The following is a 105159-nucleotide window of genomic DNA, read 5'->3' as shown; positions in this document are numbered from 1 at the left end:
TAAAAGGGATCAGAATACCTTCTCCTTGGGAAGCTGTCACCCAGTGTGGGCGAAGCCACTTGTTTGAGCCTCCCCAACAAAAGCAGAGAGTTTGGGACTGAGCAGAGTTGTACACACACAGAGTAAAAGAGAAATCTCTTTCACTAAGCAAAGGGTTCATTCTAGTGTGTGTGAATGTTATTTAATATTGTTCTGGGGTAGAATAAAGATTCAGCAGAATCTGTGTGTCTGATTTGCTTAAATCTCTTTGCTTATTCTAAAAGAACCAAAAGTTAGGAATTGTCTAAAGAAGGAACTCATCCCTGTTTTCAGCGAGACCTAAAACAGGAATCAAACCAAACCTGCTTTAATTCTTACTGTGGCTCTCTTTGACCAGGGACAAATCACCTGACTGCATAACTTTGAGTTTTGTTAAGTTAATATCTATCCTATGGTGCATTTAAAAGAAGAAATTGAGAATATGTGTGAACCACATCACTAAATACCTGGCATAGAGTAGACGACCCATCTGTACTAGGTCCTAGTCATTATTTACATCCCTTTTTTTCCCTATGTTCAGTTGAAGCAAGTGGGAAACCTCTCCCACAAAACACACTCAGGCAGGAGGGCCTAACTCACTGCCTACAGGCCGGATCTCAGTCTATTACTGTCTGCTTCAAAATTCAGACACCATCACAACACAGACAGATCCTTTTGTCCTGTAAGGGCTTTCCTTTCTAGGCATTAAGTGTGGCTCCCAGCTGAGCCCCCATTATTTATCCTGCAGTCCCTCTCTAAGTATCTAGCCCATGGTAAAGACTCACAGCTTATCAGTAAGCTTTAAGAGTCTCTTTTAGGGAAGAAGTGATGGAGGCAGGAAAAAGATGAGCTTCTGAATTTTCAAGCTAGTGCTGGGCATGGCTTTCCAATCCCCACAGACCCAGTACCCCTTTTACTATTCTGAAATAATATTCGTGTGATGTAAACTATGCACATAATTTCAAAAAGTAGATATGGTACTCTATATTATAAAGGTGAAATAAAAGATTAATTTATAATAAAGTTGTAAGTATTTTAATATGAAATGTTCAGGCATAACTGGAAGCATTGGTGACACAGATTTCTGAAATGGTAAGCAACTCTTGGTAAAGTTCTGAACAAAACAAAGCACAAGTTTCTTCAATCTACATGTTAGTTGCATTTCTGGGAAATTCAGTGTTTAAAATGGTGCAAAAGATACTTTGTGTTTATGTGTAAAATGACATTGGATTCTAGGTGCCCTCAGATTATAACAGGTTTTTCACATTAATATCCAGTGGTACTTTTAAAAGACATGTGGGATATGGGACAATTTTATTTTCTGCAACACTGTCCTGGTCATCGCAGTATGTCTAGCATTTTTGGCCCCTGGACACGTAATACCAGGAAACCCTCCCCTATCTCTACCCTACCTCCCAACATCATGACAACCAGAAAATACCCCTATGGATTTCCAAAATATCCCCTAGAGGGGAGTATACTACCCTGTTCAGAACTGGCTTGGGGAAATGAGTCCTGGAGCCTTCCCAAGAGTTAGAGAAAAGTTTGGTTTCATTTCTTGATGGCCACATCTATTCACCTTTATACCTTAATGTGAGTCTATTGACCCTTCCTCCTTTCTAGGAGTGTTTATCAGCCCTACCTCCCAAGTTCTGAGCCCCATTTCTCTATCCATTTCACTTCAAACCACCTTTCATTCCAGAGAAACTACCCCTATGTTTCTTGGAGCACGAGAGAGGCAGCTGGATGAAATCAAGGCACTGATAGAATTTTGGGAGGAGTCTGGCAGACAAATTAGGTAAAGCCAGATCTGGTGGTCCCCTAGAATATGGGGGACCAGGGAGGTTCCTGATCTTACCTATAAGGGCTATGAGGGATCAAGTAGGTACACCTGGGCTCAGCTAAGGGACGCTCGGACCTCTAAACTAGGCCTGACAACATCCTTGACAAACAGGCTATCTTCTCTTCACTCATCCACTCCCTTATCAAGGTGGTACAAAGAGTGCAGATTCCAGAAACAGCCCACCTGGATTCTGGTCCTAACTCACCTATTCACTTGCTTTAGGAAGGTCATTTAATCTCTCTGTGCCTCAGTTTCTTCATTTGTAAATGGGGGACAAAATAGTTCCTATGTCATAGGGTTGTATGAATTAAATGAGTTAATATATGAAAAAGTGCTTGGAACAGGATCTGGCACATGGTACGTTATGAATCTTAAATATTACTATTGTCACCGCCATTCATGCCCTGCAGGGACTGTAAGGCTAAGGAGTTACCCCAACTTGGGGGATGAACATCCCTGAGCACTCTAAATATGATGAAACCTAAGTCACTTCAGCAGGTTTCAAATGTAAAATCTCCTTTTCTCTGACATCACGAGGAGAAGGAGAAGGCACTTCCCTTTACATAGGGCCTCCCCATGAATCACTGTTCAACCTTCCTAATATCCTAGAGCCATGGCTTGTTAGGTATGGATAAACTTTGGGTATAGGTTGCCTACTAGGAATATTGTCCCTTGCTTCCTACTCAGAGCTGCTACATGGTTTCAACTTCTGTATTCTTGAATCAATACTAAGAAGTGAGGAGGGTGGGAGAGATAAAGCAATCCTTGCTTGATTTTCAAGCATTTGGCTTCTGTTTCAACATATAGAGATTATTTCTCAGCAATGTAAGGTCACTCAAAAGCCATCATTTTATTCACGGTTTAAAATCTTTAGTGTAACAGCGGTGCTCTCTATTGACCCAGAATCATCCACTTCTCCTTGATATAACAATGGGAGGGGAGGGAGGGTGTGGGAGGAAGACAAAGCAGGAGGGACAGCTAGCAGAGGTCATTTGGGGATACAGAGCAAGGAAGAGTGGGTTTGTTTTCAGAGGCATATCCACCAAGCATGCTCAGCTGGAGGGGGAAAGGGAAGGAGATGAGCACCCTTGCAGGTGCACTGCGGGGGTGGCAACAGCGGCAGACAAAGACAGTGAATCAAGGTGAGGACAAGGTCAGGGGAAGGAAAGTAGGAGGGGGCTTCAGTCTGGAAATTCTCAGCCAGTGTTAGCTTCCTGTGCACCCATATAACCCACGCATTGCTCTGTCACCCTCCCTGAGGCCAGCTTGGGCTTACATTCATATTCCTCCCAAGAAAAAAACAGAAGTAGAGGTTAAGTGACCCCACTTGAGGTTTTATTTTTATTGTTTTCATCATTATTAAACATGCTAAAATCACATAGAGTGGCTATTCCACTTCTGCTCTGACTCCACAGTGGGGCAACTGGGAACTACAAGGGTCATTTGGTTTGTGTGGCCCCTGGGGGTGGCTGGACATGAGGGGTTAGAGGTAGCAGGTTAGCAAAGCCCCAAGAATCCTTCACATGGTACATCTTTACCGGCAGTAACTTGTGTCTTTAGTGATCTCCTCCTCCTTCATTTTTCTTTCCTCCCCAAATCTACCAGTGTTCCCATTTCCCTGCCTGTGGCCCCTTGAACCTCTTTTGCTTCTGCCCCTTATGGTTCTAGACTAGATAATGAAGGAAACTTTTCCTGATCTCTACCAGTCCCAGTATCCCTTCCTTGGAACTAATCTACTCAGCATGCACTAACGTGGAAGCAGCTTGATTTAGGTCTGCCTAGGGGGAAAGGGGGCTCCAGTCCCCACTGTGGCTTAGCTCATAGGAGGGAAGTTGACGTGCTGGTGAGAAGGATGCAAAGGGGAAAAACTGCTACCTGAAGTGTGAATGTTGTAGCCAGCAGAACAGTGTATATACCCCACCCTTAGGCAGGCACCCTACTCTGAAGGCTTTCCTCTCCCTCCCATATTGTCAGGGTTCCCTCTCTCAGCCTCAAAGCTTCTTGGTTCTTCAGACTCCTAGGATAGGCATAGGTACTGATCAACGAGCCATAGCCAAGGAGAAACTGGTCCACCATTAGGCAAGCGGCTGCCTTTCTAATTCATCTTCCCCTTGTTCCTTGTGCTTCTACAGCTGTCATGGCTTGAGGGGGCCAGAGAAAATAATATATAAGGGTTGAACTTGCCTCAATGAGAGGCTAACAGGACGAAAAGACAGAGATACATGGGAGTCAGAGCTAGGGAGAAGGGGAGAGAAGGGAGCAGGGTGAAGGGCAAGGCTGGTTATTCAGGAGCTGGGATCCTTCTTCCTTTTCTGGAATCGCCGGAACTTGCCCTGAATGGCAAGGGCAGCCTTCTCTGTTTCTGGTGCCGTCAGATCAATGTCAATCTCCTCCTCCTCCTCAGCCTTCTTGGCATTGCCAGCTTTCCCTACAGAGAGTTGAGAGATTCATTAATGAGTAAGCCTGTATTGCCCCAGTCCCAAATACAGTGGTTAAAGTCCACTTTCTGCTGGACTCTGTGAAGTGCCCCCTTCTTTGCTGAGAACAAGAATGCCTGATAAGCCTCCTAGAAGTCTGAGTCAGGGTATGTAGACTGAGAATTAGCTATAGTAGTTACTTAGAAGATTTGCTACTCTAGAACCAAAATGACAAATATCTTCTATCACCACTTATTCCTAAATCCTATAGTTTAGAGTCCCAGACCACACGCTCTTTTCTTAGCTTTCCCTCAATTTCTGATTGAGACAGAGGCCGGGATTATTTGATGAGTTTCTTCCTACTACTGCCTGTTTCCAGAGCCAGTTTCTAAAATCAAAGAGTAAATGTTGGTAGGTTTACCTCTTAGGAAAAAGTGGAATGAAGCCTATGGATAGAGTTGTCCTAACCCAGTGCTTTGTTTCACTTCTCCACATTCTTATTCCTGTTACTGATTTTAGGAGACTCCAGACTTACAGCCCTACTTGTCTTCATGTCCCTGTATTTACTCGCTCTACAAACTGCCTAGCCCAACCCCACTCACCTTTTTCTTCTGGGCCAGGTGCCTGGTTGGTTGCTGGGGATGTTTTGGTGTTAAGCTGAAAAACAAAACTCAGAATATTAGATATTCATGGAAGTAGGAAGGTGCTATCCCCTTAGATTCACCCTCCTATTACCAGGTACATCCCTTAGTCTTTTGAAGAAGTGGGACTTGAGATCAGAGAAAGGGAGAAAAGTCATCAAAATTTATTCAACAAGTATTTATTGGTGATAAGGGAATTGTAGATGACAAAACAGACAAAAACCCTGCCCTCATGAAGTTTACCTTCTAGTATATAGATAAACAAATGAGTAAACAAAATTATTATGTTAAGTGGGGAAGGTAGGTAGTGAGTGCTGGGGTGGGAATGGAGAAACAGAGTTTGCCAGAGTAGTCAGGAAAAGTCCCTCTGAAAAGTGGTATTTGAGCCAAGAGCTGAAGGAGATAAGGGAGTAAGGGCTGTGGATGTCCAGGCAAGAGCTTTCAAGGGCCCTAGGGTGGAAGTGTGACTAGCCTATTTGAGGAATAGCAAGAGACCAATGTCACTGGAGTAGAGAGACGGAGGAAGGAGGAACCATGGATGGAGATGAGATCAGAGATATCTGGGAGTGGGGGAAGACTATGTAGGACCTTGGGAGTGTTTTTCAGGAGTTTGACTTTCATCATGAGGAAGATGGGAAGCCATTAAAGACGTTCAGTTTGCACATAAGGAGCATTAGGGAGGAAGCAGAAAAACCTGTTAGGAGATTATTGCAGAAGACTAGGCGAGAGATAATGGTTGCTTGGATCAACATGATGGCTGTGGAGGTGGTGAAAAGTGGTTCGATTCTGGGTATACAACTGTCCCTCAGTATCCAGGGCTCCCGAGGATACCAATAGCCATGGATGCTCAAGTCCTTTATATAAAATGGCCTAGTATTTGCATATAACCTATGCATATACTTTAAGTCATCTCTAGATTACTCGTAATACTAATACAATGTAAAGGCTATGTTAATAGTTGTAAATACAATGTAAATGCTATGGAAATAGTTGCTGGTTGCAGCAAATTCAAGTTTTGCTTTTGGGAAATTTTTGGAAATTTTTAAAAACTTTTTCAGTCCTTGGTTGAATCCACAGACATGGAACCCTCAGACAACACAGGGCTGACTGTATTTTCAAGCTGTGACTAATATGATTGGTTGATTGGGTGAGTGGCATTGTGTGACAGGAGTCAAGGATGACTCCAAGGTTTCTGGGCTAAGGAACTGAAAAAAAAAAAAATGGAATTACCATTTCCTGAAATGAGGAAGACAGCAGGAGGAGGAGCAGGTATTAGGGAAAGGATCAGGAGCTTGCTTTTGGACAAGTTTTAGATGCCTACCTAACTATCCAACAGGAGATGCTTTCATAAGCGGTTGGATATTCAATATGAGTTAAAGAGAAAATTTGGGGCCAAACTAAGATGGCTTCATTGATCACATGTGATTTTCAAAGGTTAGATTGGTCACATTTTTACTGCCTTTTCAAGTCTTATGATTTATTTGTGTATTCCTAGAATCTTGGAAAGTACTGGAGATGGCAGACTATCTAATTTTTAAAACTATCTAACATTTTAAAAAGTAGGTTATAAATTGATATGGACAAATTTTTGTAAAAAATATTGATTGCTTATCTATGTATGTGTACTTTTTTGGATTTAGCAAAGGATTTTATTTTATTTTTTGTGTATATATAAATTTTATTTAAAAACTGAAAGAACATGCACAAAAGTGTTCCTAAAACCCAGCGGAATTCATGAAATTCCCGCTAGTCCGCCTTTGACCAAAAAAAAAAAAAAAAAAAAAAAGAATTCCATCAGTCAGTCAATAAAGACTGACCACTCATTACTCTTTCCTTCTCCATGATCTTCCTGTAGTCTTTTTTTGTTTTTTTGTTTTTTCAAATGATTAATATAATAGTCCAGTAGTTAGCTAGGTGACACTTTCCACTCTGGTACACCGTCATCACAAGAGGTTTGTCCACACTGCAAAGGCTTGGCATGGATGGGGTGTTTAGTAATAGGATAATAGTCAATAGTCCAGACAAGAGGGTCATATGTTAAGAGGCAACTTCTATAGTTCCATGATCTCTAACTTCAAATCCTACTTTCTCTATTGCCAGCAAATCCCTGAATGTGATCTTTGCTTTAACCATTATCCCTCTCTCTCTCTCTCAGCCTGTACCCTTAATCTGCTATTTCTTTTCTCTCATCCCAGCCCCTGCCCTTTGGAGGAAAATCTGGACCCCATTTCTAACTATCTCCCCCTGGGTAGCTGTCTCTTCCTCTGCTTTCCTTCTTGTATCAGCCAACCCTCAGAATCCTCTATGCAGGAATCTGTGTCAGGACTGAACCACACAGGCCACCCCTTTCCTTCTGTCCTGCCAGCTGTCCGCTTCCTGAGTGTCTCCTGAGATTACTGACCCTGGAATGGAGCCATGGCTCAGCTGTGGTCTGACCACCCAGGGGTTCCCAGTTCCATTTCGTTTAAATTTATGAGATGTCGCTGGGGAGACCAGAAAAGGGTGCTGAAAAGGAAAAAAAGAAACCCTATTACTCACAGTGCCCTTGGATATCACTCTCACACTTTCTGCTAAAAAGTAATTCACTAGGGCTTCGACCTGCCCCTCTTCCCTCCACCCTCTCCAGCCAGTTCTTAAAATAGCTGCTCTGGCCACTCTGGATTTCTGGATTTAGTTGTGAATGATTTGCAGGGGTTGGGTGGGGGCAGTTAGATAACATATCAGTCAGCACCTATCCTCTATATAGTACTCAGCCCTTTACTGGCCTCTGGTCTCTGCCCCAACTTTCCTGTGTTTTTTTCAGAAACTCAACAGTTTTAGATGAATCAAGGTCCTCTGGTGCATCCATCTGACAGCCATCAGACTTATACCACACTTCAGGTAAACCAAGAAGGCATGGAGGTCTACTCCAGGTGAACCAGAAACCACATGCTTTATAAGAGTGTCTCTTACTTAAACTCATACCTCCAGAGGATCAATGCTAACTCACAGGAGCTGTGGTAGGTGAGTGTTTCTCAGCCACTCTCAGCCTCTCACTCTAGCCAGGTATGGATTACAGACTCTCAGTGCTCTTCTACTTCTTTCAATACTGAGCTCTTCTGACCAGAAATAATAGCAGTGAAATGGTTTAGCAAATCTTTTCTTTTCCTTGTGGGACCCAGCTAAGGAAACTGGAAGAAATCAAGGACTTTAGAATGACCCCTCATCACATCTTATTAATAATCACATATATAATACTTTCTATGTGCCAGTCACTTTTCTAAGCACTTTAGAAACATTAATACATTATATTCTTACAACATCCCTGTAAAATAGGTATTGTTACTATTCTCACTTTACAAATGAAATACTAAAGTCCAGAAGAGGTTAATTAACTTGCCTAAGGTTATACAGCTAAGGAGTAGCAAAGCCAGGATTTGAACCAAGATAGTCTGACTCCAGAGTCCACCCTCTTGAGCATTATGCTATGCTATATTCCAATCTCCAGCCAAAAGCATAGGCATGTGTGTGCATGTGGTATATACACTTGAGAGAGATGTCCAATGTGAGACTGATTTAACTAGACGAGGTCTCCCGCATAGCAGAGCAATCCTCAAGTAAGAAGGAAAGTCCTAGGGATCATGATTTCCTTCCAGTCCCATCGGTGGGCAGCTGTATTCAAGGACTAGTCTCTCAAGCTGCAGTCCCCAACACTTTCTTCATATACACTCTACAGGAAACATGAGGAACAGGGTCCTGTCCTTCCATTATGTGGAAAGACTACATGTTATTTGAGAACCTGATCCCAGACTATGCCTACTGACTCAGATTCCTGCTCTGGTAGATGAGCTAACCACTGATTCTGGCTTTTGTCTTTTGACCCATTTGCTCAGTGGGTCCCCTGACACATACCAGGCAGACCCCTGGGGGAGAGCCACAGCTTGTGTGTGTTCTTCACTCCCAGGGCTGGATGCTAACCCTTCAGATTCTGAGAATTCCATGTGCAGGATCATCCCACTACTTTCCACTTCAAATGACTCCCTTGCTTACATTGAAGTCTGTTATTCCAAGTTTCTAGTCAGTTGAAGCTTGGTTGAGTTCAGCCTCACCGCCCACACAGGACTAAATGTTTCTCACTTCTCATCACACACCAAACACTAATTAGCAACTGTGAGGCCCATCAACTCTTGCCTTTCCCCAGAGGGCCCTAGTTTCTTTCCCTGCTTACCTTCCTGTATCCCTTTTCTCCTCACCTCTGGGCCTGACGTGCTCTAATGTTCCATTCCATCATCTTGGCAGTAGCTGCCAATTCCCCATGAGTATACTTTTATTTCCTCTGCAGTGCAAAGTTGTGGACTCTCCCTTCCTATGAGGAAGGAGGAAAAGGAGATGCTGGCTTAGAGATGTCTTCAGGCTTTGAGACTGCAGAGAGGGATATAATTCAGCAGCATCCTTCCTTTCCCTACCCGATACCCCCTTCCAGGGCATTTATCAGCATTCAGATGATGTCCTTCCATCTGAGCTTTAGATCCCATTCCCCTTTTCTCCTTCTCAGGAATCTTTACAACCAATTCTCTTCACTTTTTTATATATAACTTTTCCCTTTCTTTAAAAGACACACACAAAAAGCCTCCCTCAAGCTGAATTCCCTCTCCAATCATCATTAGAGTAAAAAGAAATGGGTCTAGGATCCCAATGTTCGAAGTTTAGGGTGGCCTTTTCAACAAATAGTGCTGGAATGATTGGACAGCCATATGCAAAAGACAAAAAACCTCAATCTATACCTTGCACCCTATACAAAAGTTAACTTGAAATGGATGTAAAACCTAAAGCTATAAAACTTCTAGAAGAAAATATAGGGGGAAAAAAATCTTTGCAACCTTGGGGTGGCAAAGATTTCTTAGATACATCAAAAGTGCAATCCACAAAAGAAAAAAATTATAAATTTGACCTCATCAAAATTTAAAACTGCTCTTTGAAAGACACTCCTAAGAGAATGAAAAAACAAACTACAGACTGAAGGAAAATATTTGCAAATCACACATCCGATAAGGACTTGTATTCAGAATATTTAAAGAATTTTCAAATCCCAATAATACAAATGCAGTTTGTAAAAAGATATTTGTACACTTCACCAAAGACGATAATGTGGATGGCAAATAAGCACATGAAAGTACATATAATGTCATTAGCCATTTGGGAAATTCAAATTAAAACCACAATTGGATATCATTACACAACTATTAAAAAAAATTTTTTTTAATGACAATACCATGTGCTGCCAAAGATACAGAGGGCCTGGAACTCTCAGACATTGCTGGTGGGAATGCAAAATGATATAGTTATTTTGGCAGTTTCTTTCTTTTTTATTTATTTATTCATTTTTAACTTTTTTTATTGAGTTATAGTTATTTTACAATGTTGTGTCAAATTATTTTGGCAGTTTCTTAAGTGTACCTTTATCATACAACCCAGCAATTCTACTCCTACACATTCACCCAGGTGAAATTAAAACTTATGTCTACACGTAAACTTGCAAGAGAGTGTTTATGACAGCTTTACCTGTAATCATCCAAAACTGGAAACAACTGAAATGTCCCTCAGCTAAGGAATGCATAAACAAATTGTGATACAGCCACACAATGTATTATCACTCAGCAGTTAAAAGAAATGAACTACTAACACGTGCAACAACATGGATGAACTTCAAATGCATTATGGTGAGTGAAAGAAGCCAGACCCAAAAGGCCACATATATATTGTATGATTCCAGTTAGATGACATTTCTAGTAAAGGCAAAACTTCAGGGACAGCAGACAGATCAGTATCTGCTAGGGGCTGAGATCATGAGAGGGGTGACTACTAAAGGGAATGGGAGAATTTTGGGATGATAGAACCACTCTGTATCTTTAGTGGTTACATGTCTGTATATATTTGTGAAAATTCCCAGAACTGATAAGGGTACATTTTACTGCATGTAAATTATACTTTATTTTTTTTAATTGATGTGTAATTGATTCACAATGTTGTGTTAGTTTCAGGTATACAGCATAGTGATTCAGTTTTATATATATATTTCCATTGTAGGTTATTACAAGATATTGAGTGAAGTTCTCAATGCTATACAGTAGGTCCTCATTGTTTATCTATTTTATACATAGTAGTACATATCTGTTAATCCCAAACTCCTAATTTATCCCTCCCCCACTTTCCCCTTTGGTAACCATAAGTTTGTTTTCTATGTCTGTGAGTCTGTTTTTATTTTGCAAACAAGTTCACTTGTATCATTTTTTTAGATTCCACATGTAAGTGATATCATATGATACTTGTCTTTCTCTATCTGACTTACTTCACTTAATATGATCTCTAGGTTCATTCATGTTGCTGCAAATGGCATTATTTCATTTTTTACAGCTGAGTAGTATTCCATAGTGTATATATCACATCTTTATTCACTCATCTGTTGATGGACACTTAGGTTGCTTCTATATCTTAGCTATTGTAAATAGTGCTGCTATGAACATTGTGGTGCATGTATCTTTTCAAATTAGAGTTTTCATCTTTTCCAGGTTTATGCCCAGGAGTGGAATTGCTGGATAATATAGTAACTCTATCTTTAGTTTTTTAAGGAAACTCCATACTATTCTCCATAGTAATTATACCTTAATTTTTTTAAATGGGAAGAAAGGGTGAACGAGAGGTTGAGAAGCTATCAAGGACTGAGAAGGAGTAATTAGAAAGGTAGAGTAGAAAAATGACTGGGGTCAGGGTCAGGGGCAAGGGCCTTTCTTATCTCCCTTCTTTTCATAGCTACACTTCTCAGAACACTTACTGTCTCCATTTGCTCACCTCCCCCACACCCTCCAACCCACTTCAGTCTGGCTTCTACTGCTACTCCACTGAAATGACTCTTTAGAAAACCAGTGCTGTCTGCAATACTAAATCAAATGCAAAAGTTTCAGGTTCATTTGGCCTGACTGACCTCTTAAAACATTTAACATTCTTAATCACTTCACCTTTCTTGACACATATTCTTTCCTTGGCTCCTGGGATATCACAGTTTTTCCTGATTTTTCTCCTATCTTTCTGGACATTTCTTCCCAACATTTAAGTGTTGGGAGCTCTCAAAGTTTAGGGCTAGGATCTCTTCTGTTCTCTTTCCTAAATGATCTTATCTGTACCTATGACTTCAGTTATCATTTGTACCAGCACCATCCAATAGAACAGGGGCCAGCAAACTACTGCTCACTGCCAAATCTAGTCTGCAGCCTGTTTTTGTAAATAAAGTTTTACTGGAACACAGCCATCCCCATTGTTTGCATGTTATCTGTGGCTGCTTTGGCATGACAACAGCAGAGTTTAGTAACTGCAACAGAGACCACATGGCCCACAAAGCCAAAAATATTTGCTCTCTGGCCCATTACAGAAAAAGTTTGCAGACCCCTGCAATAGAACTTTCTGCAATGATAGAAATGTTTTATATCTGTGCCGTCCAATATATGGTGCTCACCTAGGCACATGGGGCTATTGAGTACTTTGAAATGTGGCTAGTGTAACTGAGGAATAAAATTTATACATTTATTGAATTTTAGTTTAGTAAATTAATAACTAATTATTAATTAATAAGTTAAATAGCTACATGTGGTTAATAGTACCATACTGAATAGCACAGAATGCCACTGAAGACTCAAATGTATAGTCTTCCTTTGGCATCTGAGGGGGATTGGTTTTTGGATCCCCAAGGATACCAAAATCCACAGATGCTCAAGTTCCTTATTTAAAATTGCATAGTAAGAGGTGGCTGGTAGGGGGTGGTGTTGGGGAGGGTATAGCTCTAGTGGTAGAGTGCATGCCTAGTATGCAGGAGGTCCTGGGTTCAACCCCAGTGCCTCTGTTAAATAAACCTAATTACCTCCCCCTATAAAAAAAGGAATAAAATTTTTTTTTAAATGGTACAGTACAATTGGCTGTCTAGTACTCATGAGTTCTGCATTCTCAGATTCAGCAATTTGATTCGCTGTTGGTAGAACTCTTGGATACCAAGGACAGACTGCATATCTCTACCCCAGGCTGCTCCTCTGAGCTTTAAAACATATCCACTTGGATGTTTTATGGACACTCTAAACCCTATGTGTCTCAAAATGAATTCATAATCCTGCCTACTCAACCTAGTCCCCTGCAAGTATTCCCTATCTCATCCAGTTGTACAAGCCAGAAACCTAGAAACTGTGCTTGACATCTTTCTTTCTTTCACATTGCATATCCAATTTAATATTCAGTCCTGTTAACTTTATCTCCCAAACACCTCTTAAGTCGTTCACTTCTCTCCACTGCTACCACCCTAACAATTGTTTCTTATGTGGACCACTATAACAGCCCAATGGTTAATGATGTTCTTAAGTTAAAGAAGAAAATTCTTAACATGGTCTAAAAGTCCCTGTATTATGCAGCCTCTGATTACCTCAATAACCTCATCTCTGGAAGCTACCACGTTCCTTCCCACCTCAGGACCTTGGCTCATGGTTCTTTTACCCCTGCTCCCCTTCTACCTAATTAGTTTCTACTTATCATTCAAAGCTCTCCTCGAGGGTTCCTTCTTCTGGGGAGCTCTACTTTGCTCCCCAGACTGGGCTAGGACCCTCATTATAAGTTTTCATAGCACCCAGTATTTCTCTGTGGTAGTACTTGTTTCTAATGTGATTAAAGAATAATTTAGTGGTTAGATAGTGAATGTTGGTCTCCTCCATTTCTGTGCAAGTTCCTTTGAGGGTAGGGTCTATCTTACTCACTACTGGTTCCCAGGGCCTAGCACAATGCCCTTACACATGCTGTACACGCAGGAGTTGGTGAATGAATGACGGGAGCTCCCACTCTGCTTTATTTCCCACCTCACCTAGATTTCTGAAGTCAGATTTGTTTTCAGATAGCTGAGGGACTCCTTTCTGCAGCTGGTTCAAAGACTGTGAAGCCTGGTCATTGTTTTTCCTCGCTTCAGCATGGGTGCTTGAAAGAGAGCCAAGGATGAAGGGGAAGGACTTCTCTAGGAGTATATTGCATATTACCTATATTATAGTTAGTGTGCATTTGTCTTACCTCCCCTTCCCCACCGTCACCACCCCACCAGGGTCCATTTCCTTGAAAGCACAGTCCATATTTCCCATTCATTTGGGTATCATTTGTAGTAACTGCACATAGTGGGTACTCAACAGATATTTATGTGAACTAAAATTTTCTCAAGCCTCAAATTCCTGGGAGAAGCAATATGGCACATTAGATAAAGTTAGACAAATCTGGATTCATACCCTGGATCTTCGTTGACTATCTGTTCCAGTCCCAGCTCTGCCATTCCTAGCTGTGTGACATTGGGTAAATCACTTAGACTTGCTGCACTGAGACCTCTCAGCTGCAGAAGAGAGATAATATCTATCTTGAGGAGTGAAAAGAACTAGAAAAAAAGTATGTAAAATGCCTAGTATATATTAGAATAAATAGTTATTATACTGAAGTAATGTAACTCTGGGTTGAATATAAGAAGAGGTCAAGTTACTGGGATGCTGCATGGCTAAAGTCCTGGAATCAAAGTGTAGAGTACTTGCCACAGAGTACATCTTCACTAAGTGGAAACGAAGGAGGAAGAGAATACCTGAGATTGTTCTAAGGGCCTTTGAGGCTTATTCTGTTACCAAAAGAACTTTATAACTGATCTTTTACTCTAAACCAACCTTGGAAACCACAATCTCCCTGTTGTCCCAATGCTTGTTCCCCAAAATGCTTACAATGGCTCTAAACTTCTGGTGAAGGGCCCAAACATTGTCTGCTTGGACAGAAATTGTATTCTATTCTGTACAGCAACTGCTCCAGCAGAGCCCTGGAGCCTCCTGGAACCACTCCCGAGTTAGCAGTGTATAGGAGGGGACCTCCAGTCCAGCACCTCCATAAATGTTCATGTTTCATTTTAAAGAATGCTTGGACACAGAACCACCTTTTTTATTTTTGAGTTGTATACCACAGGGAGATTAGTGTTCAGGAGCAAATAAACCATACCTTAACCTCCATGATCAAGTTCTTTCATCCACCTTCGTATCGTAAAAATGATTGTGTAACTCTATCCTTTGCCTCAAAAGAATAATTAGCATCGTCTTGGCAAAGCCCCTAAAAACAGTCAAGTCGTAGCTACTTAGACACTGTTTCCCTGCTGCCACTGTTGGGGAATAGGTACCCTATAACTCTAGGCCCTGCCCCCTTTTTGGGCTGTGTTTCTTCCTTTCTTTGTCTCTTTCATCTTTAATAGTGTTGCCACAGCAACCATTGTCACCAGAAGAGGCAAGATAATGTCACCCACTCTGCGCCAAGCAGTAAGTTAGAACTAACCCTGGGAAAGATAAACTACCCAGATTTCCCCATATTCCTCATCCCACTGGGCTCTTTAAAGCGGTATTACACATTGTTAGCCTCAGTAAAGGACAGGAACAAAGGAACACCTCATCATACCTGGACCACACATACCCTGCTTCTTCTGCATGATATAGCTTGGATGCTGTGCAAATGAAAACAAAATGTGTTCACATTATTGCCCTGTTCGACTCACTTAGTTCAGATGAATAGGCACAAGCAGTCACAATCCTGTCCTATAATCCAAGGAAGAAAAATCTAAAACTCCTAAATATAAGCCCAAAAGACCCCTTTCTTGCCTTTGTATTGACATAAAGCCTAGGTTTTGTAGGCTCCCTGCTTGCTTTAGATGTGCAGAAAGTGAAGGAAGACAGTTAGCACATCTGCTTTCAAGTAGTGACAAAGAGGCTTCAGACCTCCCCAGGGACGATTCCAGCCCTGCTGACATTTTCTCCCCCAATGTTAAATGAAGTTCATTGCTAAAGGTCCTTAGAGAGGCCTTTGGGATCCCCTGGTGCCCCTGAAAGACCCTTTACTGCTGTTTTTGGAGCACTGTTGGAACTGTTTCAATTCTTTCAGCGCAGCAACCAGCTGCAGTCCTCAAACAGCTTCAGAAAGACTTGCTCAAGGTCACCCTCAAGATAGTAACAGAAAAAAAAACTAGGAATCCCTACTCTGGGTTCTACATACACACATTCTTCTCCTAATATATGGAATATAACCCAAATACCTTATAACTCTGGTGTCTCCTAAGACAGGGATAGAACCTAAGCAGTCCGAGCTCCTAAGCCCCCTGATCTCTCTTCCCCCGCCTCAGCCACCCTATCCATGTTTCCTGGAATAGCAGTAACCCCTACTGGAGTCCGAGGCAGAATTCTTTGGCTATGCCAGCTCATGGTATGCAATGAGTCAACAGCCCTGGCCCATTCCCCCCAGCATGGGCTGCCACAGTTTAATGAGTGGTTGTTTGTGGTGCTCTGAACACAGCTTGGAACTGCGCCTTCACCCCATACTGAGGGTAGCAGGTAGGGGGGAGAGAGTAGTGAAAAAGCATCATTTATTACTATAATCTTCATTGTGCATCCCACTCATGGCGTTAATGTCCCAAAATAAACGTATTAATCCCACCACAGCCTACAAAGCAAACACTCGGCTGGAGGGCTTTGTGTGGGAGGGAAGCAGCATTAAGGACAACAGAACGTAAATAGTACCTCTTTTCCCTGGCTGGGGGGTTGGGAACCCTAGGTGGGCCTGCTTTCTGGAGTCAGCCTGGAATGAAGCAATAATCAGGCTTCAGGGAGAAGGGTGTGACAAGGTCTAGGTACCTGCAGGGGTGCAGATCTCTTAGAAAAGTGCTTTTGGATCTGCTTTCGACTTGGCTTACTCTTGCAGGTAAAATAATTCTGGGGCAAGCTAAGTTATTTTGAGCAGCAGGTCTGGAGTATGGATTTAGAAAATCATGTACCACAAAGGATCCATCAGTTACTTTGCTAGTCTAATATGTTCTTCTTTTCCGCCTTCTAGATTTCTTCTCCCAAAGCCTTTGTATTCTCTTTGGACATCAAGTGGCCAATTGAAGGAGGTCTAAATGTACAGCGCCTGCTTGATCATCAGGTACACCAGTTTTACTTAGATATGTGATTTCGAGGACTGGGTCCTCCAAATCAAATACTTGAGACTTAAGAGAATTGCTCTCATTTCTTTCTTTTTGGAAAGAAATCCTCTCCTTCTGGTCCTTCATGCTCTACAGTTATGCAAATCAGTGATGGACACCAGAAACTAAGAACTCAGGAAAAGAGGCCTCCAGGCTTCCCCTTTCCTTCGGTCCTATTAACTTACCTACTCCACTTTCAGCACATTCACTGCGCCCATTTTTAAGGTGACTAGGCATCCTGCATAAGGAAGGATGGTGCTTTCCCTGCCTAGTATTCTGCCAAAATGTACCCTAGTGATAAATATCATCCTATGTTTGTCTCTCCACTCTTTCTCCTTCCTCTTGCTCATTTTATTTATTTGTTTGTTTGTTTGTTTATCTATTTGCTCATTTTAAATCACACTGCTGAGACTTCCTAGAGAAAGTACTTGTAATATATTCCTTCAGAGTTGCATGTAAATTAAATTATCCTGTATTCACTGGAGTCACATGTTAAAAGAGTCTTATGGACAGATATTTGGGGAAAATGAGGCAGCAGTTCTGTGCCCGAGTGTTGGTTCTAACACGGTGTAAATTTAGATAAGGTTTAAGCCTCAGTTTCTTCATCTGTAAAATGAGAAGATTGCACCAGATGATCTTTAGGGCTCCTTAATAAATCTAAAATTGTATCACTAAAATGTTTTGATATATTATTTGAGATTTTATTGGTCAAAGATATTTATCTATATTTCTATCTAGAAGGATTTTTGTAAAACTAAGCTTTTTTTTTTTTTTTTTTTCCATGATAACATAGACTCATGAAAGACAATTTGGAACTATGGAAAAGTAGAAAGAAAATGGGGGGAGGCATTCATGGACCCACTACTTTGAAAAGATGATTATTGACCTGATCAGTTAAGACCCTCCACAGACAGACATGAAAGATGCATCAGGTTTGCATATTTGGACTCCAGCCACATTACTTATGGGCGCCTGCCCTTATAGAGACTCGACATTCTAAGAGGTAACTGATCACAGCTGCAGCTTAGGAAAAGAGTCATCTATATTTCCAGATCACAGAATGACAAAGTCATCCACTTTTACCAGCCATAGTCTCCTGCACAAGCAGCTAAAGCCAACAACCTGGATGGCTGACTAAGAAAGGGATGAGCAAGTTCTAGAACCAAGTTTTGGTTTCCTCTGCTTCAGAAGATAGATATTTCCAGAGGTGGGAGGCTTTCCAATATCAAGTAGCTAGCCCTTCTATTTCATATGTCCAATATAATAATAATAATAATAATAATAATAATAATAATAATAATAATTAATAATAATAATAAAAATACCAGTGAGAGAGGGAGAATCTTGGATTTCCTTTAAGTTCCTACTAGGTTTCCTAACAACTGGTTCACAGAAGACATAACAGGATGATGCCACCCTGACCAACTTCCATTGTGGAGAAGGTTGCAGATGCAGACGATATGCACAAGAAAGAGAATGTGATCCCAGAAGTGTGATATCTCATTCCTAAGAGGACAGCAAGCAGAATAATAAAGGAGGGAATACTGGTTCTAAGCCTCCATAGTGAGGTTTCTGGTTGGTCTGTCCCTTGCTCTAGCCCTTGCTAGCCAAAACACCATGGGGATAGTTACCAGTCATCCATGACCCCCATTTCAACAGAATGATTGCTGGACCAAGGGATTCCTCCAGCTGGGCTTCTTACAGTTGAGAAGTACAACAGGATCACTGAAGAACTTCAAGTGTGCTTTAAGCAGCCAGCTACACCATATGACAAGAGATTATAGGAAAGAGCCTTCAGGGACTGAATGCATCTCCCATTTCCATCCTTCACTGAAACTAGCAAAAAGTTATTAAGCTATAAAAGATAAACTGTGATTCACAGCAATCAAGTCTTGCCTGCAGCTGTGAATGCAGACAAACTGGAGATGAGTCCCTGCAGCTCCTCTGGGCATGAACACACAAACTCACAGGGAAATGCTCTGCTGCAGTACTGAGTGACAACAAAGAGCCAGGAAGGCAGTGTAGAACCAGAGACCCTCCCCAGCAACCCTTTTCAGCTGCTCTAGGTCTGGAGACCCCCTCCCCAGTTTTTGTTCTTCATTTGAAGTGGGAATCTCTTAAAAAGATCCCAAATCCTCTCATTTAATGCAGTTTCTCTGAAGCAAGAAAATAAGCAGGTGGGGGGTTGGGGGGGCATGGTGAAGCTTACGTAAGATTCAGGGTGCACAGGGCTTTCCTAGGCTAGGACTCTAGCCTGAAAGAGGAGACCCCTGGGGCTGGGCTGAGAGAAAAGAAGCAGTTTGGAGTCTCCCTAGAGTTTCAGAGCTCCAGGCAACACTTCCGCTTTTCATCATAGCTCTTATAAGAGGAAGAAAACAGGCTAGGTCTTGGTCTCTAGGGAAGTGGAGACCCTCTGGGGATCTGGTTCAGAGATAGCTAGTCTCTGTGTAAGCCCAGGTGGCTGCTTCTGGATTTTATAAATACTCATCCCCGAAGCCAGGCTCAGCTCTGTATTAGGAGGCAGCTTCGAAGGCTAAATTGCTAGTTAGAACCAGTTCACTCTGACAGCCTGGGGGGCTGGGCAGCCCTGCAGACACTGGCAGTTAGTTTCCATCCAAGGATCCTACTCTCATCGTTCTATTGAACTCCTGATTGAGGCTAGCCAAGACCAGCTGCTAAGTCAAGACTTGACTTCCCCCTCAAAAACCAAATTGTTTTCCTTGACACTGCTTTGTGACAGCTTTGTCACTCCACCAAATACTACCCTAAGTCCCAGCCCCTATCGTATATCCTACAGAGAGGTTGTGCACTTCCTCCCCAAAAGCACAGGCTGACCACATATCTTAATGTTGGCATAGCCTTCAGATCACAAACCCCCAGGGGATGGCTTGAATTGCAACTTTCAGATTTAGAAACACTAGAGGGGATGTTGAACTCTAGACTTCAGTGAAAAGAGGGCAAGGAGAACCTCTCTTCTCATTTTAAGGCTGAAAAGAAGCAAGCGGAAAGAAGATTGAACCTTTTTTTTTTCTCTCTCTCTCTCTTTTCTTTTTGAAAGGCTGCTATGGTCATAGTCACAACTAGCTGAGCTATAGGAAACCAAGTTAGTTCATCTGAAGCCCCCAGACTAGCTGAATTTTCCAGGATAAACTTAGTGGACACAGCAATCAAGACATAGTAGTTGACACTGATTGGTTCCCTGGGTAACAGCTTTTGGTAGGAGCCAGCAGAGCTCCTACTAAAGATGAAGATCTAAACTGAGACTTTGGCTCCAGGGTCCTACCCCTTCACTAACCTGATATCCTTGAGATTTCTCGTGCTAGTTTTCGGTAATACTCTAAAATAGAAAAAAATAGACAGGGAGAGAATAATAATAGCTAACATGGATTGAGTGTCTACTCTGTGCCAGGCACTGTTCTAAGTATTTTGCATTTATTATTTCATTTGATCATTAGAACAACCCATAATACCCCCATTTTGCAGATAAAACACTGAAGCAGAGAAAGATTTAGTAATTTGCCTAAGGCCACATAGCTAGTAAGTAGTAGAGCTGGGATTTGGCATATAGCTGAGAAGTTGGATTTCACACAAGATCCTGGGTACTAGGAAAGTGGTTACAGAGAGCAAGCTTGTGATGCCATTGCCCATACCGACTTCAGGATAGGTCTTTGTCTCTGGATGCCTACAAATGCAGTCAAACAATGGGAGAGGTCTTTCCTAGACTCTGCTTTGACCCCCACCAATGGAGGAAATGACAGCTAATGGACTGGATTTGGCTCAGATGACCATGGAGCCTGCGGAGACCCAAGGTGTATAACAAGCACTGCAGAGGTATATCTACTCTTGAAGGGGACAACTACCCAGGAGTTGGGCAGGACCCCACTAGAGGGCCTTCTGAATATCAGAAATAGTCCCTCCAACCGTTGCTTCTTGATTGAATGAGTTGAGGGTAGGATGCCACCTTCCTAAAAGGGACAAAGTGGCCACCCTAGGGGTCGAGTGCTGGGGTTCTTGTTGAATGCCAAAAATGGAATGTCAGAGCAGTACAGCCCTAGGACAGAAGCGAATGTTTTTTCTCCAAAGTCTGCGGAGTGAATGGAAGCCCGAGTAATGTCGGGGCAGTAAGATAGGCGCAGAGAGCAGTATCCCAATGATATATATGACTTATCACCTGAGACCTCGGCACCCCGACTCTATACCGGATTCCAGTCCCCCAAAAGCTCCACTCACAATCGGGGGACTCAAAGCCTCCCTCCTCTAATCGCACCCCAGTGCCCCAAGGTGGGAGATTTCCCAGAGGGCCAATGGGGCCCCTGGAGGATTCTCCTCGGCTCTAGGCTGCCGCGCCCTCCCTTCCTCACTGCCCAGGTACCCGGAGCCTCGGCCTCCCCGCACCGCAGCCCTAGCCCGCAGCGCTGCTCACCTCGCTCATCGCCGCGGCCGGACGGGGCGCGCGGGGCGCGGCACGTGCAGGGGAGACTAAGGGGCCTTCGGGCTGCACAGGGCGACGGCCGCGAGTTGCCGGACTCTGAGGCCGAGGCCCCGCCGATGAGGCAAGAAGAGTTAACGCGGAGAGCGGTTGCTCCCTCGCCGGCACCCTGGCAACCAGCGGTCAGCTCTCTCCAAGAGTCCCCTTCCAACCCAGTCCTGTCAGAGCCGCTCCGCGAGCCTTGGCGGGCCCCACCTTTTATAGTCAGCTCCGTACCCTCCTCCAGCCCGACCAATAGGAGCTCTTGCTGCCTCAGAGTGACAGCCCCTTGCATCCAATGGTGGCAGACTCAGAGGTCTGCTGCATTTCCAAACTAGGGTAAGACAGAGAGCGGGAAGAAGGGGGAGACTGTCGGGGGATGAGAGGACGGAAAATGAAGTAGGGGGAAGCAAAGAGAGAAGGAGAGGAAGGACTGGTACACGAAGGAGGGAAGGAGAGAAAGGGAAGGAAGGAATGTGTGAGTTTGAGAAAGCGAAGAAAAAAGAGCTGGAAGGGAATCAAGAGGGTACATGTGAAGCTGTGAATGAAAGGATAAAGCCAAGAGATGTTGCAGTTAAGATTTACAAGTGTTAGCCACTATATATAAAAATAGATTTAAGGAAAAGTTTCTTTTGTATAGCACAGGAAACTATGTTCAATATCTTGTAATAAGCTTTAATGGAAAAAAATGTGAAAACGGATATATGTATGTATATGCATGACTGCGACATTGCTCTGTACACCAGAGATTGACACATTGTAATTGACTGTACTTCAATTTAAAAAAAAAAAAGATTTAGTAATAGGATGGCAGTCTGAATAAGAGAAGTGCAGAAAGGAGGGAGGGAAGAAGAGAGAGGGAGAGAAAGACAAAGACAGAGACAGAGATAGACAGAGAGAAGCAAGGGGAAGGTATTCCGTGGCAAAGAACAGGGAAACTTTGAAGTGCCTGTTTGATTTGGAAGATCATAGATCTTAGGAGTTGAAACACATTTTAGGATTCATCAATCCTACCTCCCATATGATGCAAGAAACCCTCCTCCAACAAAATGAGGGACCGCTAGCATCCACTTGAATAGGTAATAATTTACAAAAAGTTACAAATTTAATTTACAACTGTTTGTTCATTCAGTCTTATTCTGACAACGTGCCCTCCACCGTCCTCCACTGTGGTGGTGAAACTATAAAAAAAAAAAAAAAAGAAAGAAAGAGAGAGACACACACATTTATTACGACCTTGCACCTACTGTTGCCATTAAAATAGGTATCAATATGCAAGTTCTATCTGCTAGAGTTTAGCTTTTTCCTTCCTGCAATTCCAGTAGCAACCCATTTGGTGGTCCGTGCTTGAGTACCACAACCAGTGGACTCTGCCAAGGTGTAAGAAGCAGATGTGAAAGATGAAGCCCAGTCCAATCTATATGGATTATTTTTCAATAAGATGGAAATTTACTAAATAATTACCATGTTGTATAAATTTTAAGGAAACAATATGATTAGCGCAAGAAGTAATAGAACACCTAAGTAAAAACTCCTTTAATGCTCTTGCCTGTGATACTTCTAGGCATTGTAAAAACCTTTTAGCCTACTTAAAGCTTCAGTCAGCCAAAGCCAAACACTTTCAGCTTTAGCCGTTATACTCTTTAGATAGTTTCTTTCACGGCCTGTAATAACCAAGTCATTAATAGCTGAGCTTCTCAGCCAGCAACCACTGATATCTTCTCAACAATCAGATTCAAGTAAGAGCTCAAAAACCCTTTCTTTAGCTAGACCCTCTGTACTTTTACATTCTTCTCTGCCAGTTCAGAGACAGAGAAGATGAAAAAACGATCATGTCTCTTCCCCCATCTACCTGACTTCTGACTCTCTCTTTCCAATGGGATTCTGGTTGCCTAAGTTACTAAATTTCTAACTAGGCTAGCTCCTACTCACTCTCTGTAGCCTACTCTCTGGCTTCCTTCGCACACCTTTCTAATGAATGGCTAATTAGCATTGAAAAGATTGTCTTTAGTGAGGCAGACTTCTCCAAAGTTCTTGAACAGCCATGCAAAGATTATACAGAGAATTTAAGATCCTAGATCAGAGGTCAGCGAAGTTTTTCTGTAACAGCCAGAGAATAAATATTTTAGGCTTTGCAAACCTTATAGTCAAACTACTTGAATCTCCCATTATAGCTTGAAAGCAGTCATAGACAATATGTAAACAAATATGTGTAGCTATATTCTAATAATACTTTATTTGTGGACACTTGCATGTAAATTTCATATAACTTTCATGTCTACAAAGTATTCTTTTTCTGGTTTTAAATTTTTAATGTAAAAACCATTCTCAGTTCACAGACTGTGCAAAAAACAGGCAGCAGACTAGATTTGACTTACAAGCCATAAATTACCAATCTCTGCCATAGATGATTAAAATGCCCAAGTGTACTACGACAGTAAGTTGTATACTAGTAAATAGTAATAAGTCAAAGAAGAAAGACATTGTCTAGGACTGAAAGAGTCAAAAGCTTCCTGGGTAAAATGGGATTTGGGTTGGATCTTTATAAAGGAAGGGTAAAATTTAGACAAATGTTAGAAAGAGAGGGAGAAGGAGAAAAAGAAGTTGCAGATGTGAGGGCCTTGAATATCAGAATAAGGAATTTAAACCTGACCTTCATGCAAATGGCATTTTTATATTATTCCTGCAGGGGAAACATAGAACTGATTTGACAAGAGAGAAACCAAGAGCAGGGAGACAAAGACGAGGCTGTCATAGCTGAATAAAGTGCAGGAGTCTGGGTGAGTGTTGTGACAGTAACAGAAGAAAAAGGACAACATCAAGAAACATAAGACATAAGGAATCAATGAGACTTGGTGACTAACAAGATTTAGGATAGGATTCAAAATGACTCCTGGAATTCAGGACCAGAAAAATTGGAGTTACTCAATTATTCATTGGCTGTTAAACACACATTGTGACCAGGACTTATGCTAGGGATTGGGAAAAGAAGACCCACATGACATAGAGCCTACAGTCTAGAAGGGGAGAGGTGGTCATGGGAAAGCGAAGGTGCAGCGTTGTTATAGGTGCTGTGGTGGAAGTCTGGTCAAGAGCACTGGGAGTCCAGAGAAAGGAAGACAATGAGATTTAATCTGAACAGACATCAGGAGGAAATACTAAGACTAGTAAAATCCTATGCTTGGAACTGGAGTTGCAGATTTTGAAGGTATTCACATACTAGAATGAGAATAAGAATTTAGAAAAAGAAGATCAAAGCCAGATTACAAAGTACAAAGGAAAGGAGGGAGCCTAAACACCTCCTTTTCAAGGAAGTGTTTGCTCTAAAACCTGGGAGGCCAAACAGGATAAAGCAGGTCCAGACTGGAAATTTGGCTCAGTAGCCACCTGAGTGAGGTTGATCACATGTCAGATGCAAACATGGCAGGTAAGAACAGCAGGTAGCATGGTTCCAAAGTCAGAAAGGAGTCAGGAAACAGACCAGAAGACACTAGAAGACAAATGAGTATCCTGTCAGAAACTCAGGACAGCAAAGGATAATCAGCTATGAAAGACAGCAGACAAAAGGGAGACAAGAATGTATCCAGAAGACATGGAACCTGCATTGCTAGAAAATACCTGGCAAAATAGATACCCATTAAGTACTTGTTTAATGAATGAACGCATTTACAAATAATTACATATGATGCCATATGGAATGAGCATGAGTTTGGAATCAGATCTTAATTCATATCCAAGCCCATTTATTCACTCCATAAACATTTATTATATGTGCCTGGAGTATACAAGACCCTAAGGATCCAAAAATAAAAGATGTAGCTCTTGACTTCAACAACTCGCAGCTGATTGACAGAGTCAGAGAGAAAGAGACGGTTGCTCTTCAGTGTGAAAAGTGCTGCAATAAATGTGTGTGCAAACATGTAGCTCTAACCCACAGGCTCCCATAGATGATCTGCTATGCTCAGGTATGAAAGGCCAAAAGGATCGGGAGTCACGGGGAGGGGGATGTGTGGCAGTTTGGAAGTGGGGTGTGTGTGGCAATTCCAACCAGACAGAATAACAATAACAAGATGTTCAGAGGTGTGTGAGCATGGCTTGTTCAGGGAACTCTAAAAGCGTAAGCGTATCTAGAGCAGAAGTGTGATGTGTCAGGTCAGGGGAGGGAAGTGGGGTTGGGACAGATGAGGTCAGAGTGATAAATAGGAGCCAGATCACAAAGTACTTTGTGTGACATGCTAAAGAGATTGTATTTTACCCTGAAGGTGATGAGAAGCAAATGAAGAATTTTAAGCAGGAGAGAGACATGATCAAATTTGCATTTTAGAAATAGCAACAGCATGGAGGATGGGTTGGAAAGAGATGAAGCTGGTCATAGGGAGAATAATTTAGTAGGTCACTTGAAGTGATAAGTGGAAAATGATGAGGGCTTGAACTTTTAAGATCTATTCTCTTGGCAACCTTCAAATATACAATAGAGTATTTTTAACTATAGTTATGTTGTATTCAACCTCAGAATTTATTTAAGTTACAACTAGGAGTTTGTGCCTTTTGACCAGCTTCACTCAACACCCCCTCCACCTCTGGTCTCTATTTCTAGGAGTTTGAGAGTTTTTTGAGATTTCACATATAAGTGAGAGAATACAGTATTTGTCCTTCTATTATTTTCTCAGCAAAATGCCCTCAAGGTTCATCCATGTTGTTACAAATGGTAGAATTTCCTTCTTTTTTATGCTGAGTTAAACATAGATTATATATTAAATATATATTATGTATAATAAACATATATATCTTACATCTTCTTTACCCATTGATAGCCACTTAGGTTGTTTCCAAGTCTTAGCTATTATAAATAAGGCTGCAACTGTGTTTTCTTCAGATATATACCCAGAAGTGGAATTGCTGGATCATTTGGTGGTTCTACTTTTAATTTTTGAGGAGCCTCTATAATCTTTTCCACAGTGATTGTACCAATTTACATTCCCACTAACAGTGCACAAGGGTTCCCTTTTCTCCACATCCTCACCAACATTGTTGTCTTTTTTTTTTTAAATACTTTTTTATTGAAGTATAGTTGATGTGCAATATTATATACATTTCAGGTGTACAACATAGTGATTCACAATTTTTATACTTCTTGTCTTTTTGATGACAGTCATTCTAACAGGTATGATAACCACATTGTGGTTTTGATTTGCATTTCCATAATAATCAGTGATGTTGAGCACCTTTTCATGTACCTGTTGGCCATTTGAATATCTACTTTAGAAAAATGTCTATTCAGGTCCTTTGCCTATTTTAAAATTGGATTATTTGGGGGTTTTGTTATTGAGTTGTATGAGTTCTTTATTTGTTTTGGGTATTAACCCTTATCGAATGTATGGTTTGCAAATATTTTCTCCCATTCTGCAAGTGGACTTTTCATTTTGTTGATCATTTCTTTTGCTGTGCAGAAGCTTTTTAGATTGATGTAGTCCCACTTGCTTGTTTTTTATTTTGTTGCTTGTGCCTTAGATGTCATAAAGCTCCATTTTAGACACATTGAATTGAGACGCCTATGTGACATCCAAGTAAAGTAATTTAATAAACTACTAGGTATAGTAATCCTTGTACAAGTTATTTAAACTCTCTGGCCTCAGTCTTCTCATCTGTAAAGTGGTGATATCACCTACGTTTTAGTGTTAACACAGATAAGGATTCTTACACAGTACACTGCTCATATTGGGCACTCGGAACAAATTAATGAAACAATTAACATTGATAGTATGATATATAATCTTTACCACACAATTTAGAGTTTGATCATATATTTCCTTGTAAGATCTAGGAGTTCAATTTACTTATGCAGTCTCCACAATTAGATAGTAAATTCCTTGATAATAGGAACCCTCTCTTTTATCCCTCCCCACAGTGCCTCACCACAGAGTGGGTACTTAATAACTTATTGCTAGAGTAATTTGGCAGCTGTGGAAGTGGGCAGGGGCCCAAGGACAGAGGGCCCTGCACTCCTCCTGTAATCCCTCTCCCAGTTGGTGGTACCACCAAACACTCAATCACCCATGCTAGGAACCTGGAGTTGTCTTTAACTCCTCTTTCTCTTTCTCAGCCCAGACATTGTAGTAGTCACCAAGTTCCAGTTATTTCATCTCCCATGTATTTCTCAAAACGCGCTCCTCCACTACATCCGACCACTATCCTAGCTCAGGCTTAATCCCTCACCTATTTTATGGCAATACCTTTCTAACTGGTTTTTTGCCTCCAGTCCTGCTTCCTCAAATCCATCTTCCAAGCAGCCAGTAGTTAGATATCTGGACTAGATCTGACAATGTCATCTCCCATCTTACCCTTTAAAAGCTTCCTGATGGAATCACACTGCTTTCTCTGGCATATGTGGTCTCTTGTGGACTGGCCTTGCCTACATCTCAGCCTCATCCCTTATCTCTTTAGACTTCTCTCTTCCCACTTCCAGCCTGAAATGATATGCTCCAGCAAGAAAGGCATACTTGTGGTTCTACCATAGCTGTTTTTTGTATCTGGCTTCTTGAACTTCTCAGGTTGCACCCTCTACCTGAACTGTCTTTTATTTTTACCTGGCTAACTCCCCATTATCCTTTAAAAATCAACTCAGTTGCCATTCCTCCAGGAAGCCTTTCCTGCCTCTTCCTAAACACCCCTTTGCCAAAGCAAGATTAGGTGCCCCTCTCCTGTGATCCCATAATGCCCTATGCAAGCATCATCAGTGATCTGACCACATATTTATTTGCATCTTTGTAAAGGTATGTCTCCCCAACTAGCATGTTTAAACTCCATGAGAGCAGGAGAGTATCTTATTCATCTTTTTCCCCCTATTGTCTCATATATAGTAGGTTCTCAGTCAGTATTTGTTGATTGCATTAGTATGAATTCTCACAGTCCCACTCATGCAAAGATACCAACAGATGCATACACATATATAGGCTTACCAACTCCCAAGACCAGATCTAAGCACCTGTGCCCTCTGGAACTCAGATTATTTCAAAATGCAATAAGTTATCCATAGCTGGATGTTGTACCTACTTGAGATGAAGGGTTCCACCAACTTATCCTGGGGACCTAAACAAGACTCTCTCTAACTCAGTCTCCTCTCTGTCTCTGTCTCTCTCTGCAAGTGTGTTTTTATGGCTCTAGCCTGCACTTGGGTTTTTAACTCATCTTTAGAGCAACATTAACTATAATTTAACCCTTAACTAAAGAGACAGATACATGACAGAAAATAAAAAGGGAAAAAAGAAAAATGCTTATTTCCAGTGAGAGAAGACTGTATAAGTGCAGAAATAGCAAACATCCAGGGATATGTGCAATGAGAAGGACCTTTCAAATGGAAAGACTGAGATTTGGACCTTATTCCAGTGTGTGGGATCAGATTTATCCAACATAGATGTATCTAACATGTTATCCATCTCTAAAACATCCAAATAGCTTTTGAAATTACTTTTTCTGTTCATAGGCATTGGGAGAGAGAGAGAGTGTGTGTGTATACACTTTCTACATTTGCAAAATTATTCTTCAATGTCTATGGAACACTTTACAACCCCAGTGAAGACTCCTACTTCCGATTCTTAAACTTATTAATTAGAAGTCCTTCATCTTGGCTCCAGACAGGACCAGGTACATAATTTGCATGGCCCACTAAAAAATGAAAATGCAGGGCCCCTTGTTCAAAAATCATGAAGAATTTCAAGACAGCAGCAACAGCAGAGCATTAAACCAAACCTGAAACCACTTTGAGTACAGAGCCTGTGTGACTGCACAGGTCACACTCCGATGAAGCCAGCTTTAATGTAAGAGCCCTCAAATCAATCCCAACTACCTCTAGTTTATTTGAGCCCACTTTGATTTAATTCTCAGCCCTTCTTAGTTGGGAAATAGGACCTCTTCTAGTTCTTTGCATCAGCTCTTGATTAGACCCCAGTCTCTTTTGAAGAACTCTCCTTTTGAGAGCCTGGCAATTGTTTTTCCTGTTCTTTTACTGTTGACATACTGTGTGTGAGACCACTTGCTCTGTCTCTCTCTGTCTCTCCCCACAGCTTGTCCAGGATCCATGTACAGGGGAGGCAGAAGATCTAGCCTGAAGCTCGGCAGTAGGGAAATGGATCTGATAAGGCACAGCTTCTAATGAGTCATGAGCTTCCCACCTACCAGGGTCCCTCCCCATGTGGCAGCAACCAGCACCATGGGCATGCTGGGAACACCTCCCACCCAAGCCTTTGCCCTGGGTCCAGAGTCTGTGCCCTATCCTGGTAGTCGCTGAGAACAACTGGAAGCCACACATACCAGGTGTTCCTTGTTTTCCAGGTACTGAGGCCATAATCCCTAACTCTTAACTCCGGTAGCTCCTGAGATCAAGGGGAAAGCGGGGTCAGAGTGGTAGTCTGAGAAGAATCCGACACCAGATTCTGTGGCCTACAGGTGACATGCTGCCTAAAAGGAGCAGGTAGGATACCTTTTGGGGGCCAGAAACTGAAAGCAATAAAGTGCAGATAACACAGAGGGTCAGGCCCAGGGCAGGTTTGTGAAGAGGCTCTGCAGAAGGGGGAGAAGAGGGTCAAGGGGGTCCAGAGCTGAATGCTAACCCCTCCACATTCAGGGGCCTGTGACAGCCACCCCAACACCTGAAGCCATGACCAGCGGGGAAGATGAGCCAAGGAACTGTGTGGTGTGCGGGGACAGAGCCACGGGCTACCACTTCCATGCCCTGACTTGTGAGGGCTGCAAGGGTTTCTTCAGGTGAGAACCTCCTCCCAAACTGAAACTCTCAAACTGCTTGCAGGCAGCCTTTAAGCCCTGGTACATGCCCGAGCTTGTCCTGCTACGTCATTCCTGCATCCTGGAGCCTAACTACCCTGTGGCTGGCTATGCTGCAAATTGCCAACCTCAATACTGTATAAACAGGTGGCAAAATTACAGAGGGAAGGCAGAACATCTGTCCTATGGCCACAATTCCTTAGTCAAGTGTCTTCATTCAAGGCAAAGCAGCAAGCTAGTACAGCATCAACCAGGCTTTCCTGATTCTGTGCCCCGGTGGAAATGCTTGAGATGCATTGTATCCTCTCCATCCCTAGGGGTCTCTAGGCACAGCTCAGATTAGCCCATGTCACCATAAATTCTTTTAGACCATGTCATTTGGGCCCCTCACATACCCACCTGCTCGCTACCATCCCTGACCCTTCACGTCTCCGTCCTCACAGGCGAACAGTCAACAAAAGCACCGCTCTCACCTGTCCCTTTGCGGGAAGCTGTAAGGTCAGCAAGGCCCAGAGGCGCCACTGCCCAGCCTGCAGGTTGCAGAAGTGCCTAGATGCTGGCATGAAGAAAGACAGTGAGTTGGCCCCCTACCGTCCCTAGAATCCACTGACTATGTCTCTCCACTGACTATGCTTTGCCCTTGTTCCCGCAGCGTATTCTCCACACAGCAGGCAGAGTAAGCTTTTTAAACAAGTCAGACAGTGTCACTTTTCTGCTCAAAACCTCCAAGGGCTCCTCATCTCTCTTACACGGTCCATGACCTCATGGTTGAGCTCCCCAATACCACCTCTCAGGTTTTACTTCCTACTCTTCCCCTTGCTCAGTCCATCCCAACCACACTGACATCAATGCCATTCTCAAACACACCAAGCGCGGTATCCTCGGGAATGTTGTAACTTCTACTTACACTTGCCATTGCCTCTACCCGGAACACTCTTCCTCTATGGCTTGCTCTTTCTCTTCTATTTTTCAAGCACATTGCCTGTCACATCGTAGGTACTTGATCATTGTTAAATTAATTATTTAATGCTTTTCCTCTGTGCCAGATAATTAGGCTATGCTCCCAACAAATAATGTAACTTGTAGTCAACTTAACGTAACAGAAGTCAACTTGCCCAAGTCTACTCAGCTGAAAAGTTTTAGGGTCAGTATTCGTCAGACACTTGCTTTTTCTATGACATCACACAACTGTTCCATATGGAGCAGTGGAAACTGTAGAAGTCAAAAAAAAATCTTGGTTTGAATCCAAACTACATCACATAAGTAATCTTGGACCTGTCACTGGAATGTCAGCCTGTTTGTGTTTCTGAAAAATATAGATAACACCTGCCCTCTTTACCCATGGAGATTTAACCTCAGAACCTTTGAAATTACAATGCCATGCAAACATAGGTGATGTTTTAGGTACCAAGAGTCCTCCCGCTTCAACACTCCCCCAGAAGCCAAACATATCCTTCCACTGTTCCCACTTTACTCTCCATCCTCTCTTTCCCTCCCACAGTGCATTGTTTTCTGCTGCAGTGCCTCGCAGGTCGAGGAGAGTGTACAGGAACCTCCTGCCACCTGGAGCCTCTGGGACTTTACCCAAGCCCAAGGAGGCCTCAGGAACTCTCCTCTGTCCCTGTGTCCTTCATCGTGCAGTGTCTGAGGGTCACGGACCAGGGGCTGGCAGAGAAAGTCGCTCTCTGCTGGTCTCAATAGCTTTGTCACATCCCTTCCCTGGGCACAGTGATCCTGTCAGCAGGAGCCCTGGCATTGCGGCGAGCAAGACAGGCCCAACGACGGGCACAGCAAGCGTCGATGCAGCTGAGTAAGGAGCAGAAAGAGCTAGTCCAGACACTCCTGGGGGCCCACACCCGCCACGTGGGCCCCATGTTTCACCAGTTTGTGCAGTTCAGGGTGAGCACTTACAGGATTCAAGCTGGAGTGTGACAAAAAGGGTGCCCAAGGAGGCTGGCCTGAGGGAGGGGGCTGTGTGCCATGCACCAATACAGAGGACGGGACTTCTCCGGAACCTCAGTGGGGCAGATTCCTCAGCCTAGAACCCATCCAAGATAAAGCTGGAGAGGCCTAAAGGAGATTCCTAAGGGGTGGTGGAGGGGGTGCCTCTTACTTAGGTTCTGATCTCTGCAGCCTCCAGCTCATCTGTTCATCCATCACCAGCGCTTGCCCACCCTTGTCCCTGCACTAGCGCTGCTCACACACTTTGCAGACATCAATACTTTCATGGTACAGCAAATCATCAAGTTCACCAAGGATCTCCCTGTCTTTCGGTATGTGACCTCTCCTTACCTTTCAGGAAGAAAACACTCCAGTAAACTATAATCTGCCCCTGACCAAAAATAAATAAAGTCACTGACCAAACTAACCCATCCTTCAGCCTTTCCAAAAGCCAGGTCTTGAATTCCCAGCTTTGTTTTTAAGTATCCAATCAGAACTGGGTGTTCCGCTCCCTCTCTGAAGTTCAGGCTAGAGTCTGAAGTGCCGGTTACCTACTCCCCACAGGTCCCTGCCCATGGAGGACCAAATCTCTCTTCTCAAAGGAGCAGCTGTAGAAATCTGTCATATAGCACTCAATACCACTTTCTGTCTCCAAACGCAAAATTTCCTCTGTGGACCTCTTCGCTACACAATAGAAGATGCAGTGCATGGTGAGATGGTGCTAGAACAGCAGAAGGCATCCCTTTGGTATGGTATGTGGCAAGGTGAACCAAAGGCTCCTAAGCCTTGTGTCTCCCACAGCAGGGTTTCAGGAAGAGTTTTTGGAGTTGCTCTTTGGCTTCCATAGGACATTGCGGCGACTGCAGCTCCAGGAGCCCGAGTATGTGCTCATGGCTGCCATGGCCCTCTTCTCTCCTGGTGAGTATCCCCCAAAGCCCAAAAGCTTTTGTTCCACCACCTCTGCCCAAACTCCCAGCTCCCTGCATCCACCCATCCAAGCCTTAGTCTTCAAACCACTGGAATGGGTCTATCTCAGCCTTGGGTCCCCCCTGTGCAGGCTACCCACAACCCCCAACCTTGTCCTGCCCTACTCCCTATCTTACAGACCGGCCTGGGGTAACCCAGAGGGAAGAGATTGATCAGTTGCAAGAGGAGATGGCACTGACTCTGCAGAGATACATCAAAGGCCAGCAGCCAAGTCCCCGGGACCGGTATGGTGGGACTGGAGGCTATACCAGAGCAGGAACGGGTTAGGGAGACATAGAACTCAGGAAGCTTTTGCTGTCCTTTCTTTTGGGAAACCAGGGCCCTTGAAGGTCTAGTCCTTCCCTCCCATCTCACAGAGCTCCAGCATCCAAATTGCTCCTACTGCTATTTCATCTCACTTTTTCCATATTTTTTTATTCAGTAGAGATGCAAGGTAGTAGCTCACAGGCTCTGTATAATAGCATTCCTGAGATTGATGACATCCATCACCTCACCAAGCAACTTCTCCAGACTAGAGCAGCCTTTCAACAGTTTTGTTCACTCTCTTTCCTTGGCCCTTCCCCTCCTCTCCATTGGTCCAATTCCTTTAATTTTTCATTCCCCTTGAAGTTATGGTCATTCACTTTCATGGCCAAAGCCAGTCCCTGTATCACACAGTCCATGATCTATCCAGGCTCTAAGGTATGCTCCACTTCTGTTCTTGCTTATTCCTCAATGAGCCCATTTGGCCAGAAAAGGGATGCTTTATACCACAGAACACATCCACCTTCTGGAACCTGCTCTGGAAGGCCAGATCCTCAGATGCCACACAGTTGAAAATCTGGCCAAGTCTGGGGTTTTCTTCACACTTGGGGCTCAGAGCTCTGGGTTCAAGAAAAATGGCATAGTGAAAGGAGTCAGTGTCAGAGGCCCCCTTGGGGACCTTTGGAACTTTTGGTACATTTGTCACACCAGAGCATATTTTCTAGTGTTCAGACCTAGCTTCACTGAGGGGCAGTTCAGGGAATCAGGGCCTCAGGACAAGACTCTCAGCTGCTTTATTTCCCTTCTCTTTCCCTGGTGACCCCACTACTTCTTCCCAGGTTTCTATATGCGAAGCTGCTGGGCCTGTTGGCTGAGCTCCGGAGCATTAACAACGCATATGGGTACCAAATCCAGCACATCCAGGGACTGTCCACCATGATGCCACTGCTCCAGGAGATCTGCAGCTAAGGCCCAGTTCACCTCCTTTCCCAGCCCACCTGGACACATTGGACTGGAAAGGGGAAAACGCTGGAACCATAGGTTGGGGCCAGTAGAAAGGGAGCCCCCTGGTTGCAATGAAAGATTAAAGCAATAACTGCCTCTTCATGCAGTAATGGGGAGAGTGAGGGGTCGCCATGGGGACAAAGTTGTTCTCTGGAAGCACAGAAGATGGGGAAAGACGAAGCCCCAGGGCTAAGAGGTAAAGAAGCTCCTTCTGGGAATAGGTGGGCCCCACTTTCTGAGGTCAAAGACTTAGCCCTTCAGCCATTCCTTCCCAGCCTTGGGAGACTCTGGGATGGAAAAGAGGATGGGGAGCTAATCCCATGCAGATTTTTCTGCTCTGAAGAGGAAGAGGCTAGGAGCTTTAATCCACAGGGAAATGAAGGAAATGGGAGTGAGGGGAGGAAAATCAGCCAGACATACCCCTTAATCCTTCTCCCTTAGTCCAGAGCCACAAGAGCATGGGAAGATGATTCTGGGGCTGATGGCAGAGTAGGGAGCCTCAAACCACTGCCTCAGCAGCTGCCCCTGTGGCAGCTCCAGTTCTGAGGAGGGCATGGTCCTGTCCCCACTCTGGCTCCTGGGCCCTAGAGATCACCCAGCAAGGTGGGCTCTGGGGAAGGGCCTAGGGCTTCCGGCCCTAGGGCACCTGACTCAGAGGTTCCAGCTGCTGTGGGGGCTGGCTCTGGGACAACCTCAGCCCACAGTGATGCTGAAGCCACAATGGAATCTGTTGCGCCAGTGATTAAGGAAGGCTCCAAGGGCTAGGGTGACAGGCAGGGGGGGCATCTTCTTCTCCAGCACAGCACCCACACACCAGTTACTATCCACCAAGCCTGTTGGGGAAGAGGATATAGACTAGGTTATTTAACAGGGCTTGGAGAAAGGGGTCGGCAGAAGTAAGGCGGAGCTTCCTTCCCACTGTCTCCCCAGTCCCTCAGCACCTCTGAATGTCATCTGAATAAGCCTCACCTCTAAACACCATGTTGGCCTGGGGCAGAGTCAGGTGGTAACCAAAGGAGAAGGTTGTGTCTTGTAGCCTTGTGTTTGCCTCAAACTCCACTCCAACCTGAACCTGAGAACCAAGGGGAAGGATGGGAGAGGGATCTGTCTCAATGAAGACTAGAGGAGTCTTTACAGGGCATCAGCAGAATGAAGGCATGTGTGAAATGTATGTGTAGTGTGGGGAGGAAGAACAGTTGGTCAGTAGGGCCTGTGGAGGGAGATCCAGAGCAACTTGCAGGTGTGGGGGACAGGATCAGGAGACTCACCTGTTCATTTGCCCTGTGGTAATAACTTGCATGGGCCCCACCTGATCCCACATTCAATGTAGCTACCCAGTGTACAGCTGTGAAAAACAAAGTACAAGAGAAAAGAAATGTTACTGTATTAGGACACAGGCCAGGAACCCCAGCCAAGCTCAGGATTTCCCTCCCCATCACTATTCTGCCTCACCCCATACCCGAGTACTTCCCAGCCAGTGTCAAGATGGCCCCCTCTTCGCCTGGCCGCCGGTGATAAACTAGCTCTCCTCCTAGCACCAGTCGATGAGTGAGGCTCTGCAGGAAGTGAGCAACCATGATCACTGTGGGGGATTGGGGAGACACAGAGTCAGTCATAGAGACAGGCCTGCTCCCTCACCTCAGCAGTCCCCACCCCAGCCTGCCCAAGAAGTTTCTTTTCTAATCCCTGAACTGTACAGACAGTGAAGAGGCAGAGCCAACATGAGCAAGTGGGCAGCCAAGATGAATAGAACCCTGTGCCAATTCCTCACCCGATTCCCCGATCAGGTCAGGATTTCCCAGGGTCAGAGTGGCTGTGTAGTCATCTCCCCGATACTCGCCATCAAACTGCCATGTCAGGAATTTGGCCTGCTGTGTCTGGGTAGGAACAGCAAGAAGTAAAATCTCTCTCCCTATTTAGGATCACTATAGCCTCTGCTCCTCCTCCTAGAGCCCCCAGGGCAGGACACTCATGGAGGAGAAAGAGGAAATGCTTCAGTGTCTGAAGGCAGGAACCATGGGTCACCTGGAAGACAGCCTTGGCTCGGAGCCGCTCTGCCAGGAGGAGCAGGACCTGGGCATTGAGGCTACCACTGCTGTCCATATCCCCTACCACAGTGGGGAACACCTGTTGAAGAGTGTAGACAGTAAGACTGAGCTGGGTGGCAGGATTCAGCCTAAATCCAACTTCAGGATTTCTTTCACAGTACCCAGCGCCCCCTGGTGGAGCCACAAAGACGAACTCTCAGCTCCTCACAGAAATGTTTCCCCACCCTCTCCCATTCAGAAGAAACCATTCTTCCCCATAACACACACATTTCCTCCTCCTCTACACCTGGGTCCCAGCTGGGCTTTTAGGGAGATAACCCAAGTGTGGGGAGCCCTCACCTCAGTGGGGCTAAGTTGCCAATCCCCTGCATAGGCTGCATGGAGGTGGTAGCCGGGCAAGCCCAGAGCACTCATGTGCACAGTGTGAGCCACCTAGAGAAAGAGAAATCAATAGAGGAGAAGCATTCCTGCTCCATTTCAATCCCCGTCCCACTCTTCATCTTCTCCCCACCCAGACATTCCAACATATACAGATTAAAAGCAACAAGTCCCACAGGCAAAGGAAGTAAAGAGAGCCCCCACATCCTCCCTCTTTGTTCCCTATAGCCTGGCTAAGGCTGGAGTACAAAGGAAAGGAAAAGGAGATCCAGGGACAGGCAGAGAGGAATAGTAAGGAGGGGCCAGAGAAGTGGGAGCACCTGGAAATGGCTGCTCAGAACCTTGTTGACAACGAGCTTCACTCCCTCCATCTGTGCTGGGAATACATCTGAAGGGGGTGGAGGGGAGGGGAAGGGAAGGAATAAGCACAGACAAGGAATCCCTACCCCAAGAAGTAGTCTCCCCTTTCAATCCCACAGAAAGTGCTTTGGAGAAATTGACCTCCTTTCAAGTCCTGCAACGGGAAATGCTCCACTCCATTGGGGAACTTGAACCTCACTGGGGCTGGATGCCCCAGCTGTGATCTCCCCTTTTCTGCTCCGATCACTGGACACCCAGCACTCAAGACCCTCCCCTTCTCTGCCCCTTCAACTTGAGACACACAAATGACAAGTTCTCACCTTTGCATAGCCGGTGCAGCTCATCGAAGCTCCCAGGGTTGGGAAGAGGTTCCTCTCGACGGGGGCTCCGGCGGGGCAAAGCACCCATTGGTGCTAGGCCCAGTGTGTTCCCCATTTCATTCCAGAGGACATGGGAGGAGCCTGGGTTGGCCTGGGAAAGGACTCTATAGCTTCCTCTACCCACCACGGGCCCCACCCCCCATTATCCGACTCCCCAGTCCCAGAAACTTCCACATGGTCCAACGCTAGACCAGGAACAGGAGGTGTGGGGAGAGAGGGCACCGGTAGGGAGTTTGAACCCCAGGCACACTCCCATCCCATCTTTAATCCCTCACCCCTACCTGTCACCCCTGTCTCCTCCCCCACTCTCTAATCCTAGTCCCCGCCACAGACCTCACCCAACTTCCTAGTCTTTCTACTCCTCATTCCTAGGCCCCAAGGCGAGGCTTGCAATGGAGCAATAGCCCTTACCTTCTCAGACCATCATGCTGCCCCTTTCCCCCCGGCACACCCCGGTCATCTTGATGGGGGCAGCCATCTTGAGTGATGGCAGAACTGCGGCTTCACCCTGCATTCCCAGCGCGGCCATGAGCGCCATCTTGGAACCGGGCGTAAAAAAAGATTTCAAAGACCCAACCCTCCCTTGATTGTGCGCCGCCCAATCGATTAAAGAAAAAGAAAAAAGCTGCCTCGATCTCCCAGGGGCCAATGGGAGAGAAGGAAGCAAAGGAATGGCAGACCTCGCATCCAGAGAGGTCTAACCCCGGTACTGCAGAGACAGACGGGATTTGATAGGTCCTTAGACTGACTCTGGTAGGTGGCCTTAGATAGCCCTGCCTCTCCAAGGTCGGGAAAAACCTTTAAGCGTACAAGACACTAGAGGGAGCATCTTGGAGCTTGAGCCACTGAAGTCCATTCCACCACATAGCCTGGATACGTGTTTTTGAAGGGTGGCCCAGGAAACGACTGTAAAAGCTTCTTTCGAACAGAACACTGCTTCATACCACTCCTGGGCGCACCCCACCCCCACCCCACAGGAACCCCTGGGGACTCCTCATCACAGTTCTTCACAGTATACGGTACACCTCCAAATGAGTCCTAGTCTCAGGTACAGCTCTCTCGAGGAAAATGGAGCCACACTTCCCTCCTGGAGGTCTACACCTCTCAAAGTTCGGCCCCTTGTCCCCTCGATGGAATGGGAATAAGTGTGAGAGTTTGGGGTAGAGGAGCAGGGGCTGCAGCCTTAGTTCTAGCAGAACAAGTCCCTGAAACAGCTGACCCCTATAGTTAATCCTTCCTTCCCTGATCCCCCAGGCAGAGCTGGCAAATAATATCTAGGAATACGGACTCCTGACTTCAAATGCACTCCACTACAAAGCCACGAACAAATTAATGGCATGCCCTTCAAGTACTAAGTGCTCCACAGAGAAATAATTGAAGATGGAGTATGATTTCTTGGACTCTGGTCACCTTCCTCACTAGCACTCACATGTCCACTCCCATCTCTTAGGAATGTTCTACATACACTTTGAGGGCAAAACGATGAAGGATACGAATTCTTCTGATATCTGGCTGATTTCACCCAAATGCCTTGGGCCTAGAAGTGTACTTCTGCCCTCCCTCACAGTCAGGGTTGGGATAAGGACTGGGGCCTTGGTCAAAGGGATGCTATGGTCCCTGCTGACACACATTGGCTGACCACCACCTAGAATTGGTAAGGTGATCCAAATGACCAAAGACCTCCCAACTTTATCCTTGGTGGAAGCCTCTCAACTCACCTTTTTTCCTGCCAGAGCACTCTAATTGGGAGGGGGAGGACAGAGGCTGCTTTCTGAATTTGTTTTATTGGGGGTGGGCTGTGCTCATTTATCAGCACTCAGGAAGGTCATTCTTGGCTCTAGTGGTTTCTCCCTGGTCTCATTACACATTAACTTAAAAAGGGGCAGAATCAATCACACTTGCCCTCTGACCCAAGCCAGCATTCCCCTCACCCCTGCCCCTGATTTCATCTCCTTTCTTCTTTCTTCTGTTCCCCAATACCTCTCTGCCAAGTTGCAGCAAAAGGGGATTAGGGTTGGGAGCTGAAATCTACCCGTAACGGAACAAAGATGCTAAGGGCTGAGGGCTTGATATGTCAGAAAAAGAAAGAAAGAAAGAAAGAAAGAAAGAAAGAAAGAAAGAAAGAAAGAAAGAAAGAAAGAAAGAAAGAAAGAAAGAAAGAAAGAAAGAAAGAAAGAAAGAAAGAAAGAAAGAAAGAAAGAAAGAAAGAAAGAAAGAAAGAAAGAAACCCTAGAAATCCTGTTTCCTGCAGCATTCAAATCCAAGGACTACTAGCCTCAGCCTCAAAAGGAATGAATCTTGAATAGGCCTAAAGTATGCCCCCTTGGCATGCACTAAGGCCTGCACCCCCTGCCTCCCGTCCAGTCCCCATGAGTCCCCCCACGTGCTTGTCCTCTCCTTCCCCATTTCTCCAGCTTGTTTACTCCAACATGGCCCCTGCCCCACTGGGCCCTTCCAAAGTCCTTGTCACCTGACATGGGGGTGGGGAAGCAGACAGATATATGGTCCCTGCCTCCCAGTCAGGCCAGGCACAGACGGCAAGGACAGTGACGTCGACTAGGTACAGTAAGGGAGCAAGAGGTGTGGGCAGCATCCAAAGGGGACCAGGTTTTAATTGTGGAAGGGGAGGGAACAAGGTTGGTGTGGATATGTAGGTAGGGGTCCCTGGGGAGGGGCTGAAGCCCATTCAGCTTCAGTGTCCTCCCCTACCCCCAACTGTTTGCAGGCCACTTTCCCCACTGTTAACACCATGAAGCTGCTTGCAGTGACTGTGCTGCTCCTCACCATCTGTAGCCTTGAAGGTGTGTGTGATACGGGGACGGGTCCCAAGGAGGAGAAGGTGCTTGGGTCCTAGCTGTTTATCAGACTGTGCTCCTATGCCCAGGTCTGGCAACCAGGGAGCTTAAAAGGAAAATCATCCCCTCTCTAAAGCCCAGAAAGCCCATCCAAAGACCTGGAGCTGGATACCTGTTTGGGGAGAGGGCTGAGAGCTGGGGCTGGATACTGGCAGAGAAGTGGGACCCATTGTTGGGGACCCAGCTAAGAAACATGTGTGTGTGTGTGTGTGTGTGTGTGTGTTTCTGTGTGTGTGCAGGGGCTTTGGTTCGGAGACAGGCAGAGGAGCCAAGTCTGCAGAGCCTGGTCTCTCAGTACTTCCAGACCGTGACCGACTATGGCAAGGACCTGGTAGAGAAGGCCAAGGGCTCAGAGCTTCAAACCCAGGCCAAGTAAGTCTCAGCAAAAGGGGTTCAGGGACCAGGGGGCTGTGGAGAGAAAGAAGGGAAGCCAGGAGGTCCCACAAAGTCTGAGCTCATGAGTCGGGTTTAGGGAGGATGGGATTTAAATTGGAGAGAAAATTCCTTGATCACCCCATAGATCCCATGGACTTCTTGGGCAGCAGGAACTGGGCTTTGAATTTCTATCTCTCGGGTCTATTACTATGCTCGGTGGAGGGCTTACCTCTCCTCCTAGGAGCTTTGCCATGCCAAGACAGACCAAGCACTAGAGTTTGGGGACTTGGGTCTCACCTCCCACCACCACCAAGGTCCCTGCCAATTCTTCACGGTGACTTCTAATCCCTTACATATCCAGGGCTTACTTTGAGAAGACACAGAAGCAGCTGACACCCCTGGTCAAGAAGGCTGGAACTGATCTGATTAACTTCCTGAGCAATTTCATGGACCTCAAAACACAGCCTCCTGCCCAGTGAGATGTCTAGACCATTATCTTCCATCCCCAGCGGGCCTCTTGAATACCGACGGGCCAGACCTAGAGCTCCTTTCCCCACCCAGTCCTTGTTTTCTACAATAAATACTGAAGGAGTCAAGTTGTGAGCCTGGTATGTTTTGGGGACTGAGAGAAATAGGGATAGTGAGGGAGGAATCGTGGGGAGAACAAAGAGAAATCTGCTTCTAACAGGAGATGGGTTTTGGTGTGAAGGGGTGGGGAAAGGGTTGAAAAAAATAAATGATGGAAGTGACAACGTGGGGGTGCCCGTAAGTCTTCTCCAAATCCAAGGAATCTTCCTACAGTCCTGGAAACACCCCTGTTGGGGAGAATAAAGAGCCTTTGCCTTGGACATGGAACCATGAAAAGCATGAAGGATTCATGAACCGAATCCCTAGACTCCTGGAGGTCACAGGAAATGACAACACCCGTCAGAATTTCCTCTGTCATACTATGAAGAGGAGAAAGCTTCCCAAAAATGAGCCCAAAGGTGTCACCCAAGGCCCCCTCTTCCCTTCTGAGCCAGAAGAACGCTGTGCTTCCTCTTATCCTGCAGTAAGATCTGGGTTCACTCCTCTCCCCAAAAGGGCTCTAATCCTTCCATTTATTTTATTATTATTATTTTTTAATGGAGGCACTGGTACTGGGGATTGAACCCCGGACCTTGTGCATGCTAAGCATGTGCTCTGCCACTGAGTTTTACCCATCCCCCTAATAATCCTTCCATTTAAAACCTCTCACCTAGACCCCCCTGTCTGGGGAACACCCATTCCAAGCTTCTCCCCCACTATTATGTGGGTGCTATTCTGGCCTAAGTTCTGGTAGCCATCTTAGAGCCTGGAACCAGTAGATGCGACAGCCACTTAAAGGCCTGACAGGTCTTCAACTTGGTAGACATGTGGGCCTTGAGAAACTTTGGTAGCTGTGATACCTGGATTAAATCAAAATGGAATGGAAATCAGGCTGGACTGATGCAGGAAACTCACAATCCCAAAATGGGAAAATGAGCATTTTTCCAATAAAACTTTATTTCTACTTTATCTTTAAAATCGTTTCTTCCCTATCCTGACTCATTTCTCATATCTCATCTGAAATCACCTTTTCCCAGACACCAGAGATGGCTCCAATTTCTTCTTTATATTAATCAGCCTCTTCAGTCTGGCCTTCAAGACCCTCACCACTTACGATTACTTTCTTCCCCTTTCTTTCTTGGTGTCTTTTTTTTTTTCCCTCACATGGCAAAATGTGCAGGGACAGAGATATGTCTGTCACTTGCCAGATGACCTTGGACAGGTTAATTAACTTCAAAGAGCCTGAATTTACTCACAGGGTTAGTGAGTAGATCAAATGGTACAATAAGCTGGAAAACATATTGGAAAGTGTAAGTCACCATGCAGTGCAAAGTATTGCAAAGTATGGAGACTTGCTGGGGTAAGCCTGGGGACTCTAGACCCATTTGGTCAGGGCTGCTGGGTCACAAGTAGGACTGGCAGTCTCTGATGAGTTTCAGATACTTCCAGGGAACCCTGCCTAGAAACAGGACAGGCATTGACAAGGGGGTTTCCTTCACTGCTCACCCATGTGTTCGGAGAAGCTGACCTCCTATCTGGACCAGACTTGTTCTCCTTTGCCTTACCCACCTCCAACCCCTATCTGGCCCCTCAGGTCCCTCTTGTCCCAGAATCCACTGAAAACTCACTGTTCTCATAAAGCCTTCCATTAGGAGTGTCACACAAGCTTTCAACACACCATCCCATTTGTGTGTTTGGCTTTTCAGCTATGCTAATGCCTGTATGTGTGTATATTAAGAGCTGTGTTCACACTGCTCCCTGAAGCCCACTCTCATCTGGATTGGTGACTATTTGGGGTTGGACAGCCAGGCTTTCCCACAACCCAGCCTTGTTTCAGTTGTCAGACACAGGAGGCCAGGATGGGTACAGAAGTCATTTCTTGGGTTCAAATGTCTCTGAATGTGCCTAGACTCTCAATACATTACTTCCTGTTCCAGTTCCATGCTAGAGAATGAAGGGGTCCTTCCCCAAGTCACAGTCAACATTCATCCCTTAATCAAGCAAAACAGCCCTGAAGTCTACTAACCTGTGAACTCTGGAAGGTCAGGAACTGAGTTTGCCTTACTCAAAATGTCTTCAGTAACCAGTCTAGACTAGTAGAGGCTTAATAAGTATATGTTAAATGAATGAATGACTAGAGTCCAGTCTGTGGTGGCTTTATTGATGACAGTTCCTTTCCATTGTTTAGTGGGAGTTGAAATGGAGAAGAGGGGAAGGGTGGTGTAAGTGGGTGAGACTAGAATATAAACATTGATGAAGAGCATCTGAGGTCTTTGACAGAGAGGTGTCTATTAATGAGGGGTGGGGGTATAGGGTCATTACAGGGATAGGGTCAGCTGCCAACCATGAGGGCTGGGAGGAGAGTGGAAGAAGGATGTGTCCAAGGGCATCTGTTCTAAGGTTATTGTGGTGGTTTCTCATGCTTCAGGGTCTCATAAGTCTCCTGGTGCCGGGTGCTCAGGCCCTGGAGGTAGAGGTCAGAGGATAGTCAGGAGCTTGAGTCCATCACAGGGCCCATCCCACCCCTACAGGCCCTACCCCTTCCAAAGGTCACTCAAAAGCCCACTCTTTTTTGCTGACTTCCTGGGACTGGGGTAGGGGGTTGGGGAGGCAGGTTCACTCACCGTGTAAACACCATCTGATTTCTGCAGAGGCAAAAGGGACAAGGCATTAGAGCTCACACCTCTCACAGGGCCCCTCAGCATCTTCTCACCACCCAGGGAAGTCTCTGGCCAGGGGTGGCCCCTTTGGACCAGAGGGTACTGACATGGGTACTCTGGGGCATGAATGCACATTTGCCCACATGGCTACAAACACATATACATTCAACATACAACTCTCTCATGTACTCATTGTCACACTGCACTTGACTCTTCCTCATCACCTGCTGAACATTTCACTTGTGACTTGGCTAGGTAGCAGTGTAGTTAGGAGGAGGTGGGAGGAGGACCTCAGAAGCTTATACAGATCAGCACCTTAGTGTCATGCCCCTACCCCCAGAAGCCACAGACCTCAAGGCTAAAGCCCCAGAAGGGCTGAGAGTTTGAAAAATTGTTGAAACCCAGTGGAGGGAGGTTCCATACCTCATAGCTGGCTATAGCTGCTTTTCGCACCTGGAGCTGGGGTAGGGGAAAGATCATTAGTACAGGCGAAGTTACTGGCCCATCCCCCTTCCCTCCAAACTTTGTAGGGGAACCATTTTACTCCATCTCCTTGAAGCCCTGCTGCCACCACCCTCCCACTTCTCCTTCCAAGCCCTCACCCCACCCTGCCCCAACCTTACCTTGAGTCGGCAGTAGAGCAGGGTGAGGACAATACCATACAAAAACAGGATTGCATCCAGGATATAGCAAAGCTGGGGTTCTCCCAGGGCCGCTGAGGGGATAGAGGGTACCCGTGGGGTCAGGGGCAGCAGGGAAGATCTGGGACTCAGAGGAGAGAAGGAAAGGGCTCTGGGAGATAGGACAGGGCCTGGAGGGGCACCCTCCAAGGGAAGAAACTTCATCTTCCTCTCTGGATTCCTATTTCTCTCACCTTTCCCTCTTTTCCCTCACCCCAGGGTGAGGGTAGGACAGAAAGTGTGAAGGGTTCTGTCATGAAGGAACTGATGGGTACTGAGAGCTGAGGACTTCCTCCTCAGCCCCGAACCCTCTTTTTAGCCCTGTGGGTTCCTCAGGCACCATTGAGCACTCCATAGTCCTCAAGGGGCCCATTTGAGTTCACTGAACTAAGACTAAAACCTCAGCCTTCGAGGGGTAGTGGGGGGCGGGCAGTGACAAATTTCAGAGACGAAACCACAGGAGTGTCTCTGCTAAGTCCTGTGACCTGTGGCTGAGGGCTGGACAGGAAGGATGTGAGCTGGGGAAGGGAGGGAAGGCAATCACTCTATTATTGGTCATCTAGCCTCAGCCACATTGCTTTCCGTCCTCCTGCAAGACACTTAAATATGTAAAAACAAGATGTCACTTTCCTTGGCTTTATAGCTACCGATGGCTCTGCACACAGGCTGAATATGTCTTAGCCCAGGTTCAGGAGAATGACCACAAGATGTATGGATTCCGGCTGAGTACTCTGCCCTGTTACTCACTCACTCTGGGCCACTGAGAGAGGAAGTTTTTAGTTTGCAATTAAAAAAAATCAAATAAGGTCTGAGCTCCAGCTTCTAACAGCTCCAACTCTTATCAGAAGAGCTCATGGGTGTGTGACTGGTACCCGTATAGTATGTTTTACCCTGTGGCGCTGTTTCACACACAATATTGCATAAATCTCAAAACTTCCCTGTGAGGGAAAGAAACGTCATCGCCATTTTGTAGGTGATAAGACCAGGGCTCAGAAGAGCTAACTAACTAGATTTAGGGCCAGAGTTAAGTGACAGAGCTGGAACTCAAATCCAGGTTTTCTGCTTTCAAAGTTTGTGCCCTCTCTTTTCTGCCTCAGTGCCCCAGGTTGCTCATCTCAGGGCAGCAGACTGGCTGCTTACTTAATCCTTTTCTCCACCGTCACAGCTGGGCTGGTGGAATTCCATCTCAGTCCATCTCTTTTGATTTCCCCACTTTCCCTTAAGTTTCACTAACCCCTTCCTCTCCAAACCTCAGCTGTAACTATCCCTCTTCAAAACATATACAGACAACCCAAAGAGAGCAGCAAGTGAGATTTCAGAGGGTGAAGCCTCAGAGCTGCAGAGACCTTTCCATTTCTGCCTCAATTTCTCAGCGGATGCTCGGGTCTCTAGAATTGGGCGTTGTACGCTGCCCACCCTCGTATCAGCCGTTGACGTGATGGGGTACCTTAGTGATGACCCACAGAAGCAGCAATGAAGTGTTTGACTATCCTTGCCTCACTCCTGAAGACAAGGGCAGGCCCCTGCTTTCCTAAAAGGGACTTAATAAATATTATTTAACCAACTAGAGATCAGCTCCCAATGGGCATGACCAAAGGCACCCCACAGAAAATACTGACCATGGGAAATGGAGTTTTCCCCAGACCAGCTTTTCGTATCATACCACCACTCCCCTCCTCTGCCAAACTGAAGCCTTACACGTACATCAGGCCTGAGAAAGCAAGAAGGGGACAAGAAAGGCAGAAACTATGATTCCTGTAACCTGAGGACTGGATAGGACAGCCTCAGGGTCTCCGTGCCCATCTAGCCGGGGCCAGACTTCCTCCATCTGTCCCTGCCTCGGCCATCAGACACAGGCCCTTGACTCCCACCCTGTAGCCCAGCTCACTGTCCCTCATCAAACCCTCTCACCTGCTTGTTCAACCAAAAGGAGTAAGAGGAAGACCACTGCTGGAATCATCTTGGGAAGGGGCTGAGTGGCCGTGAGCTGGGAATCGGACGCTCTGACAGCACTGCGCAGCTGTGCTCTGCCAGCGAGCAGCTCCCTGACCACAGTTCCCCCCTTCCTGCCACGCCTTCCCCCAGCTCTGGCCCCTTCCCCTTCCTGCACTAGAGACCGGGCGGCTCCCGGAAGGACCAACTAAGGGAGCTAAGAGACCTGGGTTCTTATGCCTCCGTCCTTCAGTGACCAATCCCCTGCTACCAGGGAAAGAGGGGGCTCCCATGTTTGGGAAGCCCTGTTCATAGACAGATCCATGATAAACTGCCCCTTGAGATTCTAAGACCCCACAATAGCCCCCTTCTCTCCCATCTGGAACTTTGTACCCAATCTTGATTTGAGTTTACCAATTAATGTGGGCGGGAAGGGTTGGGAAGGCAGGGAAGGCAGGGGAAAACAGGAAACGAGGAATAGAGAAGTGGAAAGGCAAAGAGTCAGAAAAGGGGGCGGAGATAAACAGGAAAAATTTCTAAGGACTGAGTCTAACAGAGAAGTGGACAGTTAACAAATACTCATTAAGTTTCCCATCAAAGTGAAAGACAATAAGATACTGAGAAAGACATACCAGACGTCTGTGCATGGGGCCAGAAGGTGGTTAATTTATTATAATTTCTCTTTTTTCAGTACATGCATAGAAAGCCTGACAACTAAGCATTCATGTACGTGTACACACACACACAGAGGCCCATTTCCAACAATGGACAGACTCCGCAAACGATGCAGGCAGGCAGGGAGATCCAATGCTGTCCCTCTGCTCACCGATCTACTTCTCCAAACACAATATCTTGGGTACCTAGGAGGTCAGGGGAGGAGGAAAAAAACTGATGTTACTGAGGATCTAGAACTCACTACTGTACCCAGGAGACTGAGGATTTGAATCTGTGCCCCTATTCCATGCTGAACAGGAAGTGTTCAATTTCTGTTCCCAGAGTCCCAAACTCCCTTGCCTAGAATGTCTCTACTACACAACAGGCCTTGTACCTATGATGGCAACGACATCCGCCAACATGTGTCCCTTAGACATCTTGTCCAAACCAGCCTGGAGAGAATGAGACAGCAACAGTATTAGGCAAGATTAGCAGGGTGGGAGGAGAAGGAATAAAAGTTCATAAAAATTTTAACCAAGGTCATTAATTATTGGATTCATGTATTGGAGTCAGAATCACTGGGGTTGGTTCTTACCAGGTGGGCAAAACCAGGAGCCTTGATCTTGCATCGATAAGGGCGGCTGCTGCCATCAGATACCAGGTACACCCCAAACTCTCCCTGTCCAGGGAAGAAGTTCCTCCATTATCAGAAGAACATCTTTCTCTGCCAACAAAACCTCTCCACTCACCCTCATGTACCCTCTCTGACTGATTAACAAGCATTTATTTGAACATCTATCTCCAATCACCCACTCCACATACTGTCTTTTCCCTCCCCTTCTCTCCTCACCTTAGGAGCCTCAATGGCAGTGTATGTGGCCCCTGGAGGAACTTGGTAGCCCTCAGTATACAATTTAAAGTGATGAATCAGTGACTCCATAGACGTCTGGGAAGAGGAAAAAGGGAGCATCGGTAAGCCAAACCCAAACTGTCTTCCCTCCTACAGAAAATAATCTCTACCCACAGGGAGACTAAAATCCCACATGTAAGTCAGTGAGCAAGAAGATACAGAGTAAGAGAGGAGACTATAGGAGGTTAAGAATTTTATACAGTGAATGAAGTCTCTGAAAAAGGAAAACTGAAAAGCAGGATTTAATCCAAAGATACCCCTCCCCAGTCACTGCCCCCTTTCCAAGACCTCTTTTCCCTTCCCCTGTAGCCAACCTTCATCTCTGCTCGTTTAGGTGGAGACACTTTGGCATCATCAACCTTGATCTCCCCGGGAGGCATCTTGTTCAGACACTGTGAGATGATTCGAAGGGACTGGCGCATCTCCTCCACCCGACACAGGTACCTGAAGCAAATAAGACAGAGCAAGAGAAGAGTAGTCAGAGGATCAGATGTGAGGCTGGGAGGATGCCCATAGCCGATGTGAACAGTGCTAGGTAACTTTCCTCATTCTTTTCTCCTAGTACAGCCTGGCCACCCATATAAAACCTAGTCTTCTGATTCTAGTATTGGGCCCTTCCCCAAATCCTCTCCTAGTTTTCTCAGCCCATGTTCAGTAGTGTTTCCCTCTTTAATTACCCTCAAACACTTTCTGGAATGTAGAATAGGTGAGAGTCAAACTGCCTCAAAAAAGAAAACAGTAGCAATTCTTACTCAAGTCAGTAAAGAGAAGTGGAATTTGAAATTTAGAATCTAATGGAAAGAGCGCTGGATTAGGAGGAGTCTAATCTCAAGTGCTACTAACAGAGAGTCCCAGGCTAATCCCTAACTTTTATGACTCAGCTTTCTCAGCTATAAGATGCAGCCAAAACTAGTTCCATCTAAGACATAAAGAGAATGTAAAGGTGAAATAAGATGTCACATATGTGAAAGTGCTTTAAAAAGCAACCTAGTTTAACACACACAAGAGCTCCAAAGTATAAGAAAGAAGAAAGTAGCCAAGAGAAAAGTTAGACAGGGAAACTAGCTGGACAATGAGCTAAGAAAGGATTGGGGCCTTACCTATCATAGCAGTCCCCTCGAGAACCAACAGGAACATCAAACTCCACCTGGTCATAAACATCATAAGGCTGGGTCTTCCGCAGGTCCCACTGGATGCCTGAGCCCCGGAGCATCACCCCACTGTACGGAGGATAATGGGAATACGGGTCACTGTCCTTGGAGGCCTGCTCTCTTCCTTAGTCTCCCCTCTCCCTCCCACACATCGTGGGCATGGGATATAAACTCAGCAAGGAAGGTGCCACACCTGAAGCCAAGATATTATGCTGGAACCCATCCACCCCTAAGGAGAGAAGTCTTACTCCTCCCACCTAAAACCATAGTTAAGTGCGTCCTCCGCCGTTATAACCCCGATGTCAACTGTTCGATTTCGCCAGATCCTATTGTTGGTCAGCATCTGTTGATAAAGAAAATGGGTGTGTGAACACTCTTCATGACACTCTTCAAACACCTCTCTATTTCTTTGTATCTGGGGACTAAAACCCCACAAACCCTTCTTGGGGGAAAAGAAGGGTTTTCCCCATTGACTCCTATCTTACCTCCTCCAACTCATCAATCCGAAGAGAGAAGTTCTTAGAAAACTGATAAATGTCATCCATAAGCCCAAGGGGTAGGTCCTAGAAGCCAAATGGAGGATCAATAGTGAAAGCAGCAGAGCCTCCACTAAGGAGAGCCAGCTCAGCCCTCCCGCCTCAGGGCTACAGGGTCAGCCTTTCCACTGGCCAGGGCTGCCCTCCAGTGGCCACAGAGGATATAGGCATGGCCTGGAAGGTCAGGGAGGCAGGGAAGCATGCTCACCTGGTGCACACCTCCCGGCCGGACATAAGCAGCATGCATCCGAGCTCCCGACACTCGCTCGTAGAACTCAAACATCTTGATAGGACACATTGGGAATTAGTAACATATGACAAAGTCCTGGGACCCTAAGTCCAACAACAAGGTGGTCCACTCCCCTGCCCCCAGCCTTCTTGTGCCCAACTAACCCCTCATGACAGAGTTCCTTAAGAAAATAACCCAGGTTAAATATACCTTCTCCCCTCAAATGTTCTCCCTATGTTCTCTCTCCTTTTACTCTCGTCTCCTTCGTACCTTCCCTACTTCCTGCACCTACTTCCCTTTTCATTTTCTTTTCTCCTTCTCATACCTTCTCCCTTTCTTCAAACATCCAGAAGAAAGGGGTCATGGCCCCAATGTCCAGGGCATGTGTGGTCACAGCCATGATGTGGTTCAAAAGCCGTGTGATTTCTCCAAACAGCACTGTGGAGAGGTGACAACAAGAGAGGGATACAGAAGCCAAGGATCCAGGCTGACAGAGCAGATCCGGGCAGAGTCTGGGGTCTGCATACCAAGTTCAGGTTCAGGGCTCCTAAGATGGGGGCAGGGGCACTGTGCTGTCCTCACAGCAGCCCAGGAAAGGGAGGGGGCGTACCTCGGATCCACTGTGCTCGAGGAGGAGGCTGGATGTTGAGCAACTTCTCCACAGCCAGTGAGTAGGCCTGTTCGTTACACATCATGGACACATAGTCTAGTCGGTCAAAGTATGGAAGGGCCTGGGAAGAGGCAGGAATCTGGCTCACATATAACAGGTCCAGGAACCTTTAGTCTGGCTGCTCTCAGTGGGCATCAGAGGTTGGTGCTGCATAAACCTTCCCAATCTCAGGAGCCTTAGCAAAGCAGGATGAAACACCCCAATATCAAGTAGCATGCTGGTAAATGGTTAAAAACCAGCTTTCTGAAGTGATGGTGGAGGGGAACACCCTGATTTGCTGTTTGCCAATTTCCACGGTGAAAATACTCCTACCAGGTCCAATTCAAACTACCAACATTATATAACTGAACACGGCACTGAGAAGAGTAGCACACCATTGTACAGTATTTCCACTATCCAGATACAACGGAAGTAAATACCTCAAGAACACAGCCTAATACAGTGTAGTAAAATAATGAAGCTGTGGATTTTGATACTTCTTACCTTGGTTTTTAATATAATGTATTAAGTAGCAAGCTAATACACTTTAATTTTTAATAATGGCTGTGTTTCACAACTGGCTCATAAAATTCTTAAACATGTAACAATCTGTTCTTGTGAGCCAGTATGAGCTGGCTCCAGCATACCACTGCCAATCAAGTCTTCTGGGCCAAGTGACAGCTCTGTCAAAGAACACCTCTCTGAGATATTGAAGGAGAAAGGTAATTAGCCTTAGGAGGAAATTAAGGAAAAGCACCAAGAAGGATGGGATTTGTTTCCACAGGAACAGTCAGTTAGAAACAGTTCTTCCCTAAAATACCAAGAAACCAAAGTCCCAGCTGTTCGCTGAACTAGCTTCAGCTTCCAGGAAGGAGGCGGAGCTAAGATGTTCTCTTTGGGACAGCTAGTTCTTATCCTGATGTCACTGTGACGTGGATGATGCTACAGGGGTTAACTCCACGGACTCTGGGACCAGAAACCATCATTGCCCGGACTCTCTGGAGGAATCACATTCTGGTCAGTGGGTCCTAACCCCATCATCCTCTGTTATCAAGACCTTACTTCATGACAGTAAGAAAAAAAATTTCAGATTCCTAGCCCAGATCCAGTTTCTCCAAAATCTGACCATCACCACTTGGGTCACACAGTTCTCCTAAAAACGGCAAACTCTGTCACAAACTCCCTCCCCGTCACTCTGACTCACCGAGGATTTCAAAAACAAACTTAAGTCAGCTGGAAAATACAAGAATCAGCTGTTAGTCCTAGGGAGCTGACGTTTCTCTCCTCTTTCCCTGACCCCAAGGACACCAGCTTTGACGTACTAGTATAAATAAGAACAGGGAAACTGAGGCACTAGAGTGAGGGTAAAGGGGCCAGCCAAAAATCAGCCAGAGAAAAGCTGGGAGTGTAGCTCCAGCTCCAAAACATTTCTGTTGGATAAATCAAATCCAGATGATTCAGGTCAAGCATCCCCTGCCACATTCCTCCATCCTCCCAACCAAAACCGTCCTAATAACCTCAACAGGCCACTCCCCTCAACACTCTTTTCTCCTGGGGTTTTGGGGCAGCAGATTGGCAAAGTCCCAGGCTACAGTATCCCCAGATCCTATCAACAGGCCCCTGTTCACCCCCCACCTGCAGATAGGTCTTGTATTCAATGAGCTTCTCAGTGCCTCGGTGCAGCAGCCCGATGTGAGGGTCACACTTCCGCACCATCTCCCCACTCAATTCCATCACTAGTCGCAGGACTCCATGGGCTGCTGGGTGCTGGGGCCCAAAGTTCAGGGTCAGGTTCGACACCAATGTGTCCTTTGGAGGGTCCACATCTGAGAAGTGTGGAAAATAGTTGAGCCAAATAGTAATTCTCTTGAGAACCCCCAAGAGACAGCAAGAAGTCAGCATCTCCCTATAGACATTCTATACCCTGATAATTTTCCTAATCTTTAACAAAACCAGAAAGACCAATAAATGGGAGAAAGGAAGGGAGATCTAAACTTTCTGGGGTTTTGTTTTGTTTTTGTTTTGAGGGGGAGGCAATTAGGTTTGTTTGTTTATTTTAATGAAGCTACTGGGGATTGAACCCAGGACCTCATGTATGCTAAGCCTGCACTCTACCACTGAGCTATACCCTCCCCTTAAACTTTCTGATGAGAGGGACCATGAACCTCTTTCCATATCTCCCAGAATATCTTTTTTAAAAATACACAATAGATAACACTTATAAAATCCTCACTATGTATAGCCACCACTCTTAAGCACTTTACTTATTTTAATTAAATTCTCTCAACAACCACATGAGTAGTAGATACTATTATTATCCCCGTTTTATTGGAGGAACTGAAGCCAAGAAGGATAAATGAATTCTCACAGAGCTAGTAAGTGGCAGAGCCAGGATTTAACTCAGCCTGTTCAGTTCCAGACTCAACACTCTTAACCACTAAGATACACTACCCTTTATATGTATCTGATGAATGGCCAACTAATCAGGAAATGTATATTCTTACTACTATTAAGTGACAGTTTTTACCCTCAAGAGGCTTACAATTTAATTTGGGGAATAAATACATGTGTGAAACTAGTAACACAGGTCAAATGTACAAGTTACCAAGTAGTTTAGCCGTTAAGTACTTAAAGGAAGGAAAGAACATTGTGAAGACTTCGTGGAGGCAAGATCTGAGTTGTTTCCTAAATACAGGAATGATTCAGACAGGTAGAGAGGAGACGTATGGAATGAACACAGGTCAAATCTTAGAAACAAGGAAGTAAGTATCTGTGGAGCTTGTTTCCACCAAGAGGCAGATTAGTGTTGGCAGACAGCAAAGGGTAGTGGTTCTATTACCAGTATTATTAACAACACTTGTCATGAGCCAGTCACTACACTAAGTGGTTTATGTTATTAGTATCTCATTTAATACTTACAATAATGCTATGAAGTAGGTACTTTATTCACTGGTAAATGGAGTTGAGATCTGAAACCGGAGTCTACCTTTGCAACGAAAATTTTTCACCATTGGATTTGGGGTGATAGACCTGAGTACAAATCCACCTGTGCCCTTGATCATATTTTAACCTCCTTAGACCATAATTTCCTCAAAATTGGGATAACATTAATATCACTTTCATATGGTTGTTGTAACGCTAAGTGAAATAATAATTCATACAAAAACACTTAGCACATGGTAAGCTGTTGTTACTATTAAGTTTTTGAAAGGTAACTGGACATGCTTTTGAAGGTTTTGGAGCAAAAAAATGAATGACATGGTAAAATGATGTTTGGGGAAGATAAGAGTGATGACATTGTATAAGATAGCTAGAATGGGACAAGATCAGTGGCAGGAACCCAGCAAAGAGACTCCTGAAATAATTAAGGTCTAATACAAAATAAATCTGAACAAGAAAGGGAGAGACGACCACATATGAAACATTATTAAAGAATATGCATGGTTCGATGACTAATTGGACATAGACATAGAGAGCAAGAGAGAAAAAAGAGCCAAAGACATCTAAGAAGTATCAATCCTGAGGGATTCAGAGAATGAGGGAGGCACTGATTAAAATTAAAAATCAAAAGGAAGAGCTAGTTTTGATGGGGGGAAATGTTTTGTATTCAGTAAGGTTTCATCTGGGTGCCAATGGGAAAACCACCTTGTCTAGAGAGGGAGATGGAACCTCTGGAAAAACCTGAAAGCTAAAGATATAAATTTGGTAGGGACCTTGGAAGGTTGGCTGGGACCTACTCTTTCTTTTCTCTTGGAATGTTCTGCTTGACAAATATCTCCCATTATCACTATTATTAAGTTCTTTGAGTTGCAACGTTAAAGAAGCAAGAAGGGTTGGAGGCTAAAATTTGCCTGAGACAGAGTGCTCAGGAGCACTTAGAAGTCAGCTTGGTGTAGGGAAGGGTGTGGGTTGGGAAGGGTGTGGGTTGGGACAGTGGGTCTGGACACTCACCATTCCAAGGTGGAGGCTTCCAGTGGGCTGTGTCCTTGGTGGGGTACATGACAGCTCCTCCAAACTGTTCTGCCCATTCCACATCTGGCTGCCACTGCCGAGCACCTCTGGAGAGTTAATGACAGATCCCAAAGGGCCTGAACAGTGCTTGGTTCCTCTGTTCCCACACACTTTCAAGTGGGCCCAGGAACGAGTGTCTTGGATTCTTCAATGCCAAGTCATTGACATAGAGTTGTGTAGCTTTCGCAAAACAAACTGGAACACTACAAGTTCCATTCTCACTAACAACTTATTTCCAGAGTCACTTCACCCATCATCCCTCTGCATGCATGGTTGGGGATCTCAGCTCTTTTAAATTTTGGTCATATGCATATTCCTATTCTGGTGAATATGAGTTTAAGAAAGGTGTTTATTCAAGGTCAACCGAAGAATAAGAAAAGAAAGGGAGGGGGGTGGGTCATGCTGGCTCCTTGGCTCAGCTAAAATATAACCAGGGCGATAAACTGGGGCCAACCTGGGAGGTTCTTGGTTTACTTTCGACCTTTAAGTCCATCGAGGTGCTTTCCTTTTCCTCCACAGTGTCTAAGGAGACTTTCACTAGTCGCACACCCCACCCGTGGTGAAGTTTGGGAGAAGTAGCAGGGTATAAGGGGAGGGTGACAGTATAACTACGCTTAAGGGCAGAGTCTCCCCTCCAACTGATTTCACCCCTGGCAGACAGAGCTCAAGACCGTCTTTCCTCCCGCGGCCAGAGCAAGGGCCACTGCATCCTGGAGCCCGACACTGCAGGCCTGGGGGTCATGGGCCTGGGTCATTCTTTCCTGGGGCGGGGTGGGGGTCATAGGGCCCGTGGAGTCCCCAGACTCGAGAAACCCAAGCCCCGGGCATAGCGCATGGAGGGCTGCCATTAGTCTCACCTGCTGGGCTGAATCGGCAGTCGGCCTCCAGCCCCAGGCCGCAGCACCTGGGCCGCGACGCCCCGGAGGCGGCACAGAGCCCTGAGCGCCGCCATCTTGCCCCGCCGCAGACTGTGGGAAGGAGAACCGGGCGGAAGTGCCTCTGGCGCGCCTCCTAGTGGGCTTCTCGTCTATTGGCACAACGCAGCTGCCCTCTTGGAAGCTGGCGGGGTCGCCGACCGCAAACCTGACAACATCCGGGTTCTGCCCTTCGGCTTCACTTTCGCTTAAATACCGGTGACGGAGGCTGGTGTTTCCCACCGCTCCTGACTGACTCTTACAACCTTGAGCCCTTGAGCCGGAGAAACCTGCTGCTCCTCCCGCGGGCAACGACGCCCTCAGCGCCGTCTCGCCCGAGACGCCTGCGCACCTTAGAAAGTGCTCAGCCGCCCAGTGCCTGGCGAACACTCACGCAGGGGTCTTCCCCATGCCCGATCTGTGCTGCCCCGCTGCTGTAGCCCTGCTCTCCAGCTGTGTCTGAGCGCTGCTCTCCTCGGTTAGCGCCAGACTTTGCCAATGACCTCCCTGTCCCTCAATCCAAAAGATTTGGAGCGGGGAAAGCCAGCTAATTTCCAGATGGCCTAAATGGATTAGGAAAGGGGTCCCAAATGGGGCTGGGCGGGTCTAAGAGCTCCAGCCAAAACTAAAAAAAAAAAAAAAAAAAAAAGGTAGGACGCCAAGGCCACTAGCATTGGGGCCGGCTGCCAGGGTGTGTAGGAGCCACCTCACCCCAGTTGAGGAGAGAAGATCCCTTGTGGGTAACCCTGATATCTGCCAGGCTTCCATAGAATTACAAACCCAGGCAGTGGCTTGCACTCCACTTCCATCCTGGGTCAGTCTCTTTTACCTCATATCTTTCTGACCTGGCCTCAGTCCCCGCCAACGGCATAGAACCACTAGGAGTCTGATCCCAATTCTGTATGAAAGAGACAAAGAAGACTTCTCCAGCCTTGGAGCTAGTTCCTGTTCTCTCCCTCTGTCCCCAAGCCCAGCTCCAGCTGGGCCACCCGTTTAGTTTGCACATCCCTCCCACTTGGGGCCTGGAAAGAGGCCTTCCCCAGATCTCCCCTAGACAGGGTTCCTGTGGCAGGGTGGAGCAGACAGACCAGGAGAGTGGCAGAGACAGAATTCTTAGCTGCAAAGAAAGAGAGCAAAGCCAGACTTCTAGCCTGGGAGTTGACCTAATGGGAACTGTACCAAAGGGTGGGGCCATATCCCTGGCTGCGGGAACTGACTGGGACCTGGGTAGGCTGGGCAGTCCCCACAGAGCCAGACAGAGGGCCTGCCCCCCTGCCCTCCTCATTCCCCAACCTCTTCCTGGACCTTCTCTCCCTCTATAGTTGGAACGCAGTGAATACAGTGATAGCGAGGGAGGACAAATGAGGAGAACTGCATTTATTTGCCCTAATCCATCCTGGAAGAAGTCAGGACAGACTCTGAGCTGCTTGGCCCAGGGGGCAACTTGAGCTGCAACTAGGGTGAGGGATCCTGGGGGCTGTCTAGGACACTGAATCTTTTGTGCCTTCTCCTTGCTGCCAACACCCCCCACACACACTGCTGTTGGGACTCTAAGGCCCTTTGTCTGTCACTGCTTAGTCACCCCCTTTGTCCTCATCTCAGTTAGGGGGGTGGAAAGGGGCAATAAGAGTCCTCTGGTGATAGCTCCTCTTGCCCCTGCCCCTTCTGGTCTCCCATCCTTTGTCTGACTCCTGCAGCCCCAACCCCCTCCACTTAGGACTAGGGTCAGGGCATGTGGTGGTCAAGAGGTGGGCCTAGCAGTCAGAAGGGGGTGGGTGATACAGGAAGTGATGGACACCAAGGCAGGTATTAGTGACCTGAGCAGGAAGGGAGTGGGAAAGGAAGTACAATGGCGGATGTGATGTGGAGCACAGGAGGTGACAAGGCAGAGAGTGAATAGAATGGGGGCAGGGGCAGGTGGTCTGCCTCCGGGAAAGGAAAGTGCTGACTGTACTCTCCTTCCTGGGGATATCCTGGGGAAAGGAGTGGCCATAGCATGGGGTGAGCAGAAATTGCCCCTACTTCTGAACCCTTTACTTCCTTGCCTTGAGAGTCCACCCCTAAGACTTTGCTGAGTTCTCTCCAGTCCAGAACCAAGGGAATCATTTTGCTTCCTTTCCCTAACACCACCTCTTCCTTCCCAAGCACTCTCCCCATCCCAGGCACTGGGTTTCTTTTTCTCTCAGTACCCTGATTTTTCTGTGAACACAATGCTGCATCCACCCTCTCCCTGTCCCCTGGGGAATGAGAAATAAAAGATTACTAGACATTCCAGGAACTGTAGGGTTCTTGCTGGGACAAGGTGGGGCCAAAAAAGGGAACCAGGTGGGGATTCCCTCCTTTGTATTGACACAGGGTGCATCTGGGTTCCTGAGAGGGAGAAAATCATTCCTGTGCTGGGGACTGGCTGACTTGAGGCTGGAAGAGGGTTCAGGGCAGTTGGGAGTGGGTAGGAGCAGGGCCAAAAGCCTGGGGGAAGCTACTGGGAGCTGGGCCAGAGAAATGGGGAGTCAGGAAGTGGGAAGGGGGAACCTTGGAGGGAATGGAGGCTTAATGGCTGTTTGGGCTTTGGAGGGGGTGGGGAGTGGTAACTCAGGAAGGGGGAGCCAGAGGGAGAGAAGAGACATTAGGGAAGAGGATGTACCACTCTGGATCTTCCTTCTATAAAAGGAAAAGTTATTAACCCCTCCTGCCTTGTCCTCTGCCCGCTCCATGTGCCCATTCTAACCAGACTCATCCTACCTTTGGGCAGTACATTCCCTGGTCACTGTCTTCTTGCCTGCCCCCTCTCCCTGCCTCCTGTACTCTCTCCAGCTTCTTGGTCCCATCCTGAGCCATGTCAAACCACCTCCTTTCTTTGTTCTGCCTTCCTGGATGCTTCCTTACCTGTTCCCCACCCTCTTTCCCTAGCAGCTCATTCAGTTCCCTCAGCCCTGGAAACCAGCCTCTAAGGGCAGAGGGCAGCAGAGGGATCCCTGAGAAAAAGGAGGCCGTGCCAGGTTAGATAGTGAGAGCGAGAATTCTCCTGGGACCATGGTCCTTTCTGTGCGTATTGGTTGGGCCCTTTCCCTGACTTCCTACCCCTCCTGGGGCTCTGTCCCACCAAAAAGGGAAAGAGACAGCTGAGAGCCGACAGTAGAGTTTGGGAAAAGGCTATGTCATCAGCTGGCCCAGTGCCTGTGATCCATCCGGCTGCTAGAGATTCCCCTCCCCTGGGCAAGTCCCATTTTTTTTTCAAAGGAAAACAAAAATTAGGAGTTTGGGAAGCAATGAGACACTCATTTGAGTCCTACCAACAAAGCTCCTGGCTGAATGGCTTATAGCTCAGCCAATCATAGCAGCTCAATACGATTAAAAGAGCTGGCGCGGACAGAGGCTGGGAAGAACCCACAGGGAGACCCACAGACACACAGACACAGGAGAGAGAGGAGAGAGACAGAGACAAAGGCTTGGCGGCAGAAGGAGGCAGAGAGAGGGCAGGCACAGAGCAAAGGCAGACAGAGTCTGAGAAAGTGCAGAGGGAAAGGGGAGAGAAGCTGCAGAAGACACGGGCAAGGAGAGACAAAGATCCAGGAAAGGGACTGTGGGAGGAGAGTTTGGAGGAGCCAGACAACTAGGCACCTCTCCTAAGCCTAAGAGCCAAGTTTTCTCCATCTCCTCGGAAGGTCCCCAGCCCCTCTGAAAACTCTGCCTCTGACCCTGGCATGAGTCCGAGCCCCCAGGCTACAGAGAGGAGCTTTCCAAAGCCAGGGCAGGGAGGACTTGGTGCCCAGATGGCCTCAGTCCGTCCCAGCTGCAGCACCAGTGCCATGTCCCGGACGGACTCGCATCCCGGGAGGGGCTTGGCGGGGTGCTGGCTGTGGGGAATCCAACCCCGCCTGCTGCTCCCCACTGTGCCCTTCTCAGAGCTGGTGCTGCTGCTTCTGCTGCTGCTGGCCTCCCTCCTGCCCTCAGCCCGGCCGGCCAGCCCCCTCCCCCGGGAGGAGGAGATCGTGTTTCCAGAGAAACTCAACGGCAGCGTCCTGCCTGGCCTGGGCGCCCCTGCCAGGCTTTTGTACCGCTTGCCAGCCTTTGGGGAGACGCTGCTACTAGAGCTGGAGCAGGACCCAGGCGTGCAGGTTGAGGGGCTGACGGTACAGTACCTGGGCCAGGCGTCTGAGCTGCTGGGCGGGGCAGAGCCCGGCACCTACCTCACTGGAACCATCAACGGAGATCCGGAGTCGGTGGCATCTCTGCACTGGGATGGGGGAGCTCTGTTAGGGGTGCTGCAGTATCGAGGTACCGAACTCCACATCCAGCCCCTGGAGGGAGGCACCCCTAACTCTGCCGGGGGGCCTGGGGCTCACATTCTACGCCGGAAGAGTCCTGCCAGCGACCAGGGCCCCATGTGCAACGTCAAGGCTCCTCCCGGGAATCCCAGCCCCAGCCCCCGAAGAGCCAAGGTAGGCAGCCCTGGAATCTGTGTCCTGCAGTGTCCTCCTGCCATGTCTGTCCTACTGACCTCTATTCACCTTCTCTCCACCCACTTTACTTCTGGCTATTCTGCTTCTTCCCTCCCTTCTGCCTGCTTTTTTCTCTTTCCACTAGCTCCTTTCCTGGAAGGTTCTGGCTTCTCCCTGCCCCAACCCTTCTCCTAGCCAGACTGCTGGTCCCAGGGGGCTTCCCAGAGGTGGGTCAGAGACTCTGTGCTGGGAATGACCACTCCACTCCCTATCCCCTCCCCACCCCTGCTGGCCATGGCATCCTACTGACACAGTCCCCAACAATGAAGCCCTCCTAACAGCCCTTTGGCCTTGACTGTTTTCTGTGCCCCAAATTTGATTTTCACTCCCATCACTAGTTAGAGGAGTGAGGTTTGAGGCCCAGGGAATTGGCCTCTGGATTCGGATGCTGCCTTCAAAATTGTCCTGGCACACTGCAGACTAGGGCAGGAGTGGACAGGGGAAGAAAGGCATCCTGAACCCCCTCCTGGTCAGTCCCCTTCCCACACTGTGGACTCACTGCAAGGCTGCCTGAGGCTCCATCCTTTCCTCCCTCCCACTCCTGGTCTCCCCCTTCTTCCCTTCCTTCCTCCCTCCCTCCCTCACTAGCTTTAATCCAGACCAGACGCTCCCTCCACACCCGCCACGCTGAGATCTGGCCCTGGCCCTAGCTGCTGACTGAATTGTTCCTCCCACCACACAGGGCAGACACGTTGCAGCCCAGCCTTCTAGCCCCAGTCCTGCAGGCCCCAGCCACACTCAGGCCTGGGGGACCCCACAGTCCCTCCCAGAGGCAGTCCCAGCTGCTTTTCACCAGGGGGGCCCACATAGCTCTGGGACGTGGCATCCCCATCTCCTCCCCTTCTTAGAATCAACAGATGATTTCTCAGAGTTACCACAAAAGCCCTGGGATTTGGGGTTGAGGGGAAGGCCCAACCAAGACCCATCAGGAATCCCGTGGGATGGATATATGTGGACCAGCTGTCTCTGCTGAGTTCCAGACCCAGGAAGTAAGGGAGGGGAAAAGTGATCCATGGGTCTGGGATATTTCAGTGTCTTCCCCTATTTTTTCCTCTCCAGCGCTTTGCTTCACTGAGCAGATATGTGGAGACTCTGGTGGTAGCAGATGACAAGATGGCGGCATTTCATGGTGCAGGTCTAAAGCGCTACCTGCTGACAGTGATGGCAGCAGCGGCCAAGGCCTTTAAGCACCCCAGCATCCGCAACCCCGTCAGCTTGGTGGTGACTCGGCTAGTGATTCTGGGGCCGGGTGAGGAAGGGCCCCAAGTAGGGCCCAGTGCTGCCCAGACCCTGCGCAGCTTCTGTGCCTGGCAGCGAGGACTCAACACCCCCGAGGACTCGGACCCTGACCACTTCGATACAGCCATTCTGTTTACCCGTCAGGTGAGGCCCTAATCAGCACCACAGGCCATGCACTGCATGACTCCAAGAAGCACCACTGCATCAACTGTGATGTAAGTGGTGCCTCTGGAGTTGTTCAGCATGGTACCTGGCTCCAGACACTCTATCAATGCTTTCTGGGCCCTGACGATGCTGGGTACTCAGTGCCCAGGTCCCCAGTAATCTGGATCTCAGCCCAGTGGACCCTGGTGTCTTGGTTCCTCATGCATCTTCCATGATCCCTCTCCACAGGACCTGTGTGGGGTCTCTACTTGTGACACTCTGGGCATGGCTGATGTGGGCACTGTGTGTGACCCGGCTCGGAGCTGTGCTATTGTGGAGGATGATGGGCTCCAATCAGCCTTCACTGCTGCTCATGAACTGGGTACGTTAGGGGTGTGGTCATGGGCCACCTGTAATGGGTGAGAGAGGTATCACAGGGTGAGGTGAGGAGACAGTGAGCTCACCAGGGTGCAAATGGGAGTCACAAAATGTTTCTTCCTCCTCCCCAGCTCTAGGTCTGGGGCCATTATCCTTCTTCACTCTGGGTATAGACAAACATTTAGATTTTTCTATTAAATGAGATGGTGTGTAGAAAGCTACTGTGAACTCTGTGTGTGTGTTTGTGGGAGGAGTGGTGCAGAATTGAGAGAGAGATTATTCACAAGAGTCAGTGATGGAGTGGGTGGTGTCAGGGCTGGGATGCTGGCTATAAGAAAAAGTGGGTAGGGAGAGGTGCTGAGGGTATGATGGGAGAAGGGGAGACAGAGTAATGAGGGCTAGATATTGAGAAGCCCTCAGAGGATCAGAAGAGGATTTCGGGCAGGGTGGGATCTGATCATCCAAAGCTGCAATCAGGTTTATGATGGGCCTGCAGCCCCCTGAGGGCACAGGGATGAGACCCTTGGACTCTAACAGGGTCTCTGGTTTCACAGGCCATGTCTTCAGCATGCTCCATGACAACTCAAAGCAATGTGTGGGTCTGAATGGACCTGGGAGCACCTCTCGCCATGTCATGGCTCCTGTGATGGCTCACGTGGATCCCGAGGAGCCCTGGTCCCCCTGCAGTGCTCGCTTCATCACCGACTTCCTGGACAATGGCTACGGTAAGCAGACAGCACTCCCCTTTCCCTGTGCAGGACTCAGTTCCTGGCCCTCTCTGTACCCTCTCCTCTGCCACATTCCACATGGACTCCCTCAAAATTGACTCCCTCAAATGTGCTTCCTCTGCAGTGTGGGATGGGGTGAGAAATGCTGCTGTCTTTGTGTGGTCCCCACTCGCTCTCTGAACCAATAGGACTGCTAAGGGAAGCAAGTTTTGGCTCAATAGATTTAGAACTGACCTTCTGAGAGCCAGAACTGTCCAACAGTAGAATGGGCTAGCTGTAAAGGCGGTGACTGCCTTGTCACTCAAGGTGTGCAAGCCTGGCAGGATGACTACTACTGAGCAGGGATGTTGGTGAGAAGCAGACTCAAGAATTCTGTTGTTAGTTAGAATATGTAGGAAGACTCAATGCTTTGAGTTCTTATCCTGATCCTGTTCTTTAGATGTGTGTAGATGTGTGGCTGTGAGTAAGTGACTTTACCTCTGTGTAGCTGATCTGTAAAACAGGCGTAATAATAATAACAACCATAATTACCTCATAGATGTTGGCCATGATTAAATGAGATGCTGTTGGTCAAGCATTTAGCCAACACAATCACATAATAAGCATCCACTAAACTGTAGCTGCTATTTAAAGCTTCTTCCAGCTCTAGGACTGGGATTTTAGGATTCATCAAGCCCCAGGGAGCCCAAGGTTTCAGCTGGCAATCAGCTGGCACCCCTTCAGCCAATTGCTGACTTTATACCCCTTGCTTCTTCCCAGGGCACTGTCTCTTAGACAAGCCAGAGGCTCCCCTACATCTGCCTGTGACTTTCCCTGGCAAGGACTATGATGCTGACCGCCAGTGCCAGCTGACCTTCGGGCCTGACTCACGCCATTGTCCGCAGCTGCTGCCGCCCTGTGTTGCCCTCTGGTGCTCTGGCCATCTCAATGGCCATGCCATGTGCCAGACCAAGCATTCACCCTGGGCTGATGGTACCCCCTGTGGGCCTTCACAGGCCTGTATGGGTGGCCGCTGCCTCCACATGGACCAGCTCCAGGACTTCAATGTGAGATCCCAGGGCAAGAGTGGGGCAGAGGGCCTCAGGGAGTGGGGACTGGCCCCAAGCCGAGAGAGTATTTATCCCACTTTTCCATTCTGTCTTTCTGTAGATCCCACAGGCTGGTGGCTGGGGTCCCTGGGGATCGTGGGGTGACTGCTCTCGGACCTGTGGGGGTGGTGTCCAGTTCTCTTCCCGGGACTGCACGCGGCCCATCCCCCGGAATGGTGGCAAGTACTGTGAGGGCCGCCGTACCCGCTTCCGTTCCTGCAATACCCAGGACTGCCCAACTGGCTCAGGTGAGGAGAGGGAGGGATGAGAGCCCTTGGGAGGGATTGGTAGAACAAAGAATTGTCCCTTGAGTTCAAGGACCAAGGAGGTGTTGACTGTCCCTGCTGTTGAGGGTAGTGACTTTACCCTTCAGGAACCTTTCCTGGCAGTCTGTGGGGAAGAGAGGTGCCATGCTGTCCAGGGGTCTGAGAGGCTAGATGGAGGGGCTGGAGAGGGCAGTGGAAAGAGAGAGGGGCTCTGACTGTCCATTTTAACCCTACAGCATTGACCTTCCGTGAAGAGCAGTGTGCTGCCTACAACCACCGCACTGACCTCTTCAAGAACTTCCCAGGGCCCATGGACTGGGTCCCTCGCTACACGGGTGTGGCCCCCCGGGACCAGTGCAAACTCACCTGCCAGGCCCAGGCACTGGGCTACTACTATGTGCTAGAGCCACGGGTAAGGGCCCCCAGATCCTGTCTGTGCTCACACACTGCCCAACAAGCCCTCTACTTTTTGATTGTAAAGATCCAAAACAGCAGCATTGCTGGCATTCCCACAGCCACGCCCAGCCAGCCTAGGGGCCCACTCAGACTTCTTTGTCCATGGGTATTTGGAAAACAAGCCCTAGACTCCAGATAAGTTGCCAGTTTGGCAGCTCTAGCTGTCCCATTTCCCTTGGTTTCTTTTTCTCTGTCTCCCCATCTTCCAGTGCTCCATTCATGAGAATGGAATTGTGTGGCCTTTTGGGCAAGTCTTTGACCCTCTTTCCATGGGCTCCTCTGTCAAATTACAGTGGTAGCCTCAATGAGCTTATGGTTGGCCAGTCCCTCACTGAACAGGCCTCTTGGAGACAGTGATGTCCCTGCACTCCCTCTCTGTGATAGGGCCGTAGGTTGAGGCTGAAGAAGGAACAAGCCTAGCAGTTTTGCAGCCTTCACCCCCATCCTGGGAAGAATGCCTATAGGTTGGCTGCCCTCTAGCGTCCAGCCAGGATGGTACCACCAAAGTTTAGGGCTTGGTGTTGGAACTCAGACCTGCAATTGGCGTGTTGGCTTCTCCACTTGCCAGCTGTGTACCTTTGGGCAAGCTCCTAATCTTTCTAAACCTCAGGGTTCCATCTCTACAAACCTCAAATAGTGGTTTTGAGGTTTAGATAGCATTTAGCACAGTGCCTAATTCATACTGAGTGCTCTGAAAATGGTGGCTTTTACTATTATCATTATGATTATCATCCCTTACAGTGGCTAGGGTTCCCTCCACAGTCCATCCACTTCCCCTGTCTGATGAGATAATGGTCTTGTTTGGCTTACCAACCCCTTTTGACTCAAGAAGACCCTTTGCATCACTCCTTCTCTCTTCCTCAGGTCGTAGATGGGACCCCCTGTTCCCCAGACAGCTCCTCGGTCTGTGTCCAGGGCCGCTGCATCCATGCCGGCTGTGACCACATTATTGGCTCCAAAAAGAAGTTTGACAGATGTATGGTGTGCGGTGGGGATGGTTCTAGCTGCAGCAAGCAGTCTGGCTCCTTCAGAAAATTCAGGTTCATCCACTGTTTCCTCCTCTCATCTTCCTGGACATTATTCTGGGCCCTGGGTTACAGAGGTGAACTCAGCACTGTTTAGCCTCTCAAAGAGCTTAGCTACAGTCTAGTGTGGGAGACAGATAAGTAAGCAGTTGTAGCACAGTGTCCCACCTGTTCAAAGGTGTCAGCCTGGGCTGCTGTGAGGGCCCTTGTGGGCATCAGGGAAGGCTTCTGCAGGAAGTGACTTCCCTCCTGGAGGAAGAGTACGAATTGGACCGGCACCAAGGGGCAGCAGGTCTAAAGGCCCAGAGATAAGAGGGAGAAGGGCACGTTTGCAAGTAGCTCAGATCTAGGCTGGACAGCTTATATCTACACACACATATACACACATATAATCATACAAACAGCTCAGAAAGGCTGAGAGGATTCAGGAAGATGCTGAGTTCCCCTCTACTCCTTCTACACAGGTACGGATACAACGATGTGGTCACTATCCCAGCAGGAGCCACCCACATCCTGGTCCGGCAGCAGGGAACCCCTGGTCTCCGGAGCCTCTACATGGCCCTGAAGCTCCCAGATGGCTCCTATGCCCTCAATGGTGAATATACGCTGATACCCTCCGCCACAGACGTGGTACTGCCGGGGGCCGTCAGCTTGCGCTACAGCGGGGCCACTGCAGACTCGGAGACACTGTCAGGCCACGGGCCCCTGGCCCAGCCCTTAACGCTGCAGGTCCTGGTGGCTGGCAACCCCCAGAACGCACGCCTCCGGTACAGCTTCTTCGTGCCCAGGCCAGCCCCTTCGACGCCACGGCCCACGCCCCAGGACTGGCTGCACCGCAAGGCGCAAATTCTGGAGATCCTCCGGCGGCGTTCCTGGGCGGGCAGGAAATAACCTCACCATCCCGGCTGCCCTTTCTGGGCACCGGGGCCTCGAACTTAGCTGGGAAAAAAGAGGAGGCTCTGCAGCTGCCTCATGCGGAGACACAGTGGGGGAGGGGCTGTGAGGGTGAGCCCCGCCCCCTTCTCTGCCCTGACGCGCAGGCTGGCCCTGCCCTGGTTTCCTGCCCTGGACGGCAGTGATAGGTGGAAGGGGCTGGGAGACAGTCCCCTATCTAAACTGCCCCCTCTGCCCTGCTGGTCACAGGAGGGAGGGGGAAGGCAGGGTGGGCCCCAATTGTATTTATTTAGTATTTATTCACTTTTATTTAGCACCAGGGAAGGGGATGAGGGCTAGGGTCCTGGGGAAACTGACTGCCTGCCCTCATGGCCCTCACCCCAGCTAGGAAATCCAGGGTGGTACTGATAGGTGCAAGTGATCTGTGTATGTGTATGTGTGTGAGAAAATGTGTGCGTGTGTGTGTGTGTGTGTGTGTGTGCGTGTGTGCGTGAGGTTCATCCTGCCCAGCTTTCCTCTCTCTGAATTTTATTTTCTGGGAAAGGAATATTTTCAGGGAGTAAGGGATTATCATATTTTTAAAATATAAATTGAATTCTACTATTTATATGCTCCTTTTGGAGTCAGACAAATGTGGGTTGCACCCTGACTCCACATCTCTGAACATTAGTTTCCTCATTTGACAATAATAATACCTCCCTTGTAAGGATTAAATAATGTAAATAAAGAACTAGCATAATGCCTCGCACTTGGCAAGTGCTCAACAAATGGCAGCTGCTGTCAGTTATTATCACCACCCTACTGTCCACCTCCACCGTCCATGGCGTCTGCAGTGCATTTGGAGGTGGCAGAGACCTGTGTCACTGGTGCCTGCCCTTACCCCCAGGCTCAGTTCCTTTGGTTGGGAGAACCCTAGCCTGGATTCCGAGGGACTGTCAAAGAAAGGACGATTCTGTCCCTGATCTCTGGAGGCTCCCAACCACACGGAGATGGAGGTGTAGTAAACACTTGGCTACAAGCACAATTTATAAGAACATGAAGGTGCAAAGATAACAACAACAACGACTTTAATACAAACAAGTGCTTAGTAATGAAAGTTCTAGTTGAGGGGATTTGGTGGTAGGGAGCTGTCACAAAAAGAGCACTGGAGGGGGAGCCAATGAGTCTGAATCTGAGTTGGGGTTCAGCGTCTTATTAGCTGGTAGTGTTGGGTAAGTCACGGATGCTGAGTCTTAGGTTGTCCATATGTGCAAGGGGGCTAAAAATAGGTCCTGTTCCCACAGGGTTGTTCTCAACAAGTGTTACAGTATTTTCAAAATAGTGGAGGCTGTATCCGAGTGAGAGGTTACCCTCCTAACTACTGAGTGTCTGGCTCAGGGTCCCCAGAATCAAACAGTGTAAACCCAGCAGACTTCTTTGAAGATGCAAGGTTAGAATGGAATTTAATAAGAGGAGTAGGGGCGGAAAAAAAAGGCATGGAGAAGGAATTGAGATGAGGGGGAGCCAGCTGTGCAGTGGTGGCAAAACACCTGAAGGGCAGAAAGTGCTAGAAACAGCTCTACTTTTCCTTCTGAGCAGGTGAATTTCCTTAATAAAGAACTTGGGCAGTCCTGTGTGTGTCATGGAGGGAACAGTGTTGGACAAGGGTGGCAGGTGATTCCTGCAAGAATCTGTAGTCCTGAGTGGCAGTAGCAGGACTGCTAGGAATTGGGAAGGGCTAAATGTGAAGGTGAGGGAGGATCTATAGGTAAAGAAGACTTTGAAGTGGGAATGGAAGAGGGGACATGGGAGAACTAGAAGTGCTCCACTCTGCTGTCGTAGCTCTTAGCTGGGCTGCCAAACATTGCTTGGGCTCTGGTGCTGGGGCTAGGAGGTTAAGACAGGCTATGGAGAATGTAGTGATTGTGTGCACTATGCTCACTGGGGCTGGGCTTTGCTGATGAAGTTCTATACCAGGCAGTGTCCTACACAGTTCTGTGACTTTATACCACCCAGCATGGCACTTACTCTCTTGGCAGCACTGGGAACGGGGCCACCCCCTACTCTGCTTAGCCTCTTCTCTTCAGTCTGCATGGCCCCCACTGCTGTGCTGGGGCCCTGGCCCTTCCTCCTGTCTTCCTACCAGCCAGGCTAGAGGAGGAAGAAACAGGAGAGTGGCACAAGGCCAGAGTGATCTTCACCTGTTTCATCTAATTAACAAAATTGGGCCCTCAGTAACACAGTTACAGACCTTAATACTATGAGCTCATGGTACAGTATGCAGAGCTCTGTGCTGAGTAGATGTGAGGCTACAAACACAAACAATATATGACTAAAGATGCTCACTGCAATCTGGGCGAAGGTTTTGTACCCAAAGATAAAGAATGGACAATACAGGACATTTGAGTTTGCAGCTCCTCGGAGAGAGGGCGTTGGAGTTAAGTTCCTTATGACTTCCCCTGAAATTGTTTCCCTCTCATGGGGGGCAAATGAAAGTACAAGGCTCTACTAAAGTCTATAAGGACTGCAAAGTGTGGTCAGGGGGAAGTCGGGTTCGAGGCTGGAGGGAAACAGGAACTGAGCATTCTCCTGTTATGCAGCCTGCAGATGTGGAGGAAGTTGTTGAGAAGGGTGTGCAGACCCTTGTGATTGGCCGAGGGATGAGTGAGGCCTTGAAGTTACCCCCAACAACTGTGGGGTACCTCAAGAAAAAAGGCATTGATGTGAGGGTCCTCCAGACAGAGCAGGCAGTGAAGGAGTATGATGCCATGGTTACCCAAGGTGTCAGGGTGGGAGGGGTGTTCCATTCCACCTGCTGATGGAGACTTAAGAGAATAAATCACTAAGACATGATTTAACAAAAAAAAAAAAAGAATGGACAGTACAAAGAACTGTATGATGAGGGTAAATTGAACTGTGTAGAGACCAAACCCTGGGCTTAATGGACTATGAGGGTTAAGGAGACTGAGTCTTGGGCTGGGCCTTGAGGAACAGGTAATCATGATAGCCCTTCTTATGTTTCTTTAGTGCTCAGGGTAATTCACACTTTGTAAATCACTTCTACACATATATCTTAAGGGAAAGCCCTTTACTCACTGAGTAGGGTTCTGACTGCCATGAATAAGATTTTCCTAGAGGCCACCTGTGTGATTAGGGTGGATGAGTGGTGGTTCACAGTGAAAGAGGAGACAAGAGAGAGACAGCGCCTCAAAGAGAGGTGATGGGCATCCTGGTCCTAAATCCCAAGTGAGGCCTAACCCCTTTCTGGAATGTTCTGACCCATACAACCCTTCCCAGACCCAGGCTATAGACTGCCTAATATCCTGATGTCAGGGGTCCAACAAGTTCTTGCTATGGATGTGGGGAGTGCATACATCCCTGGAAAAGCCAAGATGAGCTCTGTCTCCCCAGTCTGTCTACTTACTGCCTTCATGGCCCTGAGCTGAGGTGTATAAGCAGAAGCAGAAACAGGAATAACAGGAAGGAAGAAGGCACCGAGACAGTCCAAGTATCTGGTCCTTAAGGGAATAAGAGAGAACTGGAGAAAGAAAAGCCAGTGACTGTCAAGAGAGCAAGAGCCAAGTCCCTGGAGAAGTTCAAGCAGAGACAGACCACCATTTCATGTGACGGCAAATGTGCCTGTGTGTTTGAGGTGGGGGAGGAGACTGAAGCAAAAACTGTGAGTTGGGCCAATTTCTTTAAGTTCTTTCTGTCCCCTAGATTCTCTGCTTCTGTGGTCAGAGCAGAGGAAATCTGGGCATTTATCCAACCACTATTTTTGTGGTAGGGGTGGGAGAGCCAGCATTTCTGGGGGAGCTGTGGAATGAGCTACTCGTTTACACTTCTACTCCATCTCTAGCCCCACTTCTTTAATCTCTATATAGTATTAAAGTATTTTGTTTTCTAAAATATCAGATTGACAGTAAGTGACAAAACCAGCACCTCATTGGTCAGGTTGTGTGGGGGAGGAAGGGGGAAGAAAGTGGAATTTAATGTATTAACATTTTGTTGGCTTAAAGGATGTTTCTGAACAAATTGAACACCTTCTCCATTGACTATTGCTGGGGGGAAGCCAAACTCATTGGCAGCAAGAGGAACCAGCTGACAGCTGGGGGAAACCACCAGTTCTAAAAATGCTCAAAAAGAGGTTGGGGGGGAGGGGCAGTAACAATACTGTACAATTTCCTCAGACAAGACCTTATATGGGAACAGGCCCAGAGTACCTAAGTAGCTTTAGAAAGGAAAGGGAGGGAAGGAAGTAGATTTAAGGCATCCCTCACAGCCTTTGGGCAATGAGCAACAGGTCCTACAAACCCAGTAATATATACGTACACAGTGACACACATTGACATATACATGTCCAACTTTGTAGAGATACATTAGCATATTCTCTTGATAATGTAGAGGTGATAAGTAAGCATTGAGAAGCTGGAAATATGAGAATTGGGGCCTGAAAATGGGTCAGAGGAAATACATTAATTGACCTAATTTCCCAATGAGAATGAACTGTTCATCCCATTTATTTGTTAAATAAGCCATGAAGTTATAAATGAGAATCAAATCATGTTCTCACAGTATCTGGAAAGGACACAGATTTTTGGAGTCAGACTGAATCTAAGATTTGCAATAGCTGAGATGTAATGATGTGATCTTAAACTACTTGATCTCTGGGAGCCTCAGTTTCTTTACCTATGAAATGGGTATACTACTACCTGGCTTTTGGAGAGGTTGTCAGAATTTAAGAATATAATGATGTAAATGCTTGGCCCTGTGTCTGGCTTCTAGTAAGTGTCAATACATGTTGATTCTCTTCCCCTCAAATCTCTTCCTTTCACTGTCCACTTCCCACTCCTGCATTAGCATTAGAAAATAATTATACCAAGGAACTTTCTAGGTCAGATGTATGATGGTTTCTTTTGTAGAGTTTGTGCCAAAAATTCTGGGTTACATTCAGGGTTGAAAAAAGGGAAGGCAAGGTCTCTATCCTCAGAGAGTACACAGTCTGGTGGTTGAGACAGTCAGTAAGACAAAAATTCCAGAACTGAGTGCTGGGCACCATGAGTGAAGGGGCATAAAATATGGGATCATAGAAGTGTTCCCAGAGGAGGTGTCTGCCTCCCTTCTAGAAGTAAGCTGTAAGACCTCCTGGTGAGTAGGATAATAGTGGGAGAAGAATTTCTGCTTGCTAGGTCAGCTCCTGGGCTCTTCTCTGTTATGCAAAATCAAAGTCAAGTGAACAGACTTGAAGCTGGAGGATAGTACTGTAAGGAGCTGAGTAGGGTTAGAAAGGGTAGTTTTGGGGAGAAGCTACCATCTAGGTGGAAAATGTGGAGTGGAAGAAAGAGGATTTTAAAGACCCTGGACTGCGCATTAAAAGTGCTCCTTTTGGAGAGGGTATAGCTCAAGTGGTAGAGGACATGCATTCCTTAGCACGCATGAGGTCCTGGGTTCAATCCCCGGTACCTCCATTAAATAAATAAATAAATAAACCTAATTACCTCCCTCCCCCACAATGATAATAATTTTTAAGTGCTCCTTTTAGTGCCTCCCCCCTCCCTTTCCCCTTCCCCATGCCTCTGATGTTTCCTTGAGTAACTGAGGTAGAGATTTAAATGATTTTAAATTAGTTTTTTATTACTAGACAGGGTTTCTTCTATTATGTTGTGTGTCATGACTGGGCCTCTAGGGGCCTCAGGATTTATTCAGAATATAGAAAGACAGGATGTTGTGGTGGAAACCAGCAAATTAGAATTTACGTTTTCAAGAACATAGCAGTTCTAGGTGACGATTAAGCCCAGGGTGTGGCCAGGGTGAAAAGGAGTAGAAATGAAGGTTCTTGAAAATAGGGAGCTTACAAATGAATGTAGGGTAGTTTTCAGCAGTTGGTAGATAGAGATGGGGGATAGAAGGTGAAGGTCAGTTTTATACAAATAGACACCATGGAGAAGCAGAAGCTAAGAGGGAGGATCCTCTAGGAGAACATTTCAATTTTCTGTATAAGTCTGTCTTTTCTACTACATAACACAGTGAGACCCTTAAAAAAAATCAGGACTTTTACTTGGCTCCTACTTTGTCCTCAAAATTAAAACTATTAAAATATCTGCTGTCTGCTGGCACTTTTCCATAATTGTCAGTAATTATTACAAAACTCCTTAAGTAAGATGGGTTTCACTATACAGATGAAACCCAGAGAGTATATTGCTCAACATCATCCTGCCAGTGGATTTCAAAACTACTATTTTTCTTTTTTTCATTTCTTTCCCTTTCTTTCTTTCCTTCTTTTTCTTTCTTTCTTTCTGGAAAACCTTTCATGAACCTCCACTTGTGAATGAGGTGCAATTTCTGGACTATCATATTTATCACACTATATTGTTTTCATCCCCCACCCGCCAACACATAAGACCATAAGGTTTTGAGGCAGAAACTGCAAGTAATTCAAGTTTCCTCGGTGTGAACATCTGCTTCTAAGGAGCACAGTATGCAAAGGGGATGGTAGAAGCCACAAGATAAACATATTGCAAATTCATGATGCGTCCATTTTGTGCTAATATATGAGGAAACCCATTTTTACATTAAAGCAGAAGCTGCCCTTCCCTCACACTGATTTTTTCCTTGTTTTATTAACTAGCCGTTACAATTTCAAAGCCTGAGGGATACAAAAATGCGCCAGAGCATTCTGCAACGATGTACACTGAGCAAGAAACAACTTTGATACTAAGTGGCACTAGGTCGCAGGGGGAGCCACTGACACACTGGGAAGGGGTCTCAGCCCAGACTGGGGTGATAGTGAGATCTTCGGAAACATCGGCCTCTTGGTCAGTCTTGGCACCAGGAAGGTCCTGGTTTGCGCTGCTGTTTTTACAAGTCTGAAGGGTGGTAAATGGAATCCCGCTAGAAGTCAGTCCGGTGGGGGTGAGCCCCCGAGCTACCTCCCGAGGGGTCGAGCCCCTCGCGGCCTGCGGCTTTGCCTCATCCGAGCCCGGCTTGGCTTGGCCGCGCTGGGTCACGGGCCTCCCGGCTGCCCTGCGCTCGGACCCTGCGCTCCGCCGGCCCTGGGCGGCTCCACCCCAAGGCCCCGCCTCGTGACGCGAGGCCCCGCCCCCGCAGCGCCCGCTTCCAAGATGGCTGCAGCGGTGCCTGCCCGGCTGTCGGAGTGGCGGTGACGACGGGAAGCAGAAGACCAGGTATGTGGGCTGGGGATGGTGGGATGAGAGGCCCAGGAGAAGGGTTCGGGCGATCGGGAAGGTGAGAAGTTTTGGGTAAAGGCTAGAGACAACAATGAGCAGGCAGGAGGACCTAGGTGCAAATACGGACAGAGGCCGTGGGCTCACATTGCAAGATAGGGCAAACGCAAGAAGAGGTTGGGGCGGGATGAGGGTGCTCTGAAAGAACTGGGCTGTAACCCCCTGCAGCGCGCTGACCACGCCCCTCTAGGTTAGCTAGTCCAGGTACTTCTGACAGGTTCTGCCTAGCCCTCCCTCTCCCTATCTCATTTCACCAATAACCCTGATCCCTACTCCCGCTTGGACTGGGGAAAGGTGGAAAAAGGTAGAGGACGCCACCCCCACCCTACTCCGCCCAGCGCTCTAGGCTTGTTTGCTTGCAGCTCCCAGGTGGTCACGCTCCCTGCACCTGCGGAGCTAGCTTCCAGAAACGTGAAGAACGGAAAGTGGCCTGTTTCCTCCACCTCCCTGGGTTCTCTTGAGGCCACTCACAGCCCTGTTGTGCCTGCCTCACCCCTTGGCGAAAGTAATGTCTCCAATAACTGCCCTGTCCCCACTCTCCAAACAGGTTGGTCCTGTTGGGATGGGGGATGGTTAAATACGGAGTGACTCTGACACACCACAGGGTAACCCGGAGGAGAGGCCAGGGACCTAGCAACTCCTGCTCCTCCTCTTTTCTTTCCAACCACTTTCTCTCACTTCCCCAGCTGGGAAACCGGCTTCACTCTGATCCTAATTTCTGCCCCTCTGCGTGTGGCTGGTTATCGTTGACCTCTGTTCCAGCTGGTCCCAAGATCGCTTTTGGAGTTCTGGATGGAGCCTTTCTCTGTCCTCTGTGACAGTTCCAATTTTAGATAATGTCTCACATCACTGCTCCCCCGGGACCCTCTGGAGCCCCCATGAAGACACCTTGAACCTAGGTGAGTCTATCCCCCTCTAAACCTGGAAGAGAGGTTCTCCAGAGAATCCTCTGAAATGGCCTTGGGACATGATGTAAGCATTCTTGGGGGTGGGGACTGAGAACAGACGGCCAGAGCAGTTTGAGGAAGGGGTGGAGGAGAGTGAAACTTGGGCTGGAAGTGACAGGTGGTAGGGCTGCTGGTGGTTGCATTCTATTTCTTTCTGTACATCTGTGTGCTCCATTCTGTGACTTTGTTCTTTGCCACTTTTTCCTCTTTACCCCTGGCACCACCTTCATTCCTACCTGATGATCTCTCTGTTGGTTTCCTCTCTTCCTGCCTGCCCCAGAACTCTCCTCTCTCCCTCTCCAGACCTCACCCCAGGATGTTGCGGCGGCTGCTGGAGCGGCCCTGCACATTGGCCCTGCTTGTGGGCTCCCAGCTGGCCGTCATGATGTATCTGTCACTGGGGGGCTTCCGAAGCCTCAGTGCCCTATTTGGCCGAGAGCAGGAGCCAACATTTGACTATTCTCATCCCCATGATGTCTACAGTAACCTCAGTCACCTGCCTGGGGCCCCTGTTGCCCCAGGAGCCCCTCCAGCTCCTCAAGGTCTGCCCTACTGTCCAGAACGATCTCCTCTCTTAGGTGAGTACAGAAGGAAGGCAGAAGTGAAGGGAATACCAAGGTGTGGGGGCAGGGAGGCTTGGACAGGCATAGGATGGCAGGAGTGGGTCTTAGAACAGGAGGTTCCTGTAATTGGAAGGTGGGCAGAGGTTGGGATACAATGGACTCTGAATTTGGGGGGTTGATTAGGCTCTTAGGTTGAGCCACAGCTTTCCATTGCCTGCTTATTTATGGGCTCTTCCCACCTCGGGCTAGGAATTACTTCTTTTGTAGACAGTCCTTGGTTTAGTTGTTAGTTGGAGGTCATTCTGTTCTCTCCATTTCCTAACTGTAAGCTTCCAACCTTGTGAGGTAGGAGAGACTTCTGGAATCCTAAAATAAGAAGGTAGGTTGGGTAAGGAGCCTGCACCTTCCAGACTTTGCAAAGCTGTCCCAATGATGGGGAACCCAAGGCTTTGTGAGATTTCTGAAAGAGCCCTTGGGGAAGCAGAGCCCCCAAATCAGACTGCCAGGGACAGTTCTCCTTGCCCCTCTAGTCCCTGACCTTGCCATTCCCTTCCAACAGTGGGTCCCGTGTCCGTGTCCTTTAGCCCAGTGCCATCGCTGGCAGAGATTGTGGAGAGGAATCCGCGGGTGGAACCGGGGGGCAGGTACCGCCCTGCAGGGTGTGAGCCCCGGTCCCGAACAGCCATCATTGTGCCCCACCGTGCCCGGGAGCATCACCTACGCCTGCTGCTCTACCACCTGCACCCGTTCCTGCAGCGCCAGCAGCTTGCTTATGGCATCTATGTCATTCACCAGGTACCCCCAAACCCCGCACCACTCTGACTTTTTTTTCTTATAAGGAAGCCTCAAGTAAATTCCACTCCACTCTCAAATAATGGGTCACTGAAATAACTTTAAGAGGTCAGACTGTTTAATGTGGGAATGCATCTAGCACTGCTCTGCTAACAGGTTAGCCCCATATCTCTCCTTATTCTGTTTAGGGTATTCCCACTGTCCTATAATACTTTCATGATTTTTCCTCTCTTGAATTTGGAATTGTGCAAATTTGGAATTGGATAGATATGGGCTAAAATTCTACTTCTGCCATTTGTTCCAATATGTGACCTTGAACAAGATACTAACTCCCTAAATGAGGCAAAAAGCAGTAACTAATATACCACCTGTTTCACATGGTTGTTGGTTGTCAGGATTAAATGCTGAACAGCAGCATAAGTCGGGCACATACTGATACTCAATTTTTTTTTTTTGTGTGTGTGTGTAATGAGAAAAGGAAAGTTTGTCTTTCTCTTCATTCTCTTGGTCCTACATCCCACTTTGATTTTCAATCTCTTTTCACTTTATATTTCTGCCCCCTCTTCTCCATGCTACCTATAGACATTGTTTGGTCCTCCTACATTATCTTTCAGGCTGGAAATGGAACATTTAACAGGGCAAAGCTGTTGAATGTTGGGGTGCGGGAGGCCCTTCGTGATGAAGAATGGGACTGCCTGTTCTTGCATGACGTGGACCTCCTGCCAGAGAATGACCACAATCTGTATGTGTGTGACCCCCGGGGACCCCGGCATGTTGCTGTTGCCATGAACAAGTTTGGATACAGGTAGAGGGCATGAGAGGGTACTGGAAGCAGGGAAACCCACCATCCAGTGGAAGAACTGAGGGGATTGTGCGTAGAGATGTCTCCTCTAGACTTGTGGAATCCAAGGATCTTTCTCTCCCCAGCCTCCCGTACCCCCAGTATTTTGGAGGGGTCTCGGCACTCACTCCTGACCAGTACCTGAAAATGAACGGCTTCCCCAATGAATACTGGGGCTGGGGTGGTGAGGATGACGACATTGCTACCAGGTCAGACTTCCTGCCACCACCTCCCTTCCTCACCCTAGCCTGGCTCCCTGTCCCCTGAGGCCACCATGACCATAGCCCTTTACCATTAACCTATAGCTCCCTAGTCCTGCCCATTCATCCCCCTGAGTCTTAGTCTACCTAGGTTTTGCATGCTGCTCTCCATTCTCTTATCCTTCAGGCTCCTAGATCTGATTAGTTATGTTCCTAGGAGAGGAGAGAAGAGAAGATGAATAGGCTATAGTATCATGGGATTCCGGAGCTGGAAAGGGGCCTAGAGACCATTTAGTGCTGCCTCTGCTAGGATTGCATCCAGACCACTTCCTGTGGGGCTGGGAAAGGAGGGACTCTGCTCCACATAGCCCAGAATTTTTTTTTTTTAAAGTCTGTGCCAGTGGCATGATGCCAACTCATTTTTAGCATGTGAAACATTTTGACCTTCAGCCTTGGCTGACCCAGTTTCATATCTGTGGTGTGAATATTTGGGCTTGATATGTTGGATCCATTGCCTTTCCTCCCCCTTTGTCCTCTTGAGGTGGCATCTCTCTGAATTCTTGTTCTCTGTATGTGTGTAAAGCACCTAGCAATTTCTAAATGTGTATATCCTTTCAGTACCTTCCCAGGCCATCTTCACTTCTTGCTTCTGTGTGTCAAAGTTGGAGCTTGTTTCTTACAGATCCTGATTATTTGGTTCCATTTCTTTTCTTAACATGGGAGGGGGGTGGGGAAGGGGAGGGCACAGGAGTGAAGAAACTCAGTCACTAATCTAAGTAAGAATCGCTGAGCTTGGGTCAGCAATTCCCAGGCTTGTCCTATCTTTTTGACAAAATGGCTCCTCTCAGTCCTTCGCGGACCACAAGGGCAGCTCCTGGGAGCCATTTAGGAAAGGAAGATGGGAGGTGCAAACCTACCTCTGCCAATTGTTTAAAGGCCCCAGGGTACCTGGCATTAGCCCTGAGGATTTGGATACAACGAGCTTTTTACATTCTCTTCAGCCACTTCCTTCTTTCAGTTTAATTTGCTCTCCTCTTCCAGTACTTGGCTTTTTTTCTTTTTTTCGCCTAACTAGGAATAGCTGTTCTTTGTGTACAGAACATGCAACCCTTTCTTGCTGGCCTTAGCTCTTCTTGCTCACCTGTCAGCAGCTTTCTTCCACTCTGGATCCTCCAAGGTGCCCTCATTTTCCCATAGGGTACGCCTGGCTGGGATGAAGATCTCTCGCCCCCCCACATCTGTGGGACACTATAAGATGGTGAAGCACCGAGGAGATAAGGGCAACGAGGAAAATCCCCACAGGTAGGAAGGGAGGACTGCCTGGGAATTGTTACTGGATCTTCAGGATTCTGTACCCTAGTCAGGTGGCTCCTAAAGGTCACTAGATTCTTGGCTTTTCCTTTCTGGGTCTTAGTCTCCAATCTCTAACCCTCAGATTTGACCTCCTGGTCCGTACCCAGAATTCCTGGACGCAAGATGGGATGAACTCACTGACGTATCAATTGCTGGCTCGAGAGCTGGGCCCTCTCTATACCAACATCACAGCAGACATTGGAACTGACCCTCGGGGTCCCCGGATGCCCTCTGGTCCCCGTTACCCACCTGGTTCCTCCCAGGCCTTCCGTCAGGAGATGCTGCAGCGCCGGCCCCCAGCCAGGCCTGGCCCTCTGCCTACTGCCAACCACACATCCCCCCACGGTTCACAGTGACTTCTTCCTGCCTATCTTAATCATGAAACTGAATCAGAGAGGTTGTATTCTCCCCACCCTCAGCTCCTCACTGCTCTTAGAGGGATGTGGGGGAACTGAACTCTAGTGCTGTGCTGTGGGCAGAGGCCTCTCCTCACTGCTGAACTGGAGCTGAGCTCCTCTAGCCCTGGGGGGGTCCCTATTTCTAGGGTCACCTGCCAGGGCTTATGACTGTGAATCCTTGATGTCATGATTTTATGTGATGACTCCTGAGAGTCCCCTGCCCATGGGGTAGGAGCAGGGCTGGACCCCAAATCCCTTCCTCTTCCATGGAGAGAAGAGTGATCTGGCTTCTTCTGGGACTTCTGTGAATATTTATTCTATTTATGGTCCCCAGGAAGTATGTCTGAAGGAAGCCCCTCCCTGGGTACTTTGTGCCAGTGCTGGAGTAGCTCCCTCTTCTGGACCTGGCTCAGGAGGCTGGGATTTTGATATATTTTCTAATAAAGGACTCTGTCTCACCTCTGTTCCTGCTTTCTGCATCCCAGGCACCCTTTGTCTGTCTTTGCTCACCAACCCCTCCTTATGCCCGTAGGTGATGGAACAGCCAGACCAAGCTAAACTCCAGCAACTTTTATTTTCATGGGTAAGAGAATCCCCACCTGCAGGAGGCAGGAAGATGTGGGAATTGAGGATCAACTGTTAGGGTCTATGCCTAGGACCTGGACTGCTGCCTGGCGCCCACTCTCTATGCAATCATTGACAGCAACCCCCTCATAGGAGGCTCCGGCCAGAGTCAAGGGCAGCTTTTGAGCAGCCAGGAATTGGGTAGCTGACTCTGGAAGGAAAAGATAAAAAGGAATGTTACAGGTGGGGGTCTCCATGGCTCTCCGCAGCCCAGTTGCCTTCCCAACTTACCCAGTTTTTGCCAGTGGCCTAGTGTATACTGAGGGATGGAGTTCTGGAGAGAGAAAAGGGAATACAAGGAAAAAATTATTACTGATGTCCCAGGCCTAGATGGACAATGACAAATATACTAGTCCCTGCCTCCAAGGCCTTCAGGGGGTAGTTGAAAAGTGTTTATCTTGTGTTACCAACTCACTTTGTGTAGATGGACCAAGCAGTGACTTGGTGGCTCCTTCAGACCTAATTGTGTGGCAGCTGCTTTCTCTGCCTTCTGTTGGAACAGCTCCTGAGATAAGACACAGCCCTTGGCTTCTAGCATCTGTAACCAGGAACCTCCCAGCATCACCTAGGGAGGGAATATGGCACTGACCAGCCTGGACTTACCTATACTGGGGCACAGAGGAGCCCTTTGGGAACCCCCACTAAGCAAAGCTGCCTTCTCTCACAGTCAGTCTGAGACCAGGGGGGCTCCCATCGTGCTCAGGGAAAGCGACTGAGTCATACACGATTCCCAGGATGCCTGGATCTTCTGAGGATGGCACCAAATGTCCAAATCCCTGGCGAACAGGAAAAGACTGGGTCAGGAGGGAAGGGTTCCAGATGAGCCCATGTCTCCCCTTCCTCTGTCACCTGGACAGGCAGACGAGCTCCTTGGTATTGTAGATTCACCACAGCCACAGACACAGCAGTGATGGTACTCAAGGCACGAGCCAGAGGTGCAGCCTCAGTAGGGAGCAGCTTGCTGAGTACTAGAGGAGAGCAGTCAGAGGCCAGCCTCAGGAGGCAGACACACTACAGTTTCACCAACCCTCCTTGGGATTGGACTCCCACAGGGATGACCAGTTCAGGGGCATGGTATGGTTCTGTTGGCCCAGGAAGAAGCTACAGTTTGCCTCACCCTGGTTAGGGAAGGGGAGGGTGGCTACCCCATTACCTGAAGCTGGAACGGCACTAATAATGTGGTCAGCCTCCAGGCTGCTGTGCCCTAGAGACACCTGGGAGGATGAAAACATTGAAAGACACACAGATCATGAGAATTTTGCCTCAGTTTCCCAGGTACCCAAGTGGCAAGAGAGAGACTAGGTGCTGACCCAGGATGAAGAGACTGAATGACTAAGTAGTCAGCACAAAAATCAACCCCCTATTACTCCAGGAATTGGGCCAGAGGCCAGTGTGGCCACTCTGAAATGTTTAGGGGAGCTGGGTGGTTCTTTCTCCTACCTGGGAGCCTTATAAGCACTACTTCAGTCCAAAAACTTGGATCAAATGGGTCTTGGAGCAAGGTCCACAAATAAGGCCTAAGAACCAGGGGTAGCCCCTATTTAAATAGCTTCTAGGGCGGGAAAACAAGGAGTAACTCCAGTTTTGCCAACTAAAGCATTTAGACAAAGATGAAAACTCTAACACACAGGTTGGTTACACTCCAGGGGGCTCTCCTACCTTCCAGCGCCCTCCTGCCTGGAGGCTAAGCCCACAGACTGGCTGGCCTTTGAGAATACTGACACCCCTACTAGTCAGATAGGTGTTAAGGGCCTGGGGCAACGTCTCCAGCCCTCCACGGAGTGACCACTGGCTCCAGCGCTCAGCTCTAGCTTGGCGAATGAGAGCTGAGTCTGGCTGTGGGCTCCGCCCTGCAGGGAAGGAAGCAGAGAAGAATCATTAGAATAGCACCCCTTGCCTCCAGTCCCTCACTCTGGCAGTCCTTAATATCTTCAACCCTTGAACCAACACCCCCCCCTCACCTGCCCCCAGCAGCAGCCCCAGTAATATGGAACGATGGGTTTGCTCAGCTTGGAAGAGACTGGGAAAGCAGGACCTGATGCTGAGCTCACGGCTGTTGCCAGCAAACACTCCGCGGCAGAGACTGTCCATGGCTAGAGACGCCACCTTAAGGGTGAGACTGGGATTGAGAGTCCAAGGAATAAGCTGCACTAATTTCCCCTGCCCCTGCTTGGTAGGGAATGGAGGTAGGGTAGGGTTTGGTTGGGAAGCAGTTCCACCATAACAGAAGAATGGGACGGAAGTGAAGGCATTCACCCCCAACACTGAGTTTTGGGGACTACTGGGTATGAAGGGAAGAGGGCATTTTCAGATGATACAGAAGAGACCCTAGGCTGTAGGTCTGAGTAAGGAGCTCTGCAGCTAATTTAGGAGGGCAGGGTTGTGGGGGCCTCTGGGCAGTGTTACCTCAGGACCAAGGCGGCGCTGGGCAAAACTGTGCACAGTCTCATCAGGGTCTTTCCCCCGGGGTGTGGTCAACTCCCTTAGCCCAGCCCAAAACAGAGGTTTGGAGAAGGGAGGTGAAGGGCGAAGTAGCCCCCTGCATGGAGGAAGGCAAAGTGAAGAGGGAGCTCTGACTTACCTCCCCAGCTCCAGGGGTCATTTCCATTTATTTGGCCCCTTTTGCTGGGAGGGCTAACAGACTGGGTGATGAGGAAATGGAAGGGATGTGATGATGAAACAAAGTAGGACAGCAGTAAGGAGGTGATACGGTTACCTGATGCCAGACGGCAGGGCGTGCAGGGCACCACCTACATACAGGAACCTGTTCTGGGCAGCTGGATGGTCTCCCCGGACAGGTAACACTTGTGAGTCCAAGCCAAGCTCAGAAACCTGCTCTCCACATGTCCTCAAAAAGAGGAGAAACTAAGGAAAGGACTGACCACCAAATCTACTTCCTCCCATCACCTCTATCTTCTAGCGAAGGCCTCTCCTCAACCTCTCCTAGGCATTCCACAAGCTGCTCACCATGAGCAGGGTCCGGGCTCCCAGGGCTCCTGCAGGCCGAATTCCTCGAGGTCCAAGTTCAAAGATAGCACCATCTGGTCCTCTTACTGAGCGAATCCAGCCTCCTAGGCGCTTGCTGCCCTCCACCAAGACCACCTGCGGACAAGAGGGAGACAGCAGCACGGCCTATAGCCTCAGGTTAAAGGGTGTGGACGGGAAGGAGGGGGCGCATTCCTTCTTGCTGGAAATGGAAGCAGAGTATTAAAGGAGGGTCCCTCAGGCATGGCGGGTTGGGGCACTCACCTTGGGCGGACAGGAGGCCCGGATCAGGTGGTAACTGGCGGCCAAGCCGCTGATGCCTCCGCCCAGGACGACCACGGTCCGACCCATTGGGAAGCCTGGGGGAAAGGAGGCGATACGGACAGGCTGACCGGAATCCCCTTGCTCTCCCAAAGCCTGGCCAGTTCTGCGTTCCACCCCCGCCATTCACTGCTTTAGGGAAAACTAAGGCAGAGCCAGCGGATGGGCTGGTGGAACTGTGAGGTCCCTGTCCAGGGCCCAGGACTTACCCAAAGAGAGAGGTGAGAAAAATGAGGGGGAAAGAAGAGGTATAGGTCTCAAGACAAACCCAGCCGGCGTTCCGCGGGGAGGGGGATAAGGACCACACCCATGCTATCTTCCCGCGCAGGGTTCGGGGCGCCTACTGGCTGCCTGAGTTCGGAAGCGCTCTCCCTCCCACCCCTCACTAGGCCTAACGTTTTCAGTTCGCTGCCTCCGCCCCCAACCTTTTAGGTCTCTCTGACTCCCCGTCCACTTTATTCTCGCGGCAAGTTCCAGAACCTACTTTTTCTGCTTCTGGATTGGTGAGTCCTAGAAGGTCCCGGATCACATCCACCAGTGAAAATACTGAACTGACAGTGGCTCCTCCTCCCGCAAAGGCGGAGAGATAGCAGCTCTGCGGTGCTGGAGGTAACTGGTTCGGCGCCGATTTGTAGACAGTGGCCATATCCAGCACCACCCTCCCCTCAGGGCTGGAGTGACGAGAGCTAGATCCTGGTTTGCATTCCCCAGCTCAAGCTTCTCAAGCCCAGTTAGGGTGAGAACCCTGGAGGAAGGGCCCCATGAGCTTTCGTTGTAGGGAGAGTAGATAGGGACACTCGAGGCTGGTCTGTGGGGAGGCAGCTCCATAAACAGCTCCTTGATGTTAGCAACAGCCTGGGCCTACGGGAGCTAGGGCCGCCCGGCAACGTACTGTGTTTGTCAACAGGGGTCCTTGGGTGCCTCGCTCTCGAGGGGCAGCCCCCTTTGCCGGCAAAACCCGTCGACCCAGTGCCTGCACTCTAGTTCCAGGCTTCCCCGCAGCTTCACGAGTCTCAAGCTCGCCTTCCCGTTTCCTCCCATGTAAGCCTTCGCTGCTTGGGCAAACGTTGGCATCAGCGTGTCCCGGTCGGGCACCGTCGTCCTCAATCCCACCCACAAGGCTGAGCACGCCCCATCTGTTCAGAGAGGAAACTGAGTCCTAGGAAGACTACAATTCGGCCCAGTTCTGTATCCCCACCCCCTACGCACAAATACAAATAACGATATCTTTTTCTTAATAAATTTATTCACAAAAAGTGAGATTGTAGAGGGTCTGGGGGCTGTACACAGGCAGGGGGCTGGGGAGCTTTGTACATGGGGCTGGGAGACAAGGGAGCCTCCAGGTGGAAGGATACTTCTTAATAAAAAAAATAATGGGAGGTACCACCACCCCCTCCCCCCTCCCCGATTAAAAAGACACAAAAATAGACGTCTCTGAGGTAAACGGGGAGCTTGGGGCTTAAGGGTGTTGAAAGGGTTTCACAGGTGCCAGGGCTTAAAGAGGGTGTCACAGGCACCGGGGTGGCTCCTGCATCAGTTGGTAGAACAGCACGTAGCCCTCACTGGATGCCACTTGGTTTTCACTGACAGGGGAGACACTAGGAAGAACGGAGATGGGGAAAGCGGTGTGATCATTCCTGTATATTACCCCCTACCCACCAAGATCAACCTCACAGCATCCAGGTAGTGATCAAGAAAGACCCCCTCTCCTTTTACGAGGCACTCTGTTCTCCTAGGGCTTCATATTACGGAAGGGTGTCAGGGCTGCAGCAGGAATGGGGCAGGAGTTGGATAGGAGGCTGCTCTCACCGAGAGTCATTGTAGACATGCCAGCCAGTCTGGCACCGGCATAGGGCTGTGTAGTGGCCATAGTGGACGCTGCCCGAGTGGTTGCAAAGGGCATACAGCTGATATATGGGGCTTCCTGTGGGGTTAGAGATGACCAATTCTACAGTCAGAGCTGTTCCCCGCTCCCACTCTCTCCCTTCCCTTCATGAGACTCCTTAGGACCTTCCCTACCAGACTCACCGACTTTGTCACTGGCAAAGTCCCCTAGGCTCAGTCGCTGCAGTGGAAAGTCTACACCTACTGAACTTTTCTTGATGGAGCCTCGGGAGGCAGAAAATCGATTAAGATCTAAGCTCTGGTTAAGGAGAATTTGGGACGTAGAGGGCCTTTGAGGGGGACAGAGGTCTTGAATGTTGTCCACTCCCCTCCCTGAACACACACTGGGAGCATGGTAGGGATAGGTGGACTGGCAGGCTTTTCCTAAGGAAAACTGAATTCCCAAATGTCCAGCCTGTGCAAATATGGAGAATGAGGAAAAAGAATGGATGGGAGAAACAAAAATTTGAAGATTAGGATACGGAGCACGAGGATTCGGGGGAATCTCTGTACTGTCAACTTTTTGGTACTTCGTGTTTTCTGCCGACATCGGTCACACACCTGAATAAATGTCAAATAACACGTGATCAGGTTAATGTGATCCTCACCTCAACTGGCTTTTCTGACACCCTGACTTACGTATAAATTTACTATGCTATTACTTCTGTATCCTCTGCCTTTCTGCCCTTTGCCCTAGGAGTAGTAAGATATATCTGGAATTCCAACACAAACCCTGACACTTAAGTGTTTTTCCTCATACTAAGGCATCATGCAACCCCTTTTATCCATATGGAGCCCCCTCCCCAGGTCTCCCACCCTTACTATATCCCTTATGAACCCCCACATACTGGGGCATTCTCCGATTCTAGCTCTTCTTCCTTGGTGAAAAGGCTGAAACAATCCCGCAGAGACACCTTGCCCCCAGCAAATCCTTTCTGGGGGGGAAACGGGAATGAAGGGTCAGCATGTTCTGAATTTCCTTTTCCAACTCTTCTCAATTAATCCAGGCTTCAACTCTGCTCCAGAGACCCACAGGGTTCCCTCCCACACTGGGGGTGGGTAGGGGTGGGTCACAGAACCCATGTCCCATCCACCCCTGGAATCCTCTGGAATCCCACCTTGGGGATGGGCAGGGACAGGTCACAAAAAACCTCGAAGGTCGTGGAGCGATACCCACAGGCCTGGCACTTGAGACAACTTTTCAACTGGCCCACAAACAGGTCTAGATAAAAGCAAAGGGGCAGGAGAAACAGTCATTGTGGGATGCCTGAGATGCTCCCTTGGATTCCTGTCTCTTCCCACCCCTTTCTTTGCCTGACCCTTCCTTTCCCACCACCACCGTTCCTCCCAACCCCCTCACACCTTTTCCACATTTTCATCATCCAGTCTTATTTACATACCCCTGATAATACTTATTTTTTTCTGTGAAGCCTGCACCCCGCCCCCCATGCCCTAATATCCCGCCATCACTTTGTCCCGTTCCATACCCACAATCTTGCTGTCCTCTCGCTCCAGGTAACGCTTCCACATTAAGTTGGCTCGGTCATCATCGCTACCACAGATCAAGGGAAGTGGGGAGCACCCATGAGATACTAGGAACACTGGGCACCCCCAACACCACTGAAGTGATCCATAGAGCCCTGTACCCCACCCATATCCCAGCTCCTTCTCTAAATTTCAAGAAAGAGTCAAAGGAAGAACATGCTGTCTTCCTCCATCTGGTTCAAACCCCTTAGGTACCTTGATGGAAATTAATTATATCCTCCTCCGACAAAATGGTAACATCCCTAGCATTCTCCTCTGTCTCCATCTGTACCCCTCAGCCTCCCTCCTCCTCCTGCCTCTTCCTACTTCTGCACTGCTTCTCAAACCATTTTCTAAGCTAAGCATTTCCCTGGACCCTACATCTTCAATCTTGACTAGCTCAGTTCTGTGAAGGATGAATGCTGCTGATAAACTACTGGGGAGAAAAAGAAGGGGGAGCAATCTTACCTTAACTCAGGTTCTTCTAGCAGAGCCCCTCCGCGGCGGGGTGGAGAGGGAGCTGGACCACTGGCCAGGATTGGTGGAGCCCGGCGGCCTCGTCGGTTGATTTCGAGGTGTAGCCGCTCCATGAGGAGCTTCAGAAACTCTTGCGCATCCTGCTGGCTGCAGTCAGACGACGAGTGTGGGCAACTGACCTCTACCTAGATCTGACCACAGACACTAACTCCTGCCCAGGCATCAGTCCCCACTTCCTAGATGAAGATCATCTCAAGGCTCAGAATGTTGCTGCCAGGGGCCCTGGTCGGCCCTACCCCAAAACATGGCCAGAGAGAAATCCCACACCCCAAGCTCTCCCACCTGTATCCAGAGAAGGAGGGAACGTATTTCTGGAAGACAGCTCGGAACCGAGTAGGATTCACAGCTTCGCAGGAGTCAGGGTGCCACAGGGCACCAATCACATCTGCAAAGGCTATCGGGGTGGGAATGGGGAATGGAAAGAAAGGTTAACAACTGGAAGAAGAAAGCAAGAGGAGGCTCAGAGAATCGAAAACAACCTCTAGGAAAGGAGGCACTGGGAAAAACAGATACAATTGACAGCTTTCAGGGTTGGGGCCACCAGCACTGGCAGGTGGACATACAAAGGGCTGGGGAAAGAAGACTTGAAAGGAGGGAGCAGGAGTTGTTGCCCCACCTTCAGTGAGCTCTTGGGCTCGGCCTCCTCCAGGCACCTCTTGCCGGAAGTCCCTTCTCAGACAGAAGTCCCGAAGAGGCCGAGTGCTGCTCAAACACTGCAGCACAGCATTCAGGAAGCACTGGAGAGCAGCAGAGACACTGTCATTATCTCTCCAGACCAGTGCCCAGGAAGCCTTAGGAGAACTCCTTAAGCTCTCCTTTCCCACGCCTTCCCTAAGTTTCCTTCCCCACGCCTGCCCCAGCACCATTTCACATTCCTGTTACAAAAGACAGAAGAATGGCTCTTACCGTGTTCCCCAGATTTCGGAGGCCAACATGACCGGAGCCCAGAAGCAGTGTGTGATGAGCCTGGAAGGTCAGAGTACAGTCAGCGGGTTCCCATATATCCCACCTGGCACTTTAACCTTTCGACAGCATGCTGCCCACTGCCTCCCCAACCCCAGCCTTCACCCCCAAACTCCACACTCTCCCTCACTGGGTATTGGGGTCTCCCTACCTCACTGGCCATGAGCAGTAAGCCCATCACAGCTGAGTGTACCACGGACTCAGCCATGGCTGTCCCACCTGTTGCCCACTTACTCCTTTGCCCAGCTAGCCGGCGATACAGCTCCTGGGGCAACTCCCCAAGCACTGGCATGGTTGCCCAGTTGCTCCCCACCCCAACCTTGCTACCCCCAAGACCCCCTCCTGCACCCGTGGCCACTTCCTGCACCCTCTCCTGATGGCTCCAACTGCAATCAGCCTAGCTTACTTAGCTTGGGAAATGGGCAACCACACTAGCTCAGATGTTCTAAGCCCGCCCCTCTTGGGCTCCAGAGATTAATTAGGCCTAGGCTGCATCCCAGGAGAGAAGGTACAGCAAGGGAAAGTAAGGGCCTGGGGACCCAAAGAAGAATTCCAAATGGTTGAGTTAATTCCCAGGGGACTGAAATGGCACATCATGCTGGGTAGTCACAGACAACCCCGAAAAGGGCCTATGAGGCTCAAGGGTACTTAAGTAAGGGAGAGGAAAGTCCAAACTGCTGTAATGAGGGGTTGAAAAAGAACTTGGGGAAAAGGGGGAAAGGAAAGCCATATGATGGCAAGAAAGCTGGAGGCATGGAAGAACACGGGCATGGAAGACCATATGTGCTGGCAAGTCCTCACCATCTTGTCATTGGAGTAGAAAGGCTCAGAGGGCCGGGCAGATATCACGTGGAAAGGGCCATGGGAAGTAGGGGGCTCCGTCCGTATGCTGAGCAAGGTGGGGGGCCCAGGAAAGCCCCCAAGGCGGCGGAGAGAGGTGCTACGTCTCAAAGGGGGTGGCTCAGGCCGTAGAGCCAAGCGGCTCAGTGCAGCTCCTAGCTCTCCAGTGCCACGATGCCCTCCCAAGGCAATCCCCATTGGACGCAAGTCTCCACTGCTCACAGACTTGGAACGAGCTAGGTTGGTCCTGGATGGGAGAGGCAGAGCCACAGCTGGGGGTGGTGAGCCAGGCAGGGGAACTCCATGATCTGCCCGAAGCGGGCCTCTGGGACGGGGGCCTGAGGTCCGTCCGCGTCCCAGCTCCAGTTTCTTGAGCCGTTCCTCAGGGGGACCTGGCCTGGGAGGCAGAGGTCGTAACATAGGGTTCGGCCCAGGGGCTGGGCTTCGGCGCTCCTTGCTCCGGGCCCGAGAAGCAAATGGTAGCTTGGATCCCACTCTGGGCTGGACATTAAGAGGTGGCTCTCGGGTCCGTCCCAAGCGGTGCTCAGAAGCCTGGGGCATTGTGGACACCACAGACTGGACCTGGGAGGAGAAGAGAGGGTCAATATTTGAATATGGAGGGAGATGAGAACATACGCTACCATACTAGTTTCTACATGTATGGAGGGCAGGAACCATGTCTATGATGTTAGTCACTGTATCCCCAGTACCCAGCATAGTGTTTGGCACAAAGTAAATACTTAGTATCCATTAAGTAAATGAATTAATGAATGGTAGTAGCCCAGGGCTTTGCCTCTTTCTACATTCCTCACCCTCTTCCTTCAGAACACAGCTTTACTGGAGAGCCAACAGTAGTCTCTATCTTGGCTGTCTTTATAATCTAAATGCTCATGAAGGTCCCCCATACCTGGCTAGTCAAGTGGGATGTGCCCTGGGTGACTTAGGACCTCTGGTCAAATGAGGGTGTGGATGCAAGTCTAACAGTCCATAAGACAGCATTCAATACTCAAACCCCTGCCCCTCCGGGCTGCAAATGAAGCCGACTAAAAGGGTGACTTGCGAATCACTCCCTCCCCCACCTCTGAGCTCCAAAGTGGTGTCGGGGATCAGGGGCAGTGGCCGGGAGGGACGACAAACAACTCCCTGACCCCTCATCTCTGCACCTCTCCCACCACAGCAGGCTTAACCGGGTCCGCCCCCCTCGAGGGCAGAAAGGCCGAGGCCGCTGATTGGCTACGGAGTCCGGCGGCGTGTTCTCCGCGATCCACGGATGCTGTCGCTCCAGCCCAGTTCTCCCAGGCCTGCTGGGCTCCCCGCGGCTCTGCCTTGGTGGAGGGCGATCTCTCGGGTCTGGAGCAGTCCTCCCTCGGCATTCTCCCCCCCCCCCCCACGCCATAACGCCCCGGACCGTACCTGTCCCCCGGTGAGGCGGTGGGGGAGGCCAGCCGGGGCCAGGCCCCAGCTCAGGGCCACCCCCTCCTACCCTCGTGCAGCCCCCCTGCAGGCCCGGCTGCAGCTTTAGCAGCAGCTGTCGCCCAGATCTCTCCCGCCGCAGGGGCCGCCGCCATCTTTGTTGGTCCCGCCCGGCCACCGGCCACCGGCTTCACTGTCTCTCACAGCGCCTGCGCACCCACACTCGGAGTCCACCCACCCGCTTTCATGGCGCTTGCGTGAACCCGCCCCCTCGGCTCCGCCGCCGACACCATGGAAACACAGCCAACTTTAGGACCGCCAGTTCCCTGTTCTGCCCAGGATTGTCTTTAAATCATCGCTCCAAAGCAAGTCCCTAAAGTACAGAATACCATCGCCCCATCCTGTGGCCTTTAGGGATGTAGATACGACAATCATGGTATGGCCCTCCGACTTCCAGCACATATCATTCCCAGGGAGCAGGGGTGTGAATGTGGGAAGCTGCAGGGCCTGGATCCAGCCCACAGACCAGTGAAGAAGTATCCACATAGGGTTGGAAAGATCCCTGGTGGGCAAAGAATGTTAGCCCTGCAAAACCATTCCTCAGGCATCTTGCAGGCCAAAGCAGTAGGCTCCCTGCTAAAGGACAAGAGCAGAACTCAACAGCAGAGAGAGCAGTCAAGATTTCCTTTCATTCCCCAATTCCAGACCAGAGCATCCTCCATTTCCCTCTCCTTCCGGAACTAGTGTAATTGTACAGGTGCCTTGGGTCTCAGCCTGCTGACCGTTAGCCTGCTCACCCTCTATTAACTGCCACCAATGAGAACCACAAGCCACTGAGGAATCAGCTTTTATTGATGAGTTATCTCCAGAAACTAAAAAGACTATGTATCCACTTTCAGTCACCCCCATCCCTCCAGCACCTTACACTGCTCCACCTGGAGAAGGGATATAAACTGTTTTTCAAGGCCCTAGTCTTTCCCCTCCCTGTGTAGCCCAACTCAGAAATTCAGTAGCAGTACTGTTGTTTTTTTCAGCAGTGTCTGTTGCAGCTACAATTATGGCTGAAGGGGTGTGGGGGTAAGCAGTTAGGTGAGTAAGAAGAGTGATGCACAGGAAAACAGGAACGTAGCCTATCAAAGGTCCCTCTGTCCTGCCTCAGTGGCTCCATCCTTCATTAGTTGCATTTCTCTTTATGCTGAATCACTCCTTTCTGAATCAGATCGGGGATTTCCACTGCCAGCCAAGGACCCAGCTGCAACAGAAGGGAGACCCTGTGAGATTACTACCACCCAATCAATACCTCTTATTCCACAGAAGCTCCTTCCTAGAGATATTCTAGGAGAACACGCCCAAAGGAGAACAGTTATTCCTTGTACTCTCAGTTACTTTTATTACACTGCTTAGGACCTAACCACTTCCCCCTCCCCCTCTGTATTCCAGACTTACCCCTAGAGCCATGAGATGAGCTAGTCCAAACTTGGGCACGTTCCTGGCCCACAAAGGCTTAAAGTGATCGGTCAGGCATATTTTGCCACCCCTGTAAGAGGGACAAGATGAAGAAGGTGTTGACATGCAAGGTATGCTATAAAGCATAGCAGGTTCTTGGGAGCACAGGAAGACTACCAGTGATCAGAACTGAGAACAAGTTCAGCTAAGTGCTTTTGCCCAGGGTTGGCAGAAGACCTGGAGCAGCTCTAGGCCAGCAGACTCTGGGAAAATTCCTGCCTTCCAGAGTTCTTCTCCAAAGCCTTCTTTGACCTTTTCCCATCTCCTTTTCAGTCCTACCTGTACATCTTTGCTGTTTTTCCATCCAGTTCAGGGACTGCAATTTCTGGAGCAGTAGTGGGATATGTGATAGGAATCTGGAAGAATTATAAAGCCTTAATGAAACAGAATCAAGATAGAAAGGAACCAATCTAATCAGACATACACATTTCTTAAATGAAATGCTCTGCGAACTCCCCAAGCAGCATGTACATACCAGGATTCTGGACATGGAGAAGAGTAACTATAACCTACACTTGCTTCAAACTTCAGCCTTTCCCTCCCATTTAAAAAGTTTTCTTTGGTCCCTCAAAGAGGTTAGCTTGTGAATAATTACCTAATCCCTCCTGTTCTACTAACCTCCATATTCCCTACTCCATCATACTCACGTCAAACTCGATGTCAAACTCATATTTGAGGAGGTCATGGATGTACCAGCATTTTCCAAACCACCTGTAACAAAGACCAAACCTCAGTCCAATCTTCACATTCTTCTAATTCTCAAATGACACTTTCTTGGTTTAGGTGACCAGCCTGGGAGCCTCATGGGGTACGAATTGGGGAACTCTGGAACTGTGACAGTGGAGACCAGAAAGGGAAAGGAAAGGCCTAGCAATGTGCTTTAGGACATCATAATGCTCAAACTATGTAAGATCCCCACCCCCACACCTCCCAAGAGGGTCTGCCTACCGAGTCCCTTCCTTGTTGGACTCCAGTCGGAACCAATCATTGTCCGCATTCTTGTTGTTCTCCACATACTAAAAGCAGAGAATAAGGTCTTTGAGGGGGGAGTTGGGACCAAGGGCAGTCCCCACTCCCTCAAAAGAAAAGTGTGTGATTACTTCCTCTCTTAGTATGTTTATCCAACTTTTCTGGCATAAGTAAAGCTGAAGACAAATCTACATGGTAAGTAGGGGACTTATCCTGAGCAGAGAACAGAATGCTTGGGTTCCACTCAATTTAGCTGGCACAAAACACTTTATGATATTTTCTGGGTCCTATTCTCACTTCTGACAGTGTCTGCCCTCATCCCACAATTCATTTTACGGTATATTCCTTCGCTGGAGGACCTCATATAGTCCTGGTTTTGACTAGCACCCATATGCTGATGACTTCCAATCTTTATCTTTAATCCAGACCTTTTCTCAGAGCTTCAAACTCCATTATTCATCTGTTTACTGGAATTTCTAATTCCATTTCACAGGTACCTGAAATTCAGCATTTCCCCCTAGTCTTTCAGATCTGTTTCTCCACTGTATCAATCTCAGGTGGCAATATTAGCATTCAGTCAAAAACCAAGCCAAAAATCTGGGAGTCATCCTTGACCCTCCCTCTCGTTTACTCTACAAACCAGTCCTTTATGATGTCCTGCTGATATTACCTTCTGAATATTCTTCAAACCTATCTCTTCTCTCTAACTTCACTATAGTTACTGAGTTTAGATCATCATCTTTCTTTGGCTTTTTTTTTTTTTTTTTTTTTTTAACTTGAGGAAATCACAGGGGTCAGCACATCTGGAGTGCAATGGATAAGCCTCACCCTGGGAAAACCACCTTTGTGATCATGGTATCTCCCTTGCCAGAGAAGTATCCTTTGCCTGGATTAATGACAGCCCCCTAACTTTAGTCTTATCCCTGTCAATTCTGTTTTCCTCCCTACTTCCACTGTAATCAATCTAAACTCAAATCTCACCATGTTACTCCTCCACTTAAAATCCTTTAAAGGTATCCCAATGCCTCCAAGATAAAATTCAAGTGCTCAAACCTATTCCTCAAGTCTTATCTACCACACCCTGCCACACATTTGATGCTCTAACAACTCTGAACTACTTGTGTTTCTTCACACATCATGGTGTTTCTAGCTTCTATGCCTTTGCTTATGCCGTTTCTTTTGTCTTAAATGTTCTTCTCTTACCCTCATGTTTTATCAGGCTAACTTATGTTTAAGGATCAGCTCAAGCATTGCCTCTTCTAGGAAGACTTTCTTGACCAGACTCAAGCTGGATTAGGTATCTCACCTCCTGCTTCAAACATTCTAGCAATTTCTCAGACTCCCTTTCCCTCTTTCACCTTGTAAGGTATTATAATGATCTGTTTCTGTCTATCTCGGTTGGCTCCACTTTATTTGGCCTTCCCAAGTGGTACTAGATGTACAATATATACATATTTTAATGAAATGAATACATGTACCAGGAAAGCTGCTGGTCTTTGAAACAGAGACCACCGCAAGGAAGTCAAACTTTCTTCTTCCACAGAAGGGAGACTAGCTGAGAACATGGCTCATTCCTAACTACGAGCTCAGCTCCTCAACTCTCTGCAACTAATACCTGCTTGAGGTTTTAGCTTTAACGTGTATTCCTTCCTCAGGACAAGTAAAGGAGGTAGCAGAGAGAAGCGGACCAGGACTTAGAGCATCAGGAATTCCTTTTGACCACCTCCCCTACATCCAGGAGAGCAACCATCTGGGGCCAGAAGAACACGTCATCTTCCAGGGCAGCGTATCCCTAAAGTAACTGCTGTTTTTAGCCAAAGTCTGGTTCCACCGTGGTTTCTAACCTGAGTCTCTTCTACCTCCTCCCCTCCGCGCCTCCCTAAGCCCCTCAGCCCCGCAGTCGTCTAATATCTATGAATTTGGAAGTTAAACTTTAAAACCGGAAGCGGCTTCCACACGGAGCCGATTCGTAAGGACACCTGATTGCCCGCAACCCTTTTGCGATGCGGTCCGCAGCAGAAGCACTACTGACCCGGATAAGAGACTGATACTCCTCTTTGAGTCGCTGCACCCACAACTCTCGATCTCGAGGTCCTGCGTTAGTCTTCAGCACCGGGATCTCAGACACAACACGCCGGGTGGCCTCGTCCGCCATCTTGGTCCAGGGCGCAAGTGAAATGCGGAAGTGGCATTACCTGTAGTTTACATTCAGAGTGCCTCCATCTTTACTATGGGAAGATGGGATATTGGGCTACCTTAAGGCTTCCTAGAATGCGATCTTTATTTTCTAGTAACGAAGACAAATTTGTCACCTGGTCACCAGCTTGTGGGTACAACGAGAGGAACAGAAAGGAAACGGATTACTCTGTTCTGAGTATGGCACCTAATAAACGGCAAATTGCTGAAAGAGTGACTTCCGTTCATGCTCAGAAACGTAATCTCAGAAAACCCTTCCGGCCACTTTCCCAAACTTAGAGTTGTTAGAATTTCAGTCTGTTCTAGGCACTGTTTTCTTAAAACGCGAGATTCACACGTTAACGCTTGGAATAAGCTTCCTTAACTTCCATGTAGTCCGGGTGAGATAGCGGGGGCCCGGGGGGTGTGCAGGGAGGCATGCAGTCATCCAATAAGAGGGTATTGAGCTCCTGGTAATGATTGGAAACCGTGGAGAATCAAAGTACAATATACAGTCTTGGCTGTTTAGATTTAATACAATAGAATTAAACAATTTTTAACAAGTGTCAAAGGAGTTCAGAAGTCGCAAGATGAGTTGCCTTACTCTAGCCTAGACATTTTTGCTTCTGGAATTAACTTCTCTAGGAAGGAGTCACGTCTCTGACTCTTGTGCACGACACACAGTAGGTACTCAGTAATCCTTTGCAGAATGTTGTATCTTCCTAAGTTGGCTTTTAAACCCAAGAGCATTATTTTTAGCCTTAATTTAAGTGTCTTGTTTACAATGTTGATAGTTTCAACCAGTGTCAGTAACTTTGGATCAGAGCCCATTAACCATCAAATTCTATAGTCTTATCTACAAAATTTAATTTCTAATGGCTGAAACCTCCATTACAATGTTGAGAGCAGACATCCTTGTCTTGTTCTGATTTTAGGAGGAAAAGCATTGTCTTTCTGAAGTGTAATATTAGCTGTAGGCTTTTCGTGAATGCCCTTTATCAGGCTACAGAAGTTCCTTTCTCTTTCTAGTGTTAAAGGTTTTTTAATCAAGAATGGATGTGGATTTTTTTTTTCCAAATACTTTTTCTTTAATCACTGAGATGATGATGTGAGCTTTGTCTTTTATTTCTTTCTTTAAAATATTGGATATTCAATAAGGCTAAGGCAAAGCTCTGTAATATCTCACTAGAGATCTCTCTCCTTGAGAAGTAAAGGTTTATTCCCTTTTGGGTGTGGGCACTGTGAGATGGCAGATGCAGAGATTTGGAATGAGGCTTGCAATTTAATTGGCATAAGACTTTGGAGATGGGGAGAGAGAGACAAATGGGTAAATATAGGTTAAAGGATATAAACTTTCAGTTATAAAAAGAAAAAATTCTGAGGATCTAATGTACATCATGACTATAGTTACTAAAATGATATTGTATGTATTGTATGTTTGAAAGTTGCTGAGAGTATATATTAAGCATTCTCAGCACACACACACACACATACATACACACACACGTTAACTATGTGAGGTGACAGATCTGTTAATTATACTGATCTTGGTAATCATTCCACAATGTATATGTATATAAAATCATCACAGGTATATGATATACATGTATATCAAATAATTTAATTATATACAAGTGTATTTGTCAATTATTCCTCAATAAAATTGGAGGGAAAAGACTTTGAAGAGTTACTTTAACTCTGGGAACTGCATTTTCTCACCTATAAAAGGAGGATAGTAATGCTTATAGGGTGACTGTAACTATATGTGCAATGTGTCTTCATTCATTCACATAATAGACTTTCAGGATGAAATTCGTATCAAATATAAGCCATTAATTTTCAAACTTTTAAAATACTAGAGCCAGGTTAACAAGCAGACTCTCTCTTGAAATTTCAAAATACAAAAATGACCAATGCAGATCTACTCTTGTTCAAGTTCAGGCAGAAGACCTCTAGCTTTAGAATACTTCCCCTATTGTAATCTTTAATTGTTTTGAAAGACTGGAAGCTCACAACATGGACTGCATGTCAATCTTGTTTATTGCTGTGTCTCTAAAACCAAATGCCATAATGCCTGACACAAAGTAAATGCTCAATGAATATTTTCAAAATAAAGGAATATCTTGATAGGTAAGTTAAGCATCAGAAAAGCTGTCTTCTTAAATCTGCATCTTACTGCCCCACCCCCATCACCTTACTAGAGCACTTTATAAAGCAGAGCTCATAATGTACATGATAATACAAAAGGCTGTCTCTTCTTTAGACATTGGGCTGTCTCATAAGTATAGTTGTATCTCTGAATATTTCTTTTAGAGATTCTTTTTTCTTTTTAAATTATAAGCTTAGCTTATTCTTGCTTTAAGTAATTCTCACAAGAGTTTGAAAAGACTGAAGAAGAGTGTATAGGTTGGAACTTCATCTTTTTTCAAAGGAAGAGCTCATTCACATGCAAATATTTATGGAGTTCCTACTACATTCAAGCACAAGGCAGGCAGAGTCCTTGCCCTCATGGAAATTGTCCTAGAACAGCTATAAAAAGGAATTGGACAGAACTGATTGGAAAACTCAATTCTGAGAAATGCACTGATGTCAGACCATTGTTAATGGGATAGTACTGTTGGGTACACAGGGAGCACCTGAAAATGGTTGAAAATCCCACTGTTGGTCACCATGGGGAAAGGTAACTCCTGGGACAAAAGGAGAAATCTTGAATTAGGGAAGGAATTTAGATTTTTTTCTCCCTCTGGTCTTTAAGGGGTTAATCTGGACTCTGATATTCTGGAAGATAACTCAGAATGGTGAGGGAAATGCTGGCTCTACTACAGGGAGGTAGCCACCCTTTAGAGGATCAGTGTAGATGGGTTTTAGAAATTTTTCTCTTTTGTTACTGCCTTTAATTATTCTGGACACTTCAGCAAAGAATTCTTGTAAGTTATAACTTGGTCTCTGTTATGCTGTGGGGAATTAGGTCCACACTTAGAGAACTTGGTAAAGAGAATGATTAAATAAATAAATAAATAAATAAATAAATAAATAAATAAATAAATAAACCCCCTAACATTTACACAGTGCTTACTATGTGCTAGGTACTGTCCTAAACATTTTGCAAAATTAGCTCCTTTAATTCTGGCAACAACCTTAAGATAGTGACTTCCGTTATCCTCATTTACATTTGAAGAAATGAGGAATAGTCAAGTTCAATGAAAGAAACACACACAGACACTAATTTGTAGAACTGGAATTCACTCTCAGGCACAGTCTGGCTCTAGATTACATCCTTAACCAACTGATAAGCCTTTCTATCATTTCTAGCCCAATGTGAAATTAGCAGCATGGATCTGGGGGGGGGGGGTTGGAAGTGGTGGCAGGGGGCTGGTCAGGGCCTTAAAAGGGCATATAGCTATCAATAATGAACCCATGTTTCTGAAAACACAAAGACTGATGGTTCTGAACCAAGCAGTAGAGCTGCAGGAACACAAATGAGACAATCAAACCCTCCCTGGAATGGGCTGAATTGTGCACAGGACCCTCTGGTATCACCCCCAGGGACATTGGAACTATGGACTTTGAGTTTAACTGTTCTCTACTAGCTAGTAAGATCTTGGCAAGGGTTGGGGGTGCCAGAGGATTTTGTTAACAAAGATGAAAAGATGTAGTCTTTGGGGAGGAGAAACTAATACACAATCAATTACCATAAAATAAAAAATCTTTATTCTGGAGGTATACAAAGTACTGCCTGAATAAGTATGCCTGAGAGAATAAGGTAAAGCTAGTAGTATTTGAACTGGACCTCTTAGGAGGAATACACTGAATGTGCAGGCAAGGAGAGAGCAAGGTAAGTACGGTATTCTAGGCAGACAGAAGAGCATACAAAAGGCTGGAAGGCATTAGGGAATACAGTTATTAATGACAGCAAATATCCAGATCATTATTTGTAACAGAAGGGGAAAGAGAGCTCCTAGAAACCATTAATGTTATACTAATTATATGCAATATGCTATATACAAATATTTATAAAATAAGCATAAAATCAGACTGCAAAATTTTACACACACATGGTTTTAAAATATTCACTCTTAAATAGATAATGCACATATTTACTCAAAATTCAAAATGTACAAGAGGATATAGAATGAAACACAAGTTTCTTATCCCATTCCTTGGCTATTTAGTACCCTTCCCGAGGGGTTCCTCCCCTCCAGCTAGTTTTTTATATATCCTTTCAGATATATTCTATGCACTTACCAATATGTACACACATGTGCATTCTTTTAAAACTTTTTATGCACATCACAGCATACTATACACATTTCTGCACATTGCTTTTTTCACTGGATAACATATCTTGGAGGCTGTTCCAAATTAATGTATATAAAACTACCTCATTCTTCTCCTCTCCCCTCCTTTCTTCTTTAGTAGATGTACACCACTGTATGGATCTACCATGATTTATTCAACAAGACCCTCATGGATGTATATTTAGATTGTGTTCAGTCTTCTGCTATTACAAACAATGTTGCAGTTTATAGTCTTGTCTACTCATCATTTTGCACATGTATAATAAATACTTAGATATGGAACTGTTGCCACAAAAGATTGGTGCATTTTAAATTTTGTTAAATATTGCCAAATTGCCCTCTATAAAGACTAAATCAATTTTTATTCCTATTGGTGATATATGAAATGACAAGCTTTCCCCCAAAACAAATCAATGTTAACAACAGAGTTGGGGTTTCTAAAATTTTTTTTTTTTGCCAATTTCATGACTGAAATGGAATCGCAAGAAAATTTTAATGTCCATTTCTCTTATTATAAGTACGGCTGAATATATTTTCATAGGTTTAGTACCCATTTGTATTTCTTTTTTTGTAAGTTCCTATATCCTTCGCTCCTTTTTGATTATCATCCATTTTTTCTTACTGATTTGCATGAGTTTTTTTTATATTAAAGAGATTAGCCATTTGTGATGAGTTGTAAATATTTTTCCCAGTTTGTCATCTGTCTTTGCTTTTATTTATGGTATTTTTTTTTAACCATGTAGAAAATTTTCATATATGAAGTTATCAGTTTTTTTGCTTATAATTTCTGGTGCTGAGATATCACAAAAGTCTATATTATTTTTTTAAAAAATTATCCCATTTTCCTAGAGTACTTTTTCTCTTAAACTGAAAGTGGCTTTGCTTGTTCCAGCTTATTTAAACAATACAGAAAAATAAACTCAAAATCCTACCTCAAGAGATTAAAAACTATCACTTTAAATATATATCCTTCCAGACATCTCTATGTACACATTTCCTTTCTTCTACATTCTCTGGATTTATATAGGTTTTTGAGATGGATGCAAAACTTCAGAACTTTCAGCTTTTCTTTTTTCCTAGTATGTGTAATTAAGACTATACATTTTTCTGTAAGCAAAGCTTTAGCCATATCCAAGTTTTGGTATGTTGTATATTTATTATCATTCAGTTCCAATTATTTTCTACTCCCACTGTGATTTTTTTGGGGGTGTGGGTTAGAAGTTTATTTCATAACTTCTAGTTACCTTATTGCTACTTATTTCTAGTTTAACTGCAATGAGGGCAAGAAACACACTTTGTATAATTTCAATACTTTGAAATTTGTTGAAATTTGCTTTATAGCACAATACGATCAGTTTTTTAAAAGTTCCAAGTGTGCTTGAAAATAATTAGTAATTTGCAGTTTGGGGGTATAGTGACTATATTTGCTTGTTGAATGAAATTTGCTCATGTTAAGATTTTTATATACTAAATTTTTTTGTCTATTAGTTCTTTATCAGTGAATGAGTGGCGTGATAAATCTCCTGATTGTGAATTTGTCTATCTTTCCCTTGTAGCTCTGTTGCTCTATATATTTTGTTATTCAGTGCATACAAATTTATAACTTCCCAGTGAATTGGACTTACTGATATGAAATGCCATTATTTCTAGTAATGCTTTTGCCTTCAAGCCTACTGTATTTGTTATTATATAATTTTCTTTTGGTTTATGTTTGCATAGTATATTTTTCTCATTTTTTTACTTTCAACCTTTTCATACCCTTATATTTTAGTTTCTAGTACTTTATATTAACTATGATTAGCTATTAATGCATATGGAATTAATTTTGAAGGGTATTTAAGGTGACATCTTTATTAATACAAAATTTCCACACATATTTGGGTCTGTCCTTGGACCTTCCATTCTATTCCATTAATTTGTTTACTCACAGGGTATTAACCCACTGTTTTAATTATTGTAGATTTACATATATGTTTATATCTGGTTGAGTTGGCTTCATTACTTATCTTTTTCAGAATTTTCCTTTCAATTATTCCTTATTTTTCCATGTGAATTTAAATACATTTGTTTGATTTTTTTTAAAATCCTGCTGATATTTTGATCTAGACATTAAATTTATAGGCAGTGTTGGGAAATTGACAACATATGTTCTATCCAAGAACATGATGTTACTTTCCATTTGATCAAGATTTCTTTTATGTTGGTAGCATTTTAGAATTCCATTCATACAGATCTTGTACATTCTTGTTAGTTATTCCTAGGCATTTTATCTGATTTGTTGCTATTGGGTCTTTTCTTCAGTTTTATCTTTTACATGTTTATATATATAAAGGATATTTATTTCTGCATGTTACGTCCCCCTACATCACTTTACTAAATTGTTATTATTTGTAATAATTTTAAAGTTGATTTTCAAGATTGTCTATGTAAATAAGCTATCATCTGCAAAAATGATAATTACATTATTTTAGCCATGTATAAATGTGTATAAATAGCTAAAGCTTGGAAGAAAACACGAAGAAATGAGGTAATATGAGTTAGGAAAATTCTCTTTGTTATAACTTCATTAATGTTTAGCTAAGACAGTAATAGGATTTTTAGCATTTTAAATGAGTTCAAGGCCTGGATACATGGTGTTTTTGAAATCAAAAACACTACATAAGTGAAATTGTACTCCCTTCTGGTATTCTGAGGAATTCACAATATGGCAAATGTCCACATTTTCAAACAGGGAAATTCTAGATAGTGAATTCTGGAAACCAAAAAACTGAGATTCCTGATTCTCAGTAAAACTATAGAATAGCTACTAAAGAGTGTTTTATGAGTGAGAAAAGAAAGCAGTGATCCTCAGATGCCTACAGGGGTTCAGCACGATGTGTTTCAGTCTCCCCAAGTGTCAGCTCTTCCTTGCCTCTGGGCTTTTTGCAGGTATCCTCTCAGCCTAAGAGATTTCTCCCTTTCTTTACAAGAAGGCTGACTCCTTTGTCTCCTTCCGGTCTCAGCTTCCATGTCACCTCCTCAAAGAGAAGCTTTCCCCAATCATTCATCTTCCTGTAACAGCATTCTGTTCTTCTCCTTCATAGTACCCATCTCAATTTAAAGTGATTTATTTGCTATTTTCCTTAGTGTCTGTCTACCCCTGTATACAGTGAACTCCATGAAGACATGGACCATGTCTGTTTTGTTTACCACGTGTTTCCTATCCTACATGCCTATCACAGTACTTGACATTAGTAAATGTTTACCATGTATTTATTAAATAAATGACTGAATAACTCTCCTTGCCAGTATTACTAGATTAACAGACTAGGAGGACATCACAGATACAGTACATCTTGATTTCAGAAAAACCTAACAGTTTCCTGATATGTTCTTTGAAAAGGATAATGAATTGGCTAGAATATAGAAGCATTTTTATTCGATTAAACAACCAACCAAAGAAATGATTAATTCTCTAAGTAGCTGGTGGGGTTGGTAAGACAGGGATTTTTAAATTTTTTTCCCATCATGGCCTGCCTGTATGATAACCAATGACTTGGAAAAAGTCATCCCCATGGGGGCAGCAGAAAGCATTAACAAAGACCCTCCTGAACTTCTGAAATCTGGTGAAAATTGTTATATATAAATATTAGATAACATTTATCCAGTACTTACAAAGCTAGGCCCTGTGGTGATACTTCACATATATTATTTAATATAGTCTTAGAACAATGACCTATGAGATCGATGTTATTTTATATCTGTCGCTTTTACAGATGAGAAAATAAGCTCAGAGAAGTTAAGAAACTTGCCTAAAGTCACATTAGTGAGGGTCAGAGCTGGCAAACAAAGAAAAGAGAGTAAGTTAAGGAGAATTTTGGACAGATCATTAGGAGTCAGTGACTGATTGTGGTCCCTATTCTTCTATTCCCTAGGAGGGAGGAGTCACCAGAATTCTAGTTAAGGGCTTACAGCTAGTTAGGAATTACGAGTGAAATTAGAAGCCAGTATGATGCCTGGGTGAAAATGAGTAACTGGAGTAGCTTGGTAACTGGAGTTAATGGGGGCACCAAGAACTAGAAAGGACTGTCAGGTCAGCAAGTCACTGTAGAATAAAGTTCAAGAGTAAAGCCCAGGCAGGGCCACAGGGATCAGAGTGGGCCTGGAAGATTCAAGAGGGTATCTGGGACGATGGGTTGCTAACAGCGTGCAGAATTCTTTAAGGGAAAGTCTGGTTTTAAGACTTTAATTCTGGCAGAACTAGGGAACAGCATGGACTGGGACAAGCAGCCTTAATAGAGTATTGAGATCAAGGAAGATAATAGATCTATTATAATTTGAGTTGGTACTACCATTGACTTGGAAAAAAAAATTTAGTAGGGACATATTAGCTATCTGAAGGGCTGACATGTAACTATGATGTATTGATTCAGAGAGGGGAAAAAAAAAAAAAGGACCAGAAAGTGGAAGTTACAAAGAGATTTTTCTAAGTACAGAAAAAAAGGCTTTTCTAATCACTGAAAATTACAGTGAATTAAGAATTTTAGTGCAAGACATACTGGAAATAGAGGCATGTGAAAGGTAGCAGAAGGATGTCAGTTTAAAGATTCTAGTGAAGGATAGAGATAATTGTGGGAACAGAGTTTATTAAGAAGAAGGAAAAGATGGGAGTCAGGGTCCAGTTGGAGGGGCCAATGTTTGAAGGCTAGAAGGATGTTATCTCAGCTGAGGCCTGAAGGAAGAGACAGGAACTGAGGAACAAGGCAGACGAACAAGAGAATCCTACACAGGGTTCTCAAACTTCTCAATAGAGTTTTCTCAAGTTTTTAGCTGAAGCAAGGAGAGGGTGGAAAAAACATCAGGCAATAGATGAGGTTTATGCTGTAACTGCAGAAATGATGTATAGTTTAATCCAAAGGGGAACAGCTGTTTAGCCTCAAATGACAAAAAATCTTGTTTGAAATATTTTTCTCCGTATTGGGCATGAGAGTGCCCACCTCTACGCAAATCTCCTTGGGTTAGTTATTTACTCCATTTCACCTCAGGATATCTGCTCCGCTCTTTATTGGCATTATGATCTCTTCAGCACCTATACCACCTGTACCTTCATGTTATTAAGAGTGAACTTCAAGGGTCCCCCAAACAGAAAACATTTCTACAAATGTAGTCATAAATGGACTGATTTAGGAACAGCTGGCCAAGCAATTGTCCCAATGTCTGGAATTTGTAAAATTTAGTTAAGGTTTGGCCCCAGGGCAAAGGATTAAGTCCTACAAATCCTGTAGAGGAAGAGGGATTACTTTGAAGGCCTAATGAAGAACCCCAGCCCTTGCTTTAGCTTTCCATTCTGAGTGAAGAGGGCAATCTGTCTTTTCCCCGCAGGCTGCAAAGAGCAGACAGGACACCATAGTGTCAGAGATGGCAGTCCTCCGCATGGACTCTCCTCTCTTATCCTCCAAATGGGGTTGGGTTAGGTTAGAGAGGAGATGGGCTCATGGAAAGGAATTACTACTGTGATGCCAAGACTGCTAGGTGTTAAATCACTTCTGGATATGGGTATAGAGAGAATATGATTCTATTTTAAGAAGTAGGGTCTGGGTCTGCCTCTTTCGTGGGCTTATGTGGTGGGGCACATCCCCCTTCCATACATCACAGCTAGTTCTGTCCTGATGAGTTCCTTTCTGAAAAGCCAGGGAGTAATCTGTGAAGAAAATGAGAATATAGGGAAGGTTGTTTGCAAATGAACAGTTCCAGTATCGGAGGGAGGGACTGGGGCTGTAGACATTTTTAGCTTTTTCTAATAGGTATCTCTTCTCTTCAGTCTTCTAAAGTAGAGGCTGTTCTTTCTCCCACTCCTGTAGGAAAGGGTGGCAGGCTATCATTCTTCTCTGCTATCCACTGCTACCTTCAGATGACTGTGCTTTCATCCTCTTGCAAAAAATCTTCCCTCTTTGAAGCTTATGCCATTTGGCTGTACTACTCTTAATCCTTCATGCTTACTGAGTGCCTATTAGATAACCTCTCTGCGCCAACTCTTCCTATCATTCTGGGTGGTTTTAGGAAAATCCATACAATCTCTAGTTAGTTCTTGACCTTCTCAACTCCAATTTATACTCCTACTTTTGATTCCTTAACTATGCCATTTCTGACAACACAGGTTTTTCTTGAAGGCAGCTTAAGGGCCATAAGAAGGAATGGGAGAGGTGGTATTCTTGAGTGTGGAAATATTGGTGGTGCTAGAACTGGCTGGTGTCAAGTTCAAGACCCACTGAAAGACTGCAACTGGCAGCCCTGACACAGAAGAATGGAATACATGGGGGTTGAATTCCACATGATATTTGGAGGAAGGTTCAGGATCTGGATTTGACCTTTATGCTAAGCGTCCTGGAAACCTGGGTCTAGAGTTAGCTTTTAACCTTTCCTGCTAGCTGCCTTTCTGGGGACAT

General features: G+C 46.8%; 11 protein-coding genes, 1 long non-coding RNA gene and 1 pseudogene across 30 annotated transcripts; 6 read left to right on the top strand and 7 right to left on the bottom strand.

Annotated features, from left to right (window-relative positions):
• Positions 1-3168: 3168 nt before the first annotated feature.
• On the bottom strand, positions 3169-21620 carry PCP4L1 (Purkinje cell protein 4 like 1). Its single transcript, XM_010955699.3, has 3 exons — positions 21368-21620; positions 4881-4935; positions 3169-4289 (listed from the first exon to the last, which is right to left on the bottom strand). Exons 1-3 carry the CDS (start codon positions 21374-21376, stop codon positions 4147-4149), a joined length of 207 nt encoding a protein of 68 aa, XP_010954001.1. The 5' UTR covers positions 21377-21620; the 3' UTR covers positions 3169-4146.
• Positions 21621-29367: 7747 nt separating this feature from the next.
• On the top strand, positions 29368-34471 carry NR1I3 (nuclear receptor subfamily 1 group I member 3). Of its 3 annotated transcripts, none has more exons than XM_045517169.2 (9): positions 29368-29882; positions 30036-30175; positions 30637-30767; positions 31923-32092; positions 32327-32466; positions 32699-32844; positions 32939-33052; positions 33240-33345; positions 34204-34471. In XM_045517169.2, the coding sequence occupies exons 2-9, from the start codon at positions 30069-30071 to the stop codon at positions 34331-34333; spliced, it is 1044 nt and encodes a 347-aa protein (XP_045373125.1). In that variant the 5' UTR covers positions 29368-29882; positions 30036-30068; the 3' UTR covers positions 34334-34471. The 3 variants fall into 3 exon arrangements, with proteins under 3 accessions (XP_045373125.1, XP_010954004.1, XP_010954002.1); XM_010955702.3 differs by having other exon boundaries at positions 29377-29743; positions 32936-33052; XM_010955700.3 differs by having other exon boundaries at positions 29378-29882; positions 32936-33052.
• A 236-nt stretch (positions 34472-34707) lies between these two features.
• TOMM40L (translocase of outer mitochondrial membrane 40 like) lies at positions 34708-38239 on the bottom strand. Of its 4 annotated transcripts, XM_074349707.1 has the most exons (10): positions 37947-38231; positions 37476-37626; positions 37116-37183; positions 36757-36849; positions 36395-36496; positions 36141-36246; positions 35829-35951; positions 35638-35714; positions 35339-35441; positions 34708-35202 (listed from the first exon to the last, which is right to left on the bottom strand). In XM_074349707.1, exons 2-10 carry the CDS (start codon positions 37588-37590, stop codon positions 35063-35065), a joined length of 927 nt encoding a protein of 308 aa, XP_074205808.1. In that variant the 5' UTR covers positions 37591-37626; positions 37947-38231; the 3' UTR covers positions 34708-35062. The 4 variants fall into 4 exon arrangements, with proteins under 4 accessions (XP_074205808.1, XP_074205809.1, XP_074205811.1 ...); XM_074349708.1 differs by lacking the exon at positions 36395-36496 and having other exon boundaries at positions 37947-38239; XM_074349710.1 differs by lacking the exon at positions 37116-37183 and having other exon boundaries at positions 37476-37616; positions 37947-38233.
• A 1780-nt stretch (positions 38240-40019) lies between these two features.
• APOA2 (apolipoprotein A2) lies at positions 40020-41361 on the top strand. Its single transcript, XM_010955698.3, has 4 exons — positions 40020-40095; positions 40261-40336; positions 40630-40762; positions 41127-41361. The coding sequence occupies exons 2-4, from the start codon at positions 40285-40287 to the stop codon at positions 41242-41244; spliced, it is 303 nt and encodes a 100-aa protein (XP_010954000.1). The 5' UTR covers positions 40020-40095; positions 40261-40284; the 3' UTR covers positions 41245-41361.
• A 2111-nt stretch (positions 41362-43472) lies between these two features.
• Positions 43473-46754, bottom strand: FCER1G (Fc epsilon receptor Ig). The gene is made up of 5 exons (XM_010955696.3): positions 46584-46754; positions 44616-44707; positions 44416-44451; positions 43957-43977; positions 43473-43796 (listed from the first exon to the last, which is right to left on the bottom strand). The coding sequence occupies exons 1-5, from the start codon at positions 46630-46632 to the stop codon at positions 43734-43736; spliced, it is 261 nt and encodes an 86-aa protein (XP_010953998.1). The 5' UTR covers positions 46633-46754; the 3' UTR covers positions 43473-43733.
• A 492-nt stretch (positions 46755-47246) lies between these two features.
• On the bottom strand, positions 47247-55761 carry NDUFS2 (NADH:ubiquinone oxidoreductase core subunit S2). The gene is made up of 14 exons (XM_010955695.3): positions 55602-55761; positions 54685-54791; positions 52369-52559; positions 50695-50815; positions 50410-50522; positions 50064-50138; positions 49805-49882; positions 49577-49662; positions 49269-49388; positions 48483-48612; positions 48109-48204; positions 47854-47937; positions 47653-47710; positions 47247-47464 (listed from the first exon to the last, which is right to left on the bottom strand). The coding sequence occupies exons 1-14, from the start codon at positions 55694-55696 to the stop codon at positions 47427-47429; spliced, it is 1392 nt and encodes a 463-aa protein (XP_010953997.1). The 5' UTR covers positions 55697-55761; the 3' UTR covers positions 47247-47426.
• Positions 55762-59018: 3257 nt separating this feature from the next.
• On the top strand, positions 59019-66513 carry ADAMTS4 (ADAM metallopeptidase with thrombospondin type 1 motif 4). Of its 2 annotated transcripts, XM_010955694.3 has the most exons (9): positions 59022-60100; positions 61220-61543; positions 61793-61925; positions 62476-62646; positions 63409-63695; positions 63799-63985; positions 64240-64415; positions 65324-65499; positions 65949-66513. In XM_010955694.3, exons 1-9 carry the CDS (start codon positions 59363-59365, stop codon positions 66373-66375), a joined length of 2619 nt encoding a protein of 872 aa, XP_010953996.2. In that variant the 5' UTR covers positions 59022-59362; the 3' UTR covers positions 66376-66513. The 2 variants fall into 2 exon arrangements, with proteins under 2 accessions (XP_045373123.2, XP_010953996.2); XM_045517167.2 differs by lacking the exon at positions 65324-65499 and having other exon boundaries at positions 59019-60100; positions 65949-66230.
• A 46-nt stretch (positions 66514-66559) lies between these two features.
• Positions 66560-72414, top strand: LOC123617056 (mth938 domain-containing protein pseudogene; annotated as a pseudogene).
• Positions 72415-73188: 774 nt separating this feature from the next.
• On the top strand, positions 73189-79153 carry B4GALT3 (beta-1,4-galactosyltransferase 3). 6 transcript variants are annotated; one of them, XM_045517166.2, is made up of 7 exons: positions 73189-73541; positions 74852-75126; positions 75671-75906; positions 76518-76708; positions 76831-76953; positions 78142-78246; positions 78380-79153. In XM_045517166.2, exons 2-7 carry the CDS (start codon positions 74865-74867, stop codon positions 78651-78653), a joined length of 1191 nt encoding a protein of 396 aa, XP_045373122.1. In that variant the 5' UTR covers positions 73189-73541; positions 74852-74864; the 3' UTR covers positions 78654-79153. The 6 variants fall into 6 exon arrangements, with proteins under 6 accessions (XP_045373122.1, XP_074205803.1, XP_045373119.1 ...); XM_074349702.1 differs by having other exon boundaries at positions 73191-73541; positions 74364-75126; XM_045517163.2 differs by having other exon boundaries at positions 73191-73541; positions 73964-75126.
• Positions 79154-79250: 97 nt separating this feature from the next.
• Positions 79251-83096, bottom strand: PPOX (protoporphyrinogen oxidase). Of its 5 annotated transcripts, none has more exons than XM_045517161.2 (13): positions 83051-83096; positions 82569-82663; positions 82287-82421; positions 82036-82184; positions 81726-81858; positions 81281-81425; positions 80979-81169; positions 80473-80533; positions 80169-80287; positions 79985-80095; positions 79735-79884; positions 79551-79593; positions 79251-79470 (listed from the first exon to the last, which is right to left on the bottom strand). In XM_045517161.2, exons 2-13 carry the CDS (start codon positions 82653-82655, stop codon positions 79328-79330), a joined length of 1467 nt encoding a protein of 488 aa, XP_045373117.1. In that variant the 5' UTR covers positions 82656-82663; positions 83051-83096; the 3' UTR covers positions 79251-79327. The 5 variants fall into 5 exon arrangements, with proteins under 5 accessions (XP_045373117.1, XP_045373116.1, XP_010953994.1 ...); XM_045517160.2 differs by lacking the exon at positions 83051-83096 and adding an exon at positions 82835-83032; XM_010955692.3 differs by lacking the exon at positions 83051-83096 and adding an exon at positions 82835-83028 and having other exon boundaries at positions 82036-82151.
• On the top strand, positions 83096-84060 carry LOC123617054 (uncharacterized). Its single transcript, XR_006725141.2, has 2 exons — positions 83096-83234; positions 83533-84060. It is a non-coding gene; the product is annotated as an uncharacterized LOC123617054 (long non-coding RNA).
• USP21 (ubiquitin specific peptidase 21) lies at positions 83852-89997 on the bottom strand. 4 transcript variants are annotated; one of them, XM_074349697.1, is made up of 13 exons: positions 89787-89996; positions 88335-88955; positions 87477-87536; positions 87187-87307; positions 86853-86964; positions 86502-86657; positions 85997-86061; positions 85628-85731; positions 85358-85444; positions 84992-85070; positions 84654-84761; positions 84435-84549; positions 83852-84223 (listed from the first exon to the last, which is right to left on the bottom strand). In XM_074349697.1, the coding sequence occupies exons 2-13, from the start codon at positions 88932-88934 to the stop codon at positions 84133-84135; spliced, it is 1698 nt and encodes a 565-aa protein (XP_074205798.1). In that variant the 5' UTR covers positions 88935-88955; positions 89787-89996; the 3' UTR covers positions 83852-84132. The 4 variants fall into 4 exon arrangements, with proteins under 4 accessions (XP_074205798.1, XP_074205800.1, XP_074205799.1 ...); XM_074349699.1 differs by lacking the exon at positions 84435-84549 and having other exon boundaries at positions 89787-89997; XM_074349698.1 differs by lacking the exon at positions 85358-85444.
• A 623-nt stretch (positions 89998-90620) lies between these two features.
• Positions 90621-94586, bottom strand: UFC1 (ubiquitin-fold modifier conjugating enzyme 1). The gene is made up of 6 exons (XM_010955681.3): positions 94294-94586; positions 92241-92308; positions 91940-92003; positions 91572-91648; positions 91233-91323; positions 90621-91038 (listed from the first exon to the last, which is right to left on the bottom strand). The coding sequence occupies exons 1-6, from the start codon at positions 94414-94416 to the stop codon at positions 90961-90963; spliced, it is 501 nt and encodes a 166-aa protein (XP_010953983.1). The 5' UTR covers positions 94417-94586; the 3' UTR covers positions 90621-90960.
• Between the last annotated feature and the right edge of the window lie 10573 nt (positions 94587-105159).

Source organism: Camelus bactrianus, chromosome 21 (genome assembly GCF_048773025.1).
Source record: "Camelus bactrianus isolate YW-2024 breed Bactrian camel chromosome 21, ASM4877302v1, whole genome shotgun sequence".
NCBI classification, from domain to species: Eukaryota; Metazoa; Chordata; class Mammalia; order Artiodactyla; family Camelidae; genus Camelus; species Camelus bactrianus.
Note: the sequence above shows the minus strand (reverse complement) of the source record. Positions and strands in the feature narration are given on the sequence as shown.

Coding starts and splice junctions, on each gene's coding strand:
- PCP4L1 (XM_010955699.3), bottom strand. Junction 4,290..4,880: donor ACCTGGCCCAGAAGAAAAAG/GTGAGTGGGGTT, acceptor AACTCTCTGTAG/GGAAAGCTGGCAATGCCAAG.
- NR1I3 (XM_010955702.3), top strand. CDS start 30,069: ATGACCAGCGGGGAAGATGAGCCAAGGAACTGTGTGGTGTGCGGGGAC. Junction 30,768..31,922: donor TGCTGGCATGAAGAAAGACA/GTGAGTTGGCCC, acceptor CCCTGGGCACAG/TGATCCTGTCAGCAGGAGCC. Junction 32,093..32,326: donor ACCAGTTTGTGCAGTTCAGG/GTGAGCACTTAC, acceptor TGATCTCTGCAG/CCTCCAGCTCATCTGTTCAT.
- TOMM40L (XM_074349707.1), bottom strand. CDS start 37,590: ATGGGGAACACACTGGGCCTAGCACCAATGGGTGCTTTGCCCCGCCGG. Junction 35,952..36,140: donor TGACCTGATCGGGGAATCGG/GTGAGGAATTGG, acceptor AATCCCCCACAG/TGATCATGGTTGCTCACTTC. Junction 35,715..35,828: donor ACTGGCTGGGAAGTACTCGG/GTATGGGGTGAG, acceptor TGTTTTTCACAG/CTGTACACTGGGTAGCTACA.
- APOA2 (XM_010955698.3), top strand. CDS start 40,285: ATGAAGCTGCTTGCAGTGACTGTGCTGCTCCTCACCATCTGTAGCCTT. Junction 40,337..40,629: donor CACCATCTGTAGCCTTGAAG/GTGTGTGTGATA, acceptor GTGTGTGTGCAG/GGGCTTTGGTTCGGAGACAG. Junction 40,763..41,126: donor GAGCTTCAAACCCAGGCCAA/GTAAGTCTCAGC, acceptor TTACATATCCAG/GGCTTACTTTGAGAAGACAC.
- FCER1G (XM_010955696.3), bottom strand. CDS start 46,632: ATGATTCCAGCAGTGGTCTTCCTCTTACTCCTTTTGGTTGAACAAGCA. Junction 43,978..44,415: donor CAGCTATAGCCAGCTATGAG/GTATGGAACCTC, acceptor TTGCCTCTGCAG/AAATCAGATGGTGTTTACAC. Junction 43,797..43,956: donor AATCAGATGGTGTTTACACG/GTGAGTGAACCT, acceptor CTCTACCTCCAG/GGCCTGAGCACCCGGCACCA.
- NDUFS2 (XM_010955695.3), bottom strand. CDS start 55,696: ATGGCGGCGCTCAGGGCTCTGTGCCGCCTCCGGGGCGTCGCGGCCCAG. Junction 50,139..50,409: donor TGTTTGAAGAAAGGGAGAAG/GTATGAGAAGGA, acceptor TGTCCTATCAAG/ATGTTTGAGTTCTACGAGCG. Junction 49,663..49,804: donor GGATTGATGAGTTGGAGGAG/GTAAGATAGGAG, acceptor CTTTATCAACAG/ATGCTGACCAACAATAGGAT.
- ADAMTS4 (XM_010955694.3), top strand. CDS start 59,363: ATGAGTCCGAGCCCCCAGGCTACAGAGAGGAGCTTTCCAAAGCCAGGG. Junction 63,986..64,239: donor GGACTGCCCAACTGGCTCAG/GTGAGGAGAGGG, acceptor TTAACCCTACAG/CATTGACCTTCCGTGAAGAG. Junction 64,416..65,323: donor ACTATGTGCTAGAGCCACGG/GTAAGGGCCCCC, acceptor TCTCTTCCTCAG/GTCGTAGATGGGACCCCCTG.
- B4GALT3 (XM_045517166.2), top strand. CDS start 74,865: ATGTTGCGGCGGCTGCTGGAGCGGCCCTGCACATTGGCCCTGCTTGTG. Junction 75,127..75,670: donor AGAACGATCTCCTCTCTTAG/GTGAGTACAGAA, acceptor CCCTTCCAACAG/TGGGTCCCGTGTCCGTGTCC. Junction 76,709..76,830: donor ATGAACAAGTTTGGATACAG/GTAGAGGGCATG, acceptor TTCTCTCCCCAG/CCTCCCGTACCCCCAGTATT.
- PPOX (XM_045517161.2), bottom strand. CDS start 82,655: ATGGGTCGGACCGTGGTCGTCCTGGGCGGAGGCATCAGCGGCTTGGCC. Junction 81,170..81,280: donor GGGGCTGCTGCTGGGGGCAG/GTGAGGGGGGGG, acceptor CCTTCCCTGCAG/GGCGGAGCCCACAGCCAGAC. Junction 79,885..79,984: donor CCCCTGGTCTCAGACTGACT/GTGAGAGAAGGC, acceptor TTCCCTCCCTAG/GTGATGCTGGGAGGTTCCTG.
- USP21 (XM_074349697.1), bottom strand. CDS start 88,934: ATGCCCCAGGCTTCTGAGCACCGCTTGGGACGGACCCGAGAGCCACCT. Junction 87,537..88,334: donor TCTACTCCAATGACAAGATG/GTGAGGACTTGC, acceptor CTGACCTTCCAG/GCTCATCACACACTGCTTCT. Junction 86,658..86,852: donor CCCTCCTTCTCTGGATACAG/GTGGGAGAGCTT, acceptor GTCTGACTGCAG/CCAGCAGGATGCGCAAGAGT.
- UFC1 (XM_010955681.3), bottom strand. CDS start 94,416: ATGGCGGACGAGGCCACCCGGCGTGTTGTGTCTGAGATCCCGGTGCTG. Junction 92,309..94,293: donor AGTATCAGTCTCTTATCCGG/GTCAGTAGTGCT, acceptor CTCTGCTTTTAG/TATGTGGAGAACAACAAGAA. Junction 92,004..92,240: donor TCCAACAAGGAAGGGACTCG/GTAGGCAGACCC, acceptor TCTTTGTTACAG/GTGGTTTGGAAAATGCTGGT.